The sequence below is a fragment of the Purpureocillium takamizusanense genome, chromosome 2, assembly GCF_022605165.1.
Source record: "Purpureocillium takamizusanense chromosome 2, complete sequence".
Lineage (NCBI taxonomy): Eukaryota > Fungi > Ascomycota > Sordariomycetes > Hypocreales > Ophiocordycipitaceae > Purpureocillium > Purpureocillium takamizusanense.
This window is the reverse complement of record NC_063069.1, coordinates 4,141,284-4,269,973: the sequence shown is the minus strand read 5'-3', so window position 1 is coordinate 4,269,973 and position 128,690 is coordinate 4,141,284. Positions and strand designations below refer to the sequence as shown.

Sequence of the window (128,690 nt, the reverse complement as noted above, 5' to 3'; positions counted from 1 at the left end):
TGAATTGCGAGCTAATCTGGCCGCGGACGACGCCCACATTGTGGACAAGGGCGCCTCGCGAGGCCTGGTTCCGCGTGAATATTCCTATGTCGTTGACGAAACGTTTGAAGGCTACCAAGTACAACTCAGGTGGTTTATTGGGTTCCATTCTTTCGACAAGTACGCCCCGCGTCGGCTGTTGATCTCTTTGGCGTGTACCTCGGCTCGTGGAGCCTACCCATTCTATCTGCAGTGGCATCCAAGTCGACTGTGTTGACTGTCACCGGGTCAGGAAGGATGGCCATCCTGGAACGGCAAGCACGACAACGGACGTGATTGAGCAACGAAATGGCCGACGGGCTTTTGCGCCTCGCTACACTACCTTAGCACATGATCATTCGTCTCTTGACACAGTGTCCTATACCGCGGGGCCCTACATCTTGCGCAGCTTCCCCTAAACCGTCATCCCTCTTCGCCACCCCATCACCCCACAGCATCTAAGACCAATATACTGGCGCCGACGAATACGGCGGAGACGTGTGTACGGCGAGGTCTCAATGCTGAAGTTCTGAAGAGTTTCGCAACGGCGAGAGCAGCAATCGCCACCGCCATGGCATCCAAGAACCCCATCATCATCGTGGGCGTCGGTCTCGCCGGGCTCGTGGCCGCTTTCGAGCTACAGGAGAAGAGTGTCCCCGTCGTCTTCGTGGAACAGGAGAACGAGAACAACCTGGGCGGACAGGCCTTTTGGTCGCTCGGTGGCATCTTCTGCGTCGACTCAGCCGAGCAGCGACGCATGGGCATCAAGGACTCGCGCGAGCAGGCCTGGCGCGACTGGCAGGGCTCGGCAGCCTTCGACCGCGACGACGAGGACGTCTGGCCGCGCCGCTGGGCACGCGCATTCGTCGACTTCGCGACGGATGAGATGGAGGAGTACGTCAAGGCGCGCGGCATGGGCTTCATGGCCAACGTGGGCTGGGCCGAGCGCGGCGACGGCACGGCTAGCGGCCACGGCAACTCGGTACCGCGGTTCCACTTGACCTGGGGCAGCGGCCCGGAGGTGGTCCGGGCCTTCGCCGAGCCCGTCCGGAAGGCGGCGGACATGGGCCTCGTGCAGTTCCGGTGGCGGCATGTCGTGGACGAGGTCGTCGTGGACGAGACATCGGGCCGCGCCGTCGGTGTCAGGGGCCGCGTCCTCGAGCCGGACGACGGGGCGCGAGGCGTCAAGTCATCGCGCGTCGAGGTCGACCGCTTCGAGCTGCACGGCGCCGCCGTGCTTATCTCGTCGGGCGGCATCGGCGGCAACCTGGACGCCATCAAGGCCGCGTGGCCCGTCGACCAGCTCGGCCCCAAGGTGCCCGAGCACTTCGTCATTGGCGTCCCCGCGCATGTTGATGGTCGCATGATCGGCATCGCGGAGACTGCGGGTGCCCACGTCATCAACCGCGATCGCATGTGGCACTACAACGAGGGCCTCGAGAATTGGAACCCCATCTGGCCCGGCCACGGCATTCGCGTCTTGCCCGCGCCCTCGTCGCTGTGGCTCGACGCCACGGGCAAGCGGCTACCGCCGTTTCTCTTCCCGGGCAGCGACACACGCGGCACGCTCAAGTATATCTGCAGCACCGGGTACGACTACACGTGGCTCGTCCTCAATCAGGCCATCATCGCGTGCGAGTTCGCCTTGGCAGGCTCCGAGCAGAACCCCGACATCACGGGCAAAAGCATCTGGCTGCTGCTGACGCGCGTCTTCGGCTCTAAGGGCACCGTCCCCGTCCAGAGCTTCCAGAAATACGGCAAGGACTTTGTCGTGCGCGACACGCTCGACGAGCTGGTCGAGGGCATGAATAAGCTCGCCGCCGAACGCAACGGCCCGACCCTCGAGCTGGTCCAGATCCGCGACGTGGTCGAGGCCCGCGACGCCCAGATGAACAACGCCTACTCCAAGGACGCCCAGGCCATGCTCATCAAGAACGCCCGGTCCTACTGGCCCGATAAGCTCAGCCGCGTTGTCAAGCCCCATCGCCTCCTCGATAAGGGTAATGGGCCGCTTATTGCCGTGCGCATGAACCTACTGACGCGCAAGACGCTGGGCGGCATCGAGACGAACCTTAGCAGCAACGTCATGCGCGCCGACGGCACCCCCTTCCCCGGTCTATATGCCGCGGGCGAGGCGGCCGGCTTTGGCGGCGGAGGCGTCCACGGATACAACTCGTTGGAGGGGACGTTTGTGGGCGGCTGCATCTTTTCGGGGCGGGCAGCGGGGAGAGGCATTGCCGAAGAAGTATCCAAGGCCTAGAGTGGGCATTGACTTTGAGTGGTCCTGGTTGGCGATTCTATCCTATCCCGTGCATGTATATAGATATTGTCCCTAACGCTTCGGTACACTCGATGGTCAATATGATACTGCTTTTCCATTATATTGACACTGCTTCACGATTATGTTGCGCTTCGCAATGTGTCCTTGTCTGGGTTTTGGAGTGGTCCCACCAGGCTGGCGATCCATTCAATTCCATCCACTTGAAGCATGTATTGAGTTGAATTGACGCTTACTCATCATTCTGCTCGTTGAATTGAACCACGTTGACCGCAGATTGAATGGATTGACGTGGAATTGAAAAGGTTGAAACCCGAACCCACTCCCCATAATTTACTTCAATTCGTCGCCCGGCCCCTGTATGATACTATGCGCAGCATCCGCAGATACGTCGATTAACGGATCTATGGTGCTGATCAGGCCATTTCGCACCCACGACCTCAAAGTCTGCGTAACCCCGATGGTACTCGCCTCCAACCGACTGCGTTGTGGCGAAACCATTTGTCCCGCGACACTGAAGAGGCGCTCGCACTCTGCGGACATGGGAGGAATCGACAGCAAATCGAGAGCCATTCTTGACAGGCGTGGGTAATCTTTTCGTTTCCCCCACCAGTATTGAAACGGGTTGGTGACAAAGGGGTCGCTTTTTGTATCCGGACTTGACAGCCACCGGTCGTACTCATCATGATCTCCTGTTAGCGAGGTAGGATAGGACGAATAGTCCCCTGCAAGGGATGACGTCCTTTGCGCGCGATGTCTTTCCAACGCGCTCATGGTCTTCAGCCGCTTGTAGGGGGGCTCCTCTTCAGGCGTTTCAGGAATCGAGAGTGTCTTGTATTCTCTTTCCCACAGACTTCTGACGAGCCTTTTTGCCTCCTGCAGCCAGGCCAGCTGTACTTCGTCGGTCCAGGTGCTCTCGAAATGGCAATTGATAGAGACGCCGAACCACTTTACTAGGGACGCCACGTTACGGACGCCGTGTGGCTCAACCGCCTAATCGGGCAATTGAACATTCCACGTCATGCAGCTTCGTTCCAGCATTCCCAACTTGCCTCTCAGCCATCTAATTAATCGCTATTAAGCTGTGAACGGTTTGACGACCGTACTTATTAGCATTACTCCCCGTACCATGGCAGTTCAAATTCACCATCATCGACACTAAAATACATACCTTAGTCGTTGAAGTGGGGAACCCCTTTGACAGACTATCCATTTCAGCTACCCCAGTGGCAGCGCTATGACCGGTACCGCTCCCGCACCCCACTCTGCAATTGACCCCGAGCCTCATTACGGCGATGGCGACGACAACGCCTTGTACAACCTGTTTGCGACATGGCCAGAAAGCTATTTTAGCAGCCTTCCCAAGCCACATGGTAACCGCGGAGTTGATGAGCCATATTGGGAGTTGCGGCAGTCGCGAATCTTTTTGGACGACTGGTTCCGCGGCCGGGGTGCGCAGCGCTTGATCAATTCCGGAGTTCCAGGCCCTGACAAGCTAGAGAGACGGCGCTTGCGCGAGCAAGCGGGTTCAGATGATGCCGAGCAACGGACGAAGAGCACGGTCCGTTTTCGGTCCGCCTTGCATTTCGCCCAGGAGCAAGCCAAGGTCGATGATTTACTGGCACTCGAACTGGTTCAGCACTGCCCGGCGCTTGCAACGCGGAGGGTCGCTCCAGAGGCCCGAGGCCGGTCCTCATCGGCCTTAGCAACGTCACCGTTGCCACCGCCGCGACCGCCGCGGAGCTGGGTGGAAGAGGAATACGAGGAATGGGACGGCCTGTCCGACACAGGGTCCAGCAGCCAGGGCACCGAGGTGCCTATCCCCAACCCACTAATCCCTGGCCCTGCAACCATATCGGTCGATGCTCTTCAATCGCAGGTCAACGAATTTGCAAAAGAAAATGGATTTGGCGTCGTCAGACACAACGGTTCCGGCAGTCGAGTGCGGAAGACCAGATACGTGTTCCAGTGTGATCGATACGGCGAGCCACGTGCGTCAAAGGGCGCGGGCCTCCGTGAGAGGCGGTCGCGCAAATGTGGTTGTAAGTGGAAGGTCATTGCGGAGGCCATGGAACAGAACGACTACATGTGGACTCTGCGGGCGTTTGCCGACCCTGCGCACAGCCAACACAACCACGACGGCTGCATGAGTATCTCGGCGCATCCAGTCCATCGGAGGCTTACGGAATCTGTCAAGGCGACAATTGAAGCGACAAGCCGACGCGTCGGGATTAGGGCGCGCGATGTCCGTGGCATCGTTCAGGAAAAGCATCTCGGAACGAACTATACGAGAAGAGATATATACAACGCGAGGGCACTCTTGCGTCGCGAAAAGCTTGGCGGATTAGGCTCAATAGCCGCCTTAATCAAGCTGTTCGACGAGAGGAGCATTCCATACATCGCCAAATGGTCGGCGGCAGAGCCTGATCGTCTTGTTGGCCTACTGTGGACCTTCCCATACTGTCTCCGAATGTGGAAGCGTTTTCCGGAAATCATGAGCTTTGACAACACGTACAATACCAATCGCTTCAAGCTACCGCTCTTCCAGGTTACGGGGCAGACGTGCCTGAAATCCGTATACAACGCCGCGTTCGGTTTGATCGATAACGAGAGACGCGAAGAGTTCCAATTCCTCGCGGAATCGATCAGAGAATTGAACGAGAAGCATGGAATCCCGCTACCCGATGTTGTTATCACCGACTACGATCAGGCGATGAAGGCAGCACTGGAAAGCCAGTATCCCGACAGTCAGCAACAGATATGTATTCAACATATCAACGCAAACGTTCTTCTTAATGCCAAACGGAAATGGAAGAGCGGAAATGATGATGCAGAAAGCGATGGAGATTGCAGTCCAAACGCAAGGCTGTCTTCGAAGGATATGGAGGCTGTGCACGCACTGGAGAGACAAGACAGCCCACTGAACCAGAGCAACCTCGCTGCGCCTGTGCCCCACAACTACCGTGGTGTCCTCGATTTGTGGAAGCTCGTCGCTTTTGCGGAGACAAAGGAAGAGCACGAAAAGGCATAGGTGCGCCTATGCGACGAGTTCAACGACCAGCCGGCCATCCTTATGTACCTTCATAAGACATACTTACCCCTACGAGCGCAGTAGGCACAATACTTCATCAAGAAGTACCGCAATTTCGGGATTCGGGTAACCTCTGGCACCGAGGCCAGCAACAACAATGTCAAGAGTTACCTGCTCAATGGGATGAGCCATTTGTACTCGCTGGTGGAGGCCATTGAGGCCATGCTGATTGATCAAGAGCGAGAGTTCATCGATGCCTCTTCGCAGGATGAGGTGCTAACCTCCCTTACATATTCCGGGCCCGGTTCAGAATACCTCGGAGGACTTCGCATGGTAATTTCTGACCCAGGACTCAAGCTTGTTACGAAGGAACATCGGCGCGCTTTGGGATCAATACCAAGTAGGTCGCGTCCATGGCCGGAGCCGATTGGGGATTGCAATGACAATTGTTCTGTCTCGTGGCAGTTGGGAATCCCGTGCTGCCATGAAGTCAGAAGCGGCTATGCCCCTCACGAAATGGGAGGTTCACCCACGGTGGCACCTCAGGGAGCCGACCTCGCACAATCCCTACCGCCGAATCCTGGACCCTAAGATCGCAGCATGCCTCCGAGGCCGGCCAAAGAACACTACACAACCTGTCCCCAAGAGCATGGAAATCCGGCCGTCAAGCCATAGCCGGGCAGCAGTGAGCTGCACTTCGCGGCGGCCCAAAGGAGACGATTGAGGGCACCGCCACCATCGCAGCGGAAGCCAAAGCAAAGGTGCACGCCTGCGTTGCTGGGCGCAACGGTGCGACAGCCCCCGACGAGCCCAGCCAAATATCTCAGCAGAATGGCTTGTGGGAGCCCAGCAAGCACCGATGTGCCACGGCCTCCCTTGATGCTGCGACGGGATACAGCAACGGAGGTTTCGTCGCAGAACCGCCCCACTGAGTGATGGCAAGCACCATATCGTGTATAGCGGAGCTCCCAGTCACCGCCTCTTGACGGACAAGCACCGGTCGCCGGGTCAAAACAGGCAGACGACGTGGTTCGAGCGATCGAGGCATGAAGGAGGTCGAGGTGGAGGGGAGGAACCCGTCAGCCCCTCAGTCCATTTGAAATATCGACGGACGGCGTGCGAGTATTTGAGGCTCTCCGGTATGTAAGGGTTGACTCTCGCGTGGCCTGTTGCCACATTCCCCCTCATTTTGTCGTCAATGAAGTCGATCCGCGATGCATGCTTCACCTCGGAGTGCCGGCTGCAAGGTCAACAAGCGCGACACCTCGTGTTTGTTCGCCGTTCAATTCCTGGCCGAATCCTGGTCGTGACAGCCACCACTGTCCCGCAGTAACCTGCATCATCCAATGACAAGCTCATGACGCGTACAGCACGGCTCGCGGATGCAGCCATCACCGGCTGCGGCGCTATGGCGTGAACTCTCCGAAAGGAGCGTACATCTCTGGCAAGGGACGGTATCCAATGACTTGCGACGCAACCCCCTTGTCGCTAGTTGCGCGTTGGATGGGACACCAGTCATCCTTCAGGTTGCGTAATCCCCCAAGCAGTGTTTGTAGATGTCGAGCAGAGGCCACCGGTGATCGACAAGGCCGTCCGGTCGAACGGCTCGAGGAAGCGAGCGGGCGGATCGTCGAGCCCAGGCCCAATACTTCTTTGTGCCAGTACTCGCTCCACGTGAGGGTCGGAGAGAGAGGTTGTCGTGGCGAGCTTTTCTGTCAGCGCGCCTCGTAGGTTCAGCGAGCCGATGGTGTTGACATGCTCTGACTTTGAGGTTGGAACCGTCGCGACGGCGAGATTGACGGGGCACTTCTGGTCGAGGCAGCCGGGACAACGTGCATGACGAGAACCAATGAAATGCGGCCGTCCCAAGTGCTGACCCAGCCGCCCCACCTCTTGCGCTGCAGAGATGCCTGGCTCACCCAAGTCGCGCGACCACACCCGCATGGCTCACCCGGCTCACCCAAAGTCGCGCGATTGGCCGGAGCGCCGGAGCTACTGGCGCATCTGCCACAGAGTCCCCCGTCCCACATCGACGAGCCCGCTGCATTCCGTTGCTCGTCGCGTCGAGAGACACCGACACGCACATACATAAGGTATACACACGCCCACCACAGCTCCACCATGACGCTCTCGTCGGGCTTCCATATGCCCGGCGCCTTCCACGCCGACGGCATCCACCAGGGTCTCTTCCGTCCGCCCGTCTCGCCCGCCTCGAGCTCCGGATATCTCCCCACCGCCGCAAGGCCCGCCTCCGCCGTTGTCGACACCGCCTCTACGACCAAGCGCAAGCGACACCACCACCAACATCACCATCATTATAATCACAACCCCCACCCCTCTACCCAAAAGGCCAGCGGCTGGCCCGATCACGATGACTCTCCCTCGACGCCCGCGAAGCCCCCGAGCGGCGTCCTGGCCCCCCCGGCCCCCATCTTCACCCATGCCCACCCGGGCGTCTACACGCTCGCCGGCGAGGTCGGCACGCCACATGCCGGGCCCGACGACAGCAGCGTGCTTGGCGAGAGCATGTACTCCGACTCCAACTACCGCAAAGCTCTCGGCTGCAAGCGACTTCGTGACGACGTCGACATGATCGATCCGGGCGGCCCGATGCCGCTCTTCAACCTTCCCACCGCGCCCGCCCAGTCACGTGGATGGAGCAGTGTCGCTTTCAGCACCCTCGGTGGTGTCGTGGGTAAGGTCTGGGAGTTTTGTAAGGCAGGTGCCTTTAGGGGCTTTTATGCCGGTGGCGGGACGGGGTACGACGTGCAGCCAGGAGACGAGCTCGCGCCCGAGACGCCGCGGTACTACGACGATGATAAAGTCACCGATGAGCAGCGTGTGCCCGGGTACTTTCCCCAAGGCTTCGAGTATCGCTACAACGAAGCGGCCGACGATACATATACGGGCTACGATAGCCGAGCGTCTACGCCTACTGGCCCGGCGGCGAAGCGGAGACATATGGGGTCGTCCGCAGACGAGCTGGGCAGAAATTGGGTCATGGTCAAGGAACCGCGACCCGGGCCAGAGACGTCGACGCCTCGCAAGCAAACCGCAAACCGACCACAGCCTCGAAACCGGAATCAGGGTCCGGCCGCCACCACTGGCCGCCGGATCGTGGCCAGCCCGCGCAACGCACCCAACGCTGGCGCCACGAACCCTGCCATCTCGACGCCACGCCGATACTCGAGCCGCCTGAGCTCCTCCACCGCCGCTTCCCCATCCGCGCGTGAGCCGGCTCGGCCTGCTTCTTCGGCCTCGCTAGCATCCTTTAGGTCTCCCGAGCCGGCCAAGGCGGCGAGCAGGGCCGTTCCCAACCCCGCAGGTACGGCGTCGCCAACCTCGCACGCTGCGGGCTCTCACTCTGGGCGGCGCTCCCTAAATCAGTCGGTCGGGCACGCCTCGTTATCGCATCGTCGCACGCATAGCAACGCGTCCACGGCGTCGAGCCGCGGCGGCAGAGAGCAGGACCCCATCGAGGCGAGTCCTCGTCTCGATGCCGAGGCCAAGAAGCTGGCGGCGCGGCGCAAGATGGAGGAACGGGACGCGGATGTGCGGATTGCGGCCTTCAACAAGAGACTCCAGGACATGATCAGGCAGGGCAAAGAGGCGCTCGGCACGACAGTAGAAGTGGACGGCGGGGATGGAGGGTGGGAGGACGATGATGACTGATGGATGAGCACTGAGAGGATAGGCTGATATGACTTACGATACCTCATGCCATGTTCTCTGGCTTCGTTGTCCCTTTTTCTTTTTCTTCTCCGCTCTCGTCCCTTAACGGTTACAACTGACGAGCGAGCGAGCGAGCCTGGCGCCCCGGGCGTGCGCGCACAGGAAGGGCCATTGATACGAGATAGCTAGCTAGCTGGCACCTTTTTTTTGTGGCGCTACAAAGTATGAATGTAATCTACGCCATCGAGGCTCACTCCTTCAACACGACATGAGCTGGGGTAGCGGACAAAGCACAGTCAAGCCAGCAAGGAAGCAAGCACATGTGACGATGGGCATGCGCTGTGTAACGCGGCAAAGAGTGGGCAGCCGAGCAGCGGGCACACGCAGCCGTTGAATCGATCGGAGATTTTTGTTTCCCCGCTCGACACCCCTAGTGGGTGCACCTTCGCCCTCTCGTTTGTGTCAGATGTGTGCGACGTGCAAGGCTGCCAACTCTTTGTACTACGTGCTTTGTACGACGTATAGTTACGTAGTATTTTATGTTCTCGAGTCGAGTGCTACCAGGAGGACACGGCGGTTTCGCGGGGGCAGGCGACGACACGATAAAAAAACCATCGTAACTGCATACGTACCGAGCATATACATAGTATGGCCTGGCACGGCAAGGACCTTGTCAGCTGCGTACGTGTGGTGTATGTATGTTGTAGCAGCGAAGGCTGATTGTTGCTTTGGGTCCAGTCGCGTTTCTGCGCGGTTTTGGGGGGACCGCCCGTATGTTTGAGGACGGGCCGTTGACTCACTCGTGTATATATATATATACGTGTGTGTGTGCGCGAGTGTGTGCGAGTGTGTGTGTATGTGTGAGTTCGGCGTTTGTCCGCCATGCCTATGTATGTGCCCGTGCAAACGAGTTGTGTCAAGTAAGCGGGTGGGTGGGTAAGTGGAGGGTGCGTACTACTACCGCATCGAGACGTCTCGGCCAGGAAGAGGCCTCACTCGATTGATATGGGGGAAGAGGGGAGGAGGACAACGTGGGAACCGAAAAATAGAAGGGCTCTCGTAGAGTTGGGAACTTGGGGGGGGAAGGGGGGGGGGGGGGGCTCCTGCGTTCTGAGGAGGACGCGGAGATGTCGAAATGGCTTCCTTCTAACAAGTATTATGCAGATGACTTGATATGGTACGGAGTCGTCTTTTTTACTTTCTCACGCGCACATATTTCTCTTCCCCCCTTTTCTCGCACATTAGACGTCGCGTTGCGAAGGAAGTTCACGGCCCAGGCGGGGCCTGCACGAACAACTACGTTAGTTAGTACTGACAACTTTGAGGTCTTTGGGGTGAACTGTCTGTCCATTGCTCCGCCTCCTCCCTCTCCCCAATCTTTTATCTCTCTCTGTCTATTCTTTTTCTCTCTCTACCTCTCTCTCTCTCACGCGCGCGCGCGAGCACGCGTCACGGCATCCTCCCCCACAAAAAAACACACGCTTTTTTGCATGCCAACTGAGACTCATGTCTCACAAAGCCCAATTCTTCTCGACTTTTTTTTCCCCTGCCCTCCGAACAAAGCCCGGCCGCTTCGCCGGCCAAGGAGTGGGGAGGGGAGGGGTTGGTTTAAGTAGATGTCTAAGGTCTAAAAATAATAATGCACATTGCCAGGACCTGTTTTTCTTCTTTCTTTTTGGTGGTGGTGCGTGTGTGTCTCCCGTTCCCATGTCGGCTTTGAAGGGGGGGGGGGGGGGCGTGCACATTGCGGTTGAGCCTCGTGAGTTGTGACCAGGAACGATGCCACTCATTTCCAACTTCACTCGCTCCGCCCTCCCCCCCGGGCCGGGACTCGGACCTGGAAGGGGAGGGAGAGGGCCGTGACGGGGAAATCGCCGATGGAGCCGTGATCTCGACCGGTCCATCTCGGCGGCGGCGGCGGCGATCGCGGCGACGGCGGCATCTTGGATGTTTCTTTGCTTCCGCCCTTCCGCCCCCATCGCCCCCCCTTCAGCCTCCGTCAGGCTCGTGCGGCGGCGCAAGCTCTCTGGACGGACGGGGTGCCAAGAGCTCGCTGTAGTGGTACTGTAGTATTGCAACGGAGAACGGAGTGGTCCGACACATGTAATTATCTCTACTATATGTACTCCGTACATTGTATATTCTATATTCTGGACCCGTCAATCACGAGCTCCCCCTAAAAATAGACCTTGCGGGGTGCAGGGAGAGGAGCTGCTACATACGTTGCTTCGCACGTGCAGCAACAGCTCAGCAAGGGAGAGGAAGCTATCGCGGGCTTGCTGCTTGGCTGCTGCGGACGCCGGCCGGCGGATTGCGGACTGCTGCCTATGGTGTGCAGGAACTGAAGCCGCCGTCCGTCGCTCGACCTGCTGGCCATGCGCGTGCATATGAGGTTGGTGTAGATGGTGTCAAGTAGCCACGCATTGTAACCTTGGGCGGCGCTGCATCGGCGGGCCAGCTCGAGGTTATAACAACTAACTCATGTTGGGCCTGGTTGGGGGTGCGCGCGAGCATGCGCGCAGCAACGGCCCATCTCCCCAATCTCGCTCGAACTTTTGTCGTACATATCTTACAGTGAGTATTGAGCACGCGGGCGAATGCCACCCTCACGTGGTATCAATCAAGCAAGAGCTGGCGGGGGAGGCGATCGTCACAGGCAGGCAGTCAGGCAGTCAGGCAGGCAGTCTTGCTGGCGCGCGTTGGATCGCTGTCCAACGCGTTGGAGCACGGGCAAAAGCGCCCCAGAGCCGGCACTCACTCCCGTCACTCGTTCGGGAGAGAGGCCCCTCCCTTCCTTTCCTCTTCCTGTAAGTCAAGGTCCCAGTTATTAACTAGTTATTTTTAAAACAAAGTCACACAAGGAGTTGTTGAACCACGGATTCAACACGGTGCCGACTACTAGCTACTAACTAAGAAGTAACTTGGGACGTATGTTCAGCACACACGCCTTTCGAAGAGATATGTAATAAGTTATAGTCATTTGTGTTTTCGACATGGCATGCCCAGCAAGCACGTCCTCGTGCAACCATCAAATCGTCGACATGGTCAACATTTGATGTCGCGCTGCCCGGCGTCAGAAACCGCAAATGTCGATCAGGCTCCTGCGCTGTATCACCGACCGACCGACCGACCGACCGACCGACCGACCGGGCGTCTTGGCCATTCCTGCTGCTGCCGCAGAGTTGAGCCCTCGTCCGCGGGCATCATGGTCCTTTGCAGGTATGGTGCAACAGAGACTACAGTGCTGCGCGATACGACCATCATTGACTCAGCACCTAGTCGTTCTAGCACGCATGTATGTCCGTGGTGAGAGGGTTAGTTACTAGTTACTACCACAAGTCCTTGTGCGGCAGCAGCAGCAGCTCTCTCTCCCCCCTCTCTCTACTCGTCCTCCCTCATGCGCGCGTTGCGTTGCGTTGCGTTGCGTGCCTGCGCATGATGGGTCCGAGTTCCAAGACATTTCGCTGCGCCAGAGGGGGGGCGTCTGAGACATCTTTCCCAACTCCATAAGCCAACGAGGTCAGTCCACACCACCGCCGCAGCTGCCTTCTTTCCCCCCTTCCGAGCGAGGCCGCAACATCCGATGCTGGTGGCTTGCTTGCCTTGGCCGCCGTGGAATTCACAGTTGCGGCTGGAACTTGCCCCCCCGGCTTGGTTTCTACGCCGCCACCATATCCCGCGGAAGAGGCGCTGCTAGTTACTACGTACCGGCACTCACGGCAGCCCGCCACGCATCCCCCCGGCGAGACATTGGACACAGGTCTGGGGTGTTTCTTTGCTTTTCTCTTTTGCCCATCCCTCTCTTTTCTTTGGAGGCTCTTCTTATCGCTTGGAAGGGAGAGAGCGTGGGAGGTACCCCCCCCTGTCCTTGGCCGCGTTCGCCTCGTCACTTAGGTCCTCGTGGCCGCATCAACACAACACGCCAACTCACCACTTCGACGACCAACGTCCCGACGATCCAAGACAGGCGCAATCTCCCGCCCTTGCCGGGGGGGGAAGGGCGAGCAACGATTCACCACCACCACCACTTCCACCATCGTCACTGCGTACTGCTAACTACGTACCACCCATCCATCTGATCTGCTAGGTACCACCCCCCCCCCCTTCTATCCCTCTTCCTCGGCGGCCGAACACCACACAGACTCCCCCTCCTGCATCTCAGACATGAGTCAAGTCTACTTTCTGTACCTGAGGGTGGTGGCCCTGGCCCCTTGTCCCAGGCTGCGGCTGCTGCTGCTGCTGCCTGCCCCCGAGACAATGTGACAGGACGGATATATCTAGACGAGTGCCCTCGCCTCACCCCCGCCATGAGGGACAGGAAGAAAGAAAAGAAGGTCGTCGATCTCCCGAGTAGTCTTACTTCAAGTTATCCACCACGACGACAATCACTTCAACAAAGTTCAACTCTACCAAACTTTAAAAAGTCACGATGAAGGTACGTTGCCCATTCCTGCCGCATCAACAGTTCAATATCAACACCATCCCTGGGAGGGGACGTTCCCAACGACGTCACGGTTCGGTCACCTGGCGACGCGTAACATCTCATCACAAGACAGAGAGAGAGAGAGAAACAACAGAACATGTGCTGACCATGCTATCCCTCGCCCTCCAGTCCACCATCACCGCCACCCTCCTCTCCGTCCTCCTTCTCGCCGCGTCCGGCGTCAGCGCCGCCCCCGCCCCCGCCGAGCAGGCCAAGCAGGCCGAGGCCGTCAACTACAACAGCCGCTTCACCTGCCCGGATAGGGTCAATAGTTTTTGCCGAGCGTCCAATATTCACTCCGGCTGCACCTCCAACAACGAGTTCCGCTCCGACGCCATGGACACGTGCGGCGAGTGCAAATGTGAGCACCCTCCCCCCCTCCCTCGCCGGCTCTCTCCTCGTCTCTGGCCAAGTCATAGTCTGCTAACACACGGCACCCCAGGCTAAACTGACTCGCCCATAACATCATGCCTTGATGTGTGATGAACAGAAGGGGCATCAGCGGTGACGGGTTTGGGTTCGGTCAACGCATTTCCTTGTGCTGCTCACGCATAAAAGCCCATCCATTCACACCGCCGCGACGTCTCTCTCTCTCCATGTTGCAATTCAGCGAATCATGTATTATCCATCAGTTTCTCCACGCGATTCGCGAGAATTGGCACAGGCTTTTACGCCCACTTTCTACGCGAACATACCTCCTCGCAGTTCACAATACCAGGCTACAATACTCTGACCTTGACCCCCCAAGATGCAGCGCCGCCGCCTCTCCGGCGCCCGCCTCTCCACGTCAGCGCATGTCCTCCTGCCTTCATGCCGTCCTGTTGTGTTGTCCTCGCCGGCTCATTGACCAGGGCGGCTGCTGCTGCTGCTGCTGCTGCTGCTGCTGCTGATGCGACAGGGCCGCCCCGACGACATCTGCATAGGAGACATGCGTGCCGGCCATTCACCCGACAGTACCCGCTCGTCACGGTCTCGCAGCGAGCGCCTCCGTGAGAACGGAGGGCAGGCCCAAAAACATACAAGCACAACCCGCGCCGTGCCTCTCGGGCTTCCCTTCGTGTTGTGTCGAGCTGGGGGGCAATCATGTTATGAGTTGACATGCTTGAGGGGTTATCCCAACCAAACGAGTTCAAAGAGCCGCCAGCAAGCGACACAGCAAATGGAAAGTCGGTTGCCATTGAAGAACCTGCTTCGTCTCTTCTCGATTACTCTCATGCTGTTGCTCAGAGTTCGTGGCTTGCTGAGGAAGACATATCGCATCTTGCACGTCGATCATGTCTGCTTCATTCCGGTTGGCGCAATGTTGGGGCCTTGCGGCGTCGTTAAGCTTCTGAGCGGCAACCGCCGTTGTTGCCGTCATTGATTCATCCTCGTCATCCTACAGTCCCTCCAGCTGTCCGAGACTAAATCTAACAATGAAAATGCATGTAGGTATCATCGTCTAGTGGTGTCCACATATCCCCATCAAAGCGCCTGAAGCAAAATGCAAATGCATCAACCCAACGCCCAACCATGCCCGCTATCTTCAGTCACACACACACACACACACTGTACGCACGCCCTAGTTCGGCCGCAGTAGCATGCCCACGTCCTGCAGCTGCATGTTGCCAGGCACCTGTGGTGGGCCGCCTCGGTCAATTCTCCCCCAGCCGGCGCCCCAGGTCGGCAGTTGCTGTTGGTGCAGCATCGTCTGGCTCGCCGTGCTCCCGGCTCCGTCTGCTGATGTACCGTCCGCTTGGCCACTTGCTCCACTTCGGTCGCGCAGAGCAAGTTCGGTCGATCCGTCGCTGGCACCGCGAGATTTCCGATGCCGTCGCCAGAAGCGAGTCTTTTGTTGCCGGGCGTTCTCCTCGGTGAGCTCCGGCGATGCCACCGCCCCTGACCGTGGCGATCGCTTCGACTTGGCAAAAGCACCTGCGTGGGTCCGGGGGTAGATGAAGCCGGCCGGCTGGCCGCCGTGGAACGGATTCCAGGCCCGCAGCTTGGGCGACCCAAGGCTGATGCTTCCGTTGCACCCAGCATTGTAGCTGGTTCTGGATTCCCCCGACAGCTCCTCCAACGTCACTCCCTTGGTTTCGGGGATAAGCAAGGAAACCAGAGTGCCTAGCAGCATGAACAGGGCAAAGAGCTTGAGGAGGCCATCGAGATTAGGCGAGCAGGCGTTACCAACGCAGCCCTCACTTCCCGGTCCTTGCTTCAGCAACGGAATGCTGATGACCTGGGCGACGATGGCCCCGATTTTTCCCATGGCCGCTGACAGTCCATGGCCGGTCGATCGGTAACGTGTCGGGAAACACTCGCCCGGAACAACAAAGGTCGTCGTGTTAGGACCTGCGTTGAACAGGAACTGCCCAAGAATATACAACGCAAGCATAGCACCCTCGCTCAAGTGCTTGAGTCTGAACCCTAGGATGCAGAAGATGATTGTCAGGAACAGGAAGCCGAATATCTGAAGTGGCTTGCGGCCCACAGTGTCGATGGTAAATACTGCCGTCCAGTACCCAGGGATAGAGCCAGCACAGGATAGAATGATCATGCCGACGGCCTGGTTGTACAGCTTGTCGTACAGATTGTTCCCAGTCGCGTATCCAATAGCGTGCAGAACGATGCTGCTGTTTAATCCGAGGCCGTAAAAGGCCAGGTCCTGCGCCCAAGTCAGCATGCCTAGCGTCAGCGGCGAACATGTTCTGTCTACGCACCAAAAAGAACCAAGACAGTGTGGTTCCGATGAGCACCTTGAGGTTCTTCCACTCGCCGAAATAGGCAAAGACATCAGCCCATGATGCTCGTGGGACATCGAGGCTTGTCTCGGCCACCCTGGCTCCCGAATTGCGGTTGGCCTCGTAGTCGCCACTGGCCTTGCTCTGGACGTACGCTCGGATGTCGGCATCGGCCTTTTCGACGTCGTGTTGGACATCAAAGGTGTATCGTGGCGTCTCGGGAATGGTGATGCGGTAGTACAGCGCGAGGCACGCAGGAATGGCGCCCACACCGACGATAATGCGCCAGGACCGGTCGGCAGCTATTCGACAGGCAGTGTCGCACTGCGTCTCGTCCTTGATGTTGATGTACGCACCCTTGAAGGCGGCGGTGGTGATGAGGGCAACTACAGACGACATGAGAAGCCCAAACCCCTGCATGGAGAAGACGGCAGCAATCATGGCACCACGCCACCGTGTCGGAGCAAATCTACGGCCGCGTCAGTATCGAGTCGCCAGCAGAGGCTCGGAACAACTCACTCCGAAGTAATCACCGATGATAACGGATAGTCGCCGCCGATTCCGACCCCCTGGCTTGTGTCAGCCCGTTTCCCATATTGGGCTCTGCTATGATGTGAGACCTACCATGACCACACGCCAGAAGATCAAGAGCGCCGAAGCGCTCACGGACGGGCTTGCAGAGACGAGAGCGCAGCAAAAGGTGCAGAAGATGATGATGGCGAGTTCTATGCCGTACATTCGGCGGCGGCCGAGAGCGCTAGGAAACGATGTTAGCAGTCTGTCTGTCTGTGCCAGGCGAGGCCGCTTACTCTGCCAACCATCCAAACACAATCATGCCGATAACAATGCCGGCACTTGTGGAGGCCTTGAGGGCTTGGTTGATCGTGTCGGGCAAGACCCCACCGTTTCCTCCGTACCCGTTGCCATTATCGTCGCCGCCCCAAAAGACCATACCTAAGAATGTCGTGATGAGGTTGATGGCAAAGATGTCGTAAGAATCAAGAAGAAAACCAACGCCGGCAACCAGTACTGCGCGGACATCTGCACAAGCAGTTAGCATTGCACATCGTAAAAGGGAGCGCGGCACACAGTCACGTACGGTACAATCCAAACGGCACCTTGTCAATCTCGGACAAGGCAAGTCGTCTCCGCAGGTTGGGGTCGGGTATGTGAGAGTAGTCATTGTAGAAATTGTGAAAGGCGCGGTTCCCGCCCAGGGTTCGCTCGCGAATCGTCGTCGCCATGGGCGGGGGCAGCATATCGTCGTCGACAGAGCGCGCCATCACGCAGGCGGCGGCGTTGTGATCGTCACCAACAGAGGTTATCCGTGCCTTTTGTCGGCAACATGAGAAGCGAGACGCGGGTCGGGGTCGCTCGGCGCGGGTGAGACAGTGACAGATGAGTGAATTCGTGCTTGGGTCTAAGGCGACATGGAGACTCTGAGGCAGCGACGGCGGCTGGTCTTGCCCATGGGGTCGGACAGGGCGTTGGTCGAAGCAGTCCCGGCGATAGGGCTGGAATTGCGGAGGGCGCAGGTGCGTGCGTGCGAGCGTGCGTGCGACGATCGAATGTCGAGGTTGAGGGCCGATTGCGTTATGGCGCCAGTCTCCTTGTCGTCGTCAATGCGCCGAGGGACCGGCAAGCCGGGGAGAGAGTGGCGGATGTCGGGGCTCAATTCGGGGCCGGTTTGAGGCAGGAAGAACGGACTGATGGTCAGTCGACTCTGGTCGAACGAGGTCGTCGCGGTATGCGTGCGGAGGGCAGGATGGAATGCGAGTGAAGTGTTGCGTGGTGTTTCACGTTGAGCAGAGGAGAAAGCGGCCCAGGCAGTCAGTCAGTCAGTCTGTCAATGGGCTGGTGGGCGAGGGAGGGAGGGACCAGTGCGGCCTCTACCTCTGCCTCTCTGCCTCCCCTCTGCCTCTGCCTCTGCCTTTGCCAGTGCATGGACAAATATGGATGGGATGGGTGGGTAGTGGAGGTGGGTGGAGATGGCTGGATGGATCAGATGCTTCGGGTCGGGCGAGCGACCCTCCACCCTTGCACTGCGCTAGGGAGGTAGGCAAAGGTATGCTGCAATGCGCTGCGCTGCGCTGCGCTCCGCTCCACGAGCCCTGCCTGGGCGCCTGCCCCGCCAGCTGGGCTGCTGCAGATGACAAACGGCAGGGCGTGCCCGGGGGTCGGACGGACTTTTAGGTATAGTAGCGGGTGGGCTGCAGTGCTAGAAGGCGGCGAAGAAGGATCCATTTGGAGACCCCGGCGGCCCAATGCGTTAGTACCGTACATGAGTACCATACTGTACCTTCCGTGCTGGGTCCAGCGGGTGGGGGTGGCCGTGCTGCGCTTCTTTTTGCTGTGCCCTCGGGTGGCATGGCTTCCAGTTCTTCATGCCTTCCTGGCTGGCCGGCATGGGACCGCTTCCAATTGGAACCTGGATGGACGGACGGACGGATTCACCTCGGTATGGAAAGCAGGGGCCCCATTGCTCGTACGTACCTTACGTACCTACAGTGCTGAGCTTGGGTACACACAGCTTGCCTGGTATCTGGGTACAGGTAGGTACTTTCGTAGGTTTGTACCGAAAGCACAGAGGGGGGCACGCTGGAACTGGATGGAGCAGGAGCCGCCCGACTGCATGGTGCTGGCCTGACGCCGGAGGAGGGGAGGGGGCATGCATGCATCGGTCGCAACCATTCAGTCAAACGCGCTCTGCCGCCATCTGCCTTCTTCGCTCCCATCTCACCACGCTTGTCTCGTCATCGTCGCCGTGTTTGTGTTCCTGTTCCTGGCGGCGACGGCGATGGCGGATTGGCGCCGGGCCGTGGCTGACGCCCCGACTCATCATTGCCGGGATAAGTTCCTGCCCTCGATTTCGCGCAGACAACCTCTCGACGCCGGCCAGCGAGCGGGCCTGGCTGGTCTGCTGTGGGTGGGCAGGAGAGGTGGGGGTCCCCCCCTCAGGGCACCCGCGAGTGCCTGCGTCAGCGACCGCGGCGAGTCGCCGAGGAGAGCAGGGCCGGGGCCCTTTACAGGGTTCCGCCCACTACCGTCAGCCGCTTGGCCCCGTGGAGCCTTTGTTCGGCGTTTGGGCAGGCTTCTAGCACCCTTCCAGAACACCACCACGATGCGGGTGCCCAGCCGGCCAAGCCACCAAACCTCCAGGGGCTCTGCCGCGGCCCCGTTAATCCTGACGGAAGGAGGAGGTGTGGTGCATGGAAGCGCAAAAGAACCCCGAGATCGACTCAGCCGCAAAGCCATCAATCAATCCATCGTCAGTCAATCAATCTCTCACCACTCGCTATCCAACCATCCATCTATGCCCCAGAAAATGCTTCCAAACTGACTTTGCAAGAGCGCTGTCGGGCCGCATTTCGTTTCGACGAGGCGCGGCGACGCATTCCCCTATCGCCTTGGTAGTCGTCATCTATCACAGGCCGCCTTCGGCTTTGGGTTACACTCTGCACGAGGCGAATGTGCAGCATAGCCCCATCAGTACAGTAAGATCGAGGGTCGCCTCTGATGATTATCGTACGAAGCACGCTCTCAGTCGCCTTACACGACCCATCATCAATGTCAGCTTCGCAGCCGTATCCACGCATCACGATCCACGATGCTGGCCTATCCTCGGACGGTCATTGGGCCACCTCCCATTGCGACACCGCCGTCTTCGCCAACCCGCCCTCGTGCGCCTGTTTACAGTAGGGTGGCACCGTTACAGCGGCCAAGGTCTTTTTTTGTTAGCGTCGCGAAGGTCCGTGGGTTGGTTTCGGGAGCCGGTGAGCCTTTGTTGGCAAAGCCCGAAACCCGCTCCTCGCAAAGGGACCTGCCTGGGCCGTCGCCCACGGTGCCCCAGCACCATGGGGTGCTTCGCTTCGTTGCCAGCCTATCACCTTGGGCCTGTCAAGAAGCATCTGTGACGCGAATAACGATGAAACGGATGCGATACCAGCGGGGCCGTGCCATGTCTCTGATTGCCGAGCGCCATGGTGGACTCATGCCTTGTGCTCGTGCGTACGAAGTATGTGCGCACGTGCCAGATCCAACTGGACGTACCGCCAGCGCCGTCATCATCGCCGTCCCTTGGCAAGGCGGCGGTCCATTGTTTACGTACAATGTATTGTGCGTGGCATGATACGGGCACCAGGGGGCTGGAAATGCTCCCTATGCGGATCTTGGCGAACACGTCGTGCGTGGGCGCGGCCGAGGCGAGGCGAGGCGGTACTCGAGCTCGACGTGTCCCATAATCCTATTGCAGACACGGCAGCGGGCCGCCAAAGCGGGCGCGCCACGTTACTGAGCGCCCAACTCTCACATCCCGTAGTGCGGCATCCGAATGCCATGCGCATCTGCAATACGGATCTTGACGTACGGTACAGTACGCAGTCCATCCGCGCTGAGCGCATTGGGCTGGCACCGGGGGCCGTCAAGGTTGGCATGGGCATCATCTCGCACCCCGTGAGCATGACGATGCCCACAGACTGTGCGGCGCTGTACGGAGTACTAGTCCTACCCAAGACTCGCCACGTCTCGGTGATGCCCTGGTGGAGATGGCGACCCCTGAAACCCGATGGGCCAGGATCTGCTTGCCGAGATGGTTACCGACGCGCCCGTTTGAGATGCAGCAACCATGGTCTAGCCGCCTTGCCTTTAACAGTGCTGTTCTAAGTAGTTTCACGTAGCCAAATCAGGATGGCATGTAATACAGCTCAGGGTTCTGGTGCGTCTGTACTACTATTTTGTTCTTGCTTGCTCTTAGCCCATCGTTTTTATCTAGACCAAAGGTGTTCACCACGCAGTAATGTCCTCGACCTCAGCCTCACCGAACGTGCTCGACTTGGTCAGCTGCCCGACGCCCGTCTCCTCGGGCGCGCTGCCCTCCTGGCTCATAATGTCTGGCAGAACCTCTTTGAGGAACGCCAGAATGTAGCTGTTGACCTGCTCAAACTGCAACAGGAACGCATCATGGCCTTCAGGGCTGTCGATGCGCTCCAGCCGCGCGTCCTTGACATGCTGCGCGATTTCCTCCTGCTCGGCAAAGGTAAAGAGGCCGTCGCTCTCGATGCCCAGCACCAGCGTCGGCTGCTCAATCAGCGCCAGCGCCTCGGCGATGGTAGCCGCCCTGTTCCGCGACACGTCGTGTGTGTCCAGCTTTCGCGTCATGGCGATGTAGCAGTTGCCGTCAAAGCGCTTGACAAATTTGGTCCCTTGGTATCGCAGGTAGGACTGCGCCGAAAAGTACGTCGACGTCGGCAGCTTCTCGCCGCCCGTGAGACTGCCCTTTTGTGGACCGTGGAACTGAGGATCAGGCGACTCCGCAGGCGTTGCACTCTGTGCCGCCGCCGCCGTCGCCGCGGCACCTCTAGATCCCTGCGCCACCGGGGTCTCCGGGGGACCGCTGGCCCCGCTGCTGGTACGCGAAAGTGCCGTTCGCTTGACGTTGTGGCCGTCGTTGTGGATGTGAAAGTGCGCCTCGGACGGCGTGCTGGGCCGCGGCCGCTCGCGGATGGTCTGCACCTTGGAAGGGTCGGGGATGTTGCGTCCGAAGCGAGCCTCGAACGAGTTGCGGCTGCGATACGTCAAGAGTGCCGACATGCGCGCAGCGCCTAGGCCCGTCGACGGCGGGTCGTCAAAGGGGTAGTACCCGTCGTCGTACTTGGGGTCCGCGTAGATGCTCTGCCTTTGCGCTTCGCCCCAGCTGATGCCCCAGGCGCTGTGACGGCTTGACGTGGCTATGGGCACGATGCACCGGATGTAATCCTTGCCAAAGTACGCCCACTCCAGCACAAACATGCCGCCCAGGGAGCCGCCGATGACGGCCGCGACCTGCTTGACGCCGAGATCGTCCAGGAGCAATTTGTGCAAGCTGTCACGAAATGAGTCAGCCCGAGTCAATATGGAGCCGGCCAGCGATACTTACTTAACATCGTCCCGGATGGTGGTCAAGGGAAACTCTGGCCCATAGCGTCCCTTGGCACGGTCGCCGTCCTTGGCCGTGACGGGGCTCGCCGTACCATACGGACTGCCCAAGCTGTTCATGCACACGATGAAGAACCTAGACGTGTCGAAGACGCGTCCGGGGCCTCCAAGCAGCGGCCCCCACCAGTCGCTCACGTCGGCGCTGCCGGTGAGCGCATGACAGATGGCCATGGCATTGTCGGCGTTGGCGGTCAGTTTGCCCCGCGTCGTGTATGCCACGGGGACATTGTAAAGCGTAATGCCCGACTCAAGAGTAAACTCGGGTATGATGGCTATTTGCTGGTCGGGGATGAGAGCCGCGAATGGGTTCTCCGGCTGGGAATGCGTTCTTTCTTGCAGGTATTCAGCCACCATTCTCGTTCTCACAGATGCCCTTTGCCATCGGTGAGTCGCCGGCGAAAGACCGGCAACGCGGTCGCTGGAAAGATCAAGAACAGGTGCGCTACTGACCGTATCGTACCCGGCCATTGCCGTTGGCGCGCGTGGCTGCTTCCTGGGCCATTCTTGGTGCAGCTGTGACGGGGCCTCACTCAGTCGTTGCTGAGCCCGACAACGGAGGTGGAGGCAGTTTGGTAATGGATGTGAGATAGAGGGAGACGACGCTTGCATAAAGACACAATGAGAAACCGGAGAGATACCAAGGTGTCTACATGCAACGCCGACCCTGAAATAGCTGCCTACAACTACAACGTCCAAAAGTTGATGGCAACGTGTGTACCCTCCGAGAGTCTTTGAATGGCGCAATTCTCAGATCCTGCCCACTGAGGACTTAAATGTGACTCAACCAGCCAATTGGCAGCACCCTTGACGGCCCCGGTGGCACCCTGCTTGGCCCGGAGCCGGAGCCGGTTCCAAATCACGTGACGGACTGTGGTCCATGGCGCAGGGTGATTGACAGCTCAGGCACAATAGGCGTGATGGCCATTCAGCCATTGAGTCCGCTGACATAATACGGCGCGACTGGCCCGTGCGCGGCAGCCTTCAACGCAGGTGCGTAAGTGGATCCAGGCAAGGCTGGCCGCGGACGTGGAGCTTCACCTCTTTGTATCCGCTTCCCTTTGTTGGAGCATCATCTTTCCAACTCCCCTCGCGTCGCCAGCTGTCTGACCGCTCGACTCAGTCGCGTGTCCGAGCTGCAGAGACATCTCCGTCGCCTTGGACCGTGCCAGCTGGACGACTTTCCCCTATCACTGCACGTTCGGTCCCAGTTCACGCCACTTCGAGCCTGATCTTGGCGATTTTCCTGCCTTCCGCGATTCTTGTCAACCACCACTGAGGCGCTGGGCAAGCTTGACTGCAGCCTTCCTTCGGCCTCTGTCGCCTTTTCTCGCCTCTGTCATCTCCTCAAGAGGCTGGTCGCCAGTTTTTTCGAACGTCTGAACCACCCTCCGCCGCAAATGAGATAACGAGCGTTCGAGACGTGCAAACGGAGTCGTCGTCGCGATCATGCCTCCCAAGCGCAAGCGACCCGACCGGCCTTCGGGCGAGGGCGGGCGGCCATCTCCACACCGTCCGAGCGAATCAAACATGGGTCAGCACGACAGAGACGATGGCAACAATAGAGCTGGCGGGCGGCCTCGGGGCGGCCACCGTGGCGGCAGCTTTCAGCGACGGGATTCAAACCATGGCCACGGACGGAGAGATTCTGGCCCAGGCCAGAACGCGCCCTCTGGCACATCAAACCAACAGACGCCAACGCCCTCTCGCAGCGCGAGCATTTCCACGCAAGGAAGACCCTTGTCGCCAACGGCAACCAAGCAGCAGAAGTCTTCGTCCTCGCCTGCCCTAGCTAAGCAGGCGGCCCCTTCGCCGGCAAATGCGCCTGCCTTGAAGCAACCTGCGGAGCCCGACAGCCCCAGCTTTTATTACGAGAACCTTACCGACGATAGAGTTCGCGCATGGAAGGAACGGGGTCGGCAGGAGATCATCGCACATGGCATCCAATCGCGGGAAGATGTGGACATCACAGAGATCTCTACCCTATTTCAAGAGTTCATCCACGCCGTGATCGCTGGCAGGATAGATGCCGCTGATGCAGGAGCGTGCGTCAAAGACATCCTAGGAGAGCAAACGTCGGACGTGATTAAGGATACATACGTGTTTGCGCCACACAGCCTCTTTCTCGACACGCTCTCGGTCGTCATGGACAACAACATGGACCTCTACCGTCCAACCCTACGCGATTTTCTCATCGCAACCGCCGTTTCACCAGCATTAATGCGGGAAGTACTCGACGCACCACTCCTACAGCAACTTGGTCTCATCCGGGACACATTTGCCAGACTGGGAGTTCGACAAGCCACAAACCTCTTGTACCGCCAAGCCAACTATAACCTCCTTCGTGAGGAGTCAGAGGGCTATTCCAAGCTCATTACCGAACTCTTTTCAACCAACAGTGTCCCCCCGCCGCCTCCTGGCAAGACCTTTGAGAAAATCAAGGCGCTCATTGGCACATTCGACCTTGACGTTGGGCGGACACTGGATGTTACCTTGGACGTTTCGGCTGCAGTTCTCATCAAGCAATTCAAGTTTTTCGTCAAATTCTTGAGAATAAGCTCCTGGTGGCCGTCCAAACGAGTCAACGATGGCTCGCCCTTCATCGGCGGCCTGCCCACATGGGCGGAGCCTGACTATCCGCATTGGTCAACTACTGAAGATGATGAAGAACGAAATGCACAGCGTAAGCTGGACCGTGACACAGCGTTCTGGGATCGCGCGCGTGAGGTGCATCTGGGGGCATTCTTTGAACTCGGTGGGAGACGAGTGACCGAGGAGCATCTTGAACGCCTCATAAGTAACGGCAACGATAGCGGAGATGCCACCGCCGTTGTCGAACGCAAGTGGATGGAAGAAACGAAAACTCTCCCGGCGCCTGGCAACCGTGTCGCTGCACAACTGCTGGGCTTCAAACTGCGCTTCTACAACTCCGAGATGCGTGACAAGACTGATGTTCTGCCCGCGAATCTCCTCTACCTTGCCGCTCTTCTCATCAAGATTGGGTTTCTATCATTGACCGACTTGTACCCTCACCTGTCACCCGACGACACTGAAATGGACAAAGTCCGCGAGCAAGAGGCGGACAAGCTCGCCAAGGAAGAACAGGCATCCCGCGGTGGCCAGATGAATGCACTCCTTATGGCTGGCGTCCTCCCCCAGGGGGACGATGACAATCCGGCAGCGTCCAGCCTTGCCAAGAGAGAGCCAGCCAAAAAGGCAGAACCTGATCAGAAGAAACAGGCATCTGAAGTCGACGAGAAAAACAAACTGCCGGCCCCACTTGAGCAGAAAGTGGCTCTTCTCATTCAGCTCCTGACGATTGGCGCTCTACCTGAGTCGCTCTTCCTCATCGGCCGCTTTCCTTGGGTTACGGAAGTTTGCCCAGAGGTCCTACAGCGCGTGCATCGCATCTTGCACGTTTGCCTGAGCAAGGTGCACAGTGAATGCAGGCCACTGTCCACAATGACCACCGACTTTCCTACCAAGAACGTGCCCGACATTGACCAGACAGGCATGCCAAAGGGCAGCGTGAGACTACATCCGCAACCCCTCAAGAAATCCTGGCGCTGGCCGTTCCCTGACAAGGCCGATACCAACGACAATCAAAGCTATCACTTCTACTGGGATGAATGGTCGGACAATGTGCCTGTCTGTCAGACGGTGGATGATGTGTTCACCCTTTGCAACACACTTCTCAACATCTCTGGCGTCAACATTGGCAAAGACGAGGTTCTGCTCTCTAAGCTTGCCAGTATTGGCGCCAAAAGCTTGGCCGAGGATCAATCGGACTCAAACCGTTCCCGCTGGCAAGACCTCATTCGCCGTCTCTTGCTTCCCGCTCTCAGTCACACCAAGGCCAACGGTTCGGTGGTCAGCGCGGTATGGGACCTCGTCAGGCAGTTCCCGCTCACAACGCGCTACTCCTTGTACGCAGAATGGTTCGAGGGCCAAACATCTCGCCTGCCGGCCATGAAACTGGCCTTTGCCAAGTCAGCGTCTGAGACAAGGGCTACGATGAAGCGCGTTTCCCTCACCAACTTAAGTGAGATGGCGAAGCGCCTAGCCAAGACAAGCTACGCCTCCCCCGGCATTGTCTTCAAGGTCGCCTTCGAACAATTGGAAGTATACTCGAACCTGATCGAGGCATTCGTGGAATGCGCCAAATACTTCACCGATCTGTCCTACGACGTGCTTGTTTGGTCGTTGATGAATTCGCTTGGGAAATCCCGAAGTCGTACGCAGGAGAACCACGCCCTCACGACTAGCAAATGGCTGCAGGCCTTGTCAAGATTCTGCGGCAAAGTCTTTCGGCGGTACCCAACACTGGACCCTATCCCTGTCCTGAAATACGTCGATGAACAGCTTTTCCACGGCAACTCCACGGATCTCATCATACTGAAGGAGTTTGTAACCTCGATGGGCGGCATTGTCGACGCTGTTGATTTTACCGACGACCAAATTCTAGGCATGGCCGGCGGAGCTCTTCTCCGCCGACAGACGCTCATCCGCGCCCAAGACAAGCGATTCGAGAACATCAAGAGCTCTGCTCGCCTCATGCAGGCGCTCTCCGAGTCCAAGCTTGCTGCTCGCCTGCTCATCAACCTAGCTCAATATCGACAAGCGGCCATTTACCGGGTGCCCGAAGACGAGGCTCACATCAAATACCTCTCCTCCATCATAGATGACTCACAGCAGACCCTCATTCAATATCTCGACTTCCTCTGGAGCAATCTCGACGCGCAACAATTCGACGCAATGGTGCCATCATTGCCGGCTCTCATCAAGTCATTTGGTTTGAGCGTAGATGTTGCGTTCATGATCGGGCGAGCCAGCCTCGCACAGCAAATGTTCCCTTGGAAACCCTCCAAAGCAAAACGCGAGACGAGCGAGAATGCCAAGCCGGCCGTCGACAAGGAAGGAGACGTGAACATGTCCGACGCCAAGCCTCAGGGTTCAGCAACCAAAGAGCAGACCTCCACAGAGACAGTGGATCTGGTGGAGCAACAAGTAGGATCCGATCCGAACCTGGTAACCGACGACGCCGGAGCTAACACCGCTCGACTGCAGAAGACGGATGATACCTCGCTTTCCCACACGGCGTCAACGGCGTTGCAGCCCATTGTAGAGGCCATTCGCGACACCGTCAAGCCCGAGGTCTGGGAAAAGGTGACCCCGGAACTCTATTCGACGTTTTGGGCTTTGCAGTTGGGAGACCTCTGCTTTCCTGAGAAGGCCTACGTGGATGAGCGCAACAAACTCATGGCGGAGTGGCATGCCATCTCCAACGATCGCTCGGACATGACGCGCAGAGGCCTAGATCGAAAAGCGCAAAGAAAAAAGGAGCTCATGGACACTTCCGACGATATGATCGCCGAGCTCAGTGGCCACGGGCTTCGCAAGGCCAAGTGGAAATTCTATCTGACAAAGCAGTTCCAGGCGTCCTTCCCTAGCCCCGACGCCAAGCCTGAGGTTATCGCCGATATCCTCCTAGAGTATTGTGTTCTGCCACGGGTCCGCCTTTCACCAGCAGACGCAGAATACACATATCGGTTCATTAAGGCCCTGCACGAGTGGAACGCCCCGGTCTTCAGATACATGGCATTCCTTGATCGACTACTCAATGCCAATCGGCTGCGTACCCTGATTTTCACGTGCACTGTGCGTGAAGCAGAGAATTTGGGCCGCTTCCTGAACCTCATCCTGGAAGACCTGTCTCGTTGGCACAAGAATGTCCCTCTTGAGGACGACAAGAAGGACAGCAAAGGAGCCAAGGATACCCCACGTCTCGGCCCATATGACAAGGAGGCTAAAGGCCCCAGCGACCAACCTCGACTCGGCTTCGCTCTCACCCTCAATGAGCAGGGGAAGCCTGAGACTTTCGTGGAGCATGCCCAATTCCGAGACATGCTGTTCCGCTGGCACAAGAACATTAACACAGCGCTCAAGAACTGCCTTGGCGGCTCTGAGTGGATGCACATCCGAAACGCCATCACGGTTCTGAAGGCTGTTCTAAACCACTTCCCTGCCGTCGACTTCATGGCTTCCCAGTTCACGACACAGTTGCAAAAGATTACGAAGCGAGAAGCTGCCGCAAAGGAATCCCCCGACAGCGAAGAAGGTGGCCGAGTCGACCTTTCCGTCGCAGCGCAAGGCGCTATGTCTCAGCTTCAGCAAAAGAAGGGCAACTGGATGATGGTTCAAGCTTTCAGATCTAACGCCGTGAGTGCGTAACCCCCAGTTGACCGCCGCCCACTAACCCCAATTCCAGGCTCCCGGACGGCAATCTGAAGCCGACAACTCACCGGCATCAAGACTACGAGCAACCGCCCCCGACTTCAAGCCAAACCCGCCCAAGTATGTCTGCTTAGAGCGAAAAAAAACGATAGCGTCGCAAATCTGACTATTACAGACCTTCTACGAACCGGGCCAACGCCTTGGATGAAGAGGACGGTGAAGTCCGGGACGGTAGGGACAGCAAGGGCCAGTCAAGCACAGGCACGCCTAAGGAGGTCCTTCCATCGAGATTTCAGGGCTCAAACAGAGATTCAACGTCGAGGAAAGACGAGGCCTCAGGCCCATCTCGGAGCTCAACCCCTCGACCTGGTGCTGGTGCTGGTGCTGGTGCTGGCCAGGCTAAACCTGATAGCCGAGGTCACAAATTGCCTGACCGACCAACTGCACACAATCTCCCGAGCAGGCCCGACGTGCCAATACCGACGCACGTTCCTCCAGAGCGCTTCGGACAGTCAAGGCCACATGAACGTCGTGATGCTCGAGATACGCGTGAGCAGCGACCTCCTCGAGAACTGCCGCGAGAAGGCCGAGAAACTAGGGAGCAACGCGACAGCCGCGATCGGCCCATTGAGCAGGATCGGCCGGTGAGACAACCACGCGAGCATCCTGACCGTCGCCCAGTGGAGGGTCCAAGCGATGTCCGTCACGATCTGCCTCCTCGGCCTGGACAACACGAGCGAGAGCGGCCGCATCGAGAGCCCCGAGTCGGCCGGCTCACAGAGCGCCATGACGAACCGAGTCAGCCAGCTCAGGTCCCTTCATCCAATCCAACACCAGAGCCGGCGATGAACCCGGAGAGGGCGGCGCTGTTCGCGCAAGACAACTCGGACAGGGGATCGCGCCGCCCTGAGCCCGATCATGCTAGGGGTCGAGCACAGCCCCCAGCTGACGCGATGGAGCCCGTGAACCCTGGACGTGCTGCATTAATCGATGACCGAAAGAGCAGTGCTCAAATGCCTCCCAGCCGGCTACCGAGGGATGAGGCACGCGATAGGGGCCCTCGGCAACCATCTCCAGGGGTCGTTCGATATGGTGTGGACCAAGGTCCTCCACGAGGACGCCACGATGACCGTGTGGGCCGGCCGTTTCCTCAAGACCCTCGCGGAGCTCCCGGGAGAGATCCTCGCGACCGATCACCAGTTCCCAGCGGAGGCTTTCGGGGTGAACGCCCGGGCGAGCGCGAAGGTGATGGAAGAGGTCCCATGGAACCGATGCGCGATGCCTCCAACTTCCCCCGCGCAGGACTTCGCGGGCCAGACCCAGAAGGGAGACTGCCTCATCAGGACCAAAACTACGGAAGACTCAACCCGATCCCATCGACATCGGACATTCCCTCAGGACCGCGCGGTCGCGGCAGGAACTTCGCCCGGGGAGGCCACCAGGGCCCGTCAGGGACTCCAGGACGAGCTGATGGGCGCCTTACAGGGCCAGAAACCCCACGGCCGCCTTCTCCGGACCGCCTCCCTCCCACAGGCCCGGCATCTGGACGTAACCATCGCAGCGGCTTCGAGCATGGACCGGGTCCCGCGACTCCTTCCGGGACGCCAGGCGGCCCGCATTCTGATCGAAAGCGAAACTTTGGGCCTGGGCCCGACTTTCAAACACCCACATCGGCCAATGCTACTCCCACGTCAGGGGGTGTACATCCTGATCGACTTGCTCAGATGGGACCCTCTGTACCGTCTCACCAGCCACCTGCAGGTCCACCCGGGCATGGCGGCCACAATCGATATTCGAACGCCAGCGATAGACCGATGCCTGGCCATCGAGGAAGCATGGGCCCTCCGCCAGCAGAGGGTGGCGTGCCGACTGGTCCGTCATCTGTCAATGACCGGCCTCGCGGGGGAAGCAACAGACGGCAGCTGGTCGGCATCAATAACATGCTACAGCAATCTCAGGGTGCCCCCGAGATGGGCAGAATGAGCGGCCCTCGCCAGCCGCGACAGCTACTTGGTAACTCGGATGCTCAAGTCCTTACGGGCGGCTCTCCAGCGACCACGCCCGGACAAGAACGGCAAGATATGGGCTGGCCAGAGTCGGCGAATCGTGGCCCAGCAAACGGGGCGGAAGGTCCGCCTAGAAGGGAGCATCGTGGCGAAAGAGACAGCAGAACTGACCGCCCGAGCCGATCATCGAGACGAAGCAGCCGGGAACGTGAGCGTAGCCCACGTCCGCCACGCGAAGGTGAGCCAAAAGAACACCGCGACTACCGTGATAGACGATCGATGGGTGGGCCAGAAAACATGGTCAAGGAGCGTGGTAGAGATGGCAGTGGCCGTGATACCATGGGCTTACCCCCTCCTGGAGCGAGAGATGCTCCAATTGGGCGGGAAGCGGGCTATCGCGGGCATGATCGCTCCGGCGGCGCTAGGCTTGGAGACGAATGGGCTACAGGCGGGAGCGGTCATCGGAGCAGCGGCCGTGGAGGCCCGAGAGACGGGAGCAATCGTCCTCCTGAAGAGCGACGGGAGGTCCGAGATGATCGTGGCCACAAACGCCGCAGCGAGGAGGGAGTGGGCAACCTTGCGAGCGAGCGGGAGAAACGACCCAGGCGAGGCTAGTGGTGTACGACCTCACGGACGACTCGGCGCCTTTGACGCTGGACGAGGAGAACTTGATGCGACATCAAGACAGACGACGGCCTGTGGCGCCAGACTCAAGGGGCGCGAATGTACGAAATCGGAGGGACCAGCACTGGGAGGGAGCAAACAGGAAGACGCCGCGTGACGGCTCGTTCGTCTTTTGTTAGCCGACAGGCAACGCTACACGATGGCTGCAGCTGCGACTTTCTACCAATCTCATACTACTTTTTCAATTCATGCAAACCCGGAAACACTTGGCCTGGTCATATCCAGGTCGACGGCGAGTTTTGTTCTTTGTGAGAAAACGGGACACAACACGCGATCGTCAAGGCACAGGGCAGGATAAAGCCGTTGAGCCAGTCCTCGTCTTGTCACAATGCGTGATTGACAGCATGGGAGGCGGGAGTTAGGCGGCGCATGGGGTAAATGATGTTTGATACCATGTACAATGTACCATGATAGACATGTAACTCTAATGGGGTCTATGGGACGATAGGGCGCAAACAATGCGGACCTGCAGTTTTCCGGGAGCAAGGAGGGTCGGCAGAGCAAACCAGGGCGGCGGGATGTGCCGGTTCGATGGGCGCCAGGAGGGTCTTGTTGGCTCGCGCTCGCATGGATGTGGATGGATGAGGCGCGACATGCATGTAGAGCGACTCGGAACAGGCCGCAGCTGCAGCGTTGCAGACTTCCTACTACGTAGATGCATAGATTTGACGACGAATTCAATGTGATGATCTGTGATGCCGCTGGAAGTGTCTGTATGCTGGCTGGGTACGGAATAGGCCAGAGCAAGCAGCATCGCTCGCCACTCTTCAACAAGTTCCATTAGACGCAGGGAGGGGATACAAGACTTGTACTGTAGCATCGTAGCTTGTATTCTCGGGATTCAATGCGATGCTAAAACGAGATCGATCCAAGGCATGGTATGTATAGGTTGCGTGGCGAGTGACGAGCACTGCCCTGCCCGTTTGAGGAATGGACACGAGACAGAATGTACTTGACGCCTGTAGGCAGGTACTGTACCTTATCTATCTCCCTCGCTCGGGCCGTGAACGAATGCGAGGACCCGGAATGAAGACAGTCCGGTCGGGTTCGGGTCAGAAACCCAAGGGGGGAAAGGGAGAGGGTGTCAACGTCAGCGATTTTAGCGCCTCAGACGAGTGTTTGGGGGAGAGAGGCTCGTTTAGTACCTAACGTGGTACGTAGTGCGCTGGGCTTGCACTGCCTCCCTCGACTCGCGATCCAGGGGCTTGCCGGGGCTTTCCCGTGCCTTCAGGTTCGCCTGAGCGCCAGTCCAGCAGCGGGAGTGGCTGTCGGGCGCATCCACACCAAGGTATGGACGGATGGATGGGATGGCTGGCACACCACAGGCACAGGGCAGGTTATTAGGCGCTGGGAGGCCGCTACCAATCGCGCGAGCTGGCCCCGGCGAGGCAGATTGGAGGGCGGGGGCGACGCCTCAGCGTCCCCCGTGTGGCGGGTGCCCACCACTAAGAATTGCCCCAGCGGTAACATAGGTAGGCCGCCTCCAACTGGCCAGTGGAGGCGGTTCCCTGTCGGGTGCTGTGTCCCCCCCCCGCGCAAGCCGAGACGGCGGGACCCCACCTGCACCCGCTGGTTCCTGGACCAGCGGGTCTGTCTGTACCTGGGCTTGATGCTCTTCAGCTGCCAGCCGTGCTATCGACATTTCGCTGACGCTTCACTCCTTTGCTTTCCATCTCTCTTCCCCCCCCATTTACTACGCCTTTTCACTCTTCTTTCACGCACATTTGCCGAAGTCGCCGCTGCTGTTGCTTGCGACGCGCGCAGTCCCCTCCTTGCCTCGAGGTAGACCTTTTTTTTTCTCCTTTGCACTTTGGTACTTTTTTTTTTCCGTAAGACTCCTTGCTCCCACCACCCGTTGTCGTGAATCCTACCGCCACCCGCATCGCCGAGAAACGCCATCCCGATCGCCAAGCGCCCGCCCCGACGTCTCGGCGAGCCGAATCCGTATACATTGCGACTCCCGAGCCGCCGTCGTTGACGGGCACACGCACGCCACCAAGAGAGAAACGATTCGCAAAGCGCGGCGACGGGGATTTCTTTCGCAGATACAAGGCGCCCCCCCCCCCGCCCGGTTGGTTTGTTGGCCCGGGAGGAGCGAGCAGCAACAGCACGGCAAATTCGTGCGTCGCGAAGCATTGGGCGACCGGGAAACGTGGCGCACGTCGTTCAAGATTGGGCCTCGCCTCACCGACCCAAAATCATCAGGCGACGCACGGGGGTATCATCGACCGACCGACCGAACGCGCGAGCGCACGAGCGAAGCAGCACTGCCCTCGCTACTCATTTGCGCGTTTCGGCCCTGGCACGACTCTCCTTTGTTCTCGTCGATCTCGCTTCAACAAAGGGCATTCGCTCCACAACGTCTGTCTGGCCGCAGCCGTTGGCAAAGTCCTTCGTCCATCTTTCGCCCCGAGCAAGATCCCAGATGCCCCTGGCGGGCCGACGAACGCGCAAGCACCGACACACGGGCATCTTTAGCCCATCGCCATCATGAATCTAACGTGCAACTCGACGCTGGAGGAGCTGAGGAGTAGGTCCCCCTGATGCCGCGGGTCACAGCGCAAGGACCACGGAAAGGCGGCGCTGACACCGAGCAGTATCTCCCGGCTCCGAAATCATCCTCATCGGACCTCTGAACTTTCACAACCTGGCGCGCGTCATTTCGGCCTCCTGCACCCTCATCGCTGCCGTCCTCAGCCTCTACCTGGTATGGCAGCACGCCATCCATTACACCCAACCCCGCGAGCAGCGATAGTAGGTCCCCTCTGACATGCCAGCCTTCTTTGCCCTTGCACGACGGCGCCGCTGACCGAGAGGCACTCACAGCATCATTCGCATCCTCTTCATGGTCCCCGTGTACGCCATCTCGGCCTACTTCCAGATCGAGTGGTACTGGCACGCCATCTACTTCCAAGTAATCTCCGACTGCTACGAGGCCTTCGCCATTGCCTCCTTCTTCGCCCTCATCTGCCACTATGTCGCCCCGGACCTGCACACCCAGAAGCACTTCTTCCGCGAGATGCGCCCCGTCAAGCCCTGGGTGTGGCCACTCAACTGGTTCGCAAAGTGCTGCGGCGGCGACAGGGGCCCGTGGCGCACGCCCAAGAGCGGCCTGACGTGGTTCAACATCATCTGGATCGGCATCTACCACTACTGCTTCATCCGTGTCGCCATGACTATCTCGGCCGTCGTTGCCCAGTACTTTGAGCGATACTGCGAGAGCTCCAACAGCCCCGTCTTTGGGCATATCTGGGTGAGTGTCGGCGCCCTCGAAGCGGCGTGCTTTCCTGTCCACCTCTAACATGTCTTATCAAGATCATCGTCCTCAACGCGGCTGCGGTCACCGTAGCCATGTTCTGCTTAATCCAGTTCTATGTCCAGCTCAAGGAGGCACTCGCCGAGCACAAGCTCTTTCTCAAAATCGTCGCCATCAAGCTCGTCGTCTTTCTCTCGTTTTGGCAGTCGGCTGCCATTTCAGTTGGCACGTCGACGCTCAATATTGTACACCCAAACAAGGTCCTGGCGTATCCGGACCTCAAGGTCGGCATTCCCGCGATGCTACTTTGCATAGAAATGGCCATTTTTGCCGTATTACATCTCTGGGCGTTCCCCTACGCCCCCTACGTGGCCGGTGCGCCCACCACATTTTACCCGTCGCCCGACCCGAACAAGGGCGGGCCCTCGCAGGAGAACCAACGGTCACCCCCGAGCGGCGGCCCCATGGGCATCATGGCCGTGTTCGACGCGCTCAACCTGTGGGATTTTGTCAAGGCATTCGGTCGCGGCATGCGCTGGCTCTTCTGCGGCGTCAAGCGGCGGAAGGAGGATATCAGCTACAAACTGAACCACGGCGACGCACTGGATATGGATAACCTGCCTGAGGGAAAGGAGGGTGCGAGCACGTACGACGCGATGCGCGCCGGCAACGTACCGCCGACGTATCCGTACAGCCGTCCCGGCGGCCCGTACCAGATGAGCGGCGTGATCGGCGGTGCGCCGCACGAGGAAAGCGCGGGTTTGATCAACAACGCGCAGCCAAACCCGGAAATGACGCCGTATCGACGGGACGATTCGCGGTCCCCGCCGCGGCAGCCGCGGAGAGACACCTCCCCGAGGGGTTACGGGCACGATCCACAACATTACGGCCCGTATCAGCACCAGCAGCAACAAGGCCCAGGGCGGACGCACGCCCAGGCAAGTGTTGGTCACGCGCTCTGGGGACAGCCGCCGAAGCAGTGAAGACGTCCCGCTGCGGCGCTTCTCTAATACTCGATTGCATGGCCTCAGAGATGAGATAGGGCACACGCCAGTGTAGGATAGCAACGTGTTTGGACTTGGATCGGCGTTGGTACGGCAGCATACTTTGGCTGCGGGGAGCAGACGGCCATGGTTGGGCGTGACCCCCCGAGCACGTCGCGATATGCCCCTGAGCCGGATCGAGGGGGGGGTTGGCGGCTCTTTGTTTTGACATGATACCACGAGATTTATTTTGCCGAAGAATTTACCGAAGTTTTCTGATGTTTTTTCGTAGCTAGATGCGTGAAGCGCAGGCTGCTTGCTAGGTACCTACTGTTTGGGTTCATGCCATGCATGCATACACAGTCGCGCAATCACTCACCTCTGTGGATGGTATCATCATCAACACAGAATCGACCTCGAGGCCGCGTGTGACTGAGAGCCCCCCCCCCCCTTTCTCACATGCAGCGCAACGTCCCAATCCATGAATGGATGGATGAACCGTGCGTGGGCACAATGAAATAATAAGTCAAGCAAGCAAGCAAGCAAGCGCAGTCAAATCAGTCAGTCATTTCCCCACCCCTTTTCGCGACGCAGCCAAAAATCCCATCCCATCCTTTCACGCTCATCTCCCTCCCATAGAGCCAGAATACCTCCCATCCCCCGTCCCCCCTCCTTCCCCGTCCATTCCTCTTCGTCTCTTTGCTCACTTTTTTTTTCCTCTTCCCAACAGAGCCCTAGGTCAAGTCAAGTCAAGTCAGCCAGTCCCCCCTCCCACCGTCCCTTCCCTTCCTTCCCTTCCCTTCCCGTCCCGTCCCGCCCCCGTCCCGCCCCACGTGTCTGTCGTTCGTGCCTTCCCACTCATCATCAACAACAACAACAGTCTTTTCCTTGAGTTTCTCGCGGCGCCTAGTTGGCCGTTTAAGTACCTACCTAGTACTTAATACTGCATGTACTACTACTGTCAAACACACATACGACCGCACGCGTCACGTTACGACGCGAGCAATACCCACTACTACACGCACAGAGAGTGAGTGTGAGTGAATGACTTAAATCACACACACACACACGCCCTCCATCGACACCCTTAAAACAAACTCCCAAATCAAAACACTGCAGACACTCGCGCACAACACCCCACATACGTCAAATTACAATGACACTCTCTCACTCTCCTTTATTCACTCACTCACCTGCGGGCCGGTTCCCCCCCCCCGCGGAGTCCCGCGTGCCCACAAATCTACCTCTCTCTACTTTACCGGCCTCTGCTGCCTGCTCAACGCGCAATGCGTCCGTCCCGTCCAATGCCTCGGCCGCGTGTGACATGCCTCCTCCTCCTCCTCCCATCATCCGTCATTCACCAGCCATCATCCATGCCAATGACCCAGTCCCCCCCCCCCCCCCAAATGTCTGGTGCTCGTAGTAGTAGTACGTAGTATGCCGGCTATGCCACAAGAGCTTGTGTCACACACCACAGTGGCCGTCGGCCGGGTCTCGAGCCCGTCACCTGTCCACTCGGCACCGATGGCTACGGTCTTGAGACGTCCCACCACCGCGCGCTTTGCCAGGCCGTCCGACGCGGTGCGACTGCAACATTCCAGATACCGATTTCCGCATCTGCTCCGTGCATTATGAATGCTTGTACTTCGTGCATGGGATACACCAGCCAAGCAAGCGAACCCAGCGACCACCTGATCGATCTTGGCCAGACACGTAGGTACACCTTCCTGTGTACGCCTGTGAACACATGTACAAATGCGCACACACACAGAGACACACATACAATAAACAGGTTCAGAGACCGGTAGGGCCTCGTGCTTCTTCTTCAATGTGCAATGCTCCTATAAACCTATCCGTGGGGGACCCATTATCCCGCTCCGACGGCTATGCCAGCGAAACCCGGCGCCGCCTAGAGCCATGTGCAGTCCTCGCGAATGCCGATGCATCCTTTGTACGCTTGTATCCATCGTTGCTGCGGTATATGTACATAAAAGCCAACAGGGCCAGGGCTCGTCTCCCGCTGTCCCGCAATGTGTCGGGCAAATCTAACGCCCCGATACATGCCCCCGCGTGCATGCACCGCGTCGCATGCAAACCGGTAGAGGCTGCCTGCCGTGCTCGCGTTTCGTTATTCAAGGCCGTGCCGTGTGTCTCCAAGCCGCCGAGGCTTTGGGACCGATAAAAATGTCTTCTGTCTTCGAATGCCACCAGGCCCGTGGTGACCGGTCGGCCGTGCAGCCGCCGAGGCGCCGTCCGTCTCTCTGTGGCCATGGCGCTCCGACGACACAGCGCACACCTGCCTAGGATCGTTTCCGTTCCGAGGTGCTGCATCGACCCTCGTTCCATCTGCTGCGACAGCCGGCTGCCTTTTCGGTAGCCGCCGCCGTCGCCCATGCCCGAAATGTTGTTCTGAATGTGCCAACGCCATCCTGGTATCTCGAAAATGCAACGAAAGAACCAAACGTCGTCGCGGTGTGTCGAATTGTTTCTTGTGTAGGTGTCAAAGGAAAGGTGTTTCATGTACGTCGTGACACCGAGTGATGTGATCGTCTACAAAGGTTGTCCAAGAAAAGGAAACCCGCCCGCCGCCGCGGCTTATTCGGGATCGGGGTTCATCGCGCGAAGCACCTTGGGCTGCTGAATCCGGCGCGAGTAGTCGTGGTCGTCGCGCAGCGTGTTGACGCTCTCGTGGCTGCCGCTGCGGGCGTACAATCCCTGCTTGAACGGGTCCATGCGCGGGTCAACTTGCAACATGCTGCTACGATTGCCGGCCGAGCCCGGAGACCCGGGCGCCCCAGCCATCTCCGGACGGCCGTCCGTCATACCGGACGAGCTGCCTCGGACGCTGGGGTCATCCTGGTAGTCGTCGCGGTTTTGCTTCCTGCGCCGCAGCCAGACGAACAGCGCCATGCCGGCCACGGCGATGACAGCGAGGATGACGCCAACCACAATGCCGACAACGGCGCCCGTGCTCAGCCCGCTCTTCTGCACGGCGGAGCCGGTGCGTTCATTAGAGGCATCGCCGCCCGTGCCGCCCGTCTCTGTGGGCACAATAGTTACCGTCTTGATTGTACCGCCGGCGGTGACTGTCTGAACCATCGAGGTTGTTGGGGTAGGTATATCCGACGAGCTGTCGGTTGACTGTAGTCTCATGTATCAGCATTGTGCGTCTTAGCAACTAGGTGACAGTCGGTTCACGCTCGAGCTTGCACCACGCAATAGGGACAGATGAAGAGGGCTTGGGAAGGTCGGGTCGCGCCATACAGATAAGGTCCTACTACTACTCGATGTAGTGGTAGGAGAAGAAGAAGACAATGAAGTTGCTGTGTCCTGCACAGTCTTAGTCACCCACGTCGTCGCTGTCGGAGTCTCGGCCTGATGCAACGATTTCAGCCCTGCCGCCTTACGCCTGATGCAACAAAGGAGCAACAAGAAACGTAATGGCGCGACGGAGGCTGAACCACTACACGAAGCACCAGCCGCCCGACGACGATGGAGCGGAAGCGTCGTCGGACGGTCAGGTGGAAAGGGGCACGCAATGGAGGAACACACAAGGCAATGCAGTGCAAAAAGACGAGCAACGGCAAAGAGAGAGAGCGGCACTCACCTTGGGCGTAGACGAGGTTGAGGTGGGGTCGGAACCGCCCCGTGTGCCCGACGGCAGCACATTGTTGAGGGCAATATAGCCAAAGACGCCATCGCCACCGCAGTATTCTGCCGGGAACGCCGGGCAGTGAGTGTCACACTTGCTCTTGCCGACTTGGACAGACTTTGCGGGGGTGTAGTCGGAGCACCAGCAGCCATTGGCCTGCGTAATGGCGTAAGCCTGGTTCTTCTGCATGCAAAAGTCGTGGCAGAGTCCGTTGGTCTGGTAGATGCTGATGTCTAGAGGATGCGTCAGTCAGCCATGCGTAGCACCGCCACTGCACCTCCAAGGCGGGAAGAGCAGCTTACTCCTAGACATGTCGGCAGTATTGAAGCTGGCGCAGAGGTCAATGTCCAGGGCCGAGACGGCCGTCGACAGCAGCGACGCCACGAGCAGCAGGCTGCCCAGCTGGCGGACGCCTCTCAGAAAGGAACGCATTGTTGCGGCAAGAAGCGAAGAGTGAAGTCGTCCTGGACGAGGCTGCAAGTCGTCAGTCTGGCGGTTGCGGATGCGGCGAGGAGAGAAGCAAGATCCCATCCTGGGTATTCAACTCACCAGTGCCAGCTGTACACATTCACAGGAGCGCGATCGTGGCCAACCGAGGGGTGTACCACATAGTACGCTTGGAGGTGTGGGATGACAGGTCGACCTAGAGGCTCGCAGCCATGGGAGCGCGGCGACGTGGGTGTTGGTCGGCTTCGGCAGTCGTGGCTCGCTGCTTGCAAGAGAGCCAGTCGGGGCGCGCCAGTCGACGATCGTTGCCGCGTCGATTCGAGGCACGGGGGCGACCAACAAGGCGTTCCTCCGGTGGCCGAGATGAGTGGGAAAGGCCGGCCGACGCGGTGGAGGTAGGTCGAGGAGGATCGAGGTCGTGTCGGGGGAGGCACCGGCAGCGACGTGTTGGTTGGGTGCGCGTGCGGGTTGGCCAACACCAGGGGTGATTGGGACGGGGAATTCGGCCAGCAGGCGGATGCAGGCTTGTTGATATTCACAGCAGGCGAGCGGCGGCGTTGGAACGCGTGCAGGGCCTTGGGTGCTTTCTCTGGCTCGTCTAGTCGTGTCGGCGTGTGGGCGAGGATGGCGGCGTGGGAGCGAGACCTAGTGGACACCCGACTGGAATGCAGTGGCTGGTCCGGAAGCAGAACTGAGTTTTGTGTCAAGTCGATAAGCGACGCCAAATGCAATCACCAAAAATTGAATTGCAGGGTACTGACGGGCCGTCAGGAAAGCGAAAGACGACGGACGAGGAAAGGCGGGCGGGAAACGAAGCAGAAAAGGATCGGGCGTCGCTCCAAGAGGCGGCGGCTCTCCTGATTGACCGACGGATGGCTGGCGATGTGGTGGCGGGTGCTTATTTCTTTGTGTGCCTGAATTGATGGAGTGATGCGGTGCGTGTCTCGATACCCAAGATGGCCGGCGAAACAGACGACAAAGGAGAGAGGGGAGGAGGGTTGGGGGCAAAGGAGGAGGAGACAGCGAGGAACAAAGAGGCAAAAATGTGAAGAGCAGAAATGGGCTCTGGACAATGGAGAGAGCGAGAGTAGTGGTGGTGGGAGTGGAGGACGAGGCGAAGCAGGAGCGGGAGCAGGAGCAAGAGCAAGAGCAGGAAGAGGAGGAAAAGGCGCAGCAGGAGCCGGCGGCCCACGGCGCCATCCAATGGCCATGGATGACCTGGTGTCCATGTCGAACGGCGCGCGCCTGACTGCCTGGCCTGCCGTGCAGCTGCGGCCGGTCCAGCGGCGTTGAACCACAGGCTTCTCCAGCGGCCGCCACGGGCCCAACGAACTGCGGATAGCGGGTGTGTAGTATTGCCCATCTACGAGCATCCTCATCTCAGGGCTGATAGTACTAGTCCAACCTCCCAAGCCTCCCATGCTCCCGTCGTCACCACCACCACCACCCACCACGCCATGCCTCCCACCCATCCACAAACCTACGGGGGGCGGGATGGGATGGGATGGATGGGATGGATGGGCCGGATCCATGGGTGGGTGGGCGGCCAGGCTGCCGTAACGGCATAGCGGCTCCAGGGGTGGACAGTGGGCGTGGTGGCACAAACCTGCCGGGCCAGAGCCGGGGCAGTCCGCCGTGGGGCCGATTAATTCATCAGTGGGAACCGTCCAAGCTCGATGAGCGCTGGGGCAGGCGACCCGCTGGAGCTAGAGAGCTGCAGCTGGAGCCAGCAACCCCCCTAGCGTCCAGTAGCGCGTCAGGGGCGCTGGAACTGGCACCAGTGGAGTCGGGTGCTTGAGGACCAGCCTGGGGCGGGCATGGAAGGCGCTGCCCCGGACGGGAGCCTCAATGGGGGGGGCAACGCCCACGATTCCTCATTCCTCAACTCTCCATCGTCTGCTTCGACGACGTACGAAACAGACTGCAATGCTCTTGCGTTGTTGCCCCGGACAATAAGCTTCGTCCTCGGACAATGCGCATCAGGCTCTATCAGGATCTTTCTATGCCGGCGCCGGACCAGCCGAACATGATGCAGCGCCGCCTTGTTTCGATGGTCTGATCTGGATCCCCGGTGGTGCCCGCAAGCGCTCGGGCACACCTCCTCCACTATTAGAGTACGAGCCTTCACATCAGCATCAGCATCAGCATCGGATTCATCAAAGCCCGCTCCAAAATGATCGCTTCAGTCAACCGCCGCCGCAACAGTAGAGCCGCCACGGCAAGGTCGCGCCGGCTGCCCAGCCCAAGCCAGCTCAGCCGCCATCGTCCAGGGGCCCCCGCCCCCGAAGCCAGACAGGCCAGGCAAGGTTTGGTGCCAACACGAACCTGCGCGCGCCAGGGGATACGTAGTGGACGGGTTGGATGGGCGAGCCACACGCCAGCGCAAACCACCGGGCCACGACAGGGCACCCAAGCCAGGCAAATGATGGGGACCAAAGAAAAAAAATCCAAACCTTGGGCTCCATCGACGGCGCTGTGACGGGCTTGCGTTGGCGTAGCGCTACCCCTGGCCCCATGGCGTCACCAAGAGCCGAGGGATCGACAAAGGGGGTGCCAACAGCGAGGACGATAAACAACTGGAGATAAAACATGTTTTCTGCTTGCCGCCAGCGCTGAGGACAGGGCATCACCAACGCTCGTCGTCGTCGGGCCGCCGCTCACGGCGTTGAACTCGTACGAGGCGCGACTCCGGCCCCGGATAGAGAGTCGGTCGACGGACCGAGTGCGTGATGAGGCGAATCGGACCCTTTTGCGGGGGCAACAGCACTTGGCCCGGTCTGGTCCTGAGCGAACACGGGCCCGTCCAAACTTCAAGCCGCCGACAGGCACAGCCAACCTGCAAACGGCAGCGGCGGCGGCAGGTCACGGCGGTCGCCCGCGACAGTGTCAAATCCAGAAGCGGGACCTCATGACCTCGGTCTGGATTTTCTTGTCAGTCACCTGGCGCACGTTATTCGAGGGAGATGGTTCGCTACAGCGCGGGATGAATGCCCCGAGAGGGCTCCGCGGTTCGCCAGGCCCTGGTGGCTGGAATGCGAATCGCCATGGAGCGCCGGTCTCGTCTGCATTCCTTGCGCTGGCCGGCTCCACGGCTAGGTAGCACGTCGCCAGCGCTTCCTGTCGCCAGCCGTAGGTGTCCAGGGGACGACGAGTTGAATCCCTCTCCCCAGTCCTGAGGGGTGCTGGCCAAAGCACCAGCCCAGGCCAGAATACGAGCCGTCAGGGTACTTTTACTTTGCCCCCTCGCTGCGGCATCGTATCGCCATCACCGCGAGCGAAGCGACATTGGCGCATTGAATGGAATTTCGCGCCCGCGTATTCCTCAATCCATTGTGTCCGCGACCTCGAGATTGCATCGCGGCCTCGACTCCCCTACTACTACTACTACGACGACGACGACGACGACGACGGAACCTTGATGTCGTGAAGACGTCTGCCGAGATCCATGTCGATTTCGGCGAATGTCGTCGGTCCCAGCTGCCACCCCTCCCACTCGCAGCTCATCAGTTTCCCCCCGGTCCCCATCTCTCTTGCAACACACCATCGCGATCGAGCCCACACCCCCCCCTGCCCACGGAAGCCCGCTTGTCCGGCACACCAAACGGAGCGGATCCCCATGATTATTATATTGCAGTACCGCGTCGCTCAAAGCAGCCCGAGGAGAGACGCAGTTGCAGTGGAAGTGGCTAGAAGCCATTTACGTAGTCGTGCCTTCATGGACGCGTGCGTCCAGCACCAGCGAGGGCTAACCTTTTTTTTGTTTGTGTGCGTCTTCCGCCTTGACGGACTCCTTGCCCCTGAGTGCGGACGAAGGGACACAGTTGGACAGACACGCCTGTGAAGAAAAACAATGAAGGAGGCACCCGCGTCCGGCCCAGAGTTAGCCGCACGAAGGAGGCCAGGCGCACAAGGTTCCCGTGCCATGCTGCGCTGCGCACGGCCGAAGCAGGGCGGCACACACGTCATTATCGGCCGTGTTTCGTCGCCATTGTCATTTGCCATGGGTGACGGCGACGGCATGCACGGGAGCGCTGAGACGCACACGAACAAGCAAAAGGGAACAGGGGGCGATGGATGTCAGACTTGATGCACAAAACTGAGAGTGCCCGATGCCGTCGCTTGTGCGAAACCAAGGCGGCCAGCTGGCTAGCTCGTCGCACGCCGATCAAGCAAAGCACACGGGGCATTGGGCCCGAGGCAGCGGCGATTTGTGCACGCGTCGTGCTCAAGACTCAAGAGAGGATCCCTGGCGAGCTGGGCTCCGTTGGTCGGCTGGGCGGGACGGGGTGGAGAGAAGGTGGAGGAAGGAGCCCGTGGATCACAGGCATGGTAAGTATGGACTCACGGAGAGGTACTGTACCTAGTTACGTCGTGCCACGAACAAGCAGGCTGTAAGTTGTGACCGCTCAACAAGCCGCTCACTGTCTCTATTGCTGCGATACAGCGGCCGCCCGAGTTTGTCACGTACCGCAAGCACTGGGGGCCGCGTCGAGCAAGCCACCAACAACCATCACGATGCTACACGTCGGGCGGGAGGCCATGGACCATGGACGACAAGGGCCCACGCCGCCCCCGGCATGGAGCCGCACGTTGGCCGTGCGACACTGTCCCGTCACCATGTACTACGTACGTCGCAGTATATCTACCATGGTGCAGTGGCTATCGGCAGGTCTGACTTCTCCGAGCGCTGGTAGTAGTCAAGGTTTGTGCACTATGCACATGCTAACCGAAGAGCTGCGTGACAAGTCACTGAAGACGCCGGATAGTTAAGAGACGTTTGGAAAAGATGCCCATGTTGGAAAGTCAGTCATTCGGCCTTGCCCAGTATGATGCGCGCGCATCGAGGCCGCCCCCGCCTCGCTTCCCCTCATCCCCAGCCTCCTCGGCGACTTGGTCCTATCGACTGCCCGCTTACATACAGGGCACCAAGGCTGCCGCGGCGGCGCCCACCAAGGAAAGCCGCATCTTGCCCCCCATCCATGTTCACGTTCAGTTGCAGCGCCCAGACCAGACGTCGGTCTTGCACAAGGGCGGGGTAGAGTAGAGGCTCGCAATCCCAATGTATTGCATATGGCAGGGGGTTGTTTGGCAGACGTCTGCTGCAGCCGGAGGGCGAGACATGTCGCTGCCGATTGTTTCGCCCTGCGACGATGAGACGTTGCTTTTTTTTTATCGTTTCTTCCTTCCCCGAGGGCTCTCTCTCTCCCTCCTGTCCTGGCTGCCTTTGTACGTGACGTGTACGACGTGAGGCATGACATGCCATAGATATGTATGTATGCCACACCTGTCCTGTCCACGAGGACCTTTGTACGAGCCGTTGGAAGTTTGTTGGGGGAAAGCAAGCAAGCTGCCAAACGCGCTTAAGTACCAAGCAAGGGATGTGTGTGGATGGACCCTGGACACCATCATCCTATCCGGCTGGCCGCCAGGCGTCGTCGCTATCCTACTATCAATTGGACGTGATGAGAGAAAGTCAAAAACTGAGCACCAAGAAGTTCCGTACTACTATCTACATATATCACCGAGCGAGCCGAACAACGAACTTTCCAAGGGGCTCGTCCCGTTTTGGCGAAAGAGCGCGTGTCGCCAATCATGGACCGCCTCCCTCCGTTCAACGGTCTCTAGTATTCTTTTTTGAGGCATCATCTGCGCACGACTTTGGCGGTTGGGTGAGTTAAACCCCGTGGACGGTGCAGAGAGAGACAGAGAGAGAGAGAGAGGAGGATGCATGTGGTGCGTGGGCTGGCCGCCGGCGTTCATGCAGAATGCAGTATGCAGAGCCCGCAAGATGGGCATGGCATGTCCTGCGTGCATGCAGCACAGCACGTCTTGTGCGTGCCCGCGCCGCGAGGAGGGGAACCAAACACCGGCCGCCCACTGGCCGGCCCCGAATGCATGTCGCATTTGCAGGTCCGATGGGTGGGCATATCCCACATGTCGAGGTAATACGAGCTTTCTTGGGAGGGGGGGGGAGGGGCCTATAAGGCGAAAGAAAAGGTCGTCCGTCAGTCACGCCGCCCGAGCGAGACGGCGGGCGCCCGTAATAACTGTCTTTTCGCGGACGAGGCACACTAACGTCAAAACTACAATATTGGAGGGCTGAGGGAGGGGTGAGTGGGTGAGTGAGGGGGTCACACGTCACGACAGCGGCGCCAACGAGAGCGTCCTGCTCCGGCGGCGGTGGCCGGGGGTCGGTCGGGCGGGCGGCGGTTGGCACCAATGGCCGAGCCGGAGGGCGTCAACGGTCAACGACAGACAGTATATATACGCACGTACTTACATATAGACGTACTGTACATACAGAGAGACCCGCGTGTGGTGCCGGCACGCCACCGGGGGAACGAGGACGAGGACGAGGACGAGGCCTTTGCGAACTCTATCACGGACGGGCGGTGTGCGGCCCGCCAAGCGCACCTGACCGGGACATCAAAGTTCAGGTCACTTCAGTTCCTCTTCCCACATGCAGTCCCAGTCCAGTCCAGAGCAGTGCGGCGCCGTCAAACGGCAGAAGAGGGTTCTGCCAGGAACAGCCGAAAGGTACGCGGTGGTTGACGACCCCCTCCATCTCCCCCGTCGTGGTCTGCCGGCTGGCCCGGACGAGCAAATATAAGATGATCATCATCGCGTACGGGGGCCCGGGTCTCCGTCGACGACGCAACGGAGGTGATCCCTGGTGAGCTGCTTGCGGGTGGACAGTAACTACGTAACGAGTGAAGCGGGAACCCCCCTTCCCCCCCTTTTTTAATCTGCCTGCGACGGGATCTGATCGTTTCCTTTCGGTCCCCATGATCTACGTGGAGTAGTGGACTGCACACTAAGTTACTACGTACGTACTCCAGAACGGGAATTGAGTTTTCATGGGTGGAGGTGGGCTGCCCTGCCTGCGGGGCCCGGGTGGCGGCGCGAGACGGCGCAAACTCTCGATGACTTAGCGATGGTCGATCGGATATACCATGGTTGGCTGGCCTTGAGAGCGATGGCGCCTTGCCTCCCGTTTGGCTGACGGGCGTATGGACGGGCGGCCTCGCGTGCGCGTGGTAACGGCACGCAAATGGTTTTGGCACGTACAGTCGTTGAGGCGTCAATGGCGGTGAGTTGACGATGGCACACGCCTATGGAGGGAGGGAGAGAGTGTGCGTTGGGGCGGCTGAGAGCTGGGTGATTGCCGGCACATGGGCCAGTTCGTCGAGGGTATCAACGGAGAGAGAGAGAAAGAGGGGCTAACTGGCTGATTAGTGCCCCAGGGGGAGATTGTTGAGGCTGTCGACACGGAGCAGCCAGGAGCAGGTCAAGTTGGCGATGGCGGGCGCGATGTGGTGCAGGGTAGCTTACTTGTCACGGCGGCATCTTGGTGTTGCATCGTTGTCGTGGACGCGCACATGATGCATGAGCCTATCCGCGTCTGCGACGACGAGTAATTGGGAGAGAGAGAGACAGGGGCTAGAACACATGGAGACAAATTGGTCTGCAAAAGCATAGCACAGGCAAGAAAGAAGAAAAAACCGTCGGGCAAGTCAAGCCATGTAAGTATTGAAGCCAACGCGCCGGGCGGGCGGGCGGGCGGGGGGCCCGGGCAGGCGGCCGGAGGTGTCGGGTTGCACAGGGCACCTGCACCATCCTCCACCTACTAATCCGGGCACTCAACGCCGGACCGGGGACGCGGCCTCGCTCCGTCATCCACTACACTGCACTGCACTGCACTGCACTGCACTGCACTGCATTGCGCCGCATTGCGCTGCACTGCTCCGTGTCCCGTCACGGGGAGGCCAATCCAACCGTCCATCACATCACGCCCACTCACATCCATCCATCCACATTCGCGAACGAGTCACCACCATCAACCCCCCCCCCGTCACGTCACCCGACCCGACCACGACAAACCGCGCCTCGCGGGTTACCCACGTGCGGCTGTGCGATCCCGCCCGTGGCCTCCTCGCCTGGCCCTCGCCGTGCATCATTATCATCATCACCACCAACACCCGTTGACAACTCCTCCCCGCCCGCCGAACTACTAATTCACCACGATGCGGTGACGCGCCGCCGTTGCAGCACGTTTCCTGCATCTCCATCCTTCTCCCTCACCGCTCCGCCCGCCCGCCCCCGGTCGCCGCTCTCCACCGGGGCCCCCTTCAGCCCCGCGGTGCCGTCCGTGCCTTGCCGTGTGTGCAGCCGCCCCGGTTGAAGCGGTAGGCGACGAGCAGCAGTAGCAGTCGTGCCTGCTCCAGCATCCCGAATTATACGCTACTATATAGACGTCCGTCGCGCCCCTCCCATCATGGGCAAGCCGTCGCTGCCATCGCTTTCGCTCCCCCTCCCGCCGCCGCCTCGCCTCCGTCATCGTCGTCCCGTCCGCGCACGCCGCGTCCCGCCGCTCCTCGCCCTCGCCGCCGCCGCCGCCATGGCGCTCCTCTACCTGCTCCTCTTGGCCGTCGCGCCGTGCCTCGTCCGCGGCGGCTGCTACCGCGGCTACCGCTCGGCGTGGAGCTTCGACGCGCACGCCGGGCACCACCCGGCGTGGATGGCGGCCGTCCCCGACGACACCAACCTCACCAGCCTCAGCATCCCCGGCACCCACGACACCATGACGTACGGCCTGCTGCGCCGCGACCCCGTCCTCAACTGCCAGAACTGGAACCTCAGCGTCCAGCTCGACGCCGGCCTGCGCTACCTCGACATCCGCGCCCGCCTGCGCGACGACGAGCTGCACATTTACCACGGCGACGGCTACACGGGCTTCAGCTTCGCCGACGTCCTGCGCGACGTGCTCGCCTTCCTCGTCGCCAACCCCTCCGAGGCCTTGGTCATGCGCCTCAAGGAGGAGGGCCGCCCCGTCGGCGCCAACAACTCCAAGACGTTTGAGGAGGCCTTTGTCGGCTACTACCGCGGCGGCGGCGGCGGCAGCAGCGGCGAGCGGCAACCACGCAACAACCACCTTGCTGACCACCTGTACCTGTACGACAACCGCAGCGCCCCCATCCCCACGCTCGGCGCCCTGCGCTCGCGCGTCTTCCTGCTGCAGGACTTTGCCTCGTCGTCGCAGGGGGCCCCTTCCTACGGGCTCGCCTGGGACGGCCCGCAGATGGCGCTCGAGGACGCCTGGATCGTCCCCGACGTCTACCACCTCGCCGAGAAGTGGACCGCCATCCGCACCGCCCTCGAGCGCGCCGCCACCGACGCCCTCGACAACGCCCGCCTCTACCTCGCCCACGTCTCCGCCTCCATCGGCGTCCTGCCCGTCGAGGCCGCCGCGGGGCCCCTCAACCGCACCGTCACGGGCATGAACGACATGACGGGCCAGTGGGTCCGCGACTTTGAGCGCGTCCCCGAGGCGCGCCGCACCGGCGTCGTCATCTTTGACTTTCCCGGCAGGCAGGCCATCGAGGCGGTCCTGGCGTGGAACAAGAAGCTCGGCGTCAAGGTGTAGCTGCTTTTGCCAGTTTCTTTTCAGGGTAGCAGCTGCTTTGCCGCTTTTTAGACAGGAGACTGCTAGAAGGATATGATGTAGATTCGTACGCGCAGATGCACGGACAGCGCTGCAGGAAACGGTACACGGTTTGGAGAATAGAATGGCAGTTTAGAGAAGGGGGGAGGGGGATAGAGACGGGCCGCGAGGGACATGTCGACACATGGATACACGGATACGCGCAGGACATAAATACCGACGCAACGGCCAAGGCAGGCAGGCAGGTATCACCACATCACATCCCGATCCTAGACCCTAACTAAACACAATGAGGGAAAACGCCAACGGTTCCTATGAGTGAGCGTAGGTACCTAGTAGCCCCCCCCCCTTTCTGTCTTGTACGTCTTCAAGTATACTGTATACACACACATACACGCATATACACATATACATACATACTCGCAAACATACATACATGCAATACATATAGACATACGTACATGCACGAATATAGACCTTTGATTCCCATCCCCAAAGCCGTTTGCGCGCGCGTGTATACATACCCCTTCCTTTTGCTCCCTGCCCCCAAGAAGGAGGGGCAAATAAACACACCACCTCTCTTTCTCCACCACAGGGACAATATCGTGGTATAAAAAATGAAGAAACCGTGAAACTCACTCGCCGTATTGACCAAATGCCAGGCAAACCGCCCGCGAGTGAACCGCGCGTGGGCCACTCACTCCCCTCTCTCTGCACACAAAGCATTTCGTAAACGGAGAACCAGAAAAAGCAGCAGCAACAGCAACAGCATGAAAACTCCAGTGTGGTGTTGAACACCACCACCCACCCCCCCTTTGTTTCCCCATCATGACGAGCGGTGCGTCCCCCTCGTCGGGCTGTCCGCCTGGCTCCGCACGGGACTCGCCTCGGCGCTGCGCGTCTCGTACCGGTCCACCATGTCGCGCACGCGCGTCATGCGCATCCGCGGGCGCTCAAACGTCACCGCCTCGGCCGTCATGAAGACGCCCGACGACCGGTCTCCGCGCCACGACGACCCGTCCGTCGAGTGCGACAGGCGCGGGTTCGACATGGTCGTCGTCCCGTCCATCACGCCTAGGTAGTCGCCGCCGCCGCTGCTGACGGTGCCGGCGTGGCTCTGATGCTTGGCCCGCGCGCTGCCGCCGTCGCCGCTGCCGATGCCGCTGAGGAAGCTGCTGTCGTGGACGTCTTCATCTTCGTCGTCTTTCTCGTCGTTATGGTCGTGATGATGATGATGGTGATCGTGCTTGTCGTTCTTGTCTTCAACGCCACCAACGTCCTTGCTCGTATCGACGACGATGGCGGTCATGTTGGCAGCATCACCCGCGGCGCCTGGTGTGCCGACATCTCTCTGCGTGGCGGTGGTGGCATCGCCGCCCTCCTCCTGCCGTTGCTGCTGCTCGCCTGCTAGCCGCAACCCGCCCTCTCGCGACGCCGCCGAGCGCAGCGAAGACTTGGTCGTCGTCGTCGTCGGCGTGCTCGTGTCCGTGCTCGACGGGTCGACCAGCTCCGCGACGTGCGGCTCCCGCAACGCCTCGGCTGGGGCGACGTGTTCCTGGCCGCGCTGCTGAGCCGTCACCGTCACGGGCGGCTTGCCCAACGCCCGGTTGTCCGCACCACCATTATCATCATCATCCTCGTTATCGTCGTCGCCGTCGTCCGCGGCGGCGTTGACCACGCGCAGGCGCTCCTTAGGCACCGTGAACATGACCTGCACCAGCCGCTGCTCCACCGCCCGCTCGATATCCCACTCGTCCTTTTCTCGCGCCCCGTCGTCGTCGTCGCCGCCGTGGTGCTCGCTTCTTCTTCCTCTTCTCCCTGCTGCTCCCATACCGACCGTGCTGCTACCGCCACCGCCCTCGTCGCCCGAGTCCTGCCAGTCATGTCGGCCCTGCTTCCGGCGGAGCAGCTCGCCGCTCAGCGCCCCCGCGCCGGCCGTCATCAGCGCGGCACCGCTGCTAGCCTGCTGGTACTGATGGTGTTGGTGAGAGTCGAGCTCCTCGCGAGATGCGCTGGCCGGCGACGCGCCGCTGCTGCCGCTGCCGCTGCCGGAGAAGACGCGCCGCAGCGAGCCCAGCCACGTGCGCCGCGACGGTGGCTTGGACTTGGACGGCGAGCCGGGCGGGAGCGCGTACTCGTCGTCATCGTCGTTGTTGTGGTCTCCGGTCGCCGCGCCGCCTCCCCATCCCGTCGGGCTGGCCGGTGCCGTCGTTCGAGCGCCGCCGCCACTGCTACCCATGAGCAGGCCCGGCGCCTCGGCCTGCAGCGCGCCAAAGCCGGACCGCGCCGTGTTGTAGCTGCTCGAGGAGCTGCTCCCGGGCTTGGAGTGCTCACCGCCGCCGCCGAGGCCGAGACCGAGGAGGAAGCCTCCGGAGCGGCGACCCGAGGCGGAGCGGCGCAGACTGTCGGCCGCACTGCGCGCCGACTCGGACAGGTTGGAGCCGGTGCGCGAGTCGTCGTCGCGCAGGCCGAGTGTGAGGGTCGAGCGATTCGATCCGCGGCGCGTTGGCGACACGCGGCCCTGCTGCAGCAACGACGATGACTGCTGCTGTTGCTGCTGTTGCTGCTGCTGATGCTGCTGGCGAGTCGAGCTGTATCGCGCGAGCAGCGCGTCCGCGGCGTCCACGTCCGACACCCAGTCCTGGACATCCGGATCGGTGCGCCGGACGGGACTGCTGTTGTTGCTGCCCCTGCTGTCCGGGCTCGACGTCCGGAGGCCGCCCCCCGTCGCCGCCGCCGCCGTCGTGGGGAAGAAGATGACGGGCGGCGCCGTGGCCGTGACGGGCGTGGCGAAGGGATCCGAGTGCGCCTCCGAGGTGGGCGTCAGCGGCGCCGCTGCTGCTGCCGACGCCAGATTCGCATGCTCGTGCTCGTTCTCGTGCTGCTCGTCATGGCCGTAGTACTCGTCCTCGTCGTCCTCGAGGATCGGATGGATGACGCCCGGTGGCGACGCGAACGTGCCGCTGAATCGCCCACCGTCCGCAGGCAGCGCCGGCTGATAGCCATTGCGCATCATCATGCCTCGGGTGGCGCCTCCGCCGGCCAGGGGCTTCCGGGCAATGGAACTCGAGCCGGCGTCGAGCGAGGCCCGTCCTCCCGCTCCTCCGGCGGCGCCCCGGAGGCTCTCGTATCCCAGCGACCGCCCGTCGCCTCCCTGCTGCTGCTGGCCGCCGGTACGCCAGTCCCGCTGGCCGCCCCAGCCAAAGAGAAAGTCGTCGCGCTCCATCATGTCACCGTCGTGGAGGAAGTGTCGCGCGTCCTCGGCCATGGCCCGCACCGCCTCGTCGTGCCGCGCCTGCTTCCGCCGCTGCCGCATGCGCCAGAGCAGGAACCCGAAGACGACGCCGAGTAGCAGCGCGAGGCCCAGCCCCAGCCCGAGCCCGAGCCCGAGGCGCCGTGACTTTGATGATCCGTCCGACCCGGGTGCGTCGTGGGACTCGTCGTCGCCGCCGCCGCCTCTCCCTGCCGCGTGGGGGTTCGTGTACGACGAGGTCCACGCCATGGACGTCAGGTTCAAGAAGCGCAGCGACGATGCCGTCGCGGGGGCGTCTTGGCGCTTCTGCTTCGTCGTCGTCGTGGTTATGTTCTTGGTCTCCCACCCGCCATACACGACCATGACGTTGCCGGGCAGCATCGCCGCGCCGTGGCCGTAGATGCCGCTCTCCGGCTGCGTCTCGGGGATGCGCCATCGCCAGGAGCTGTACGCCTGGCTCATCTCGAGCACCGCGAGCTGCGGCTCCGCCGGCGTGCCCACGTCGCCGACCCAGCCGCCGAGTACAACGACGGAGCCGCCGTCCTCGCTGAGCACCGCCGTGTGGCCCGACCGGCTGTACACGTTGTCTGGTGTCGTCGCCACTGCCGCCTTCTTCTCCTTCCTAATCTCACCCGCGGCCGTCGATGGCGGTGGCGACGGCGGCTGCACGTTGACGTACGACCACGTCTCCTCGGGCAGGCTCCAGACGGCCGCCGTGCTCATGTTGATAAAGGCCCACTGCGTGTGCCCGCCGAGAAACACGAAGCTCGCCTGCTGCGTCACGGTCCCCGATATGTTGGTCACCGAGGGCGGCAGCTGCGTCACCGAGAAGCCCGCAAAGGGCGAGCGCGGGCCTAGCACAGACGCCACGCCCAGATTGTAGCCGCCATCCTGCGCGGCTGCCGGGGAGAGGCTCATCATCGTCTTGGTGTAGTTTGCGTTGGACTGCCAGTCCTGCGTCTTGGCCGTTGACGTCGACGGCGGCGCGCACATGCCGCCGTACGTGTAAAGCGTCGGCTCGTCCATGGTGGGCGCCAGCTTGGACGAGAAGGCGAGCGTTCCGCCCAGAAAGTATGGTCCCTGCGTGCTTCCTCCCGCCGCCCCTCCTTGTTTCCTCGTCGTCGTCCTCCGCTGCCACTTGACGTCCTTGTCGTCGCCATTGTTGCCGCCGGGTGTGTAGCTCCAGACGTCGCCGCCGGGACCGTCGCACGCGCCGGCAAAGACGAGCACCTCGCCACTAGCCGCCCGCGCCGCGCCAAAGGCCGTCGTCGCCGACTCGGCGTCTTGGAGAAAGGGCAAGGATGCGGTGGTGGACACGGGCTTGGGCTCCGCGCCGGCGTCGATGCCCGAGGAGTAGTTGAGGGCGAGGAAGCGCACGCCGTCGCGCGACGTCGACGATGACGGGCTGAAGACGTAGGCGACGTCGCGGCCGCGGCAGGACGACTGGTTGACGCAGGCGCTGGGGGTGAGGATCTGTGTCGGCACGTAGGGGAAGGCGTGCGCTTGTTCTGCGGCGGCGGAGACGATGGCGGGGGAGGAGGAGGAGGACTGGAATGCGGCAAGAAGGAGGAGGTGGTGGAGAGGTGAGACGGAGCGGGAGGCGGGCCGCCGCCGCCGCCTCCATCTGGATCTGGTGACGACCATCCTTGATGATGAGGCCGACGTGATGTGTGTTTCTGGTTTGTTTCTTCCTCGATATGTATAGGCAACCTTGTATAGAAAACTGGAATCGAATCGAAAGGATGTCGTGGGAGTTCGGCCGCGTGCGCCGTAGTCTCGGTCTCGCTTCTTCCTCACATCACATCATCGCGCCAGAGCCTCGCCGTGTCGTAGATATCGCGCCGTGTGAGGGTCTCTTGTCTATCGCGCTGCGCGGGGCGCTGACGGGGTGCCAATGTTGTTGTTGTTGTCAAATGGATGAGTCGCGCAGTGAATCGGCCGGCGCAGTTATGTAACGCAGCTGGTCCAAGACGAACGGGACGTCTTGTTGCGCAACGAACAAGGGCTTAAACGGCCGGTGCTCGGTCGCTGCGCCCGGGCTAAGGTGGAATGGAAACGGTACTCTGCCCGTCTCGTGTGCTATGTTACGTGCCGTGTTGTCGCTACTGGCCGAGGCAAGGAAGGGTCCTCCAATGCGCTCAACGAGACGAAGGTAAAGAGGATATGTGCAACGAAGCGAAATAGGCAGGCACCGAGGGAAGAGGCAAACACGACAATTGCAAAGGGAGGGCCGCGCACTCGGTGAATGGAGGAGGAGGTGGAGGAGGTGGTGGTGCTGGTGGTGCTGACGAGGACAATGATATTGTGTGTGTGTCCCACTCTCTCTTCTCTCTCTACTACTGAGTGTATTGAACACCGCAACGGAGACAGTCTAGACTGGAAGGACCCTGCGGACCAAGAAAGCACAAGAAGGGTTGCCCAAGCACCCTCTTCTCTCTACCGAGACTCCTCCCACCCCTTCCCTGTGACCAACGTGCGGATAGAAGCGCCCGCACCACACCACCCAATGGGCCGATCCGATTCGATTCACTAGCAGCAGCCACACCTACGCGAGAAAAGAGAGAGAGAGGAAGGGTACGAAGTAACGCCGACGCGCAACGGACAGGCAACGTTCGCCGCCCCCCCCCCCGCGCACGCGCTGTGGCGTGGCCCGTCGCCCCGTTATCGTTGTTGTTATGGTTGCGAGCCAAGCAAATAAAGGGCAGCGAGCTGGAGCTGGACGAGGTCGATGTGACTGACTAACTGACTGGGTTTCGGTCTGGTGGTGGTTGTGGTGGTTGTGGTGGTGGTGAGGGAGAAAAAGCGGGCTCCGTCGCCAGGGCAACCGGCGCGGGTTTGGCGGTGGGGCGGCGGATTGGACTGGATCCTGGTCTGGCGGCAATAAAGTGGCGGAGTGTGTGCGTACGAAGTATGTTTTGTTTGGTGGGGGGGGGGCCAGCTATACTACTTTCATGGCTGGCTGGCTGGCTGTTTGTTTCTGCAGACGCAGAGACGTTGGGATGGAACGGGCCCCCGTTGAGCAGCAGCAGCAGCAGCAACAGCAGCATTTTGATACTGATGAGCGTCCTCATGATGGGATTTAGACGGGCGTCATGAATTCGTTCGATGCGCTTTCCTACGATAACCACAATAACAACAAACAAAACTGGGCTGTACCCACTGCTCCATGGCCAAGTAAAGTTCTTTTGACTCAAGTTACGAGCACAGCACATGCAAGGCACCCCCACACACACTACGCCCAGAGGTTCAGCAATAATCATCAAATGTCTTGTTTCATCCGGGCCGCCCTCAGCACACTTGGGGGCTAGAAACATGGAGGACACTAGTTACACTTACACTACACACCAATCCAGAAGGTCACACTTCTCTATCACTCTCCCTCCCTCACTCTCTTGGCCGCCTTGTCTCGACTTTTGCGACGTGATCAGATGCTACATGTCGCTCACATGATGCTCCGTACATAACGTGTATGCACACACGCATGCATGTACTGTACCGTACTGTACATACAACATGGTAACGAGTACTAACTAGGCGGGCATACTCGTCCCGTCCAGTACAGATCGCCAACGCCCCCAACGCGCCTCGCAGCGCCTCCAAACATGACACACAAGATGAGTATAGTTTGCCAGTAGAGACGTGCTGCTGAGGGAAAGCAACAACACAAAAACAGACCCAGGCGGGAGACCGACCCGAGAATCAGCGCTCCATGAGACAGACAGACAATAGAAACCGCCTCACCCTATCAGACCCAACACGTAGGTAGATTTGCGCAGCCCCGCAAGAAAAGAAGAGAGGGAGGCAGGAACAACAAAGTGAAGCAAAGTCGAGGGGGATAAAAGCACATGAGCACAAAACCTGCTCGGCTTTTTTCCCTATCCTCCTTGTTATGTCGTTCATGCGCCATGCTTGCATGCGTGGTCCCCTTGTACCCGTCTACTATCTGCCTACCTCGGTACCTATCTAGCTGCATGACGACCGGCGTTTTTGCTCGCATGATGACTGCTTCGTGAGACACAGCTGGGATAATACTGATCCCCCCCCCTGGCACCACCTCTCTCTCTAATCGCCCATATGACCCCCGCCACGACAACTATTATGCCCTGGGTGGACATGCGAGCGCAATCGCACCACGTAACAATCCACACATGTCATAAACCTCAGACCAAATCGTTCCCTTTCGCCCCCCCAACCAGAGCTAGCTAGGATCGATCGTCGTCGTCGTCGCCCCCGCTCCCCTCCCTCCCCGGGTCGAATCAAGCCCCAATCGTTCATCAACCTCCCACCCTGCACCCCGACATGCCGCCACATGCACGTCAAAACCAAGGAAACGAACCCAGCCGCTACCTTGCTAACCAGCCGCTGCCTTGCTAACCTGCCGCTGCCTTGCTAACCTGCCGCCGCTGCCGCCGCCGGGGGCTTTGCTTTCGCCGTCGCTTTACTAGTAGCAGAGCGAAACGTGTCTTTTTTGCCTATTGCCAAAACATGTCGTCAAGGGGTCCTCGAGGTTGTCCTGCGGCCCCTCCCCTCCTCCCGTCGCGGTCGCAGCAACGGCCGCATGTTTTGCTCTGGCTTGCATGCACGTCACGTCATCTGGCAGGGTAGACTGCTCCATCCTATGTAGCTTGAAAGCCAAGCTTTACTTACATCGTCGTCAACTAAGGGCGGCGCAGCATAGAGTGCAAACATGAAGCCATTCTTATCTCTCTATACAGCTACCAAAGGCCACAGATTTGGCCGAGGCCGCATAAAAAACAACACAAGTTACGCTCCTCCACCCACAAATTAGTACAGTCCGCGAGCAGGAGAATCGACCGTCGACTCTCCCCCGGCGACCTGGGTATTGCATCCTCCGCGCAACCAAAAACTCCACCATCCATCCAAAGCGACCATAACCGCAGGGGTATCAAAATCGAGCAGACCTTCACCATACGTCGGGTACTTGTCTAGTAGTAGATCTTCTCGTCCCAGATGGGCGGACGCGCGCCCTCCGTGTCCCACACAATGTTGTTCTTCTCGTCCAGCGTGGCGCCCTCGTCCGAGATGGGAATCACCTTGCTCGTTAGCGCAACCTCCTGCCGCGACACGCCCGCGCCGTCTCGCGGGATCCACAGCGTTGGGGCCTTGCTCGTCACCGACGGCGCCATGTACGCCGTCCGCTCCACCTCGTCCGAGTACATCCGGTCAAAGTCTACGTCGTCCTGGCTAGGCATCATGCTGCGAAGTCTCTCGTAGTCGTAAAAGACCCACGGCTTCAGGAACCTGGTGATGATGTTGCCCTCCTTCTTCGGCACCGCGTGCTCTGGGCTGACGTCTGTCTTCTTCTCCGCCGTCGCGCTCTCGTTCGACTCCTTGTTGCGTCCAAGGCCCTCTTCCGCCTGCGCCGGCGAGGCGGGCGAGCCCAGACCCGACTGGATCGCCTGCTCCCGAGCTTGGACGCTGCGAGGAAGTCCGTACAGCAGGGGGTCGAGGTATCTCGAGATCGTCATGTGGTAGAGAATCGAGAAGACGAGGAAAATGGCCATCAGTACAGCCGGGCCCGGAGCCTTGGTGACGGCAAACATGCCAATCATGACAATCTCGGCTAGGTAGACGCCCGTGAACAGCTGCTTCAGAGCACGGGGATAGATCAGGCCCTGCGTGTCGACCGTCGTCTCCGAGACGAAGAGGATGTTGTAACGATAGGCAAGATAGAACAGGCCCATGGCAATGGAAGACCAGAAGAGCATGAATGGAGCAATGACCGAATAGATGATGCCTGAGGACATGTCGTCAGCGACCTGGCAACCCGGGGAAGAGGACCTCGCCTGGGGGACTTACTGATGCAAATGATATTGGTGTAGACGGGGAGAAGGCTGCCCCAGAGAATACCGCTGAGCGTCGTCCACTTGTTGTACATGGCGCGCGGCGTGCCCGCCAGGAACTTGTACAGGATGCGGAACACAAACATGCCCACAACCTGCGTCACGACGCCAGTGGCAATCGTGAGACCCTGGAGCATAAAGTACGAAATGTAGAAGTTGGACGACGTGGGAATCGTCTGGCCCAGCGTCGTGAAGACGGAGCTGGGGTCGTTGACAATCTTGACGAGAGCTGTCGACGCCGCGTCAAAGACGGATCGAATGAGGAAGACCTGCACCACTTGGAACACAAAGTAGGCGTTTTGCGTGAAGAGCTCGACACGGGACAGGGTCGGCGTGCCTGCGAGCTTGGCGCAGCCACGCATGATGATGGGCACATAGGACATGAGGATGGACAAGGCAACCGACGGCAGCAGACCAGACACGACACCAAGAATAGGCTGCGAGCGTCAGCGCAACGGCACACAACAATGAACGTCGGATCGGGGCTTACCTTGGGGATCGAGTCGAGCCACGTCAAGCCCGGGAGCTGCTTCAGCGTGTTCACCTGGGCGATGAGACCGACAATGGCAACCGGAATAGCCCAGAAGATGATGAGCACGGCGATGAAAGCGTAGACGGCGTAGCGTCGGATGACGAGTTGCCACCAGGGGATCGAGAGGCTCTTCCAGACAACCTCCTCGGGCTTGACGCCTACCACCTTGGGCGTCATATGCAAGGCCTGGTGGTGGGTGAGGACCTGGTACGCGGCCTGGGCATCGGCCTGGTTCATGAACTCGACGAACACGGCATTGGCCTTCTTGAAGTCGCCGGCGGCCCAGTCGGCCTGCATCTTCTCCGTCTCGGGGACGGTGCGCTGGAGTTCTGCGCGGGCCCAGTCGATGGTGTCGACCTTCTTGCCGACGAGGCCTAGGGGCCCGAGGCGGTGCGAAGGGCGCTTCTTGTCGGGGACCCAGCGAGCGGCGATGCTGCCCGTCTCGGTGTCGGCTGCGGCGTCGTCGTTGTGGCCGTTGTTGGTGGCGGGTGGGGCGTCGCCCTTGGTGGCGGCCTTGGTGCGAGCCTTGTTGACGAGCTTAAGGAGCTTGACCTCTGCACCCTCGAGCTTCATGGCGACCTTGTCCCGCTCCTCGACGAGCTTGTCAAGTTCCTTGGTTTGCCCGGCGATCCAGACATACCTGACTGAGTTGTTGAACATTTCGCGAATCTTGGCCTCGTTGAGATACTCGTCGGGCACGCTCGTGAAGAGGACGGTGCGCGAGGAGATGCGGTTCGCGTAGTGCGGCGTGAGCAGGTAGGCCTGGCGCAGGTTGATGTAGAAGATGCACTCGCGCATAATCATGTACATGACGAAGCCGTAGACAACCCATGCGACGAGAGCGTGGGCAAAGTAGCGACTGCCCTCGGTGTCGGGGTTGATGTTGCTGTACGAGAGCACTTCGAGCTGCGTCTGACCATTGTGGCCCGTCGCGTTGACGGGAAACAGAATGGCCCAGGTCACGGCAAGCGAGAACAGGGTGATGATGCAGGCGACACGCAGGTAGCGCAGGAAGAGGTAGGCGTCCAGGCCCTGATGAGTGAGGGCATGGGCGTCTGGGAGCTTCCAGAAAGTGCCGAACCAGCTGAACCAGCCGGTACCCAGGTCGGGGCTCCGTTCGCTGGTTGAGAAGGTCAGTCAGTAATGATCATGTTTGGCTGCGCGCGATGCGCGAGGACTCACTTTTCACGAAGGGAGCCCAGGTACGTCCTGGGCGCGTAGAAGCGCCGCTGTGATCTGCGGAAGATGAGAAAGATGATGATGTATATCACCGAGATGACCAGGACCGGGACGAGTGTATCGACCATGGCTGTTTGCGGGCAAAATGGTCAGTGAGTGACATGCGCCGTCCATGGAGGGGGACTCACCCCATGCCGACTGCGGTGGCGTGTTCGCCGAACCCTCCCGATCATCCGCGGGAAGGTTCTTCTTGATCCAGCTAATGAAGGCGCCCATGGTGGCGGGTGCGCGCGGCGCTGGCTGTCGCGTTTGGGTGTGTAGACTTGCTTCGTATCGTCGCGATGTGAAGCTCTCGTGGTCGCCAGATGCCGATGCTAGAGGAAGATTCCCAGCGGGCGAGGAACGAGGAGACGGGAACCGGGAAGCAAAGGGAGGAAGGGAGGGGGAGGGTCGCGCCTGCCAGGGATGCCAATGGCTCTAATATCTCGGGTTACTTGGCCCGGGGGAGCTTGACGCAGGACGTTTGCAAGGCAGGGGGAACTCAAAAAAAATCGTGGAACCACCAAGCTTGGCTCGGCAAAGGCAGATACGTACTACAGATGGGATGGTTCCAGCCCGTGGGCAAGGCACGGCACGGCACTACGACAACAAGGAGCTGGCAGGCGAGCAGGGGGGGCACAACAGCCGGCGTACCGACGGACCAGCTGGTCAGGCAGCGCAGCGCAGCGCAGCGCAGCACACCCCAGCCGTGCTCTCCTCCATCGAGAGCCATCGGTTAGACCTTGGCTTGCAGACGCGATGGCACCTATGACGATGGGCCCCAATGGATCGGATGCGCTAGCAGCTTCATCCTGCTCGTGCTAATAAGTCAGTGTGTCACCCTCGGCGTCGGCGATCTGGGACGCGGTCACCAGCTGTCGCAGTGTGGCTTGGCGATCCCTGCCCAGCGCGCGCGCGCCCAAGCGAACGAACGAAATGTCTCTGTCGTCACTCGTCGGGTCGGGCACCGGTGCGGTTGTTGTTTTGTCTCGGTGCGCGTCGCGCGGTGGTGCGGTTTGTTCCATGCCTCGTCCATGCCTCGCCCTCCTCCTCGTGCTCGTCAAGCTGAGTTCCACAACGGCCATGTCCGACCTGCCTCTCTCTCTCTCTCTTTCCCTCTCTCTTCCTCTCCCCCCCTCTCTTCGACCGACGAGGACAACAAACGACACGCGACGGCGGGCGAGCGGGCGGGCACTCGCCGAGGAAAAATTGATGTGCAATTTCTCTTCATTCACCTGAAAAGGCGCCCGCCCACCATGATCGACACACCCCGGTTTGGACCCACGCTGCCGACCCATGTCCAGCTGTGGCTTCCATGGGCTTGTGGGCCGACGAGAGGGCGCGTGCGTCGCCGACGAATCTAAGACTTGACTCGGTCTTGTCCGTCTGCCGTGCCGGTCGTTGTACTACCACCGCATTTGCTTGCTGGGCTCGGTACTGGTGTAACTAACAGCCGTACGCATCGTTATGCTTCTTGTGTGCCCTGTCGCGATGCTGCCGTCCATGTGACGGGCGATACCGCTCCCGCCCGTTCCTTTACGGATGCTGGCATACGAATAGTATCTTGTATGACGAACGCGGTGCCCGATGACCGCCGAACAAAGCAAAGCAAAGCAAAGCAAAGGTGCCGGCCCCTCGGTTTTTTGGACCAAGATCTTCACCAAGTCGATCCAGCAGCAAGCCATCGACAATCGATTGTGTTGCTTGGGGGCGATTAGCTTTGGCCATCCCGGGAGTTTAGCCCCAGAGGGCGCCCACAGCAGGCACGGCGCCAATCATGGTGATGTCACAGCGCTGCGACGGTGCCGCCTCCCCCTCACTTGCTGCTAGAGTTGCATCTTTACGCGCCTCGATTTCTGCCATCGTACGATGGGGCAGTAGAGTCTGTCGCCGTGACTGGTGTGCTGGTTCTACCCTGCTGCCTCGATGGCGGCGGCGGCGGCGACCTGGATATGTTCGTAAATACTTGACATACAGTACGTATTGGAGCGCACAGCAAGGGCAACAGCAAAGACAAGCCCGCCTCGGTCGCTCGCCCATGGCGATGGCTTCATGGCGTGTTGGATGTCGCCGGGAGCCATCCGGTGCGCCCGCCGTCCTCACCGTCTGCACCTGCCAGTCCTCCTCGCCAACTGCCTTGCAGCCAAGCCAGCCCGTCTGTCCGTCATTCATCATCAGCTGCCACGACGCTGCCGTCCGATATGATGGGCCTTCATGCGTGTCCTGCTGGGGACAGCTCATCGCACTTTTGGGTTGGTAGGTAACTAATTGGCGCCTTTGCACGCACACCAGTCGACGACCTTACCCAGCATGCGCTGGGGATACGTTGTCAATTCAGCCCCCCCCGCGGTGGCAATGCAGCGGAGAGAGGCGGGACTAACAGCAGAATCGCTGTTGTACCAGCAACTGCGTTAGGTAAGGTAGTAATCAAGACCCTCCATACCGCCATTCCCCGGCCATCGACGAATCGTCGGTGCAGACGCAAAGCAGCACCGAGGCGTCTGGCTCACAATGCCTCTGCTACATCCAGGGTCAACTTTGCGAAGCGCCCTGTGCATCTCGGCCGCTCTTCGACGGATTCAGCCATCACGTAGCGGGACTGGGCACCCAAAGGCTGTAAACTGGAACCCTCCGGTCCCTAGAGTGGAAGGCAACCCAAGGCTGGTCGAGTGAGCTAATTAGGCCATACTTGCTACCTAGGTACCTAACGTACCTAGGTAGTTATCCCTTGAGTCCATTTGCCGTGGGGGGGTTGCCCACCTGCAGGCTGCGCCGTGACCCAGCGGCCGCAGCTGAGCTGGACGACGAGGCAACAGTCGCATATCATTCAAGTCATTGTTGGGCTGGCTCTGGATTTAAACGGACGGGCGTCACGCACATGTGAGCGCGGCAAGGGACACACAGTCCGCGCCCAACGGCGCTCGGCGACCTCAGGACCCCGTGGCCTCTGCCCTCGAGGACAGGTCGACTCCGACCTTGGTGGATAGGTAGTTATTGTGCCATGGAACCGGCCAGACTGATGATACTGCAATCCCCTGGAACTTGAACACCTTCCAAACTCTGTCTGCCCCGCACCAGTTGACGCCGGCTGGGCGTAGGCTTGTGCCCGACGGCAGACGGTGGCTGAGGACCTGCCCTGGGTGCCGCAGGTCGGTAGATTCTGTCTGTCTCGTCGGTGTGCTCGTGGCTGGCTGGCTTTAGGACGAACATGTAGACCCTGTATGTATTGTCGAGCGAGGGGGCTTGTTGGTCTGCTCTTCGGCCACCTGGTGACCCGTGAACCTGGGTAGCCAGCCAGTCCCGGCCGGCAGGAGACCAAGCGGGAGGCGTGCTTAGTGAGGGTGCCCTGGCGTGCCCTGCGTGGTAAATTCCCGCCCGCGCCTCCAGACGCGCGAGACCCTATTCAGGGTAAGGACCTCTCTCGTCCCTGGGAGTCTGGCTGCCTAGTTCTCCGCGGAGTGTGGCCGAGGGGCTTTTCGACCCCATTGATGAACAAACACATTGCCAGTGTGAGGTCTCACGTGTTGCGGGCTTGCGTTCTCTGCACCGCCCTTGGTCTCGGCCGCCGCCACTCGTGGAAACGGGGACAACAACATCTTTCTCGCATTGTGACGAGGCCGCCAGGCGGACTACGGGGCTTTGGCCCACCGACTGCTCAACAGGCGGTTCATGTCGGTCCCGGCAGCGTTCAACTTGTCCGCCAGTCGTGCCGGATCCTGGGGTTGGTAGTCCCAGGCAGCTGGGTCGGCAGGCAAGATGTGGGCATGCAGGAGTCAGCCAAAGTCAGATCATGAAACCCCCCGGTAAGTGGGGGGCCGAATTGCCAATTGGGGACCATGCGTGGGGTCATCGCCAACGTCAAGTTGGAGCAGAGAGTCGTCTCAGCCCTAACAACAATAGCGGGCGGGCCGTCGCAGAGCCTCTGGACGGCGTTATTGCTCCTTAAGGAGCTTCACGCCGTCTGCTGGACGCTTTCTGTATGCATCGTGCCGAAGCTATTGCTGTGAACAAAGTAGACTCTGTGAGGCGAAAAAGACGATGAGCAAGATGCCCAAGCACAGCGAGAGTCGGGTCACATACGAGGCGGGCGCTTGCTCTTCGGTGATGAATTATCCCGCGGGCCGCCTCACGTGATGCACCCCTCCTGTCCTCGTCGAGCCATCAATGAAATTGTTGAAGCGACATCTCTACCCTTGAACAACTGGGCTGTGGCTGGACCAACGCTGACCTCCAACCCGCCTGCCATTGAGTTCTCGAGCGCACGGAACACTTTTCACTGCATTGTATTTGACATTTTCTTCTCTATAAAAAAGTTTGCTCGATTCAAGAGGCCCCGTTCCCGGCGGCATTGCCGATGACGACGAGGCCAACCGTCCCGTTCATGTTGGATGTCGAGCCCCTTACAGTACTGTGCCGCAACAACCCTTATTGCAAAGCCAACGAGTGGATTCCAAAGGAGCAAAGCATTCATGATGCCATGATGGAATGACGCGCGCGTTTGCATAATGAGACTCGTCTGGGCCAAAGCGGTGCTGCGCCCTCTGGCGGCGCCTCGCCGCAGGGTGCTGCAGCGCCGCGACCTGCATCTCGCCCCCCCCTTTCTCCTCGACGATTACGTTCCGCGGTACCTGACCCTGACGTCCCGAGATGCTGCGAGGAAGCGGTCGCTCGCCTACGCGCATCTCCGCAATTGTAATCTGTGTCCCCGAATGTGCGGAGTCGACCGTTATCAGACGACAGGCATGTGTCTCATAGGCCACAACGTCAAGGTGAACGTTATCGCGCCGCACTTTGGCGAAGGTTGGTCTCGGGCCGGGCGCTCTTCTGAGCGAGACGCGGGAGCTCTGCCATCATGGGATCAATGCTGACCTTGATGTGTTTGCTTACACAGAACCCTGCATTCAGGGCCACAATGGCAGCGGCGCCGTCTTCATGAGCGGTTGCAATCTGCGTTGCGTCTTCTGTCAAAACTATGACATTTCTCACCGGCGTAATGGTATGGACCTCACACCCGAGGAGCTCGGCGAGTGGTACATGAAGCTGCAGGAGGTTGGCGGGGTCCACAACATCAATATTGTGACGCCCGAGCATGTCGTCCCGCAGGTGGCCTTGAGCATCCTGCATGCAAGGGACCTGGGCCTGCGGCTGCCAGTCGTGTACAACACGTCGAGCTTCGACTCCCTGGCCTCCCTCGAGCTCATGGAAGGGTTGGTGGACATTTACTTGGCCGACTTCAAGGTGTGGCACACCGAGACGTCGAAGCGGCTCCTTAAGGCCGACGACTACGCCGCTGCCGCGCGCGAGAGCGTCCGCGCCATGCACGCACAGGTTGGCGACCTGTGCTTCACCACCGACGGAATCGCCAAGAAAGGTCTCCTCGTTCGTCACTTGGCCATGCCGGGCAAGGAAGCCGAGGGCGCTGACATAATGCGCTTCCTGGCGTCTGAGGTGTCGATGGACTGCTTCGTCAACATCATGGAGCAATATCGCCCTGACGCACACGTGGGCAAGGAGAAGCGCGGCAAGGGCGCAAGCGGTGGCATGCGGTACGCCGACCTCAATCGACCCGTCAACAGTGCCGAGGTCTCGTCCATCCGGAGGGCCGCCTCCGAAGCTGGGCTCTGGAGGTTCAATGAGTCGCCACAACACGATGGCTTCGCCATATGAATGGATTGATCCCTATTCAATCGACGCACCAAAGCATGCCACGCCCGCACACCAGGCGGGTGGATCCGGTTGCACAGAAACCGGGGTGGTGGTCTGAGAGCGCCACCGAAAGCCATGGCCAACAGATGCTCCCACCAACGGGGTGGCTGACCCAGCGACATCTCCAGCATCGAACAATGGCCACGCCCGCAGACCTCCTTGCCCAACGACAGTGGACGGGCGACGCATCGAAGGGGGACTGACGGTCCTAGAACCGCACAGGCGATTGCCTTCTAATAGTCGACACCACCTTCTTTGTCTCTTAAGCAAACCAAGCTAGATATGCAACATGCAACGGAGCAAGCAAGCCCTGGAAGGGTCCCGCTTCAAGCTGCACTAGGCAATTATATTATAGTTGTTCGCCGGCGACTGGGACGCGGCTGTTTCATCAACAGTCTGTTCACGCAAGAGTTTTCCCCGTTAGACTTCGTCAACGGACACCGGTTCTTGGTTTACAAGACCGATTCCCCCCCGCGGCAATGGCGGCGATGCTGTATGCGCCATAAAGCCTTTCCGTTTTTGTCTACGGTACCTCGCTCAACTAACGCGCTCAAAGCGGCCGCAAACCTCTCTCTATCTCAACGGACGGCCATAAAGCGCAGCCGCCGGTGGCTGCAGCTATGACAACGCCGCCGCCGTCCCCGCCACAGCGTCTGAACATGGCCGAGTCCAGCACGCCAGCGGGACCATCCCGCCAGCGTGAAAGGAGCCCGCCCAAAGGCACATCGCCAGTACGCACCGACAGCGTTACTAAAGGCCGCTCACAGGGCTGCGCTCCGAGCCCGACTGAGGAAAACAAGCCTCGCCACTACCGAGATCGACGACCGTCTATGGCAACGTGTGAGGCTCTTCTTCGCCCGCGGCCGTACGAGGAGATTGCGGCGGAGATTGCCTATCTCAGTGCCTCCCTAGAGGTACACTCGAGCAACACTAGGGCGCTAATTCGTCGGTACGCGCAGGCCGAGGATGAGTTGCGCCCTCTGGAGCATGTGTGGTGCAAGCAGCGCAGGAGATTGCGGAAACAGCTCAACTTGTTGCGCGTGCAGATAAATGGGGCGGCCACGCAGGAGCAGGCCGTCTTCATCCGGCTGAGCGAGCTGTATATGGAAGCGCAGAGCCGGGAGACGCGGGCGCAACGAAGCCAACAGTCCAAGATCAGCAGTAGCGACCGCAGCTGTGGGGGGTCGTCTATCGACGGTCGAACGAATCCCACCACATCCTCGACGTCGTTGAACACCAGGTCGAGACCGGGCACGCCGCTGAATGCAGAGGCTTTGGAATTCGTGCCCCAGGTCAAAGGCACCGACCCACGCGAGAGTGACGAGTCGATTATCGATGCCGACCCTCATCTGGCGGACGCGTTGAAGGCAACGACTGAGGACAGCCCGAAGGCACCAATAATTGCTTGCGGGGCCGGGGACGACGACACCGACCCGCACGCCATGAGTGGGGGCGACGCCGACTTTGAGTGCAATCATGGGCTGAAATACGAGTTTGCGGTGACACCAGACGACGACGGCGAGTTGAGACCGGTTCCCCGACGGATGCCCTCGGCGCACGAAGATGTTGAGAAAATGCTCGAAAGGCGTCCAAGCTTGCCCAATATGTCGTCACTGTGGCCGGGCTGAGCCACGCACGCATCGGGAGCGGCGAATGGTCCATTTATCAGATTCTCAAGTTGGCGAGCCTGGACTTCTGCATACTGTACGGAGTCTGCTGCGCGTGCTATATACGGGGGTTGACTTGGTTTCTTATCCGGTCTCGTCATGTCACAGCTCTGAAGATATCATTTTAATAAAGCCATTGCTGTCTTCAACGAAGCGCTTGAACTGTGTGCGGGATGTGACGGCCGTAGTCGTGTTGCTGCCGTGGCTTGGAAGCTATGCAAACTCGCCAAACTGACCATCGTCGAAGCCAAGGTCGCGCAGCGACCTCCTCTTCCGCTTGACGTCTTCAGCTGTCGGAGGAGGGGGCAGCGCAAAGCCGCCGCCGGCCGCATCGGCCGGATGTGCCGATGATGATGATGTTGTTGATATCGACGGAGGAGGAGCCAGCGCAAAGGACTGGAGGGATGCCGACTCGGCCTGCTGCTGCTCATGCTGCTGGGGCCGCCTTCTCCCGAACTTGGAGCCGAGGTTGACGGTGATTGTCTCGCCCTCCTTGAGGCTGTAGTCCTTGACAGGCTCCTTGTCCGGATCCGCAGTGCCACCGCGCTGGCCGCCCTTTTGCGCGCCGCCAGAGGAGGAGTCGGAGTCGAGGCCAAGCCCGCGCCTCGCCTCCTGGAGCGCGATGGCGAGATCGAACGCGTCGGAGCGGTCCTCGAAGCCGATGCCGAGGACGGCCTTGCGGCCCTGGTCGTCGCGCACGGTGACGGCGAAGAAGCGGCTGCTGTCGACGACGGGCTCGACGGCCGAGGGGTGGGTGTACGGCGCGGCGGCGAAGAGCTGCGGCGTGGAGGGCGAGGATGTGTCTTCGAGGACGAGGTCGACCTTGAGATGCGATGATGACGCTGACGCTGACGACGATGACGACGACGATGCTGGTGCCGCGCCAGAAGCACCAGTAGCGGTGGAAGAAGAAGAAGAAGAGGGGGTGAGGGAAGAAGCCAGTGGTTCAGAGGTGGAGGTCTCGATGACGCGCAGGCGCGCGGTGAAGATGTGGCGCGAGGGGTCGGCGGTCCAGGCGGTCGCGCTGTGACCGCGCATGGAGGTGAGCGGGGGGATGTTGTATACGTGGACGGCGTTGGCGACGAAGAGGACGCGCTGGATGGCGTCGCTGGGCAGAGCGCGGCCGGTGGCCGGGTCGACGAGGTCCATTGCGACAGAAAGGGGGGGGGGGGAGGGTGACGGCGGCGAAGTCGTGCGTTTGGCGATGGCGGTCGGGGGAGGGGACGAGAGGGGATGAAGAAAGAGGGTGTGAGGGCGGCGAAATAGTAGCTAGGGGCTACCAAGTAGTAGTAATGGAAGGGAAGATTACGCGCGGGCGGTCAAGGATAAAAAAGAGTTGTGCCTGGGGCAGTCGGTCGTGAAAGGTGACATGGGGAGTCGTATTCCTTCGTGGTGGTGGTTAGCTTGCTGACGGTGGTGCTTGGTGCGGGACAAGGGTCCGGGCCGGGGGGGGAGATGGATGGCTGCATGGAGGAAGGCGCGCCGGGGGGGGGGGGGGTTGGCCCTGGTGGCTTCCATCCAAGGTCCTGGCCTGGCTGATGGGTACCTGGTACGTACCTAAGGTACTTTCCAGTCGGCCGAGGAGGGGCTCGACTGCCCCAGCTGAGGTACCAGGCACCAGCTAGAGGTGCCCCGCGATGATGACCTTCATGGAAATCGTTGTGCCCATGAACGACCTGACCTGCCGTCGAGGAGAGGAGCAGTTCACATGCATCTGGGGAGATAAGGAGGCAAAGGAAGTGAGATGAGTTAGCTATTGTTCTTTGAGCCGGGGCTTGTATACTTTGTGGCTTGGTAACTTGCGACTTCTTCCATGTTCGTGAAGCCGATATGGGGATTGAAGTTCCCATTGCCACGAGGGTTAGGTGCCCTGCGCGGCTGGCTCAGGCGTCAGCGGCGGGGATACCTAGCAGCGACCTACCTGTACCCAGCTATCCATGGATAGCTCCACCCGAGCAATACAGCTCCCTTGTCGGTACCTAGAAGCCTGCTGTAAGTGCCTTCCTGATGACCTGAACCTGGTGCGGAAGTTCCAGGGCCCTTAAGCTCTGAAGCTCCCGCCTCAGGATAGGTACTGCCTGAGCACGCACGGAAAGCGCCACTTGACGCCTCCAGACAGCGCCCCGCGGATGGTGGGGCAGCATCTATGATTCTATGTATATTTGCCTGCCCCAGCAAACAGCCGCCTCCACTGACTCACTGTCCAAAATTCCACGCCAGCCTTGGCCATCGTCTCGTCGGCAACCTCATCCCGTCGCAGTCAGTGCACGCACCCAGAGCACCGCAACCGACAATGGCCTCTGCCGACCCGGCCGATGGTGCGAACAAGGCCCTTCCTCTCCCCCCGTCTGAGCGTGCTTGCTGACCTCGCGTGCCTTGTATAGCGACCGTCCATGCGGCGCCTTCGGGCGACCTGCCCATCCGACGACACTCGGTCTCGTCGTCCAACTTTGAGTGCGTAGCCAAACGATCGCCGCCGTACCGAGAATTATCGCGTCTAACAAGTATCTTCACCTTAGCATTGTCAAGACCTATCGCGACCTCCTCGCCTCCGACCCGGACCTCACCAAGCCCGTCGCCGCCATCGAATCCCTCATCGTACTCCTCAACTCGGTGCCCTCCACCACCGTCTACGAAACCCTCGACACCGTCAAGATGCACTCAGACCGCCTCAAGGCCTCGGTTGCCAACCCGGTACCCCTGACCGCCGGCACCGACCTCTTCCTCCAGTACCTCGTCTCCTCGCTTAAGCAGCAGGACGGGAGCTTCGACGCTGTCCGGCAGCACCTGCTGCGCAATGGGCGCCTCTTCGCCGAGCGCGCCATCGACGCCCGTGTAGGCGTCGCCGAGGCTGGCTGGCGTTTTGTCGGCGAGGGCAAGTGCGTCCTGACTCACGGCGCCTCCCGCTCCGTCACGGGCGTCCTCGAGCGCGCCTCCAAGGCCCTCAACGCAAAATTCCGCGTCGTCTACGTGCGGGACGAGACCCGTCCTGAGGAGAGCGACCTCGTCGTCAAGAAGCTGCGCGGCATGAGCATCCCCGTCGCCGAGATTCCTGAGGCTGCCGTCGCCCACGTCATGGGCCTCTTGCGTCAGGTGCACATGGTATTTGTTGGCGCAGAGGCCGTCACCCAGAACGGCGGCATCATTTCCCGCATCGGCACATACCAGATTGCCCAGCTGGCGTCCAAGGCCAAGATCCCCTTCTACGTCGCCGTGGAGACCCACAAGTTTGTGCGCAAGTTCCCGCTGGACCAGCGGGATATTGGCTTCAAGCAGGATGTGCTCGACTTTAGCACCGACGCTACTAGCAAGCAGCCGACGGACGCCGTCGATTATACGGTGAGTTGTGTGGCCTCCTCCGCCTGCATGGCTTCGCTGACTGGCTGCAGCCGCCCGAGCTCATTTCCAACCTGGTGACGGAAAATGGGGTCCAGCTGCCCGGCTACGTCTTTGAGCAGCTCCTCGACATCTACGGCAGTCTTAATGGGTGAATAACGAGATGTTCGATACTTTAGTGGTCAAGCAGCAGTGCGCCGCTTGGCCACATCATGGTTTTCCTTGCTTGACGCTTATGGGCTTGCAATATAGGGTTTCAAAGCGATTCAAAAATACCCGGCACCACGACCATTAAAGGGTTCAGACGCCAACTTACTCCCTCGCGGCCACACAACTAGTGGACATACCTGGGAACGGGCCGATAGAGTATTTCCATACCTGCGCCCAGGGGCTGAAGCCCCTACCATGCTCGGAATATGCGAGTTGCGCAAGTTTGCCGGACCGAGATGGGAAAATGGCACAATACAGAATCAAAGACAGTCAACAATAGACACATAAGCCAAAGCTGCGCTCATACTAGTTTCAATTTGGTGAGCGAGTTTTGTCGCACGCTTTGCTCAAAATGAATGGGCAGTCTGGCCATATACACCACGGTCTGTTGACTCGTGAACAGCAAAACCGCCCCGTGTTACAACCTCGGCATCCTTATTTGTCGTTTCACGCATCCCCGAGCAACCCTTGTATGTCCCTGAAAGATACCTCCCAAAACGTCCTTGGTACCACACGTGCGCTCTCCTCGTGCAGTCACGCTCGTTTCTTACTGGACGTCCCTCACGACCCGGGCGCCGACCCACGCGTAGGGATAGTTGCGCTGGTACCAATTGACGAAGCTGCGGCGGCCCGCGATGCGCGGGTGCGTGGCCCAGGAGCCGCCCAGCACGACGTTGTGCTTGTCGTCGAAGAAGTCGGCCGTGTAGGCCGGGTAGAGGGCCATGGGCGCGAAGCCCTCGTGGCGGCGCAGCGGGGAGCTGGTCCACTCCCACACGCCGCCCATGCCGGCCTGGCCCGCGAGCCGCCCGCCGAGGTGCGTGACGGTCACGGGGTGCCAGCGCTTGAAGCCGACGTTTGCGCCGGCGCGGGCGAGGTCGACGAACAGCTTTTCCTGTTGCTGCTGCTGCTGCTGCTGCTGCTGAGCGGAGGAGGGGGAGCTGCCGTCGACGGGGGTTAGGGATGGGGGCGTTTCTTCGACGCCGTCGTTGACGAGATGCCTGGGATGAGCGGAGCGTTAGCCTCTTGTACTTACTGTTCGATATGTCTGTCCCCTTTTGATGACTACGGAATGGAGGGTGGAAGTTTTGAGATTGAGTCACTGGCGGGTTTCCCCCGCGTCTAGACGCCGAGGAGAAAAGGAATACTAGCAAGGGGCCATTGGGTGGGATAGCCCGAGGTCTGAGAGCATCTCTGAAGAGACCTGGGCATAAAGAAGGAAGCGTGCCCTGCCCCGAAAGTTACTCACCCGTTGACGGCAGGGACCTTGTTGGCCAGCTTGCTGTGCGTCGACACCTCGGTCTGGGCGTCGACGTAGGCGTAGATGCTGCGCGCCTCCTCGAACGTGGGGATGCGGCCGCCCATCCACGACGCGCAGCGGGCGAGCTCGTCGTACGAGGCGAAGACGGGCCAGTCGAGGGCGAGCCGCAGGGGTACGAGGCCGTAGACGGTGCGCACCGCCTTGTCGCGCAGGAAGGCCTCGGGCAGCGCCGAGAGGATGCCGCTGCCGCCGCTGCCGGCTGTGAGGGAGCGGCCGTGTCCGTTGGCGCCGTTGGTCGGAATGCCGTTGCCGTTGCCGTTGCCGTTGCCGGCTGCTTCGTGGCCGTTGACAACGTCGCCGTTGGTGTAGCCGTTGTGCGGCGACGGCGGCGGTGTGGTGGACCAAGAGGCGGGGATCTGGGATACGTTGGTGTCGTACATGTATTGCGCATACTGGACGTGATATCAGTGTCATGGAGAAGGAATAGGGGGAGGGAAGGGTGGTAGGATACGGGGGTAAAGGGGGCGTACGCACCTCTTCGTTGGTGATGGGACGGCCCTTGGCTTGAAAGGCGTGGACGGCCTCCTTGCGGGCGGGCTTCTCGTTGTCCCTAGTATGATGAATTCATTCAGTCAGTGTTTTCTAGTTTTATGCTTCACGACAAGAGCAGCGGGAAGAAAGGCCTACCAGCCAAAGTAACGGCTCGTGTCGGTGCCGTCCTCGGGGTCGTCCATGCCGATGGTGATGGTCTGCGCAGGCACGTCGAACCACTCGTTTGCGACGCGCGCCTCAAACGCCTTCTTGGCCATCATCTCAAAGTCAGGCGTCGCGGCGTGCGGCGGCGGCTGCGTGCGGTCGCTCTGCAGCATCATGTAGAGCAGCGTCTCGATGTGCATGAGCTCGTGCTCGAAGCCGACCCAGACGCCGCGCGCGACGTCTCGCGGCATCATCGTCATCGCGCCGCTACCGCCATCGCCCCCCGCGTACAGGCGGCGGAGGCGGTCCCGCACGCGGCCCTGGTACGCGGCGATCTCGACGACCGGGGGCCACTCGTCGGGGACGGGGGAGTGGTCGTGGCACTTCTCGGGGTTGTCCACGTCCGGGTCGATGCCGCGCTCGAACATGGACACGAAGCCGGCGGGCTCCGTGTGCGGCTCGCCCGTCGTCTTGGTCAGCTGGATGTCCAGGAAGGTCGGGATGTGGCCCAGGTAGAAGATGCACGCGTTGCGCAGCTTGATGGGCTTCTCGTTGAGCTCCTGCTCGGGGAGCATCCCTCGCGTCACCACGTCCCACGCCTGCCACAGGGCCTCCCAGTCCTGCATGGTGGGGAGCGGCCCGGCGGCGTAGATGCTGGGCACGCGGCTGAAGGGGAGCTTGGCTCTCTTGAGCATGTGGAGGCCTTTATTTTGTTAGCTCTCGACGACCTCGCTCATCACATGTTTACGGTGATGGTGGTGGTGGTGGTGGTGATGGTGATGGTGATGGTGATGATGATGATGATGGTGATGATGATGACGATGACGATGACGACTCTCTGCTCTGGTGTGTACTCACCATACTCGCCGTGGCGCGTCCACACGGCCTCTTCTACGAGGCCGGCTCCCTTCCAGAGCTTCTCCGCGCCAAGCTTGGAGTACTTGAGGCTCTGCTCGATCTTGACGCGCTCGCGGGCCTTGACGACGGAGCCGAGGACGGTGGTCTCGCGGACGGGGGCGACAAAGGCCTGGTGGCGGCCGCCCTGGTCGTCGTAGACGTACTCGCCGATGACGACCCACTCGTCCACGTCAAAGACCTTTTCGCCATATATCTCATTGGCGTGCGCGAGGCCGTTGAGGATGAACCTAGGGGTTACGGTGAGCGGAGGAGACGACGTGGGTAAGGGTTTCAGATGGAACACTTACTGATGAGTCACGCCCTTGCTGTCTGCACAGTTTGTGTAAGTGGATGTCTGGATGGATCAAGGGATTGCAACGAACCGTTGTATGCACGGCTGTAGTAGAGCGTTGTCTTTAGCAAATGTCATCTGCATGCAGGGTCCAGGCGCATGGTGCGAGCTTACTAGACCTTGTCCGGGTCGCCGCACGAGTCGAGCCCGACAATCATGCAGTCATTTTCAGACTGAAGCAGGTCCGCAAAGTCCTGCAGAAACTCGGCGCCCTCATCGCGACTGAAGTTTCCTATATTCATCGGCCGGTCAATGACTTGACACGATCGTGGGATGAAGTGAGTGACCCTGAAGAGGTCGAAAGTCACCACGTACCGATGCTAGATCCCAGGTGCAATATGCACTTGGGCCGGCGCAGGAGCTCCCGCTGCCTCAGCCACTCCTTGCCGTCATCGTACGTGCCCAGCAGGCCGTGGCACGAGACGTGCGTGAAAGCCGGGACATGTGCGAGGGTGCGCTCGAGCTCCTTCTGCGACAGGTCAAGGGCGTAGTAATCGATAGGCTTGGCCTGATCTTCAAACGCCTGAAGGAGGAGACAGACCTTGCGCAGGTTCCTGTTGCCGCGAGCACAAGGAGAGAGAGAGACATATGGTCAGCCTCGGTCGGGGATATAGCAAGGTCAAGGGCGCACGGCCAAAAGGGGGGGAGGGGGGGATCACGCAGCCCAACAAAAAGGCCGGCTTGTTTGAATCAAAGGACGAACCCGCTCCCCAGTTCAATCACCATGGATCCCGCTGGGATCTTGCTCGCAAGCTCGGCCGACGACCGCTTGAGCAGCTCGATTTCGTAGTTGGTGAGGTAGTACTCGTCCAGATATGTGATCTGGGTTGGACATCATCCGAGGCATGAGTTGGACCGGCCATTTCAAATAGGGGGATATTTTGTTTCTTGGTTGTCCCTTGCTTTTTTCTTTCCTTGTAGTTTGTTCCAAACGGTGGGCGGGGAGGGATGCAGAGCTTCTTACACGCGCTCTCGCTGTCCCGGGACGAGGGGAGGAAGGGGGGGATGATGGCGGTGGTGGTGGGCCGAGGAGGGGGGGGACAGCAGAGGCAGACAAAGGGCAGCGGGCGGCATGCAATCGAATACGTACATCTTCAAACAGCTGCAGGCCCTTGGCGTCGTACAGCAGCAGCGTGGGCAGCGACCGGGCGCCGGCGCCGGCGGCCGGGTTGAAGAGCGCGGCGAGCTCGTCCTTGAGGTTGATCTCGACCTTGTCGCGACGGATATCGATGATGTCAAGGGCCGGCGCACCACCATCACCAGCACCAGCACCAGCAACAGCTGTCGCCGTCAGCTCTTCAGGCTGACCGACGTCCATTGTGGTGGTGGTGGTGGTGGAGGCGGCGTGGCCGGCAAGCTTGCTGGCAACGATGGGCACGCGGCCAAGGAGCTGCTCCTTGACGGCAGGCATGATGATGGCGCGGGGGAGGTGGGCGATGATGCGTGCGTGCGTGCGTGCGTTCGTCCGTCGTCTTGGGGTGTAAGCGCGCGTTCGTCAGCGCTGCGGTCGAGCAACGTTTTTGGGAGCAGCGTGGGTGGGTGGTGGCCGTGCTGCTACTTAATAAAGAACAGACTTCCGGGAACGGGGAGGGAAACGTTCAAGATGGGGAAGGGGATAGAGGGGGGAGGAGTCTTCTTCGAAATCTGATGACTGGGAGATGGGACAAGCTTGCGAGTTTAACATGTGGCAAGGGGAATAATAACGCGGAGGAGCCGGGCCGTGCAGGCTGACCGAGATTGATGGATGGGCATACTACGTATCTAGATGGATGGATTGCCATGGTAAGGGCATGGCATGGCATGGCTTGGGGGGGGGGGCGGCGCGCGCTTTGTCACGGATAATCAGTGATGGCATCCGTCCATCCATCCATCCATCCATCCATCCCGCTCGTGGCGCCCCCGATCCGCCACAGCATGCAGCCCGCACGGTTCCATCGTTGGAGAACAACGCCAGGCACGCAGCGAGCTCTTGGTGGGTGTGTGCAGGCAAGCAGGGTCAGGACAAGACAAGCCACATTTCCAGTCCTCCTCCTCCTCTCTGCCGCCGGCGAGAGCTGCTCTAGTCCCCAGAGCCGAGTGGGCTGACCATGCACACACATCCCGCGGACGTTGAATGGCTGTGCGTCAAACAACAAGTGTGGAGGACTGACTACGTACGTACATTGTACGTGCAAGTAATAAGTAACCACCAACCGACTACTAGCCTGGGCTGGGGGGTGGGAGGAGCCACTTTAGCTGGAGGGGCAGCGGCGGGCATCCACATATCCGTCGTGATGATGACGATGATGGCAAGCAAGGGTTGTCCGTTGCGGGTGGCAGATGCGGGCGGCGTTTGAGTGCTGCCGATGTGGGCATGTCTGGCGCCGCGGGGGAACCGAATCATTCATTGCTCTGATGTTCTTCAGCTTCAGCTCGGGTGAATTTTTGTGACTTTTTTTGCTCAGTCTTGTTCACGGACGAGCATATGTGAAACGAGCGCAAGACGTCGATAGCGGAGGGGTTTCCAAGGGCGCGGCCTGTCAGACGATGATGCCGCCGCCGCCGCCGCCGCCGCCGCCAGGCACGTACATACAGAGCAGCCGCCAACTGCCAGGCACATCCGAAGTTTGGAGACTTGGGTTCTGGCCGCTGCGGGGGACTCGGTGCAATGCTACACTCGTCCTGTCTTGTTATGGAATCACGCAGCTAAAGCTCAACTGCGGCATCAGGTCGTAATGCGTGTTTGGCCGTTTGATACTACCACCACGACGACGGAGCTCGAGCGATCAAGATGCTGGCTGCAGTAGCTGGTATCTCCTTCGTAGGCGGCCGGGGGTTCCACCAGACGCGGGACGAAGAGACTCGCCGCGCGTGTGGAGTGAAGTAGCGGTAATTCCAGTAGTAGTAGCAGTACCCTACCAACGCGCATGTGGATTGCCGACGGCGCGGCATTGTCCCAGCAGCTCGCCTCTTTCATGCTTTCCTTTCCCCTCTCTACCCGCCTTCCGAGATGCCGGGACTGGTCGGGGGGAAGGGAGGGAGACGTTCGGCCCGTCGGCGGGTGTGTGTGCGGTGATGGGCCGGCAGCAGCGGAACGGATAACCCATGTTGGTGAGTGGTAATGACTAGTAGCGGATGGATTTGTCAAGGGCGCGCGTCTTGGTGCGTGAGCGGGCAGCTGCTATTAGTAGCATGGCTTTCTGCTTTCTCCTCTTGCCCCCCCCTGGCTTGCCCCCCCCCCCTTGCTGACCACCGATGTGCCGACCGTGAATGCGCCGCAGCGAACGAAGCTCCGGATGTGCACGATGCGGCTTGTGCCAGGGAACCTTGTCCCTCGTTGACAAGCGCGTTGGGGGAAACTAGACACATGCAGACTGCGCGGAGACGAGAGGGGAGATAGAAGTCGAGTCTATGACGAAAGTGCGCCCACGATGGACCACATTACGGTACATCCACGACATTCGAGCCCCAGCTCTTCCGCTGTCTGTTTGATCGCTGCTACTACGAAGTACTGTACTGTACTGTACTGTATTACTGCTGCCATGGTAGTGACTGTGCGGACTCCGGAGCAACAGCAATGGCATGAGGATTGCAACGGGGTGCGCCTCTGCCGAATGCTCGTGCTCCACGGGCATGAATGACACTTTCGCTCTCTTGCCTGCCTGCCCGCCTGCCCGCCTGCCTGAAGCCGGCCCTTGCATGACCTAGACCGAGGTGACAGTTGCCACGCCCGTCGACACGACACAAAGTTTCCGGAATCAAACGTCCTCTTATTTGGGGCCTCATTTTTTTTTAATCTCGGCCTGCTTCCAGGCTGCCGCTGTGCAACCCTCTCCTGACGTCTGCGTGCATGATGAACCGGAAAAGCACAACACGTTATTAACGGAGGACGTCGGGCCCGCTTGCACATGCTCGTTTCGGCCGAAGCGTTGCCCGCGTTTGCTGCGGCCTGGGAAACGGCAAGTCATGGGACCAGACGGCATTCGGGGGGGCTTGCTTGTGCCGCCGACATGACCTTGCTCACATTCCTTCCTCCGAGAAACGTCAATCCTGCCGAAACGGTTCGCAGGTTGAAGATGCCATATGCACAACTTTGATCTCTGGAGTCCTGAATCGCCAGCGGCCGTAACCCCGCCCCTGGCTGTGCGGCTGAAATCCAGATCCCCCCTCCCCTGGCCCCCAGCTCCCCCATCAATGCGTGGGCGGCTCAACGCCACTTGCTGGGGGGAAGAGAGCCATGTTCCACTTGCGGCTTGTTGGGGCCGCTGGCCAAGCTCATCTGTCAGCGGCAGCACCATCATCATCATCATGGGAACATCCAATGTGAAAGCTGACAAAAGGGGCACAGGGGCATAGCCGATGAAGAGACTTGATGGGCTATCAAGGGAGGAAGCAGAGCTATAGAGGTGGCCGAGCGAGAGAGAAAGAGAGCAGTGATAGAGCTGGCCAACTGGGAGGCTGGCCAACTAACCCACCAGACAACAATGGCCATGCCCAAATCGTCGTCCACTGCCAGGGATCGTACTACGTACTACACTTCCCATGTAAGCGCGCAAGTCAGGAAACAATTTACTGCCCTGCTCGCCTCTGCCCGTGTACAGTTACCAGTATACAAGTATTATGACTCCGCCCCGTGCCGCCGTCCTCCGTCTCCCTCTTCTCTGAATGCCGCGACAGGCCGTCACCCACCTCCCAGGGTCCAGTTACCTACTACCAGCTTCGTATCCGCGTCTGCTGTCCTCGCTGCAAAAACCCGCTCGTCTGCCCATCTGCCGCCGCCGTCGCCCGAGAGCTCGCCGCCAGCCTCATCGAAAGCCCCTCTGCCGCCCTCGCGCCGTCGAGTCGAAACGCGCCGCCGCCGCCGCCGCCGCCGTCGGCGTTCATCAACTTGCCTCCCGCCACGACGTAGTGTCTAATACCCGGCTGTGGCTTGCCGTTGCTCATGTTGTGTGGTGCCTGTGGTCTGCTGCCGCCGCCACCACCGCCGTCGCCGCCGCCGCCTTGCTGCACCCTGCTGAACGCGCCCATGATCATGACAAAGATCCGCAAGATGTACACTATCGCCGGTATCTTGAGCGCCTCCAGCAATGCTTCGTCTGCGCTTTGGGGATGCGCCGAGGGGCTGGCGGCGGCGGCGACGGCGGCGGCTGGTGTAGAGCCCTCCGTGTCTACCGACTCCGTGGCTTCATCGCTCTCGGCTTCTTCGTGGCTACTACTCTCGAGTACCACCAGAGTCTCTTCCGTCTCTTCCATCTTGATTGTCGCGCGCGGGGTCTGGCTTATGTTTGTCGGCGGCCGGTGGAGGTTCTCCGTCGTCTGTCTGAGAAGTCGTAGCAGCTCGTCCTGTTGCCTCACGGCGTGGAAGCTCATCTGCCGGGTCTCGGGCCGCTCCTCGATGGCATCCAGCCGGCCGGGCCCAATCATCATGCCAGGGCCAGGCCGCCTCCATCTCGGCGTGTGCGTATCGACGGTGAACCTCGCCGGCGTCGGGTCGGGGGCCTCGACGGGTGCGTTTTGCAGGTTCTCCATCTGCATCGTCATGTCCAACCCCTGCGCGACCGCGTCCAGGCTCTTCTCGAAGACGTGATCCCTCTCAAAGGCGATGCACATGAGCGTCGAGTCGTCTTTCCTGCCGAGGCCGCGTGACGAGAAACGCTTGAAGCCGTGTCTGAGCTGCTGGCCCTTGCTCTGCAGCCTGCCTTCCATCTCGACGCGCAAGTACAGGGGCCGTCGACTGTGCTCGAACGCGAAGCCCGTGCGGAACTCTGGGCTGTGCGCCTGCTCCGGGTCGAGGCAGTTCTCCGTCAGCTCCCAGTGCAGCGTCCGTAGCCCGTCGCAGCCCTTTGGCTTGCCGACGTTGCCCTTGAAGACCCAGCGGCCGACCTTGTCGTGCGAGCTGGTCGACTCGTAGCCCATGCCCCCTACCTGCACGCTCGGGACCCCCAGCGTCGGCGTGATCTTCATGTGCCGCGTCTCGTTGCGCACCGTCTTGGTCCCCGCGAGGAACCTCGGGCCGTAGTAGTCTGTGATCTGTACCGCGTAGTCGGACGTGAGGTCCACCTTGTCGGCGGCGCGCTCCTTGCGCGGCGGGGCGGCGAGCGCGTACGACGACTTGTCCTCGCCCACGGTGACGAAGACGCTCGCGTGTTCGAGCCACCACCCGTGCGGCTGTCTAAACGTAATGTCCATGTAGACGATGCCGGCCGGCCGCTTCTCGACGCCCAGGACCCCCCATTGTGCCTTCTTCCAATGGTACTTGCAGTCGATGTTGACCTTGCCGATGGTGGTTGAGCCGAGGCAAATATGCGACCCGCGGGCTGCCTCCTGATCGAAGCGCTCAAAGTCGTTGCGGCCGAAGCGGCGGATTCCGAGGACTGGACCTAGCGGCCGGGACGGAGAATGCGTCTGCTGTTGATGTGTAAGAGGAAGAGCAGTAGTATACTCACTCATGATGAACGTCCCAGCCAAGTGCCGGCAGGTCAAGGACTTTTGAGTCAAGGACTTGAGAAAACGAGTCGAGGGGTTTGCGACTGACTGAGGTCCTTGGGTCAGGCGCGTCGTGGCAAGAAAGGCCGGAAGGGCGACCCTGCAGACAGACCATGGGACAACAGCCCGGCCTGATGTATGGCGAAGCAACAGGCGATTTCGCCTTGCATTAGGGGCATTTTCTGATGCAACACAACAAGCAATAGTCATCCTGAGAAGGCCGCCCAGCAGGGGGGTCATCAGCCTCTCAGCCACGCCCACAGCAGCTCATCGCCCGTGCGGCTGAGTCGAGGTCGAGGCCGTCTTTGGCTCCCTCTCGCCTGCATGTCGACCTGACACCATGTCGTGGATCGTCGCGCCCGGGGTGTTGCTCAAAGTCCTTGCCACGCATGTACATACAACCAACTCTCACCAGACTCTTCAAATCTGGTTGACTCTGCGCCGCGACAACCCGTGATAATATCGCTCACGCACGATGGACGCGTACGAGAGACTCGGTGGCCCTCGCTTTCGCCCTGGCTTCGCGCCGAAAGGCGATAGAGACGCCCGTCAGCAAAGACAGCGCCCGAAGATGCAGCCCTACTATCCGCCACCGCCGGGTACCTTTTACCCTTATACCTCGGCGACACAAGCTGCGTCCTCGTCGCAAATAGGGGAAACAAAGGCCAGCGAACCTGGATATCCCGCTCCATTTCCCATCGACTCGCCAAATCCCACATCATTCTATCCTTACTCCTCATCGTCTAAACCCTATCAGAGCGACATGGGGTACCAGCCGTATCCGCCTGCTCAGGAAGAGGGCCGTTACCAACCATACCGCCCTCCTGGGTACCCCAACGTCTCTCAGAGCACTTTCAACCCCTACGCCTCCAACTCGACACAATCTGACGGCTACACATACCATGAACAGCAAGGGAGCAGCTACCCCCCTCCGCAGGCGCCGCTGCAGGACCCGCTGCAGCAGTATAGCGGGCTCTATTCTTCGAGACCCGACGCGAAGCAGGACCTCTACGGCGTTGATGCAGAGAACGGTCCCCGGAGCAAGGCCTTGAAGCAACCAGGGTCAGCAGTCAAGGAGCCCCTTACTTTTGAGTTGAATCCGCTCGAGCCTCAAGACGTGACCGTCCACATGTCCCTCGATACGACAGACGACCTACAAGATGCCCTCGAAGAGTTCTCGCGGCTGCGGCGACTGGGTCGCTTCAACGACGCCGCTCGACATTTCGAGAGCCACCTGGAGCACTTCCTCGACAACAAATACGTCATGACGCAATACGGTCGCTTCCTCAGCGAGCGAGTCAACTCAAAAGAATTTACCGAGCTCGCGAAGCGGTTTCCCCCACAAGAGGCCGCGGCCGACGATGCATTAGAGCTGAACTGGGATCTGCTAGTATATATGATGGGATTGGAAAGCGACATTGACACCCCGGTGTTGCAAGACGTCGACAAGCTTGGTGACAAGGCGCTGGACCTGTTGCAGGAGGGCTTCCCGAACCTTGACTCCACAGAGGTGAGCACGTGCAGCGCATGACATGAAAAACGTCGTTGAGTGTTGACAGCAGACTAGATGGAGCTGTTACATCTCGTGCTCATAGTTTCCGCTGCCTCGCTCGACGACCTTCAGGAACGCTTTAGTCCCTACACATTCGCCGACCTCTATACTCACCTATGGAGGCAGGGGATGGTATGGGAGCTATGCAATCTCTTCCTGGCCCTGGAGCCCATTTGCGGCGTGGAAACTGTCTCGAGATTGCTGTTACCGTATGTCGGCTACAGTTCGCTGTCGTCTGACGAAGACGTAATTCAACGCCTGCTCGCTGATTGGGACAGCCCAGATGAGGCATCTGCATTCGCTCTGGTCGACCTCTTTACTTCACTCGCACTTGCGTACATGGCGCTTCCCAGGAAGAGAAAAGCCATTGACCTATGCCTGGACCACGCCAGCAAGTATGCCAGCGCCCTGATATCGGGGGACACGCACAACCTCAAGTCTCGTCCCTGCCTTCGCTACACCATGGCCGGGGTTCTGCTAGAGAGCTATAATGACGACGTGGGCGAACAACGGCCGATTCCTCTGGCACTGGAGTCTGGCTGTTATGGGAGTTTCTTCGTCAGCAGATATCTCTTTCCGCGGACCAGCCTGCCTTTGTATGCGCCTCTGGAAGATGAGAAGCCTCTGTGGCTACCTCGCAAGACCAAAATCACCCAAGCCGCAAAGCTCACCACCAAGGCAGTGATGAAGGCGGCAGAGGATCTAGGCGATGTGGAACTGCAAGAGGCTTGTATCCTCGAAGCCATGGAGCAGGGCGAGGAAGCGCCTGAGTTAGTCGTGGCAAAGCTCGATGCCATGCAGGCCACCGTGGGCAGTGGTTTGGCGCGCCAGACCAGGTTGCTGTTCCGGTACATGCTCAAACAGACGCCATCATCCTTGGAAGTGTTGAGGCGCGACATCCTCACTCAGGGCGAGACGGGGCGGCGCAGTACCTGGCAGGACTACGCCCAGTGCATGATCATTCGCGCCTTGACGCCAGGGAAACGGGCCAAGGAAGCCTACCAGAAGAAAGCGGATGCGATTGAGGAGCTTCTGGAGCCGCGGGAACGGGAGCGGCAAGTCGACAGGTTGCAGAGCGGCGTCTATCCTGTCGAACCCTACAACGCGCCTCCAGAAAAGCCCATGCAGCAGCAGCCGCCACAGCCTCCGCCGCCTCTGGCGCCTTCGCTGGCGCCTTCGCTGGCGCCGCAGGGGCCCGTGTACTTCAATCTGACTGTCGTCAACCCGCCCGTCGAGCTCGATTCCGCGCAGTTAGCCAGCAGATATAAGCGCGGGAATTCGGACAAGCAGAGCACAAGCCGGAGAAAGAAGGAGGTGACGTGGAAGGCAGACGCGAAGCTTGCCACCAAATTGGGTCCGGAGGACGACGATGTGATCGGTGCGACGGTGTCTGTGGTGCCAGACCTGCCAGCCGAAACTCCCAGCGCACCGTCTAAATAGTCGAGGTCGAGACTCCAGGCTGGTCTGCCACGGCTGGTGCCGAGAGCCGTACGTTGAACTTGGCGATACCAGCGAGTCAAGTAAAGGGGGTTTCAGGCCCTCAGGAACGCACGCACCTGACGATACCATTCCAATTGTATGATACGATACCTCAGGCCTGGAACATGCATCGCGACTGCCCTTGACGTGTGGTCGCCGTTGTGGAGATCCATACCCAGACTCCAGAGTCAAATTGGGGAAGGAGCTACCTAGGTAAGGGAGCCAACAAGGAGCTCTCGGAGGGCAGCAGCGAGGGCAGGGAAGAACGTACATACCTAGGTACGCGTATGAAGTAGTATGAAGTAACTACCTGATAGGTAGTAGTACTAAGTTGGGTACCTAGTACCAAAGTTACTGTGCACTGTAGACATTGCGGCTCGGCTGCGCCTTCCTCAGCAAGGCCGGATGGATGGCTAGTCCGTCACCTGCAGACTCGCAGACTGCAGGAGTGCTTCATGTCTGCCTCATGTCTTGTATCATCGCTGCTGTGCGCGCGCCGCATTCCGCGAGGAGATGCCGTCACGCAAACGCCCAAAGTTAGATGAGTTATTAGTATCCTGTTTTTGACCTGACCCAACGCTCAGGCAAGTCTGGAGCCCCTGGCGTCACCACGCCGCCCCCCAATGTCCACTGACGACCAATGACGTCGTTTCGCCCCTCCACCGAGAGGCCTCACAAGCTGGCCTGGCGCTTGGATGGCCAACCAAGGTCCCTGGCGACGCATCAGGTCATGCAGACGGCTCTTCTGCAGCTTGCAAATCGTCGGTTGGGAGCTGCATTGCTTATTTTATCCGTCCACCCTGCTCTGGCGCGAATCCATTGGCCAGGTCCAAAGTGAACCCCCGACCCAGAGAGAATCGGCAGCAAAACGTCGCCCCGGTATTATTACCGAGCACCTTGGTTGAATTACCCCGCGACGCACTGCATCATCGAGCATCTTCACCTCAATTTCTTTCCCCGACAACCCCACGACACCAGCGCAGCCTGTGCTCACATCAGTCATGACGTCAGGACACAATGTGAGTCGCAGTTCTTCTCCTGGCCTGTTGCGGGGCGCAACCTGAGCTTTGTCGCTTACACCTCATAGGATCCCAAGCTCTTGTATGCCGTGGATGGCATCAAGGCATACCACATCGCCAACGGCAATGAGGAGTCGCTGACTCCCACTGGGCCTCAGACTCTGTCACTTCTCATGGTCCCTACGTCGTCTGGCTTCGCAGATCCCAGCGGTGTCGGTAATGGCGAAGAGGACTTCTACCTGCACCTTCATCTTCCTCCCGAACTCGATCTTCCCCTCCCGGCCACCACGCAGATATACCATCAGCCACCCACGAGTTATTTGATCCCTCGCTGGGACCTCGGGCCCGATAGCGGAGCATTCACGCGCATTGAATTTCCTGCTGCTGGTAGTAGGTCAGGCATCCAGGAAGATGTGGATACCTTTGAGACGATCCTGGCCCAATGCACCGCTTTCCTCGAGAGGACGCCTGCCCCGAGACCCAGGAAGTCCAAGGCTGCCGAGGCCAAGGCCCGCGAGGCCGCAGGCGATGAATTGCCACCCTACAACCCGGCTGACTATGACCCGGGCGAAGGATACGTCCAAGGGAGCCATAGCTCGTCGTCGGGCAAGGGCGGGCGCATTGTGCTCGTGGACGAGGAGGACGGCAGCGTCATAGGCGAGCTCAGCGATGGCTTTCAAGTTGTCGAAGACGGTGCTGTGCGACCGGGATCCAAGGGTACGCGAGACACCCTGCTATGTGTCGAGCTCCGACTGACTAGAGATAGATCCCGTCGAAATTTCTCTGCCCGCGGACGGCACTCAGAACATTGCTGTCCAGCCTCTCTCCATCGAGGATGAGCTGCACCCTGCCTATCGAAAATCCACGTTGGTCAACACCGCCAGCAAAGCGTCCCGCTTCATCATCACCACATCCGATTACGTCACCAAGACTCTGCAGTCGCAAGCCGACAGCTTCACGAAGAATACGCAGCCCGTTGCCAAGCCTGTGAGCTTTAGCCCGACAACGCACGCGCATATCCGACGCATCAACCAGTTCTCTACAAAGACGGCCGGGCTGTCTGCGACGACGGTCGGGTCCATCGGCAAGGTTGCACAAAACTTTGGCGCGCACGTCACCCGGCGCAAGGACGGTAGAGCGCGGGGCTACGACAAGGACGGCAACATGGTCGAAACATACAAACCGGGAATGCTAAATAAAAGCTTGATGGCTTTTAACACGGTTGTCGACGGCATTGAGCAGGCTGGGCGCAACCTGCTCACAAGCACGTCAGCCAGCGCATCGCAGGTCGTTGGCCACCGCTGGGGCCCCGAGGCTGGAGACGTGGCGCGTAATATTGGCGGTGGCTTCAAGAATGTCGGCCTCGTCTATATCGACGTCACGGGAGTGTCTCGCCGAGCGATCCTCAAGAGCGTGGCCAAAGGCATGGTAGTTGGTAAGGTGAAGGGCGGCGGCGAAGTCATTGTGGGCGGAGGCGACGGTGGCGAGGCAACAATTGCGGCGGGGGGAAGCGGCGGCAGCATCCCGGCCCAGAGCACATTCGGCGATTCTGCGAGCGTTTCCGGTGGGTACAGTGGCAAGGGAAAGATGCCCAGCTCCTAAATTTGGAGGGCTGCAAGGGAGAGTGCAAGAGGCGGATTGCCATGGAGACATGACAAGGACTTGGGGAGGATGGATCGACAAGAAGCCCTAGAGAGTCCTCATATATGCAACATCATAATGAGCATGAGTTGTCAGCTCGCGAGTTTGAAATTGCGTATCAAGGATGAGCAAGACAGAAGACGTACATGCGTGCTTCTTGGCATCTTCGTGTAGAATTATGCCTCCGTGGCTGCCGCCGCCGCCGCTGTTGTTACGAAGGTATTGTAGGGGCGTCAAAGTTGACGATAGGTCGGTCACGTGTGAGCGCGGAGCTGCTGGTAATCCAGTCGCGAGACGCGTTTGGGCTTTGATGGACCAACCCCACTACCTGCGATACACCCAACTGACGGGCCAACATCAACCGCAGCTCGACTCGACATGACGTCGACAAACTCGCACCGAGCGGCAGCCTAGTGTCGGATAGATACCATTCGAACGAAGATCCAAGAGTGAGGAGCGCGCCGATCTGCAGCAACACGGTCGAGCCATATCCAACCGCCCGACCTCAGGCTCGTCGGCACCTGGCTGTCCATGTGTCGTTACGAGCTTCTCGGGTCGTTCATTCTTATCGCACATGACATTGCCGACTACATTCGATTGACCAGACGAAGAAGAAGGTCCGTGAAGCAAAGCTTCGCGGCTACGAGCTTTGCTAACAAAATCCATAGGCAGCTTCCTGCCGAACCAGAATGCTCCACGAGATCCTTCTCTCCCTCTCGGGGCATCCGTCCCCTCTCCTCCGATCCACCGACGACCAGTCATACATCAAGGCAGGAATCAGCCCACCAGAGCGCCAGCTGCTAGCTTCCGCCGCCCACCTGAGCGATCTACACGTCAGGTTGCTCACGTATACGTCGCAAATATCGTCCTCGCACCCGTCGGCGATATGCCGCGCCGTTGCCGCCGCCGTCTCGTCGGTCCACCTCGCAGCATTCCAGCGCAAGGTGCTCGAGGTGGAAGCAAGCATACTGAAGGATGACCCGGAGCTCGTTGGCGCATACAACATTGTTCCGCTGACCGCCGTGATGGGCGAGTTCAAACAATGGACGAGAAGAATGGAGTGGCTCTGGGAGGTGGTGCAGTACATGCTGGCGCGAGAAGAGGACGGTGCGGTGTGTCAAGGAGCGGAACTGATCAACCGACTTCGAAGAGAGCTGCAGAGCGGCTACCAGGATGTGGCAGACACGGCACTGAGCCTGGTCACCATGGCGGAGACGGCCTGGCTAAAGCAAGTGTCAGCGTGGGTTCTCTACGGCAGACTACCAGATCTTGGAGGCGACGACTTTTTCGTGCAAAAATCGCCATCCGGCGAAGAGGTAACTGCACTCCCCCGCCTCGGCATCGGAGTCGAGCTAACTTCGGACAGGACTTTGCACTTATACGTGAGCGCCTCCCGTCCTTTGTAGCACCGACGACTGCATCATCCATGCTTTTCATCGGCAAGTCGCTCAACCATGTCCGTGTCATGGGCGACATGAATGCGGGTCTCGGTGGGCTGCGTCATGTGTCCTCGAAGCTCAACGAACTTGGAAGCTTGACCTTTCCGCTCAACGGTGTTACCTTTTCCCGCACAATAACCTCCATCCGCCTCTCACTCTCCGAAAACACTCTACAGAAGATCTTGCCTTTGGCCAGAGTCGTGGAGATGCTACAACTGTTTCGGGAATTTTTCCTCCTAGGCCGAGGCGAGTTTGCCTTGGCGTTGACGCACGAGGCGGATGAAAAAATACGGCATCGATGGCAAAGGGCCGGAAACCTCGCATATGAAAGGGATGATGGTCTGAAGAACGTGACGGTCAAAGACGGAGAAGTGGCAGCCGTCCTTAACAGGACCTGGGCTGTCCTGGCCTCGATGCAGGGGCAACATGCGGACGAGGACGAGTCACTCGAGTTGGCACGCGACGTGTTGCGGCTGCAGTTGACAAAGTCTAGACCTCCAGCATCAATGAGCAGCGGCAAGGGATTGGGCCCCGATGCAATCAAGCTGCTAGAAACCTCGCCATTCCGGAGCATGCTGTTTTCAGTACCTGCGGCCGTGTTCGCGGAGCTTCCGTCGCCCCTGGACATGGTCATCTCTCCTTCAGATCTTCAGATCTACTCCTGCATTAACTCATATCTACTGTCACTTCGACGCGTCCATATCCGGCTGACGGACTTGTGGAAAATCACTTCCTTACGACGTCATCATCCTGCACCTCCAGGGGCTGGCGAACATGCGACTCTGCTCCGACAGCGATGGTCGGCGCGATCTTTGGCTTTGCGGAGCTCTTGGACGACGGCGAGCGCCGCCATATTCTTCCTGGGTGAGACGGAAGCGTACCTGCAGACGGAAATCGTTGAGGGCATGTGGGAGACGTTTAGCTCTTGGTTGACGGGCGCTGATTCGCGGCGCGATGGGCCCAACGGCGCTCGATCTGAGGCCGCCACTCCTCGTGCGAATGTTCCAAGCACGATGGAAAGCGAAGACGAAGACTTCTTTCTCGCCGATTGGGACTCGGAGGGGCAAAGGCAGGCTACCAAGACGGCAAAAAAGCCGGCCCATGACCCGCAGACGTTGTCCGCCGCACACACTCTGTATTTGCGAACTCTTGTTCACAGATTGCTTCTCACCCAGCCATCCTTCACAGATCCGCTCTATACGCTACTTGTACATATTGATCGCCTCGTCGCCCATGTTCAGCGGCTGCACTCCATCTTCACGTCGATTGACCTGGAGACGGACGCGGGCGTGGTTGACGCATTTGTGGATCTGGAGCGCGAGGAACGCGAGGTCATGGGTCTCCTCCGCGGAGTAGAGGACAAGATCAGAAAGGGCATAGAAGGGGTGGTGGAGGCTCTGCGGAACCTGGAGAACAACTCCGACTTTCTAGCAGAGTGGGAGTCCCAGGGCACAATGACTGACGACGACGACATGAGCGACGGCCAGCGGTACGCGCCGGGGAGAATAGGCGGCGTGAACCGACTGCTGATGAAACTGGACTTTGGGAGCTGGCTGGGCAACAAGAATGATGGCTGGGCGTAATGGCTATGAGTGACGACGACGAGCAACACGCTTACGGAGTTGAGGTGTCGGGTATTCGGGTTCAGTCTACACAGACGGCTGGCGTTTGGAGCGTCAATTGTCACGGTAGTGGCCAGTTTTGGAATCTTGGCAGAGTGCACAAAGAAGTTAATTGCCAAGGAGGCTTTCCAGCTCCATGATTCTCGTGGCATACATTCGTGAAGTAGCAAACGCCGCAGTCCATGCCTAATCTGATGCCCATGCTTATGCTGTCCCCATGTCGTTGAATACACGTAGTCACAGCCGTTGAACGCCCCCTGAGACCCCCGAAGAACTGGAAATGATTGTAGCCAAAATTCGATTGGGAAAAACATTTGCAGTGAAATAGAAGCAGTGAAATAGAAATGCAAAAGGGAGATTATGATGGTAAAAATTCAAGTAGGAAAAGCCCATGTGCAGAGAATAATAATGCAGAGAGAAATTGTCATTTCTGTTGGCGCCGGCTTCGTCTCATCCTTCCGACGGCAAGCGCCACGGTCGTAACAGGTGGTAGTGGGTGACTTGGGGCACAAGTGTCGGCCCGAACTGTCGAACTTTATCAATCAATCAATCAATACACGGCGACGGTGCGCCCCAGGCGCAGCGGGCTGTGCGAGTGTTGCCCCGACGAGCGGCGGGAGAAGAAGCCCCGGAGGCCGGGTCGGCGGGCCGCATCGTCGTATCCGTCCGCATCGGCGGGGCCGGAGCCGAAGTGGGGCGTGGTCGGACTCGGGGGGAGGAGATACGGGGCGACGGGCGTGGTGGGCATCTTCTTCTTCTTGATGCTGGCGGGCCAGCGCTCACGAATGGAATCGTCCACCAGGGCGATGAGTCCGGTTGCCACTATGACGCTGTGGAAGTGACTTTGTCAGCGGACATTTTCCATGCAATCAAATCCATCATGATGCTTGCAAGCAAGGTAAGTAAGGTGTAAGAGGAGATACGCACTCGGCGACGTCGGTCACGGCATCGACGACGGACGGGTCGCTGATCCACATGTAGCACGGGGGCACCCACCCGCCGGCGCGGTCCTCGGCAAAGACCTGCGTCGGGGTGCGCACCTCGGGGACGATGTGCGCGACGGTGGTGCTGGTGGCGGCGGAGGAGGAGGAGGCGCTTCCCCCGTCGCGGACGAGGTGGAACGAGACGGTGCCGAGGGAGCGGTCCACGGCCCGGCGCCAGGCGTACCGGTGGCCCCACCACTCGAACTCGTACGCCTTGGTCGCTCCTCCGCCGCCGATGGATGAGGAGTGTCGCCGGCGCGAGACGTCGACGCGTGCGTAGTTGCTGAACTCGAGCTTGACGGTGTCGGTGGGGACGAGGACCTGCGGCGGCGGGGGCGGGCGAGCGGCGGCCGCCGTGCCGGAGAGCAGCAGCGCGTTGCCGGCCAGGGAGGCGGACGACGAGGTCGACCCGCGGCGGCGGCTCCAGCACGACGACGAGACCGTGGTGTGGGCCGTCACGGTGCTGCCGCCGGCGCCGGCGCCTGTGGAGGGCCGGCGCGCAAAGCCGAGCGAGTTGCGCGGCGAACAAGACGTGGTGGTCGAAGCGTCGTTGGCGGCGCCAGATGACGAGGATGAAGACGAGGATGAGCGGCGGAAGGGGCTCTTGACGGAGCGTAGGGCGCGATGCAGAGTGTGGCTGGCGGATGAGGCGATGCCACCGCCACCACACCCACCACCAATACTGCTGCTGCCCGCGGGCGCGTACGCGCGCTTGGAGAAGCACACCTCGCGGCCCGAGTCGCGGCAGTAGCGGCGCAGCGAAAAGTCGCGCCGCGCGAGGTCGTGCATGCGCAGGTGGAAGAGCTGCACGGTGGCGGCGGGTCTCCTGCGGGCGCCGAGGAGGACGGGGCCGGCGGACGCGACCGGCGACGACGATGATGATGCCCCTCCGAACGGAGCCACGACGGTCTCGACGCGCAGGTTCATGTTGCCGTCGGCGGTGGCGTCGTCGTGGCGGATGGCGAGGCGGTCCAGCGAGGGGAACAGCCGGGCAAAGGTGACGGGGTCCGAGGGGCGGAGGGACGGGTCGAACGGGGCGAGGGTGCGGTAGGGCGGCAGGACGGTCGGGATGGAGGCGTCGGCCGGGGATGGGAGGTGTACGCTGCTGGGGGCGGCGCGGTGGCCGCAGTCGTGGTCGGGGGAGGAAGAGAGGCTGCTGAGGGGCTCCGGCTCCGGCTCCGGCTCGGCGGCGTCGGAGAGGAGCGAGTCGTACGTGGCGACGGAGGAGAGGGAGGCGGAGGCGGGCGAGGGCGGGAAGAAGGTGATTGTGGGTGTAGGGGGTAGTGCCGGTTCCCTATCGAGCTCCTCGTCGCGGGAATCATATCGTTTTCGTTCTTGTTCTTGTTGCTGTTGTTGGTGATGATGTCGTTGCTTGGTGTCCCTTCTCCTCGGCTGCTCGTGGCGCGTGCTGCGCGATCTGGGAGACGACTTGTAGAGGGACGTTGGGGCTGTGGAGGGCGTGGATTCGTACGAAGCGGCAGCGGAGGAGGAAGAAGAAGAGGAGGAGGAGGCGAGTGACGAGTCAGAGAGGGCAGATGATGCGTAGTAGGAGGACGCCATGGGCGGCGGGGCGACGGCGTCGCTGCTCGACGGCATGTGCTCTATTATGCGAACCCTGGTAGGCATGGCGCCGGCCGGGGGGGGGACAACAAAAAAGGCTGTGGTGGGACGGGCGGTAGTAATAATTGTTGATGGTCGAGGTGGTGGTGGTGGTGGTGCGGATCACCCACCCGTGTAAGTGAGGTGAGGTGAGGTGAGGTTCTCGGTGAGGAGCGGCGAGGCAAGGTGTGGAGAACAATGGATGTTGTTGGGGCCTCGCTCGGGGCGCACAATGGCAGACGAGCTGTCGGTATATAGTAAGATGATGCAAGGGGATCGAATCTCGAAATAAAATAAGATATAAAAATGTAAAAACAGAAGGACAAAGGATTGAAGAATGGCGCAACGCTGCATGTGTATTTTAGATGGGGGAGGGGGTGGACGAGATCTGCGTCATGATATACCCGCAGGGGGGGAGGCTTGAGAGGGAGGTTGGGCAGAGGGAGGGCCCATTCTACGTGCTGCTGCACTGCACTGCACTGCACTGCACTGCACGACACGACACGACACATGCACATGGACGGCGTTACGAGGTACAGTCCGCATGGTGCCAGTATCGTCCGTTGTTACGGACGGAGGGATGGGGATACCTTGCGCACCCACACCCACACACCCACACACGCAGAGCAACTCTCTCTCACTGCAGCACTTTGCAGCATGTGCATGTTTCCCCACAGATGGGAGGGGAAGAGGGACTAAGGAGAAACAACGGCCAGCCAGCCGTGCGTGCGTGCGTGTGGCTCGCCTCGTCTGCTACCATGTGTGTGTGCAGAAACACCACGCAACAACAACTGGAACCTACACACCCCTTAGGCCTGCCAGGCCCGTCGACGAGGCGAGGCGTGGCTGTCCCTGCCCAACCAACAACACCTGTTATCTGGGGAGGGGTATACTGTACGTCGGTCGGCTGGTTGGACACTGCGGGAGCTCTCTCGGCTTGGCCACGATGGGCGAAACCGATGACAGACAAAGTACCAGCGTGACTTTTGTACCGCTGCTGCAATGTTGCTGCGCCGCTTTTTTTTTTTCGTCTCGCATATGCCTAAGTAGTTACGTAGTAGATACTTTTGGCCCCGCGGTTGCGTTGGGGGCGCTGAGCGAGCGAGCGAGCAGTAGGGCGCGGGACGCGGGCCGGGCAGACAGACAGACAGACGAGTGGACAAGCGTGTGTCTCTTCCTCCTGCCTGTCCATCGCATCTCTCTCTCTCTCTCCCTCTCTGTCAGGCAACACACGTAACCGCCGCCGCCGCCATCACATTGCACGGAACAAAGTGCACACATTCACCAAGCAGCAACAGCATCACCACCCCGAGGAACACGTACAGAGGGTGTAGACGGGCCCGCCTGGTCAGGGGCGTGTGTGTTTTGTTGTCGTGTGTGTGTGTGGCTGAGGGAGCGACAGTGCAGTTCCTCGTACATGCGCACCAGACGAACAGTGCTGTGCAAAGTAGTACCTCGTACTTTCGCACATACGTGTTTGATGGCTTGCCCATCGCAACAAGGAATGCCGAGGCGAGGCGAGGCGAGGCGAGACAGCGAAGCCACTTGATGATGAGGATGGCTTACATGCAACAAACAGCGCCTGGAGGGGTTCCCCCGTCCCGAAAAGAAGGCGTCCAAAAATAAGCAGAAGGGAACTCCCCGGCAACAACACACGGCCGCCTGTCATCTGGAAGGATTCCATCCTGTCCGTCCGCACTGCGCAGCATGCCCATTCGGCATCCTTGGACGTGCTGCACCACCACCATCGTATGTTGTCTTGCACAACGCGACTGACCGTTGTGTACAACCCCAAGAGGCCTTTGGTAGCGATAGTCTGTGCCACTAACCTACCCAGCTTGGAGCCCCCCCTCCCCCTCCCAATTACGTCTGGTGTCTTCACGAAGCCGACCCTTGTGCCGGGTATGCGGACAGTAGTTGGGTGCTACAAAATATGCGCGACTTGAGTCGTCATTTCTGTTCCAAAAAAAAAAACCCCCCAAGTACGTAGGAAGTATTCCCTATAATGAGTCAGTGATCCCCGACCCATCAGACGAGGCACGCGCGTACTTCGTATGGTGTGATGGAGGGGCGTTGGACAGGCCACTTTTCGTTGCTCTACTTCACCGCCTGTGCCTTGGTTTGGCTTGAAGCCCAGCTACCAAGTAAATATACAACCAGCCAAGCCGGGAGCAGTCGGCTTCTCCTTCCCCTCTTCTACTAGAATCCCCTTTTCAACCCTTGTAAAACAGCGCAAGACAGACGATTCCGATTTCTTCCTCTACTCGTTGGGCCCAACGACGTGACCCGAAACCAACAAGAGACTGCAAGTCGTCTGTCTGTCTGTCTGTCTGTCTGTCTGTCTGTCTGTCTGTCTGTCTGTCTGTCTGTCTGTCTGTCTGTCTGTGTATTGCGCGCGCTGTGCCAAAGGAGGCAAACCCGGTCAAATGGTCGACGGATGGCTGTGCGTCGCTCGCTTTTCTCCGGGCGGATGAAGAGTCCCGAAGCGGTATATCGGTCAGAACTTGGGCAGGTGGGTGGCTCTTGCCCAGGCCTGGATCGACGACGACGACGATGGCGGCGGCGGCTGGAACAGTGATGGATGCTTGCCCGGTTGGATGCAGACGGGCCGAGCCTGAAGAAGGGGCGGCGGGCGGGGGAGCTGGAGAGCTAGGTGCTCATGCAGGCCTCTCCCGAGCTTGGGGCGCCTGAAGGTGAGCTGGAGTCCTTCCATCCCCTGGAGCCACATCAGCAGGGGCGTTGGGGGGTGCCTGCTCGGGCTGGCTGATGGAACTGCCTGCCCTGGAGGCCCGTTCCGTCTCCAGCCAGGGCCTCCCAGCAGTGGCGGCGGTTCCGACGCCCAGTGGCGCCACCGTTCATCCATCCCGTCCCTCCAACGGATCGATCATTGCCTCCTCCAGGGCACCTCTCAGCAGTTCAGGCGTCGACGCCCAGCATCGTCACAAGGGTTCGGGTCCAAGACAAACACGCAGCCCGGTGGCACCGTCTCGCTCCCGACGCTAGTAACTCACCTGTACGATTCTCGGTGGCCTTTTCTTGCGTCCTTGAGGGGTGACATGACGTCGCGAGCGCACGGGCAGTAACAGAGAAGAGCATGGGACAGAGCACAGGTGCGCCCTAACCCTACGTCCAGTGTAAGACAACCCTGGAACAAGGGGCGTTGCGGGGGACATGTGCGCGCTGACCATCATGCCTCTGCAATTCGGATGAGGCGCGCGCCCTCGCGCTTTGGTTCCGTAACTAACTTGTTTGGTACTTACCCCCGCCAGTGAAGACGGGACGATGGGAGGGGAGGAAGCCCTTCTCTTTTCCATCATCGCGTTGTTGATGCCCAACGCCGCCGCCCCGGCGCGCAAATCGGATCGACACACGCGCCGTCCGCCGCGTACATACATACTAGCTGGCTGGCTGACGATTTTCCTGCTGGTGTCTTGTTGTTGGTGCCCTTGCTGCATGAATCTACAACACGAGAGCCAGTGCTTAACCAAGTTGGTGACTGTACCAAGGTACGAAGTACAGTACGTCAAGGTAAAGTACTGCATCTGCAGCTGAGCGTGTTGATCCACCGGTCTGGCTGGGGTCAGTCATGGTAGCCATGATCATCCACCCTTATGGCGATCAGTCGTCGTCGTCGCACTGCGCCTCGCGCACATGCGCACCCCAAAGATGCGACACGATGCGATGCATGACGACGACGGCAGCCATGGAGGAAAGCCTGACGGCCAAGCGCCATAGACGGGGCTTCACGAGAAAGGGAATGGCTATGCAACATATCGCCCGCCCGCTTCCCCTCCTCGGTCTGGCGCCAAGTGCCTAGAAACAGGCAGCATGTCAACATGCATGGGCAGTGTCTGCGCACGTGTCACTTCCTTGCTGATGTCTACTGCTCCGCTCCGGGGCGCGGTTAAGACAGCGACGGCCGACGGACGACGTCACGGGTTCGGCCATGGCGTCGGCATCTCGACGCGGAGCGAGTTGGCGAGCGCGCGCGCCAGCCAGCCAGCCAGCCAGACCGTCACGGCAGCCAACTAATAAGGTTAGTGGAGTAGTCTCCTACATAAGTATGTCTTTCTTGTCTTGGGGCTCTTGTTCATCCGACGACCCCGGAGAGAGACACTCTCGGCTCTCCTCATCGTACGCCTCATCCGGCGGAGCGACACAGACAGAGGAAGACGCGACTGGCATCCTATCGGACGGACCATGTCGCCGTGACCCCGTCAACTCGCCCAGAGCCAGGCAGGCAGGCAGGCAGGCAGGCAGGCAGGCTGCACTGACTGACCTACTACCAGATGGTCCCTCTCACGGCCTTAGGGGAAAATTACTCGGCAATTATTCATACGAGTATACTCTATGGGTAGGCTGTTATAATGAATAAATGAATGAGGCTGCTCTGCTCAGGCCGGGGGAAACCATCTCCGTGAGCTTGCTTCCCCTCCTCCCTGCGAATCGAAGCTCTTTCGAAGGCCGTACTGTAACCAGACTAGCACTTCGTAGACATATTCATCCATCCATCCATCTGATGCCCGACGACCGACCGACCGACCGACTGACCGGGGGCCACGGCGTGTCAGTCGCTCATTCGCGCGGCCTCTGTGCTCCGGCTCGCCGCGGGGCCCTCCCCCTTCCTCCCCGCCGTCGACCTCCTGTTGCTCCGATGCTGGGGCTCTCCAACAATCTCTCCTGCTGCTCGCCTCGTCTGGCTGCTCCCATCCAGGTCCTCGGGATTTGCGCTTTGCCCTTCAACTCCCCATCACGCCCCCACCCACCGCCCTCTTGCCAGCTCAGTCCCGTGTCCTGCCTTGCCCTCCGCCCCAGAGGGGGAAAGCATTTCCGCTGATCAGGCGAACATGGCCTATAATGAATGCCCTGTAATCATGCACACACATGCGTGGAAACCTCGTGTGCCCCTGTCGTGCCCCCGTGCCGTGTTGCTCTGCGACTGACGCTATACTTTTCTGCAACCGCGCGCACTCGCACACTTACACAGGCACACACGCATCCCCCAAGCGCACACTGCCGCACATGTACGTACGTATATAGGTATCATGGTACAGTGCTTACTTCGTATATCCAAAAGGCATGTACTACTGGATTGTGTGCCCAGAGCAACCAGAAAATTGACGAGACAGGGAAAGAAAAAAAAAACCTCAGAAGAAAGGGGGGGATATACCTTTACCTACCTTCCCATGATATCCCCGCCCCAGTTTGCCGTGCGGGTTTTACATATGACGGGCTCTGTAGTACGTAGTAGATTGGCGAAGCTGCAAGCAACTGCTCATGTTGGCTTGCGCGTTGACGACTGGAGGTGATGGTGCCGGTGGGTGGGTGGTGTGGGTGGTCTGCGCACGCCGCCTACTTAGGAACGTTTGACAGACGATTTCACCATCGACGGTTACAACTGCTGTTTCTAGACCGAGGTACGGGACCACCTCGCCATACGTACGGACGAGCGGATGAAAGGACATTCAATGTACATTGTTCTCCAACATGTACTTACAGTATCTTTGATAAGCACTGCAAACATACATACCTCATAATGCCCCGTTGCTTCGTGTCCTTCCATGTACGGGGAAATGCTAATGCCAACTACCTGTACTTTGCACCAACCTCTCATCATCAATGCTCTGTTGGAGGCACATCCAACTACCTACCTTCGTACCGCATACCTAATACCAGGTACCCAACTGCACCACTCTTGAGGCCTGCTAATGCCTCTTATAAGCGACCTATCCATAACTTGTTTCTTCATCATCTCCTCATCTGCAATTAGCATCACTATCATCGCCATCGTCGTCATTCTTGTTCTCCTCCTTCCTCCTCGTTGATCCCGCCTCCTACATCGGCACGACACCATCACGCAACGCCCTCCCACGCATCATCCCACATCCCATCCCAAGAAGCTCTCCCTCCAACTCACCCACCCTCCCTCGCCCACACACACACATCTCCTCGCTCACCTCGCACCAACTCAACTCGACGCAACTCCGCTAAGTAGTACGCTACGCTACCCAACAGAAGACGATTACATATGCCCGACCCCCCAGTTCCGCTGCCACTCACCATCGAGCCGGGGACGGGAGAGCCGCCGCCCCTCCCCGTCTGCTCGTGAACATTAGCGAGCCAACACGGTCCCAGTGCCCTCCTCCAGCCCTCCTCCTCCTCCACCTCCTTCTTCTCAAATTCACACACACACACACACACACACACTTCTCTCTCTCTCTCCTCTCAGCCACCAGTGCCAATCAGCGCCGGCATCCTGATCGGCCCCAAGCCCCGTCCGGAGCAGCTCCTTGGACCGTCTTGCGGATGAGCGGCCGGCGCATCGCGGCATACCGCGGGACATCGTGCCATGACGCTACTGTAGGAGGACGAAACGAGAACCATTTTCTACGCAGTCACATTTTCTTGATGCCCAAACTCCAGGTGAGCCAGTCACCCCACTGACCCGGCAAGCCGCCTCTGTCATCCTCATCGGCAGCAGTACAGTGCTAGGGGCAGCACACGCAAGTCTGCAACGGCTCATAGTAAATGCACTACCAATGCTACGAGAGCACCAAGGTCTCTGAACGGCCACCGACTGCGTACAAACGACTCTCAATCAGCCCCTCTTGCAACCCGCCTGGTCAGTATGCTCACATGTCCGCCCATCCGACTACTCTGCCGCTCCTCAATGCCATGCCGCTGGCCACGAGGCTCCACTAAGGCTGGCTATTCCACCCGATCCAGCTCCGCGGTACCACCCGCCAGATCTTGACCTCGCCGCTTCGCAAGTCATCCAGTTTGAAGCTCTCCAGCTTCACCTTCTTGCTCTCTCGCCCCTGTTCCCACGCCCGTACTTTCTTCTTGGTCCCGTCCCATTCTGCCACCACACCAACATGATCGGGCTTGCCCACCTCGGCCGTGTACTTGGCGTGCATGGGTCCGTGCTTCCCCTGGAACTTTGCGTTGCGGATCGAGATGATGTCGCCCGGCCGGATCACGTCGTGCTGCTGCGTCGACGCATTGCCCATGTTGGCGTACACCAGCGCGCCGTAAGACCGTGAGCCCACTGGCCACAGCGCATCCCGGAGCGGTCGGAGGAGCTCCAGTACGAGCCCTTGAGGAGTCCCGTCGGCGACGACCGTATCCTTCTTCGCAGAGGCGGCGTCTGAAATCTGTCGCCCGAACCGGTCGTGAAATTCCTCCATCTGATCTTGCCGCAACGTGCGCGGCGGCGGCTCGTGCCGTTGCTCGAGCTCCACGTCAGACGGGTCCGACGGGTCGTATCGTATCGTGATGATCGTTTGGGAGTAGTCTTGGAAGAGAACAAAGATCTCCCGCGTAGTCACCGTCTTGGAACCCTGATTTGTCGTCGTCGTCTCTTCGCTCTCAAAGTGAATATCGCGACGTCCCTGCAGCACCGGCGGTACCTGGTTGGCTTGTTTCCACCATCCACTTTGCACGGCCAGGTCAATGTCATTGGCAATGAAGCCAGACTCCATAGAAGGCCGATGCATGTCCATGGATCTCCGGCCGCCAGTGCTTGTTCTTTGCACGTCCAACGATTGCCTGGCTTGGCCGCGGCTGCCGGGAGCAGCAGGAGGCGCCCTCCGGTCTGGGGCAGGCACGCCAGGTGCCACCCCAGCGAAGTAGGCGTCTTCCTCCTCGATCATTGGTGTCTTGTGACTGTAACTCGAAGCCGGGGCCGCGTAATTGTACGGGTCGTACTCATCGCTCTGGGCTGGGGCAGCCTCCTTCGGCGGTGGCGGTGGTGGAGGAGCCGCCCGTGGCATATCTACGGATCGCCGCTTGCTGCTTTCAGGCGCAGGGTGCGAAGGCACTGGAGGGGGAACGGCTCTCGGAGCTGACGCCGTCGGGATCGGAGGAGGCAGGACCGGCGGCGCATCTGCGATGGGAGACTGCAGTGTGTTGTCCTCCTGGCTGGAGTCACGCGCATGAGCTTTCAGGGCGTCCTTGTGGGGGACTGAGGAGGCAATGTCGGTGTCATAATCGCCCTCGTACTCGGTATTCTCCTCGTCCTCTTCCTCGCCAGCTTGAGGAGGGCGGGAAGGAACCGGCGGCGGAGCATGGGCGTCCAGGGTGGATTGTCGGCTCAAACCCCCGGGCGGGGGCGGAGGGGGCGGGCGGCTTTGCGACGGCGGAGGCACAGGAGCGGCCCCGGGGATCGGCGGCGGCGGCCGGCTATTGCGCTTACTCGCCGAGGTTGGTGGCGATGTGGGCGAGAACTCCTCGGGACGAGGAGACAATGGCGGCGACTGCACTCGCTGAGGTGGTAACGGTGGCGACCGCGCGGAGCTTATGGGAGTTTCCCTCTCGCGGTTGGCGCCAGAGAGTTCATCGTCAGACTCGGAACCCTCTGTGGGCGGCGCATCGGCGGGGGGAGGTGGCGGCGGCGGTCGAGCTGTTAAAGCATGTGAGCCTTGTGTTCTTTGACGAGGACAAACCCCACGACTCAACATACCCTCTGTCGGCACTGGAGGTGGTGCAGGGCGACCACCAGGGATCGGTGGCGGCCCGCTCGCGTCTCGCCGAGGAGCTATGCATCGGTTAATATCAAGCTCCTTGGTTTGCCGTCAGGGACACTCACCTTTCGGCTCGGAGACAGGCGCCGGTGTAGTCGCCTCTTCCTCGTCCTCTTCTGAATCTGCTTCGTCCGCAGCACGCGGTGGAACCGGTGGTGGGACAGCTCGGGCAGCTGGCGCGGGCTCGTCCTCGTCGACGGGACGCTTGTGTTCGCCAGAGGCTCGGGGTCCCATGCCCGGGAGCGCCATGGCCATGGGCGTGGGGATCGGGGGAGCAGCACGGGAAACATGACTCGTTTCTTCTCCCCCTTCGGCTTCGGGCCCTGGCTCAGCCTTGGGCGCCTTCTTCTTTGGTGGAGGAGCCATGCCCGGCATGGGGGCTCCAAACATGCCATGGAAGCCCATACCACCGCTCATCTTGGCCATTCGAGCGCGCAGCTCCTCTTTGCGCCGGACCTCGGGATCGACGTCTTCCTCCTCTTCCCCTTCTTCCTCAGCTTCTTCTCCTTCGACTACCTCTCCCTCTTCTGCGGCGGCGGTCGTCGTGGCTGTAGCGGTTGGCACACGGGACATGCGTCTTTGCACGCCATCGCTATCTTCGCGCTCAGTTGTATCGTCTTGGCCCTCGGTGGTATCACCTGCACCAGACATATCGGCCTCGTTGCCGTCGTGCACAGACTCAACGGCGGGCCCCTTGGAGGGCTTGCGTCGTGGCGGAGCGACACGCGGAGACTGCGGGTCGTCCGTAGACGTCCTCGGAGCAGACTCGAGAGTCTCTGCGCGTTCCAGTGTGGGTGAAGTGAGAACCTCTGCTGTATCCGCTGGCGCTTCTGCCTGCGTGGCAGGTTCGACGCGCTTCTTGGGCGGCGGCGGCTTCTTCGGCTTCTCTTTCTTGGCGGCAGCGTCGGCGTGTCGCTGAGCCTGTTCCATCTGCTGCTTTTGCAAAAGGGCAATGCGCTCCTTCAAGCTGGTGGGCTTTGGCTGGTCTTCTTCCTCGAAGGCTTCATGCTGTTCCGAGGGAACAAGGCCCGCCTTCTCCGCCTGTTCCAAGGTCTCCGCCTCCCTCTCCTTAATCTCGGGGTCTTCCTCTCGCTTGTATTGGGTCGTCGCGGGAGGTTCCCTCGGTGGTGGAACGTACGCGTTCCGGCTAGGGGGAGGGGCAACGAAGGGCTTCTTGATGAAGCCTCCACCCCCGCTCAGAGACCCCGGCTTGAAAGGGGCTATGGGCGGGGCGGCCGGTTTGTTGAACGCCGCGATGCGGTCCTTGAACGAGTTGCTCGCGGGCTTCTCCGCGGCGGGCGGCGGGGCAGCAGCCTTCGGCTTCGGCGCGGATGCCGCCGCCGTGGCGGCAGGAGTCGGTTGCTCCGTGGCTTTGCTGGCGGCGGAAGGGGGCGAGGGAGTCGGCGCCGGCTCAGGGGCCTTGACCGGTGCCGCTGCGGGGGCCACTGTCGAACGCTCAACAGGTGCGGCCTTGTGCACGGGTTCGTCGGCATCTTCGATCTCCGGCTCTTCGTGCTTAGGGATAGCCGGTTCCTCGTGTGCCGGCGCGTGGGCTACCGCTTCAACGGCCGGAGCCTGAGCAGCTTCGACATCCTTCTTGGTCCGCGTACGGGCGGGTCGCGGTGGAGCGGTAGGTTCGAACTTCTCGACAAAGTTCCGTGGGAAAATGCCCTCTTTCTTGACACCATGGTCATCGACGTACTCGCCGGCGTACCAGTCGTCGTCCTCCTCCTCGGTAACGGTGATGACCTGGCCGAGGGGGAAGTTGAGGTCGTCCTCGTGCGGCGACGAGTACTCGTAGACGGCCTTGACCCGGAAGGGCACGGCCATGACGGGCGGTGGCTTCGTTTCGCTGTGTTGTGATGCTGCGACACGGCCAGACGGACAGCCCTGTAGCACGTCTGTCGCGGCGAGATGCGTGAGACGTTTTCGCTTCCCGTCCGTCGCAGAAGGGGGGAGGCGGAAAGGCAGGTCGATTCGGTATTACGCGGGTGGGTCGACGTGCAGAAGCGAGGAGGCGGAGGGGCAGGCCTGCTTGCTTGGAAGGCTGCCCAAGGGGAAAGGACCCTCTGGAGCTCTGAAAGAGGAGGGCTTCGTCAGCCTGGGGGAAGCGGGGACGGGGGGGTCGGGCGGCGCGGGTCTGATGCAGGCCTGCAGTCCAACGGGGGCAAAATAGCTGGTACCTTTGGACACGCGGAGGAAGGGGTTGAAGGCGGCGACGATGAATTACAGCATGCGTTCGAGGGAAATGCAGGCGCGCAGTCTGGCGAACGGCGCTGCGGTAGGTGGGATGGATGGATGCAAGAGGAGCAGACGCGGCGCAGGTGCGGGCAGTGAGGCGTAGCGTCGTGGCATCGACGGAGCTTGGAGCAGGAGAGGTCGAGGAGGCGTCGTGGTGTCGGGTGGGTTCCAGGCCAGTCGGGGGGGAGTGTTGGGCTGGGTTCCAGTTGGCTGCAGCAGCCGGCCAGCGAGCGAGCAGCGTACCTACTAGGTAGGTAAGGTAGTGGAGAGAGCCTGTGGCGGGGGGAAGGGGGGGTCGGTCGCCGGAGGGGGGAGGCAAACGACGTCAGCGGTCGGGCGGCGGGTGGGAGGACAATTGAATGACGATGGGACGAGACGTCCGTCGACTGACGCAACTGGGCACGCCAGTAGAGGAGGAGGACGCCGTGAATCTGCCCAGCTCGTCCCTGTGTTAACTACGAACCTAACTGTGCTGTGCGTTGCGGTGCCGTCGATGACGGATGAGCTGGATGCGAGGCCAACGGGCGCTGCGCTCGATGGCGATGTCACGATACGGCGGCAAAGCGAATTCGCAAATCTATCGTGTTCGTGTCGAGACAATGGCTGCCGCGTCTTGTCTTCGTACACACACACACAACATCCTTCTGAGACGTGGCGAGACGACCCCATCGACTCCAACTTGCGCCGCCGCTAGGTGATGCAATGCCCGCCCCAGCAACAGCCCACCTCATCATTGAACGGATGGAACAGCTCGCCCCCTCCCTCCCCCTCTCCTTCAGCACCTGACGCGCAACCGGGGCGACTGCCGCAGTGGCTGCTCGTGTTGCCATCCTTCATTCATCAGATGGATGCCCATGGCATTCCGTCCCGTCCATGAGGTAAGTGGTCGGAGCTGCCGGGACGCCAGGTCAGTCAGTGGCTTAAGTTGGAGCTCGTGCCGACGTCGCCGCCCGCCAATGGCCGACGAAGTGCGGTGGCGGCCAGAACGCCGTCCACGGCTTAGTAGGTGAGTGTGAGCCTGTGTGTGAAGCAACCCCGCCCGCCCTGCCCGAAGCCGCGCACAACTGGACCCTGACGTGAGCTGCGCTACCCGCAGCTTGAAGCTAACGGGAGGTAATGAGGTATAGATGGTGTGTGGGCTTCGATTTTTAGTGGGGTCTTCGTTGCGTTTCCATCCCAAAGCCGTTTGTCAACAGTCTCTGCCAAAGCTCTCCCAACGGCACGACTCTTCTTTAACCGTTTTACACCTCGCGGAGAAAACATTTTTCGCCGTCGAGAACTCCTACACTGCACGCCTGACTTCGCGGATCGGTTGGCATCATAGTTACAGCCCTTGTAGATGCGAGGCTAGGAGCAAAAGGCCACCCCCCAGGCCGCGAAAAACGCAACGGCAACCTCTCCAACGCCACCATGGATCTCGACGACATAGACGACAACATCGAAAGAACCATCAAGGGCACCGTCCAGAAGCGCAACGCGGCGCCGCTGCCCTCGCCCGAGGAGGCCCGCAAGATAGCCATCCACCATGCGACGCTCCTCCAGCACAGGAAGGATCTGGAGGCCCGGATCCTCGACAGCATCATCGAGCTCTCCGAGTACCCTCGCGACCGGTCCCCTCAGTATTCGGCCGCCAGCCCCGCGCCCGCAGACGCCGAGGCCTACAAGCAGCAGGTCCGTCTCTTCCAGCCGTCGGATCACAAGGACCTCGTCGAGGAGCGCAACGTGAACGGACTGTGCGGCTACACGCTGTGTCCCAAGCCGCACCGCGATACCGGTCCGGGGGGGAAGTGGACGATACGCGGCGGCGCGATCCTCGAGCGCAAGAATATTGAGATGTGGTGCTCGGAGCAGTGCACCAAACGCGCCATGTACGTGCAGGTGCAACTGAGCGAGACTGCGGCCTGGGAGAGAGTTGGCAACGAAAAGATCCGCATCGACTTGCTCGACGAGCCCAAGTCGAGCGGCGGGAGCCAGGATGCCGAGACGCAGGAGACACCAGCGCCTCGATCCAGAGATCCAGTAAACACAGTCCGCGAGGCAACAGCGTTGGCCCTCGAACGGGGTGAAAAGATGCCCGTGCCCGGTTCCGACAGGGTCAAGGTCGACATCCAAGAGAGAGAGACCAAACCTCCAAGGGACACGGCCATCCAGGGCGATAAGAACAGCCACCTCAGCGTCGAGGGCTACGTCAGCCGGCTACCCTTTCGACCCAAGCCACAGTCTTGATCATCTACTGCTACGTGTACTTGTCTACGGTGCGTAGGAATTGGCGTTCGTTGGAAAGGGCATAATCCGGAGTTTGGCTTTCAAAAAGGCATGTGGCATGCGCGAGATAGGCTGCATATACCCTGGAGTAAATGGACAGGCCACTGTGGCCAATAATGGGTCAAGACTTCTGTCCGTGAAGTCCGATCAAACGAGACATTCGCATTGGCAATGCACTTGAGCGGCTGGGCTCGAGTATCTTGGCGATCAAGCGTCATCTCCAGAGATATCTGGAGAATCGGCGACACCTTGTGGGGAAGGAAGATCTTTCTTTGAGATCTAAGCACTCACTACCGTCCAGAGACGCCAAGTCGCAGAAACCCTGTAAAATGCTAACCCAACAACCCACAAGAATTCGCTTTTTAGTCGCGGGGGCGACGGTCGCCGAACCGGCGGGGACCACGCTCGAGAACCTGGGTCTGGGTGACGGCAACGACGTTGACGGGGATAGAGTCGAACTAGAGTCGTGGGTGTTAGCAGAACTGCCCTGGATCGTATCACTCCCGGGAGGGATTTCACATACGCCGAGGTGCTTGAGCAGATCCTTGGTCTCGCCGTCGACGTCCAGCTGGCCATTCTCCGAGTTCTGGGTGAAGTCCAGAGCGGAGACCTCGGGGACGTACTGGTCCTTGCGCTCACGTTCCTCCTCCTGAAGCTTGAAGGAGATACCACGGACCGGGCCGCGCTGGATACGCTTCATCAAGTGCGTGGTGTAGCCAGCAATCTGTGCAAAGAGGAAGATTTCAGTCAGCAATTCCGTGTTTTGATTTTCGCTGGGCCGCTGCTGTTTGTCGCGGACCGGGCTCGAGCAAGTCTCGGCGTTGCGTGCTAACCTTGTTGCGCAGGCGCTTGGAGGCAATGATGGCGATCTCATCGCAGATGCGCTTGTTGGTCTCGAAGTCGAGGGTCAGGCGGGGGTAGTACCGCTCGATGATGACCTTGGCGGACTTCTTGACGGTCTTGGTGCGAACGCGACCCATTTTGGCGGTATTGGACTGGTGATTGTCGGTAGGCGAATGGGTTGTTGGAGAGTCGCTCGTGAGATCCGGCCAGCCAGGAAAAATGGTGGTTTGCCACAGTAGTGGGGAATTGGCAATTAGGGCTTGCGAAAAGTTGCTCACGGGACTAGTCACATGATGTGCTTTCGCCAATCAGTGGAGGCAATGGTGGAGTGTTCGCTTACGTAATATTCTCGGAGGAATGCTCCGAGCGCATCGCCTGCTGCCACAAGACGCCCATCATCTATACTGTACGGAGTACAGTTGTCATGATTTGGTTGATTCTACTTGTACAGGGATTTTAGTACACGACGCGGCTGCACGCCGTCGATATACAATGATTCGTAGTCCTGCACCTGCTGTTGCAAGAATGCTCGTCTCAGGCCAATTGCCTTTGGCTATCCGGGCGCATCATCCTACTGCTCCACCGGCTTTGAGCCTTCCAGGATCTCATCCGCGACTCGCTTCATCCGCATCTCACCAAACTTATCGTCGAATTCACCAGTCTTATCGTCAGATTCACCAGTCTTATCGTCAGATTCTTGAGCTTGCTGACTGGTAGCAACTGGCTTAGTCGAGCCGTCGTGGTAGATGCTGGACACGCCCTTGTTCTCCTTGGCGATGACCTGCGCCTCGGCATGGGTCTCGCGGAGATGCAGCACAACCTTTCCACTGGGGTCGATACTGGCAGTCTGTGGCTCAATGTACACCTTGGCTCCTCCAAAGGTCCGAGTATCGAGGTGCATGATGCCACTGAGCATCTCCTTGTTGGCCATGGTGCGTCCTCTGCCGTGTCGGAGATTGAACTCATTGTCGCCAGATGGCGCGTCGGCGACGAAACCGCCAACACCGAGCTTAGCCGGAGAGGGACCAACTCTAGGGTACACCACGCGAGCCAGGACCGGCGTGCGCTTGGCTTGCGGACCATATACGGGGTGGTTTTCCATGAACGAGTTTGTCCGCAGATAGCTGATACCCGCCGAGGGGTGGCTTGGTGGCGGGCCCGACTTGCCGTATGGGCTCTCCGAGGCGGTACTGTCCTGTTTTAACCAGAAGGACTGGATGAAGCCGACGGGTTGTCCCAGAGGCGCCAGGTCCAGGAACTTTGAGACGAGCGCGTAAAGAGTGACTCGGTCGTTGCGCAGCGTCCGCAGGTAGTCTGTGAACTGCTCTCCTGTAATGTCCCTAGGCTCCACCTTGGGCGGCGCGGCCTTGCCTTGTTCCAGTGCCTGGTTGTTCTGTCGCGTCGTGATGTCTTCTGCAAGCTTGTCTTTGAGAACTGCCCGGAACTGAGTGCGTCTTGGTCGGACTTTCCTGTCCAAGTACTCGATGAAGTCGCCCTCCGTCATGCGGGCCAGCCACGGGCCCTGAAACTTCCATCTCCGGTCGTCCGCCCGGCTCCCCTGGAAATCGGTAAAGTCCATGTCGTCCTCAAACACCGACTTGGACCACAGGTCGGACCGTGATGAGCTCCTGCGATCACTTCCCTTGGGGACAGACATTGCGACTCGCAGCTCCTGGAACTTCTCGAGAGACAGGGAATGGTCGGCGGCGGACGCGAAATCGGTCACGCTTTCGACCGAGTCGACCTGCTTGATGCGGATCAGGGGCGTCGAGGTGGCCATTGTCGACTTGAGTGGGAATGGTCGCTTAAATCCCCAATCGCCCTTTTCACGCGACGACAGTGGCGATGTGATTGACTGGTGTTGCGGGTACTGTCTCGTCATCGTAGCCGACTTGAAGATGCCAATGTGTAGGTTCGTCGACGGGGGTTCGGGAAGAGGCTTGGGTACCGAGAACAGGCGCGATGTCCTCAGCAGAGCCCCTCCGGGGGAAACAGTGCGGCCCCCCATTGCGACGGTCGAGCTGTTGGGGAGGCGCAATGCTTTGGTGTTGTGGTCGGCAGCGCGGAGGAAGTACTCGTCGTCTGCGACGCGGCGAGGAAATTTCGAGGAGGGAGACGGAGCTGGCAATTGGAGAGCTCACCATGCCAGGCCGACCAGCCGGGGATGAGCCGGTGGGCTTGCAGCGCCCGCAAAACAAGGGTCCACTGACTTATGTGCAGGCACACGACCTACCCTAAAGCAACAGTGTTTCCGGGCCAGAACTGAAGGCAAGAATCCAAAGAGGCGAGCTGCACGCCGTGGGGGTTTATCACAGGGGTATTGGAGTCGGTAGAGGATGTTCGGCATCAAAAAGATGGCCTCCAACATTTCTTCCTCTCCGGCCCTTACCTTTGAGCTCGTTGCCCGCTGTTCGGTGAGCGCTCACTTGAGTGACCCCAACGATTGAAAAACGATACTGACGGCCACGCAAGACAACAAGGGCCCGAGCATCAAACGTCACGCTCCCTCATGGCCCGGTGCAGCTTCCCATGTTCATGCCTGTCGCGACCCAAGCGTCGCTGAAGGGAATTACGCCACAGCAGCTGGAAGAAACGGGCTGCCGATTATGCCTAAACAACACATACCACCTTGGGCTCAAGCCTGGCAAGGAGGTGCTGGACGCAGTCGGAGGAGCGCACAAGCTTCAAGGCTGGAAATACAACATACTCACAGATAGTGGAGGGTGAGTGGCACTATGATGATGATGAGCGGCACATCGACTGACAATGGCGTGCAGTTTCCAGATGGTCAGTCTGCTCAAGCTGGCCAAGATCACGGAAGAGGGCGTGCGGTTTCTGAGCCCTCACGATGGCTCGCCGATGCTGCTGACGCCGGAGCACTCCATCTCTCTACAAAACACAATCGGCAGCGACATCATCATGCAGCTCGACGATGTCTTGGTTACGACGTCGCCTGATGCGGCACGCATGCGTGAGGCAATGGAGCGCAGCGTGCGATGGCTGGACCGGTGCATTGCGGCACATAAGAACCCTGACCGTCAGAACCTGTTCTGCATCATCCAAGGCGGACTTGACCTCGAAATGCGACGGGAATGCACCAGAGAAATGTTGGCGCGGGACACGCCTGGCATCGCCATCGGCGGACTCAGCGGAGGCGAGGCCAAGGCAGACTACTGCCGCGTCGTCGCGACATGCACGGCCTTGCTCCCGGACCTGAAGCCGCGGTACGTTATGGGTATTGGCTACCCCGAGGACCTGGTCGTGAGCGTCGCCCTGGGAGCAGACATGTTCGACTGCGTGTGGCCGACGCGGACGGCGCGGTTCGGCAACGCGGTCACGAAGATGGGCGCCCTCAACATTCGCAATTCGAAATACGCAAATGACTTTGGCCCGATCGAGCCGGGCTGCGGATGCATGTGCTGCCGGGCGGGCGACGGCGGCATGGGCATCACACGGGCGTTTGTGCACCACAACGCGTCCAAGGAGACGGTGGCGGCGCACCTACTGACGATACACAACGTGTGGTACCAGCTCAACCTCATGAGGGAAGTGCGGCAGTCCATCATCGAGGACCGGTTCCCGGCGTACATTCGCAATTTCTTTGCTGGACTGTACGAGAACAAGACGGAGTATCCTTCTTGGGCGGTCGAAGCATTGCAAGGTGTTGGCGTAGATTTGACAGTAGACGGATAGACATGACTAGATTTGGGGGGTATCTAACAAGATATATTATATATGCATGCTATGTGCTCACAGGCTATATGCGCTCGCAAGTGTCCATGGAACCATGATGTACCAAAAAGTCGGTTGAATGAATGGAGCTGGGAGACAAATTCGTCTGTCTCATAACACAACAGCGATGACGGCGGCGACTACAAGACCGGCAGCTGAGCCGATTCGCAGGCTTGCCGCACCACCAGTCGTCGTCGGGGCCGCGGTGGTCGTGGTCGGAGAGCTCTGAGGCTTGCTCGTGACAGGAGCGTCAGTGCTCGTTGTCGCAGCAGTGGCGGTGGCGGTGGCCTCGTTGGTTGCGAGCGTCGAGGTCGAGAAGCAGGCATCGCTGAAGTTTTGGCAAAAGCCAGCAAACGTTTTGGCGACTGCGTCAAGTCAGCTAGAGTGTCCAGCCTCGAAGGGCAAGCCAGTCTTGGCGTCTTGAGAGCCTCATACCGGTATATATGCTGCTGGGGCCGCTGGCCTTGGCCCAGTCACGGCATGTCTGGGCGTACTTATCCAGCTGGTCAGTCCACGTCGCCTCGCCGCGGAGTGTGACACAGCTACACATGGTCAGTCAACACATGGCATAACAGCGCGCGACATGACGGGGCCGTGGAAGTGAAGCTATGGACGCACCAGTAGCAAGGCGCTTGCACGCCATAGGGCGCATTTGCGAAGCCGGGAACGTTCTTTGAGCACGACTCATAGAGCCCGAACATGGAGCTGCAAGCCGGAGCGACGTTTCCGAGCCCACTAACGCTCGTGATGGGGATGGTGCCGGTTGCCCCGGACGTTACAGAGCTTGGAGAATCGGTTACGGAGGCAACAGTTGCCGCGCCCGAGGTGCCGGCGCAGTTGTTGGCGTTTCCAACGCGGCAGAGAGAAGCCAGGTTCGTATAAGCTGGGAATGGATCAGTTCTTGTGCTCGTTGACTAGATCTTGGACAGATACCGACCAGAGTACTGGCTACTCATTTCCGGGGCCTCGGTCGACAGGTACACGGCGCAAGACGAGTACGCGGCGGCCACAGGGTTCGTGCCGTCGCAACAGGCGCATTTGGCCAGGGCGAGGGGCTCGGCCGTCGAGATGGCCGTCGGGCCGCCAGCGGAGCTTACGCAAATGTTGACCTTGGCGCTGACCAGGCGGCAGGCGGTGTAGCCCGGGTCGGTAGGGTTGAGGGCCTTGACGACGGCGTTGTCGAACACGGGCAGAGTGATGTGCTCGATGGCGGCGGCGGCAGCGCCGACGAGGGCGGCCCTGGGGAGCAGGAGAAGTCGCTTCATAGCGCGTCGTGTTTTCGTGCAAGACTAGTCGCTGGCAATGACAGACAGAAAGTTGGTGCTTCTGGAGCAATGAAGCTGTCTCACGACTCCGTCACCTCACACGGGGCAGGCACACACGCACATGACGAGAGAGGCATCGTGAGCTGCGAGCGGGAAATTCGGGGGCCAGACCGGCCAATTTATCGAACCCGCGGTGTGGCTATTCCCGCTGGGCGGTCGGGGCTTGGCCTTGCCGCCGGGCCGGGCCCCATGACACCGCTCATGGCTGGCCTGGGTGGGTTGGTGAGGGCGAGATCTCGGTCGAGGCGGAACCAGGGGTCTTGGATGGCGCCCGGGGGAGCAGCCAGAATACTGCTGTCACCGCACGATATGTGAGCGGGCGGCCCAACGGGCGCCACGCCCAGAAAGCCGTAGCGCGTGCGGCTGAGGGAGCCTGCATAAGGTATCGAGACTTGCAGGCTGCCAAACTCGATACCAACTTAGCTGCTGCACGCGGGGGCCATTCTTTGTTGACTGGGCTGCTGGGCAATCACCATCGTGGATGTACGCGCGTGCAGCTGCCGTGGGACAGAGGAGGCTGGCGGCAGCGAGGCGGCTCGGCGCGGTGATGGTGTTGCTTCGCAGCTATGAGAGCTGAAAGTTTTATAAGCGGATGATGGTGTTGACTGTTGAGAGAGATATGAGAGATGAGGGTGGGACAACAGTCTAATAAATTGGGCTCAGACGGGACGGGACGGGAGCCAGTGGTGACAGGCCTGCATGTACAGTATACGAAGTAAGGCAACAAGTGTTTAATCGCCCTTTCCGTAGCTGACTGTTCCGTGATTTTGAGTCTCCATGACCAGAAAGAGCTTCATCAGTTTGTTGCGGGCATATTATCATCCGATGTCCACCTCGTTCCCCTCATCTGCCTCACAGCCAAGCGACGGCGGGGTGGTGGAGAGGAGAGGAGTGGTCGCTCAGTATTGAAGTCTGGCCTGCATCTTGGAAGTTGGGACTGCTGCTCCATGGGCTGGGGAGCCTTGTTGTTGGGGAGCCCGAGGGGCCGACATGCGGAGCTGGAGCTGCAGCAGCTGGAGCTGGAGCTGGCTCGCGGAGCGGTGGGCTTGTTGGAGCAGTGCCCGCTCGCTTCTATCCCCCTGCGGTTCAGCAGCCCGACGGCCTGCAGGATGGGGACGGACCCCTCTCTGGCCCCGGGCCACCTGCTGATAGGTTAGGTTGACACCCAAGGTACCCTATGGAGCCTTGGTGGCAGCCTACAGTGGGGGCAGGCACGTAACCATGAATGCCCAGAGCGACAGAGCCTCATGCGTCATTGTGCAACGGTGATGAAGGGGGGACGTAGCACTGTCACTTCTTATTTCTTCGCATCTACGGAGTACTGCTCGAGGGAGATAGGTTAGTAGGTTACGTTAGGTCCCTTTTCTGATCGGTATGCACGAGAGCCTCACAAGTGCCCGTCACCTGGTCGAGCCGGAATCGCCCGACGTACTGTCTTGTGCACTTTTCGAGCTTCATACTGTAGGCACGCAATGACCCAAGGACTGACTACTCGGGCACCAACGTTACTTTTCACACCTGAACACGACTTCCTCGAGACCCTACATCTCAGTGTCTTAGGTCGCGGTATTCAGTGGAGCGCATCGCAGACCCACGCTGAGGCGGCCCAAGAACAACAACAGGGGAGACGAAGCGAGCGCCATCATGCTGGTAGAAACTCGCCATCTCATCCAAAGCAAAGGCGACATGCGCTTCATCTGATAGAGCGCGGCACGACACAAATAAAAAGTCTTTAATCTGTTGCACGTACCCCCGAAACGGTACTTCCATCACGTGATGACGTACCTGGCGACGCGCCCGCACGCCCCTCCAAGACCCAAGACGCGCTCCAGCCCAGGGCCCTGCGCTGCTCCGGGTACTTTAATCAAAATACTCGAGGCACGGAGCCGGTCCGTCATAACAAACACACCAACACCCCAGCTCCTTTTCCCCGTGACCCTTTCCACGCCGCCGCCCACAGGCTTAACCAAGCCCATTGCTCTCCGAAGAGTGCACGCCCGTTTCGCTCGACAAAACGTCATCTCATGACGCGCGCATCGCCATGTCGCAAGCGAAACAGTCGGCGGCCCCGCCGCGACACCCGCCGAGCTCTGCATCCATGGCCGGCATGACTGCCACCGGCGATGATGACACTGGCCTCACCCAGTCGCTGAGCCAGCTCTCCTTGGCTGGCCAGCCATCGACCGCCAAGTCCCCCAGGATCACGACGACGCCCGCGCCCCTCAAACTGCCGTCGCGACGCTCCTCCACCACCGCCATCTCTCCTCGACCAACACTGCCATCCCGGAGCCCGTCGAATGGACGCGAATCCCGAGCGTCGCGCGCAGGCACGCCGCCCCTACACAGAAAGGCGTCGCTGAACTCTCTCCACTCCCTCAACGGCTCTGGCACCACCCGACCCGCCTCGCGCCGCTCCAGCTCCTCGCAGTTCATTCCTGGACTGAGCAAGACGGGACAATTAGCTGCCAACGTACCGGAAGAGGAGGAGAGGGAGCCCGTGACGGCAAACTCGGTCGCCAGGGACTACTTCAAGGCTGAGCTCGCCGCTCACCACGGCGAGGCGCGCACGCGGCAGACCGAGACCATTGTCATCCTAAACGACGCCGTGTATGGCCACAGGTTTTCGCGTCCTCGAACCTCTCGCGGTGCCCTGAGCACCATTGTCGAACGGCCCGAACGAATCAAGGCTGGAGTGTTGGGCATATCCACGGCCTACGTGCGCCTGAGCGGGCGACATAGCGAGGGAACGCTCCCTATTGACCCCAAGAGGGACGTGCATGCCATACCTAGCATCCCCTTTCGAATCCGAAAGACTACGAGGCGTCTACCGCTGGCGTCCCCGGCAGTCACAAACGTGCATGGCACCAAATGGATGGACGAGCTTAAGCTCATGTGCAACTCGGCCGAGGCCAAGTTGGCCATGGGTGGCAGGGAGTTGCAGCGACCCGTCATGTCGAGGGGCGCAGACGAGCCACCTGCCCAGAAGCTCCACGAGGGCGACCTCTATCTATGTTCTGAATCATTGAATGCTATCGAAGGAGCATTGGGAGCGGTTTGCGAGGCCGTCGACACGGTCTTCACGACGGCTTATCGGAGGGCCTTCGTAGGAGTGCGGCCGCCGGGGCACCACTGCTCGGCGTCGCATCCATCCGGATTCTGCTGGGTCAACAATGTTCACGTTGGAATCATGCATGGCGTGCTCACGCAGGGCATGACACACGCCGCCATTATTGACTTTGACCTGCACCACGGGGACGGATCCCAGTCCATTACCTGGCAGCACAACACGCGCGCGGTATCGGCGACTAAGAACGCTTCTCCCTGGAAGAAGACCTCGATAGGCTACTTTAGCGTCCACGACATCAATTCGTATCCTTGCGAAATGGGTGATGAGGAGAAGGTCAAGAACGCCAGCCTCTGCATCGATAATGCACACGGTCAGACAATCTGGAACGTCCACCTGCAGTCATGGAAGACGGAGCCTGATTTTTGGGCATTGTACGAGTCCAAGTACATGGTCTTGCTTGACAAGACGCGGAACTATCTCAGAAACCAGGCCGAGCGCTTGACTGCCTTGGGACAGACTCCAAAGGCGGCCCTTTTCTTCTCCGCCGGCTTTGATGCCAGCGAGTGGGAGAGTGCCGGGATGCAGCGCCACCAGGTCAACGTGCCGACCGAGTTCTATGCCAGGCTGTCTCAGGACGTGGTCAAGCTGGCAGCCGAAGAGGGCTTATTCGTGGATGGCAGAGTCATCAGCGTGCTCGAAGGCGGGTATAGCGACAGGGCTCTCTCGTCTGGCGTCCTCAGCCATTTGAGCGGACTGGTAGGCGACCAAACGCCCGAGAACCATGCACAAGACTCGCCCGGACTCAGCAGCGAAATGGGCCAGCGAATTGGCGTCACCCAGGACGAAGAGCAAGGCGCGACGGCCCGGCCTCTCGCGTCGACACATTTGTACGATCCCCGTTGGTGGGCTAGCGGTGAGCTGGACAAGCTGGAGCGTCTCACCGAACCTCCATCGCCGCCTCGCAAACCACGCAACCCGGTGCAGCCTACGTACTCGTCTCCCACCCAGGCGTCGACAGCCAGAGTTGTCGACCCTGTTCGGATGAGGCGAAGCCTATCCGGGGTGTCCACAAGGGTCGTCGAGCGTCCGCCGTCGCCCCCTCCCCCGGAAGTCCCTTGGATTATCGCGGCTCAGGAGCTCTGCAAGCTGCTTATACCGTCGGGGCGTCAAACGGACAGCTGCAAGCCGGAAGACTTGAACGCGGAGGCGACTAAGGCTCGTCGGGACCGGCAGTCGAATTTGATGGGCCTGCCGCCGCCACCCGACCCTCCCAGTCGGCCTGGATCGCGAATGGCTCTGCGTGAGCGCAAGGCTAGGGCCATTGTGCCGATCGATGAAGAAGCCAGCGAGCAGCTTCCCAAGACTCGACGCAGGAACGGTGCCACGCCAGTAGCATCACCAGAAAAGGTATGCATCCCCTCCTTGGACAAATCAGGCCAAGGACTGACCCAAGAGTTAAGAAATCTTCCACTCGCACTACACCGTCACGCCAGAATGGTGGCCAAACGGCCAGGAGGGCCAGCCGACGCCTTAGTGGGGCGTCGTCCGTGGTCAGCGCGGCATATGAGGAACCACCGCCCTTGCCTGGTAGCGAAGATAGTGCCAGTCGGCCTGCGTCCGCCGTAAGTTCCAGAACTGAGAGCAGCGGAAAGCTTGCCGTGAAGAAGACGCGGCCGGCAGCTGCTCGGAAAGACCCGGCGCCTACAAGAGCTCGGAGCCCAAGGAAGGCTTCGACGCCAGCTCGCAAGAAAGCCCCAGCATCGGCCATTCAGACCCCTCAGCGACCCTCAACCGCACCTGGTCCGGCACCCAGCGATGGGTCGGCGATGGACAGCCTCACGACGGGCATGAAGAAGATCAAGATCAACTTGATCACCCAGGCGCAGAAGGAAGCCAAAGAGCGCGCTCGAATCGAGGCAGCGCAAACGCCAAAGGCCGATGGGGAATCAGAGAATCCGATACCTATGGTGAAGAAATCGTCAACGACTCCCAGCGTCGAGGAGACATTACCTCAATTGCCCGCCTTGACGCAGTCGGGTGATTCCCCCACGCAAGCTCCTGTTCTTGGATCGTCACTGGCACCAGAGCCGCCGTCGTCTTCCACCGGGCCCCAGACCCCGATCGATGAGCCTTACCCGCCGGTTCTGGCGACGCCAGAGCCGCGTCAAGTGCCCCTCCCGGCGAGCAGCCCCGCCGTGGACGACTCGGTGTCGCAGCCGTCAATGGGCAGCAGCGACTTTTTCATCTCGTACCAGCCCGAGGGCCCGGCTCCCGTTGCAGTCTCGCAGCAAGAGCCCCTGACATGGCTGCCGCCGACAACGGGCACGCCAGCCGTTGGCACACCTGCGGCGACGCCGAGTCCCCAGAAGAAGCAGAGCGGGCTGTTTCACTACAAGTCCGGCATACCTTTTGCGCCACGGCCCGCGACAGGGACTCCGAAGCCTGAGGTAGGCACGTATAGCGGCAAGAGCGAGGCCTCTAAGCATTCTTCGGTATGGGACTATCCAGAGACGCCCCAGAAATAGAAGAGGCACGAGGCAAGATGCGTGGGCGGGCTTTTTTTTGAGCTTGATTGGCATTTTGAGAGCATGAAATCATGGAAACATGAAGACATGTCTGCAGACGTTGTTGGCGCCTCGGCGTGGGATGGACGTCTTGCCATGTATTTTGCGCGCCGCTTTGGCTGTATGATACCCTTGTAATTGAGCCCCTGTGTATACTGTATAATGTCTATCCAGATGGGGGAAAAAAAAATCCCTTGCCGCCCCGTCCAATAGTAGTGCCGCGCATGTGAGTGAAGATAACATGAGATGTGGTGGTTGAAAACGCAGCCGGATTGAGCTACTTGAAGAGCTGCGTAAACTCGCGCAGCGGTACCGCCGCCTCGTCGAGCGTGGGCCTGGCCCCGCCGTCGCCGAGGTCCGTCTGTGGCCGCCGGTGAAAGGTCCAGACGTGCTCGACGCCGAGGCTCTCGAGGTAAGCGGCGCCGCGGGCGTAGTTTGTGGCCACGTGGGCGATGCCGTGGCTGTCATCGGACATGGTGAACTTGCCGCCCATTTTGAGCCATTCCTGCAGTAGTACAATGAATGTCGTCAGCGAAAGACGGCCTTTTTTTGCATGGAGAGGACACGCGATAGCTTTATCGCATGTGCTACACATGACGATCACCGCTTCTTTTCTAAAAAAAAAAAAAAAAGAAAAAGAAAAAGAAAAAAAGAAAAAAAAAAGTAGAAAATAAAATAAAACAGAACTGAAATGTTTTGGTGGCAGCTTACCTCGGCAATGGCGCGGCAGGGGTACGGCTCGGCGAGCCCCTTGCGCAGGGCAGCCGTGTTGCACTCAAGCCAGCCGCCCTGCTCCTTGACGATGGCGAGGTTGCGTAGGACGCGTTCCCAGACGCCGGACCAGGCGCGGGGGTCGCGCGCGGGGTCCTTGGCGAGGAGGCGGATGAGGTCGAAGTGCCCGACGACGCGGGGACGCAGGGAGAGCAGCATGTCGCGCTGCTGGTCGTAGTAGTCCTCCCAGAGGGTCGTCTCCTCGTCCTCCACATTCTCACCGTCGCGCGGGGTCGGGCGGTCCTCCTCCTTGTTCTTGGCGGCAAGGACGGCGGCGGCGTAGGCATCGGGCCCGTAGTCGATGGGGTGGCCGTGGACGTGGTGCAGCGAGCCGACGAAGTAGTCGACGCGAGGGTCGGCGGCGAGGGCGAGCACGTGCGGGGCGTACGACGGGCGGATGAACTCGGCCTCGAAGCCGACGAGGATGTGCAGCTGCGCGGCGTACTTGGCCTGCAGGCGCTGGGCCTCGACGAGGTAGGCTTCGTGCCGCGGGGGGAGCACGGCGAGGCTGGCCTGGGGGTCGCTGTTGCCGGCGGCGTCGGTGTCGTCGAGCTGCGATGGGAAAGTTGGGGATTAAGTGTCAGCGAGTAGTGAACATGAGAGTATATATAAACACACATGTATATGTATGTGTATGTATATGATGAGGTGAAGTGAGAAGGTGTAGTCAAATCAAGTGACTTGACTGAATGAGTCAAACGAGCCAGCCAAAGCATCCTGTGCGGCATTGATATAACTCATCACCACTCACCTCTTCTGGATACAGATCCCGCTCCTCGTACCGCGGCATATGCTCGCTCAGCCCCATGGTCTTGAAGCCAATGGATATGGCGTGCCGGACGATGTCCTCGAGCTGGTCGACGGCGTGGCCCGGGCAGAACTGGCCCGAGTGCGAGTGCATCGTGAAGGCCATGGCGGGCGGACCGGGGGGAGCCTGAATAAGGCTCAATTGCGGTCTCTTTTTCTTCCGTTGTTAGCAAGTGGAATGAAATATTGGGCGGTGATGTGAAAAATCTCACCGAGTGGTGGTGGGTTTTCGTCGGTGGTGATGCGCAGATGTGTGGTACATGCGGTACTACATGATGCCCGTGTCAGCGACATAATTTTTTGAGTAGCATGTCCCTGACACCCATCATCCATGGATGCTGCTAGTGCCGTTCGTACAGCAGACAAAACAAAACAGTCTCGCCGCCCGCACAGGTGTTCCACATTTTTGTTCATTTGCGCCCCGCCCCCTCTGCGGCGGCGCGCGACGATATACATGACGCATTTACATAGGTGGTAGGCGGTTCTCGCAGCGGCCTAGGGCTGCGAGACTTGTGTGTATAGATAATTATAGTGGGACTAGGCGGCGCATATTTGAGTGCGTAGAAAAAAATAAAAATAAAAATAGAGAGAGCGAGAGAGCGAGAGAGAGAGAGAGACAGTGAGAAAAGGGCATGATATTGAGCCGATCAACGCAGTCTTTCTTGTCTGCGAATAGCACCTACCCTATTCCTCCCATTTCACTCCCGCTCGGCCACTCGGAGACGGCGCTCTTCAGCACCAGCTTCTTCCTCTATCGGCTATCGCGACTTTGGGCGCGCTGGTGACGTCGATGACCCCTGGCAGCGGCGTCAATGTTGGAGCGACTAGTAGATCTGCACGTCGATCACGCCCGGCTGGGGGGCTGTGGCAGGGCCATGCCTGCGTATCCATCGTGTTGTCATCCCCAAGCAACTTCCGTTGGGCTGAGACCCTACTAGGCAGCCGCTATCACAGTGCGACTCGCTGTTGGACCGCTGGGTGCCGCAGCCCCCTATTATGGCAGATTCGAGCGCCTGGGCTACAGAGCCCCATCGTCATCACCCGTCAGGGACATGGAGACTCCGGCACGACTCACAGCCGTAGATGCTCTCAGTACAATACATCGCCACTTCTCGAATTTCACAGCCAACCACTTGGCGCCAACCATCAAGGCTCTGCGTTACACAGAATCGCTGACATTGTTTTGACTCGTTCAGCCTTGTGCAACGCCAGTTTGGTGAGACCCACCAGCTGATCACCCAGCGGTGCATACAACCCAAAAGGGTAAAACGGCATCAGCAAAGATGCTTGGGACGTTCTTGGCCACAATGACGGGGCGTCGTCATTGCGCATTCGAAGGATTATATAGCTATGAGGCCCCTAAGGGCAGATCCTCCTGATGGCTTTGGACGGCTCTGGATATTTTCTTTGTTGGCGTTGCTTTCGCTTTCCTCTACATTTCCCCTTCTCGGGCCAAAGAAACAGAAACACTCTTGTTTTTACTCGACTTCAAGATATCGAGTGCATTCATACGGAATTGTCTAGCTCCTTTGCCGGCTAGGTAGGCCCGCGGCGGCCTTGAAATGGACCTCTACCGACAAACAAACACCCTCACCAACAAGACACTCAAGATCATCCTCGCGCGTCATTTCACGACGACCCTATACAGCGCCCTCATATTACCTGTCCTCGCCTCCATCTATCTTGGCCTAGGTCGGCAGTTCAATCAGCCCAACTCCAGGTTTGGCTTTGGGGATCTCCAGGATGTTCGATCTCTTGGTGATGCTCTCGCACATGCCGGAGGCGGACGAGACACGGTCGCCCTAGTCAACAGCGGCCACACCGGCGGCGAGATCGACCGAGTCATCTCCTCCGTCGTGGAGATAGTCGCGGGCGCGGGAAAGAACGCGAGCAGACTCAAGACAGAAGACGAGCTTGGCTACGTCTGCCGCAGCTCCATCCGCGGGACGTCGAAATGCTTCGGCGCCGTCGTCTTCCACTCGTCGCCCGATGAGGGCAAGGGTGGTATCTGGAATTACACCCTCCGCGCAGATGGTGGCCTTGGCCTCGACTTCAAGGTCAGCTCGGACGAGAATGACGCGCAGCTTTATGCGCTGCCGCTTCAGCAAGCAGTCGACCGCTCCATCGCCGGAGACTCGTTCCCTTCGAAGACGCAGCAATTCCCGTACACGGCGGATACGGAAGACGAGCGCGAGGCGAAGCTTCGTCGCGACTACCAATCGTCCTTTATCAACTATCTGAGCGTTGCCTTCCTCATTGCTCTGATCGGTGTCTGCTACCACATGCCTGGCCTCATCGCCACGGAACGCGAAAAGGGTCTCTCGCAGCTCATCGATGCCATGATGCCCGCCTCGCACGGTTGGCACCGCCAGTTTGCCCGCCTCATCTCTCACCACAACGCCTTCATGGTCACGTATATGCCCGGCTGGATCGTTGCGGCCGTCATCTGCCGCACCATGATCTGGAAGGAAACAAACTATGGGGTCCTCATCGTGTTTTTCCTGCTGAGCGGCATTGCCATCACATCAATGTCCCTGCTCGGCGCCTCGTTCTTCAGAAAGGCGCAGCTTTCGGGCGTCGTTACCGCTGTCGTCTGGATCGTGCTGGGCATCGTTGCTCAGGCACTGACAAATCCTGGCACCGGCGCTGTTGTCGTCCTCAGTCTGCTGTTTACGCCATGCACATTTGTCTTCTTCATCACATATGTCGCCCGGTATGAGCAAGTGGGCAGGGCTACCGATTTACTCAAGGCTCCTCCCGAGAGCCCGTGGAACCTACCTGGCATAGTCCTCTGGGTGTTTCTCGGCGTGCACATCTTTGTCTATCCGGTACTGGCAGCCTACCTTGAACGAACATTCCACGGCGTCACAACGGGCGTTCGCAGCTCTGGGCCGTCTAAAGCAGGTCAATCAGGCGCTTCAGCGCCCGACGTCGTTCGCGTGGAGAACATGACCAAGATATACCGGCCCAGTTTCCTTCGCCGGCTGTTTTCCTTTGTTTCACCGCCACGTCCGAAAGTTGTTGCAGTCGATGACCTTACTCTTACTGCCAAGAAGGGTCAGATTCTGGCGCTCCTTGGTGCCAACGGGAGCGGCAAGAGCACTACGTTGGACATCGTCGCTGGTATCAGCAACTTTACCAGTGGCAACGTCTCCATCGACGCAAGCGGCGGCCTCGGAATCGCGCCGCAGAAGAACGTGCTCTGGGACGAACTCACTGTCGAGGAGCACATCACCCTCTTCAACCAGATCAAGTCACCGCAGAAGCATGCAACCCAAGAGGAGACAAAGGCACTCATTGACGCCATTGGCCTACGTCAAAAGGCCAAGGCTGCGTCTAAAACACTCTCGGGCGGACAGAAGCGCAAACTCCAGCTGGGAATGATGCTCACAGGCGGGAGCGCCGTCTGCTGCGTTGATGAGGTGTCTTCGGGCATCGACCCGCTCTCGCGGCGCAAGATCTGGGACATTCTGCTCTCGGAACGCGGCAGCCGCACAATCATCATGACTACGCATTTCCTAGATGAGGCAGATTTGCTTGCAGACAATATCGCCATCCTGTCAAAGGGGAAGCTCCGGGCCGAGGGCTCTTCGGCGCAGCTCAAGGATACTTTCGGCGCAGGCTACCGTGTTCACGTCCTCAATTCACGCAAGATCCAACACGCACCCCAGGTCGCGGGTGTAGACTGCAAGATGGAATCAAACACCATGACCTATGTTGCACCAACGTCGGCTCTCGCCGCAGAGGTCATCCGCGTCCTCGAGGCAGAGAATATTCCGTACAGATTCTCTGGCCCTACGATCGAAGATGTTTTCCTCAATCTTGCTGAAGAGGTGCGCGACAAAGATGTATATGGTGGCTCGGTCCGAAGTGATGGTCGCCCACCTCTGGCAAAGGAGAAGTTGCCCTTTGGCTCGGAAGATACCGTACTGTCGAATGGTGGCGCCAAGGACACCGCTCAAGGCCTCCTCTCGGGCCGTACCGTCGGCTGGGCGCAACAAGTCGCGGTATTTCTTCGCAAGCGACTTGTCGTCTTCAAGACGAACTGGATCCCATACGTCGCAGCATTTCTGATTCCCATCATCGCTGCGGCCATCACACAAATCCTTGTCAGGAATGAAGGGGCGGTAGGGTGTCTGCCCAGCGAACAGAGCAGCCGGGACTCGAACGACGACTTTGAGGATCTTATCAACACGGCCATGATCGTCAGCGGGCCGTCCTCCAAGTTTGACGGCTCGAATGTCCTCAACCTTCTCAAGCCGTTGCTTCCCGGTGGTTCTGGGTCGGGTGATGGAAGCGGCCAGACCTCGGTCGGCAACATCACGGTCAAGCTGGTCGACTCACTGGACGGCTTCAAATCCTTCATCGAGGACAACCGCAAAAATGTGACGCCAGGCGGCTGGTTCCTAGGCGACTCCGGAACTGTCCCAACCGTGGCGTACAAGGCTGACAAGTACTCGATGATCACCGCGGTCATAACCCAGAACCTGATGAACACCATGCTCGCAAACAAGACCATCGCCACTGCGTATTCCATCTTCGACTCCCCGGTGGCACCCGGGACAGGCAAGGCTCTGCAGGTCGTCGTGTACTTTGCCCTCGCTTGTTCCATCTATCCTGGTCTTTTTGGGCTGTATCCCAACGTCGAGCGACGCATGAACGTGAGGGGGTTGCAGTACTCGAGCGGCGCCCGCACGCTTCCAACGTGGGCAGCGCATCTCGTCTTTGACTTTTCCATCATGCTCGTCTCAATGGCATTGGTCACCGTCGTATTTGCCGCTTCGTCGAGCATCTGGTACAACATTGGCTACCTCTTCCCTGTCTTGATGCTGTACGGGATGGTCTCGATCCTCGTGGCCTACTTCTTCTCCCTGTTCTTGGGGAGCTCTCTCGCCACGTACGCCGCTACATCTGTGCTTCAAGGCCTCGGCTTCGCCGTTTACATGATTGCTTTTCTCTACATCCTCACATTCTCACCGGCCGCGTCTGCGGACCGCAACGTTCTCATAGGGCATTGGGTCATTTCCGCCATATTTCCCACGGGATCTCTCGTTCGGGCCTTCTTCGTCGCCCTCAATGTATTTTCGGCGTCGTGCGACGGTGACAAGCTCAGAGCATATCCCGGCGCCATCACCGCGTTTGGCGGGCCGATTCTTTACCTCTCGCTGCAGGCCATACTTCTCTTCACGCTTGTTGTGTGGATTGAAAGCGGGAGTGGCAAGTTCAATACGGGGTCGGCTAGAAAGTCAAATGAAGTCGATGACCCGGAGATCGCGGACGAAGTAGACCGCGTTGACGGCCCAGAGGGGCAGAACGATGGTCTTCGCGTTGTCCACCTGACCAAGGCTTTTGGCAACAACACTGCCGTGGACAATGTCACTTTCGGCGTGGAACACGGCCAGGTCTTTGCCCTTCTGGGCCCGAACGGCGCGGGCAAGTCGACTACGATTTCCTTGATCCGCGGCGACCTCGCTACGAGCAAGAGGGGTGGCGACGTCTTTGTCGAGAACGCCTCGATCTCCAAGAATCGACCGCTCGCCCGGCAGAACCTTGGCGTCTGCCCTCAGTTCGACGCCATCGACTCCATGACTGTGGCCGAACACTTAGAGCATTTTGCGCGCATCAGGGGCATCACCGACGTGAAGCATCAAGTCAATGCCGTGGTTCGTGCCGTCGGCCTCGGCGCCTACACGGACGTTATGGCCCATACGCTCTCTGGCGGCAATAAGCGTAAGCTATCTCTCGCCATTGCGCTTACGGGCAACCCGTCCGTCATCCTTCTGGACGAGCCCTCGTCAGGGCTAGATGCCGCCGCTAAGCGAATCATGTGGCGAACGCTTGAGACCATCGTCCCCGGGCGATCGATCCTCCTCACTACTCATAGCATGGAAGAGGCCGATGCGCTGGCCAATCGGGCAGGGATCATGGCTAAGAGGATGCTCGCCCTGGGTGCGACTGACTCACTTCGCCACCGCTTCGGCGATACTCTTCACGTTCATCTCGTGAGCGAGACGGCACCGCACTCAACGCCCGAGGAGATGGACCGCGTGCGGACATGGATCTTGGGCACATTTCGGGGCGCTGAGGTTGAGCAGGAGACATTCCACGGGCAAATGCGCTTCTCAATCCCGACGGAAGCCGTCAGGGAACTCCAGAGTCGGAAGAGTGACCACCGAGAAGCAAACGCCGCCGCGGACAGTGGTAGCGCAATTGGGCAGCTTCTCATCGTTCTCGAGGAGAACAAGGCCGCGCTTGGCATCGCTCATCATAGCGTCAGCCCCACCACGCTGAACGAAGTGTTCTTGACTATCGTTGGCCAGCATGACGTGATGGAGGAAGGCTACAGGCGGGAGGAGGTACAGACGAAGCCTTGGTGGAAGAAGAATATCTGGGAGTTTTTCTAAGCTTTGATACCAGAGTCGTTTGAGATTCGTGCGATTGACGGCTACTTGGGATGCTTTTTTTCCCATGTTGAATGACAGCTACCGGCCACCTTTTTCCATACGTGATGCTTATTTCAACTCAAATGAGAATTGAGATTGGCGAGCTGTAGATTCTGATCACAACGGCATATCCTAATAATGTCTTGACGAGAGTCTGAGCAGTACCTGATAAAGAAACGCCATAGGGCAACGATAAAGTAGGCTACTAGCACGCCGTGGAGTCGAGATATCCGCGGACGCATTACGCTCTATCCAAGGCCTTTCAGCGCCCACACATTCCCGTTTTAGTATTCGATGGGGGTCTCCCACGATCACATGAACGAAACATCTGCATGTCGCGCCCGTTTAGTGCGTCGCCCAAGGCCCCCTTCTTCGGGACGGACATGACTTCATCTCAACGTTGACCACAGGTACATGTACCTGCTGCATGCTATGCTCGCACAGCAGCGAGGGTAGTCAGGACGTGTCACATGAGGGTTCCTCAGGCGACATGGGGTGGCTTCTCTAGGGGTCTGGCCCTGGGAAACGTAGTTGAAGGCGGGGCGATCGCGATCGCGATCGATGCCAAACGTCCCCGTCGTGGTGGCAAGCCTTATGTGGGCAAGCCAGTCAGTAGAATCTTCGAGCAAGATCCTATTGATGAGAAAAGGGTGAGGACCCGTAAGCTGAATTGAACCGCAGAAGTGTGGCGTGCAGCACACGCGCTGCAGTTTTCCCCGGATTCACCTGGTTCCGGCGGCCTCGGGATGAGGCCGGAAGGCGGCGGCTGCAAGGGCTGGGGCCGGAGTCTATCCTTTCACTGTCGGCCAACGGTCGATCTTGCCATGGGTGTGTATGTACTCGCGCTTCTGCAGGAGATCGAGTTTGCATGATGTGGTCGGGAGGCGTAGGGGTTGCCATTGGACGACTTCAATGTTCTGTAGACGGAGAATCTTGGGCTTGGGGCTCGATGTGAAACGACGATTATTCCAGCGGACTGAGTGTACTCGTAAGTACAGGTGCTTGACATCAACGTATCACACTGGCAGCGATGCCTCGACCATGCAAAACAAGCCTCTCTGGGGCTTCCACGACTGGGCCTCTGCGGTGGCATTTATACGGATCCGGACTCACGGCTGGGTAACCGCAGCTGAGGCGAATCGCCCGCCCGCGCCTAGACGAGTACGTACTGTCAACGAGAGAGCCCGCATCAAACAAGAGATCTTACGTCCTCCGCTGGGGCGTCTATTGTGTGCGGAGCCCGAGTGTGCTGGGCCGCATCTCGTCTCACCTATGCCTGCAACCGCGGTCGGAGTCCGCCCACGTGCGTGACAACGCAATGATGAGCAGCCCTCCAGGCTGAACCGCTCATTGTTTTGAGTTGATTTCATTTATCGTGTGTAGAGAGATCGAAGGCTTCGTGTGACTGACGTCTATATATGAGTAGGCGTGGGAGAATCGACCGGCTAGAGTTCAACAACGCTGCGTCGCACGACAGGTTTCCTTGTCGTTTACAAGGGCTAGATGTCGTGCTCACTGCCAGTTTTTGAACTGGTGGATCCGGCCTTGCTGATCGTGCTCCGGCGCACCAGATACTATTGTCCGTTCTAGGGAGGCCCAATGTTTTAGCTTTGCAGCTTCACCGGTATGCAAGTCATCAAGCCAACGCCGGACCCAGACGTTGCACTTGTTAGGCGCGTACCTACATAGGCGTCTAGTAGGCTCTCCACGCCCATGATAATAAATGGATCTGCTGAGACCCGCTAAAATAAGGCCAAAGCCGGCAGTTGACGAACCCACTGCGGGGAGCCTTGGGGTGATGGTGATGGTGCAGGTTGATAAGAGTAGACAAAATGACAGCTGCAGGGACGAGCTTTGCTGGCACGACTTTCAAGTTTCGGCAACATCAAATCTCTTGAAAATCCGCTTTTGCTGCTCTTCAATAGAATAGGCAGTTGCGATAGCTGCGCTCCTTCCGCGGCGCTCAAGGCTGCAGTCCAAGTGACGGCCTGGAAAAATTAAACTTGCGGCTCCGAGAGGCACCCGCCACCAAATGTCCAGCTTTCGGGCGGCGCTGAGCTGGAAGTCTATCACCAACAAATACAAGACGCCCGGTGCATCCGTCCGCTCCATCATGATGAACTCGCCCGCTGCACCGTCTCCGCGTCGGTGCACGCTCGGTGCACGCAGAAAGAATACACCGCTGGCTTGTCGTTGTCATGTCTCCCGCGGCCGTCAATGATAATGGGGGACCGGCACTCCCCTCGCCAGCCGAGATCAGGGCTCTCAACCGGCTGCTCAACACCAAGCGTGGAACCAGCTATAGGCGACCCCCGCCCGTTCGAATACCTCCTCTAGGCCTGTTTGTCAAGTACGGAGCCGACGTCACCGTCGCAGAAGCCATCACACAAACCTGGGTGCGAGATCAGCTCCGAGGGCTCATCACCGTACCAGAAGTCTTTGGTTGGACGCAAGATGGAGGCCAAACTTTCATCTACATGTCGCTGGTGGAAGGCATACCTCTCAACCAAGCGTGGACTCGCCTGTCCAATGAGGCCAAACGTGACGTCTGCGGCGAGCTTCGACAGGCCGTAGCAGCCTGGAGGAGCTTGGAACAGGGGAGGCACGACCATTACGTTGGTATGTGCTAGCCTTCGTCGTACAAGAGACAGAAACTTACCTCGCTACTCACAGGCAAGTTGAATAAGCAGCCACTGAACGACACGATTCTACGCTATCGCCCCAAGCTGACGGGACCATTCCAAGGCGCCGAGGCAGTGCAGCAGCTACAGGAAGCCTGCGACATTCATATTGGCACTGACGAGCAGACTGCCTTCACGCATAACAGCCTTGTCGCACCCAACATTCTTCTTTCTCCGGGACCCCAGCCGCATGTTGCCGCCGTTGTTGGCTGGGGCCAAGCAGGATGGTACCCAGCTTACTGGGAGTATTGCAAAGCGCGATACATGAGCGCGCATCCCAGACGTTGGAGTAGCGTTGCTCAAGAGGAGTGGCAAACCCAATACCTTCCGTCGGTGATCGACCCCGTGGATGATGAAGTCTGTTGGCGCCCGTGGCTTGCATTTGCACTTTCCAACGCCTGAGTTGGTCACAACTACAGAATGAAATGGATCCGGTCGATATCTGTCGATGCCCAATCGCTCGAGCTCGCGCCGATTCCTTACTAAGTTCGATAAGTTGGGGAGCGCTGTCGACTGTTCGTGGAGGGGGAGTGAGAGGCGGATAGGATGGGCGAAAGCGTTACTCTGTAGTCTTGTGATGTCAGGGGGAACCCTGGATGCATGGTTGGTGTTGTGTCTTTGGAACACTTGAGATGAAGCCTTCTGCTGACAAAGCAATCGATCGATCGCTTGGCTGTATAAGATGCCATGGCGGATTGTGGCGTTCACAGTGTCAACCGCCTAGGAGCAGACACGCAGGAGGCATGAGGCGATTGTTTCCGTCACTCATGTTGAATATCTTTGAAAACGTGGCAGGGTGTCGGAGCCTTTCCATACCGAGGAAGCCTGCATGGATTGTCCAACCTGACCGCTATAAATTGTCACATGAGTTGGGAGTGGCATGCCTCGCGGCGGCACTGACTCACGATGCAGGCACAGGCCTATCCAGCCGAACTTGGTCGTATGCTTCTCGTATTCAGTTCGATCAGCCAGCCCACAGGCCGTGGAGGACGACAAGGTGCCGCGATGCCTTACATCAGAGAGTGTGATGCTCGTCACGGTGGCAGTTTCAGCCACAGTTCGCAGTCAATGAGAATGTTCCACGCAGATCAATGGGTTGCTGCAAGATCACCCCTGCCACCGTACCGCTAGTCTGACTTACCTACTATTCACAGAGAATTCACAGAGAATGTAATAGCGACTTGGCGTGGTCATCTCGAAAAGTCATTACAACCATGAGGAGTAGTGTTATCAGCAGGGTTGGAGGACTAGCAGGGAACAGAGAAGGGGGGGGGGGGGGCGTGCGGGGGAAGAGCTTGTCACTTGAGGATCTGAACCCCAGTTCGACACATGACTTTTATTGTGAGCGGGCTGGTCCACTTCATGATCGTCTGCCATCATCAACTGAGACAACCCCCACCTTCTGCTGGTATCGAAGCATAGACAAAGGCGACATGGAGCACGGCAAAGCGGATGCACCACCAGAGAGCCCTGAAGATGACTCGACGACAGTGAAACTGCGGGCTTCGGAGAGGCCATATGTATCCAAATTTATTTGGCCTCCGTGATGCCGCTGTTCCTCGGCGACCCCCCGAATCCTTCAGCGGCGCTAGGGGCGGAGACGATGGCATGCCAGTGGCGGCGCGGCATCACCACAGACGCCTCTGAGCAGGATAATCGTAATCGTACCATGGCCCACACATGCAATGGCACTCGCGCTGCACTCGAGTTATTTCCACTTGCATCAATCTGCGGGAGTGGAGGCTTAAGACTTGCCGGGCCGGCA

At 59.6% G+C, this 128,690-nt stretch overlaps 34 protein-coding genes across 40 annotated transcripts; 17 read left to right on the top strand and 17 right to left on the bottom strand.

Annotated features, from left to right (window-relative positions):
• Positions 1–589: 589 nt before the first annotated feature.
• On the top strand, positions 590–2,278 carry JDV02_003078 (uncharacterized protein; the record flags this gene model as incomplete). The annotated part of the gene is made up of 1 exon (XM_047984169.1): positions 590–2,278. The coding sequence occupies one exon, from the start codon at positions 590–592 to the stop codon at positions 2,276–2,278; it is 1,689 nt and encodes a 562-aa protein (XP_047840142.1).
• A 2,886-nt stretch (positions 2,279–5,164) lies between these two features.
• On the bottom strand, positions 5,165–7,287 carry JDV02_003077 (uncharacterized protein). The gene is made up of 2 exons (XM_047984168.1): positions 5,861–7,287; positions 5,165–5,806 (listed from the first exon to the last, which is right to left on the bottom strand). Exon 1 carries the CDS (start codon positions 7,269–7,271, stop codon positions 6,843–6,845), a length of 429 nt encoding a protein of 142 aa, XP_047840141.1. The 5' UTR covers positions 7,272–7,287; the 3' UTR covers positions 5,165–5,806; positions 5,861–6,842.
• A 50-nt stretch (positions 7,288–7,337) lies between these two features.
• Positions 7,338–9,060, top strand: JDV02_003076 (uncharacterized protein). Its single transcript, XM_047984167.1, has one exon. The coding sequence runs from the start codon at positions 7,449–7,451 to the stop codon at positions 8,997–8,999; it is 1,551 nt and encodes a 516-aa protein (XP_047840140.1). The 5' UTR covers positions 7,338–7,448; the 3' UTR covers positions 9,000–9,060.
• A 4,391-nt stretch (positions 9,061–13,451) lies between these two features.
• On the top strand, positions 13,452–14,266 carry JDV02_003075 (uncharacterized protein). Its single transcript, XM_047984166.1, has 2 exons — positions 13,452–13,843; positions 13,925–14,266. The coding sequence occupies exons 1-2, from the start codon at positions 13,591–13,593 to the stop codon at positions 13,927–13,929; spliced, it is 258 nt and encodes an 85-aa protein (XP_047840139.1). The 5' UTR covers positions 13,452–13,590; the 3' UTR covers positions 13,930–14,266.
• Positions 14,267–15,043: 777 nt separating this feature from the next.
• JDV02_003074 (uncharacterized protein) lies at positions 15,044–18,167 on the bottom strand (the record flags this gene model as incomplete). Its single annotated transcript, XM_047984165.1, has 6 exons — positions 17,302–18,167; positions 17,012–17,243; positions 16,827–16,959; positions 16,722–16,771; positions 16,182–16,671; positions 15,044–16,126 (listed from the first exon to the last, which is right to left on the bottom strand). Exons 1-6 carry the CDS (start codon positions 17,483–17,485, stop codon positions 15,044–15,046), a joined length of 2,172 nt encoding a protein of 723 aa, XP_047840138.1. The 5' UTR covers positions 17,486–18,167.
• Positions 18,168–20,832: 2,665 nt separating this feature from the next.
• Positions 20,833–22,899, bottom strand: JDV02_003073 (Homoserine O-acetyltransferase). Of its 3 annotated transcripts, none has more exons than XM_047984162.1 (3): positions 22,626–22,899; positions 22,117–22,507; positions 20,833–22,062 (listed from the first exon to the last, which is right to left on the bottom strand). In XM_047984162.1, the coding sequence occupies exons 1-3, from the start codon at positions 22,675–22,677 to the stop codon at positions 20,985–20,987; spliced, it is 1,521 nt and encodes a 506-aa protein (XP_047840135.1). In that variant the 5' UTR covers positions 22,678–22,899; the 3' UTR covers positions 20,833–20,984. The 3 variants fall into 3 exon arrangements, with proteins under 3 accessions (XP_047840135.1, XP_047840137.1, XP_047840136.1); XM_047984164.1 differs by having other exon boundaries at positions 22,117–22,503; XM_047984163.1 differs by having other exon boundaries at positions 22,117–22,899.
• Positions 22,900–23,203: 304 nt separating this feature from the next.
• On the top strand, positions 23,204–31,791 carry RLR1 (THO2 plays a role in transcriptional elongation). The gene is made up of 4 exons (XM_047984161.1): positions 23,204–27,179; positions 27,240–28,391; positions 28,441–28,526; positions 28,582–31,791. Exons 1-4 carry the CDS (start codon positions 23,622–23,624, stop codon positions 31,025–31,027), a joined length of 7,242 nt encoding a protein of 2,413 aa, XP_047840134.1. The 5' UTR covers positions 23,204–23,621; the 3' UTR covers positions 31,028–31,791.
• A 975-nt stretch (positions 31,792–32,766) lies between these two features.
• JDV02_003071 (uncharacterized protein) lies at positions 32,767–35,606 on the top strand. Of its 2 annotated transcripts, XM_047984159.1 has the most exons (4): positions 32,767–33,626; positions 33,694–33,850; positions 33,923–34,349; positions 34,412–35,606. In XM_047984159.1, exons 1-4 carry the CDS (start codon positions 33,587–33,589, stop codon positions 35,333–35,335), a joined length of 1,548 nt encoding a protein of 515 aa, XP_047840132.1. In that variant the 5' UTR covers positions 32,767–33,586; the 3' UTR covers positions 35,336–35,606. The 2 variants fall into 2 exon arrangements, with proteins under 2 accessions (XP_047840132.1, XP_047840133.1); XM_047984160.1 differs by having other exon boundaries at positions 33,165–34,349.
• A 2,324-nt stretch (positions 35,607–37,930) lies between these two features.
• Positions 37,931–39,419, bottom strand: WSC4 (Cell wall integrity and stress response component 4; the record flags this gene model as incomplete). Its single annotated transcript, XM_047984158.1, has 3 exons — positions 37,931–38,476; positions 38,943–39,220; positions 39,290–39,419. The coding sequence occupies 3 exons, from the start codon at positions 39,417–39,419 to the stop codon at positions 37,931–37,933; spliced, it is 954 nt and encodes a 317-aa protein (XP_047840131.1).
• Positions 39,420–47,257: 7,838 nt separating this feature from the next.
• On the top strand, positions 47,258–49,668 carry JDV02_003069 (Phosphatidylinositol diacylglycerol-lyase). The gene has a single exon (XM_047984157.1). It carries the CDS (start codon positions 47,710–47,712, stop codon positions 48,856–48,858), a length of 1,149 nt encoding a protein of 382 aa, XP_047840130.1. The 5' UTR covers positions 47,258–47,709; the 3' UTR covers positions 48,859–49,668.
• Positions 49,296–55,297, bottom strand: JDV02_003068 (uncharacterized protein; the record flags this gene model as incomplete). The annotated part of the gene is made up of 2 exons (XM_047984156.1): positions 49,296–53,677; positions 55,286–55,297. 2 exons carry the CDS (start codon positions 55,295–55,297, stop codon positions 49,703–49,705), a joined length of 3,987 nt encoding a protein of 1,328 aa, XP_047840129.1. The 3' UTR covers positions 49,296–49,702.
• A 1,362-nt stretch (positions 55,298–56,659) lies between these two features.
• PHM7 (phosphate metabolism protein 7) lies at positions 56,660–60,929 on the bottom strand. 3 transcript variants are annotated; one of them, XM_047984153.1, is made up of 5 exons: positions 59,893–60,929; positions 59,708–59,834; positions 58,484–59,645; positions 57,950–58,430; positions 56,660–57,887 (listed from the first exon to the last, which is right to left on the bottom strand). In XM_047984153.1, the coding sequence occupies exons 1-5, from the start codon at positions 59,978–59,980 to the stop codon at positions 57,076–57,078; spliced, it is 2,670 nt and encodes an 889-aa protein (XP_047840126.1). In that variant the 5' UTR covers positions 59,981–60,929; the 3' UTR covers positions 56,660–57,075. The 3 variants fall into 3 exon arrangements, with proteins under 3 accessions (XP_047840126.1, XP_047840127.1, XP_047840128.1); XM_047984154.1 differs by having other exon boundaries at positions 59,708–60,929; XM_047984155.1 differs by having other exon boundaries at positions 58,484–60,870.
• A 3,319-nt stretch (positions 60,930–64,248) lies between these two features.
• JDV02_003066 ([Formate-C-acetyltransferase]-activating enzyme) lies at positions 64,249–65,410 on the top strand (the record flags this gene model as incomplete). Its single annotated transcript, XM_047984152.1, has 2 exons — positions 64,249–64,543; positions 64,635–65,410. 2 exons carry the CDS (start codon positions 64,249–64,251, stop codon positions 65,408–65,410), a joined length of 1,071 nt encoding a protein of 356 aa, XP_047840125.1.
• A 518-nt stretch (positions 65,411–65,928) lies between these two features.
• JDV02_003065 (uncharacterized protein) lies at positions 65,929–67,077 on the top strand (the record flags this gene model as incomplete). Its single annotated transcript, XM_047984151.1, has 2 exons — positions 65,929–65,942; positions 66,006–67,077. 2 exons carry the CDS (start codon positions 65,929–65,931, stop codon positions 67,075–67,077), a joined length of 1,086 nt encoding a protein of 361 aa, XP_047840124.1.
• A 252-nt stretch (positions 67,078–67,329) lies between these two features.
• On the bottom strand, positions 67,330–68,265 carry JDV02_003064 (uncharacterized protein; the record flags this gene model as incomplete). The annotated part of the gene is made up of 1 exon (XM_047984150.1): positions 67,330–68,265. The coding sequence occupies one exon, from the start codon at positions 68,263–68,265 to the stop codon at positions 67,330–67,332; it is 936 nt and encodes a 311-aa protein (XP_047840123.1).
• Positions 68,266–69,317: 1,052 nt separating this feature from the next.
• Positions 69,318–71,092, top strand: GCN3 (translation initiation factor eIF-2B subunit alpha). The gene is made up of 4 exons (XM_047984149.1): positions 69,318–69,434; positions 69,501–69,570; positions 69,636–70,455; positions 70,506–71,092. The coding sequence occupies exons 1-4, from the start codon at positions 69,410–69,412 to the stop codon at positions 70,605–70,607; spliced, it is 1,017 nt and encodes a 338-aa protein (XP_047840122.1). The 5' UTR covers positions 69,318–69,409; the 3' UTR covers positions 70,608–71,092.
• Positions 71,093–71,209: 117 nt separating this feature from the next.
• EGT1_2 (Ergothioneine biosynthesis protein 1) lies at positions 71,210–73,311 on the bottom strand (the record flags this gene model as incomplete). The annotated part of the gene is made up of 4 exons (XM_047984148.1): positions 71,210–71,660; positions 71,909–72,372; positions 72,455–72,530; positions 72,608–73,311. 4 exons carry the CDS (start codon positions 73,309–73,311, stop codon positions 71,210–71,212), a joined length of 1,695 nt encoding a protein of 564 aa, XP_047840121.1.
• Positions 73,312–73,352: 41 nt separating this feature from the next.
• EGT1_1 (Ergothioneine biosynthesis protein 1) lies at positions 73,353–75,645 on the bottom strand (the record flags this gene model as incomplete). The annotated part of the gene is made up of 7 exons (XM_047984147.1): positions 74,956–75,645; positions 74,569–74,687; positions 74,181–74,419; positions 73,980–74,097; positions 73,897–73,910; positions 73,822–73,843; positions 73,353–73,761 (listed from the first exon to the last, which is right to left on the bottom strand). Exons 1-7 carry the CDS (start codon positions 75,274–75,276, stop codon positions 73,353–73,355), a joined length of 1,242 nt encoding a protein of 413 aa, XP_047840120.1. The 5' UTR covers positions 75,277–75,645.
• A 2,909-nt stretch (positions 75,646–78,554) lies between these two features.
• JDV02_003060 (uncharacterized protein) lies at positions 78,555–80,515 on the bottom strand (the record flags this gene model as incomplete). The annotated part of the gene is made up of 1 exon (XM_047984146.1): positions 78,555–80,515. Exon 1 carries the CDS (start codon positions 80,292–80,294, stop codon positions 78,555–78,557), a length of 1,740 nt encoding a protein of 579 aa, XP_047840119.1. The 5' UTR covers positions 80,295–80,515.
• A 147-nt stretch (positions 80,516–80,662) lies between these two features.
• On the top strand, positions 80,663–83,666 carry JDV02_003059 (uncharacterized protein). Its single transcript, XM_047984145.1, has 2 exons — positions 80,663–81,840; positions 81,898–83,666. The coding sequence occupies exons 1-2, from the start codon at positions 80,806–80,808 to the stop codon at positions 83,320–83,322; spliced, it is 2,460 nt and encodes an 819-aa protein (XP_047840118.1). The 5' UTR covers positions 80,663–80,805; the 3' UTR covers positions 83,323–83,666.
• Positions 83,667–83,824: 158 nt separating this feature from the next.
• On the top strand, positions 83,825–86,158 carry JDV02_003058 (uncharacterized protein). Its single transcript, XM_047984144.1, has 3 exons — positions 83,825–84,380; positions 84,449–85,097; positions 85,147–86,158. The coding sequence occupies exons 1-3, from the start codon at positions 84,363–84,365 to the stop codon at positions 85,980–85,982; spliced, it is 1,503 nt and encodes a 500-aa protein (XP_047840117.1). The 5' UTR covers positions 83,825–84,362; the 3' UTR covers positions 85,983–86,158.
• Positions 86,159–86,347: 189 nt separating this feature from the next.
• Positions 86,348–89,222, top strand: JDV02_003057 (uncharacterized protein). The gene is made up of 3 exons (XM_047984143.1): positions 86,348–86,638; positions 86,690–87,337; positions 87,388–89,222. Exons 2-3 carry the CDS (start codon positions 86,711–86,713, stop codon positions 89,041–89,043), a joined length of 2,283 nt encoding a protein of 760 aa, XP_047840116.1. The 5' UTR covers positions 86,348–86,638; positions 86,690–86,710; the 3' UTR covers positions 89,044–89,222.
• On the bottom strand, positions 89,174–92,073 carry JDV02_003056 (uncharacterized protein). Its single transcript, XM_047984142.1, has 2 exons — positions 90,010–92,073; positions 89,174–89,912 (listed from the first exon to the last, which is right to left on the bottom strand). The coding sequence occupies exons 1-2, from the start codon at positions 91,689–91,691 to the stop codon at positions 89,633–89,635; spliced, it is 1,962 nt and encodes a 653-aa protein (XP_047840115.1). The 5' UTR covers positions 91,692–92,073; the 3' UTR covers positions 89,174–89,632.
• Positions 92,074–94,026: 1,953 nt separating this feature from the next.
• JDV02_003055 (uncharacterized protein) lies at positions 94,027–94,527 on the bottom strand (the record flags this gene model as incomplete). Its single annotated transcript, XM_047984141.1, has 1 exon — positions 94,027–94,527. The coding sequence occupies one exon, from the start codon at positions 94,525–94,527 to the stop codon at positions 94,162–94,164; it is 366 nt and encodes a 121-aa protein (XP_047840114.1). The 3' UTR covers positions 94,027–94,161.
• A 3,641-nt stretch (positions 94,528–98,168) lies between these two features.
• BBC1 (assembly of actin patch protein) lies at positions 98,169–102,674 on the bottom strand. The gene is made up of 4 exons (XM_047984140.1): positions 102,370–102,674; positions 100,252–102,263; positions 100,126–100,200; positions 98,169–100,065 (listed from the first exon to the last, which is right to left on the bottom strand). Exons 2-4 carry the CDS (start codon positions 102,014–102,016, stop codon positions 98,363–98,365), a joined length of 3,543 nt encoding a protein of 1,180 aa, XP_047840113.1. The 5' UTR covers positions 102,017–102,263; positions 102,370–102,674; the 3' UTR covers positions 98,169–98,362.
• Positions 102,675–103,837: 1,163 nt separating this feature from the next.
• On the top strand, positions 103,838–104,653 carry JDV02_003053 (Protein-serine/threonine phosphatase; the record flags this gene model as incomplete). Its single annotated transcript, XM_047984139.1, has 1 exon — positions 103,838–104,653. One exon carries the CDS (start codon positions 103,838–103,840, stop codon positions 104,651–104,653), a length of 816 nt encoding a protein of 271 aa, XP_047840112.1.
• Positions 104,654–104,821: 168 nt separating this feature from the next.
• On the bottom strand, positions 104,822–105,724 carry RPS17B (40S ribosomal protein S17.e.B). The gene is made up of 3 exons (XM_047984138.1): positions 105,526–105,724; positions 105,216–105,416; positions 104,822–105,150 (listed from the first exon to the last, which is right to left on the bottom strand). Exons 1-3 carry the CDS (start codon positions 105,670–105,672, stop codon positions 105,055–105,057), a joined length of 444 nt encoding a protein of 147 aa, XP_047840111.1. The 5' UTR covers positions 105,673–105,724; the 3' UTR covers positions 104,822–105,054.
• Positions 105,725–105,948: 224 nt separating this feature from the next.
• On the bottom strand, positions 105,949–107,622 carry JDV02_003051 (uncharacterized protein). The gene has a single exon (XM_047984137.1). The coding sequence runs from the start codon at positions 107,541–107,543 to the stop codon at positions 106,107–106,109; it is 1,437 nt and encodes a 478-aa protein (XP_047840110.1). The 5' UTR covers positions 107,544–107,622; the 3' UTR covers positions 105,949–106,106.
• A 147-nt stretch (positions 107,623–107,769) lies between these two features.
• Positions 107,770–109,284, top strand: JDV02_003050 (tRNA-guanosine(34) preQ(1) transglycosylase). Its single transcript, XM_047984136.1, has 3 exons — positions 107,770–107,949; positions 108,008–108,258; positions 108,313–109,284. Exons 1-3 carry the CDS (start codon positions 107,872–107,874, stop codon positions 109,226–109,228), a joined length of 1,245 nt encoding a protein of 414 aa, XP_047840109.1. The 5' UTR covers positions 107,770–107,871; the 3' UTR covers positions 109,229–109,284.
• On the bottom strand, positions 109,243–111,023 carry JDV02_003049 (uncharacterized protein). Its single transcript, XM_047984135.1, has 4 exons — positions 110,205–111,023; positions 109,886–110,150; positions 109,703–109,809; positions 109,243–109,632 (listed from the first exon to the last, which is right to left on the bottom strand). Exons 1-4 carry the CDS (start codon positions 110,530–110,532, stop codon positions 109,379–109,381), a joined length of 954 nt encoding a protein of 317 aa, XP_047840108.1. The 5' UTR covers positions 110,533–111,023; the 3' UTR covers positions 109,243–109,378.
• A 1,361-nt stretch (positions 111,024–112,384) lies between these two features.
• HOS3 (Histone deacetylase) lies at positions 112,385–116,381 on the top strand. The gene is made up of 2 exons (XM_047984134.1): positions 112,385–115,066; positions 115,120–116,381. Exons 1-2 carry the CDS (start codon positions 112,634–112,636, stop codon positions 116,182–116,184), a joined length of 3,498 nt encoding a protein of 1,165 aa, XP_047840107.1. The 5' UTR covers positions 112,385–112,633; the 3' UTR covers positions 116,185–116,381.
• Positions 116,345–118,102, bottom strand: JDV02_003047 (Histidinol-phosphatase). Of its 2 annotated transcripts, none has more exons than XM_047984132.1 (4): positions 118,014–118,102; positions 117,746–117,958; positions 116,935–117,546; positions 116,345–116,728 (listed from the first exon to the last, which is right to left on the bottom strand). In XM_047984132.1, exons 2-4 carry the CDS (start codon positions 117,905–117,907, stop codon positions 116,501–116,503), a joined length of 1,002 nt encoding a protein of 333 aa, XP_047840105.1. In that variant the 5' UTR covers positions 117,908–117,958; positions 118,014–118,102; the 3' UTR covers positions 116,345–116,500. The 2 variants fall into 2 exon arrangements, with proteins under 2 accessions (XP_047840105.1, XP_047840106.1); XM_047984133.1 differs by having other exon boundaries at positions 117,746–117,950.
• A 1,130-nt stretch (positions 118,103–119,232) lies between these two features.
• Positions 119,233–124,294, top strand: JDV02_003046 (uncharacterized protein). The gene has a single exon (XM_047984131.1). It carries the CDS (start codon positions 119,364–119,366, stop codon positions 124,203–124,205), a length of 4,842 nt encoding a protein of 1,613 aa, XP_047840104.1. The 5' UTR covers positions 119,233–119,363; the 3' UTR covers positions 124,206–124,294.
• Positions 124,295–126,323: 2,029 nt separating this feature from the next.
• On the top strand, positions 126,324–128,145 carry JDV02_003045 (uncharacterized protein). Its single transcript, XM_047984130.1, has 2 exons — positions 126,324–126,863; positions 126,918–128,145. The coding sequence occupies exons 1-2, from the start codon at positions 126,443–126,445 to the stop codon at positions 127,325–127,327; spliced, it is 831 nt and encodes a 276-aa protein (XP_047840103.1). The 5' UTR covers positions 126,324–126,442; the 3' UTR covers positions 127,328–128,145.
• Positions 128,146–128,690: the final 545 nt, after the last annotated feature.

Excerpts from the sequence above, each read along its gene's own strand:
- JDV02_003077 (XM_047984168.1), bottom strand. The coding sequence starts at position 7,271 with ATGCGGGTGTGGTCGCGCGACTTGGGTGAGCCAGGCATCTCTGCAGCG.
- JDV02_003076 (XM_047984167.1), top strand. The coding sequence starts at position 7,449 with ATGACGCTCTCGTCGGGCTTCCATATGCCCGGCGCCTTCCACGCCGAC.
- JDV02_003075 (XM_047984166.1), top strand. The coding sequence starts at position 13,591 with ATGCTATCCCTCGCCCTCCAGTCCACCATCACCGCCACCCTCCTCTCC.
- JDV02_003073 (XM_047984163.1), bottom strand. The coding sequence starts at position 22,784 with ATGCAAGCGTCGTCTCCCTCTATCTCACATCCATTACCAAACTGCCTC. Across the intron at positions 22,063-22,116 it reads ACCATCCGGGACGATGTTAA|CTTGCACAAATTGCTCCTGG; the intron begins GTAAGTATCGCT and ends ATTTCGTGACAG.
- RLR1 (XM_047984161.1), top strand. The coding sequence starts at position 23,622 with ATGCCTCCCAAGCGCAAGCGACCCGACCGGCCTTCGGGCGAGGGCGGG. Across the intron at positions 28,392-28,440 it reads AAGCTTTCAGATCTAACGCC|GCTCCCGGACGGCAATCTGA; the intron begins GTGAGTGCGTAA and ends CCCCAATTCCAG. Across the intron at positions 28,527-28,581 it reads TTCAAGCCAAACCCGCCCAA|ACCTTCTACGAACCGGGCCA; the intron begins GTATGTCTGCTT and ends TGACTATTACAG.
- JDV02_003071 (XM_047984159.1), top strand. The coding sequence starts at position 33,587 with ATGAATCTAACGTGCAACTCGACGCTGGAGGAGCTGAGGA. Across the intron at positions 33,627-33,693 it reads GACGCTGGAGGAGCTGAGGA|TATCTCCCGGCTCCGAAATC; the intron begins GTAGGTCCCCCT and ends GACACCGAGCAG. Across the intron at positions 33,851-33,922 it reads CAACCCCGCGAGCAGCGATA|CATCATTCGCATCCTCTTCA; the intron begins GTAGGTCCCCTC and ends AGGCACTCACAG.
- JDV02_003069 (XM_047984157.1), top strand. The coding sequence starts at position 47,710 with ATGGGCAAGCCGTCGCTGCCATCGCTTTCGCTCCCCCTCCCGCCGCCG.
- PHM7 (XM_047984153.1), bottom strand. The coding sequence starts at position 59,980 with ATGGGCGCCTTCATTAGCTGGATCAAGAAGAACCTTCCCGCGGATGAT. Across the intron at positions 59,646-59,707 it reads CTGGGCTCCCTTCGTGAAAA|CGAACGGAGCCCCGACCTGG; the intron begins GTGAGTCCTCGC and ends CTTCTCAACCAG. Across the intron at positions 57,888-57,949 it reads CACCAATATCATTTGCATCA|GCATCATCTATTCGGTCATT; the intron begins GTAAGTCCCCCA and ends ACATGTCCTCAG.
- GCN3 (XM_047984149.1), top strand. The coding sequence starts at position 69,410 with ATGGCCTCTGCCGACCCGGCCGATG. Across the intron at positions 69,571-69,635 it reads GTCTCGTCGTCCAACTTTGA|CATTGTCAAGACCTATCGCG; the intron begins GTGCGTAGCCAA and ends TCTTCACCTTAG. Across the intron at positions 70,456-70,505 it reads CGGACGCCGTCGATTATACG|CCGCCCGAGCTCATTTCCAA; the intron begins GTGAGTTGTGTG and ends GACTGGCTGCAG.
- JDV02_003059 (XM_047984145.1), top strand. The coding sequence starts at position 80,806 with ATGGACGCGTACGAGAGACTCGGTGGCCCTCGCTTTCGCCCTGGCTTC. Across the intron at positions 81,841-81,897 it reads CGAACCTTGACTCCACAGAG|ATGGAGCTGTTACATCTCGT; the intron begins GTGAGCACGTGC and ends ACAGCAGACTAG.
- JDV02_003058 (XM_047984144.1), top strand. Across the intron at positions 85,098-85,146 it reads TGTGCGACCGGGATCCAAGG|ATCCCGTCGAAATTTCTCTG; the intron begins GTACGCGAGACA and ends GACTAGAGATAG.
- JDV02_003057 (XM_047984143.1), top strand. The coding sequence starts at position 86,711 with ATGCTCCACGAGATCCTTCTCTCCCTCTCGGGGCATCCGTCCCCTCTC. Across the intron at positions 87,338-87,387 it reads AATCGCCATCCGGCGAAGAG|GACTTTGCACTTATACGTGA; the intron begins GTAACTGCACTC and ends AACTTCGGACAG.
- JDV02_003056 (XM_047984142.1), bottom strand. The coding sequence starts at position 91,691 with ATGCCTACCAGGGTTCGCATAATAGAGCACATGCCGTCGAGCAGCGAC. Across the intron at positions 89,913-90,009 it reads GCCGTGACCGACGTCGCCGA|CGTCATAGTGGCAACCGGAC; the intron begins GTGCGTATCTCC and ends TCACTTCCACAG.
- BBC1 (XM_047984140.1), bottom strand. The coding sequence starts at position 102,016 with ATGGCCGTGCCCTTCCGGGTCAAGGCCGTCTACGAGTACTCGTCGCCG. Across the intron at positions 100,201-100,251 it reads GCCTGTCTCCGAGCCGAAAG|CTCCTCGGCGAGACGCGAGC; the intron begins GTGAGTGTCCCT and ends ACCGATGCATAG. Across the intron at positions 100,066-100,125 it reads ACCTCCAGTGCCGACAGAGG|CTCGACCGCCGCCGCCACCT; the intron begins GTATGTTGAGTC and ends ATGCTTTAACAG.
- RPS17B (XM_047984138.1), bottom strand. The coding sequence starts at position 105,672 with ATGGGTCGCGTTCGCACCAAGACCGTCAAGAAGTCCGCCAAGGTCATC. Across the intron at positions 105,417-105,525 it reads CCAAGCGCCTGCGCAACAAG|ATTGCTGGCTACACCACGCA; the intron begins GTTAGCACGCAA and ends CTCTTTGCACAG. Across the intron at positions 105,151-105,215 it reads ATCTGCTCAAGCACCTCGGC|TTCGACTCTATCCCCGTCAA; the intron begins GTATGTGAAATC and ends CCACGACTCTAG.
- JDV02_003051 (XM_047984137.1), bottom strand. The coding sequence starts at position 107,543 with ATGGGGGGCCGCACTGTTTCCCCCGGAGGGGCTCTGCTGAGGACATCG.
- JDV02_003050 (XM_047984136.1), top strand. The coding sequence starts at position 107,872 with ATGTTCGGCATCAAAAAGATGGCCTCCAACATTTCTTCCTCTCCGGCC. Across the intron at positions 107,950-108,007 it reads AGCTCGTTGCCCGCTGTTCG|ACAACAAGGGCCCGAGCATC; the intron begins GTGAGCGCTCAC and ends CGGCCACGCAAG. Across the intron at positions 108,259-108,312 it reads ATACTCACAGATAGTGGAGG|TTTCCAGATGGTCAGTCTGC; the intron begins GTGAGTGGCACT and ends AATGGCGTGCAG.
- JDV02_003049 (XM_047984135.1), bottom strand. The coding sequence starts at position 110,532 with ATGAAGCGACTTCTCCTGCTCCCCAGGGCCGCCCTCGTCGGCGCTGCC. Across the intron at positions 110,151-110,204 it reads AATGAGTAGCCAGTACTCTG|CTTATACGAACCTGGCTTCT; the intron begins GTCGGTATCTGT and ends ATCCATTCCCAG. Across the intron at positions 109,810-109,885 it reads GTGCAAGCGCCTTGCTACTG|CTGTGTCACACTCCGCGGCG; the intron begins GTGCGTCCATAG and ends GACCATGTGTAG.
- HOS3 (XM_047984134.1), top strand. The coding sequence starts at position 112,634 with ATGTCGCAAGCGAAACAGTCGGCGGCCCCGCCGCGACACCCGCCGAGC. Across the intron at positions 115,067-115,119 it reads CAGTAGCATCACCAGAAAAG|AAATCTTCCACTCGCACTAC; the intron begins GTATGCATCCCC and ends CCAAGAGTTAAG.
- JDV02_003047 (XM_047984133.1), bottom strand. The coding sequence starts at position 118,063 with ATGTACCACACATCTGCGCATCACCACCGACGAAAACCCACCACCACT. Across the intron at positions 117,951-118,013 it reads CGAAAACCCACCACCACTCG|ACCGCAATTGAGCCTTATTC; the intron begins GTGAGATTTTTC and ends GAAGAAAAAGAG. Across the intron at positions 116,729-116,934 it reads CCTGCCGCGCCATTGCCGAG|GAATGGCTCAAAATGGGCGG; the intron begins GTAAGCTGCCAC and ends GTACTACTGCAG.
- JDV02_003046 (XM_047984131.1), top strand. The coding sequence starts at position 119,364 with ATGGACCTCTACCGACAAACAAACACCCTCACCAACAAGACACTCAAG.
- JDV02_003045 (XM_047984130.1), top strand. The coding sequence starts at position 126,443 with ATGTCTCCCGCGGCCGTCAATGATAATGGGGGACCGGCACTCCCCTCG. Across the intron at positions 126,864-126,917 it reads GAGGCACGACCATTACGTTG|GCAAGTTGAATAAGCAGCCA; the intron begins GTATGTGCTAGC and ends CGCTACTCACAG.